The 144,179-nt window shown below is 44.5% G+C and overlaps 1 protein-coding gene across 1 annotated transcript; it reads right to left on the bottom strand.

The window, feature by feature from the left end:
- Positions 1–29,203: 29,203 nt before the first annotated feature.
- LOC126215162 (uncharacterized) lies at positions 29,204–120,164 on the bottom strand. Its single transcript, XM_049941832.1, has 5 exons — positions 120,015–120,164; positions 76,915–77,050; positions 68,379–68,534; positions 55,649–55,809; positions 29,204–29,647 (listed from the first exon to the last, which is right to left on the bottom strand). The coding sequence occupies exons 1-5, from the start codon at positions 120,080–120,082 to the stop codon at positions 29,437–29,439; spliced, it is 732 nt and encodes a 243-aa protein (XP_049797789.1). The 5' UTR covers positions 120,083–120,164; the 3' UTR covers positions 29,204–29,436.
- Between the last annotated feature and the right edge of the window lie 24,015 nt (positions 120,165–144,179).

Below are 144,179 nucleotides of genomic sequence, written 5' to 3'. Positions count from 1 at the left end.
TTACAGTCTCCTTGATGTTGCCTATTTTGCACATGGACTACTCAGTTTGTATATTTTACTAATTTTTTTCACGGTTCCACACAACTTCTTCCTGTTTTCTCGATTGATCTATGTTCAGTTTTTCAAGCCCTATCCACTGGGCCAACATAACTAAATCTGAGGGGGGTGCGATGGGGAGGTTCCCTTGTAAGAGTCATTGGATCTCGACCTACGCGAGCAGCAATGTCGCGATACGATAAACCGCAATCGCAATAGGCTACAATCCGACCTTTATCAAAGTCGGAAACGTGATGGTACGCATTTCTCCTCCTTACACGAGGCATCACAACAACGTTTCACCGGGCAACCCCGGTGAACTGCTGTTTGTGTATGAGAAATCGGTTGGAAACTTTCCTCATGTCAGCACGTTGTATGTGTCGCCACCGGCACCAACCTTGTGTGAACGCTCTGAAAAGCTAATCATTTGCATATCACAGCATCTTCTTGCTGTCGGTTAAATTTCGCGTCTGTAGCACGTCATCTTCGTGGTGTAGCAATTTTAATGGCCAGTAGTGTAAATACGGCCCACACCTTTATGGAGCCACCACCAGCTAGCACAATGCCCTGTTGGCAATGTGGGTTCATGGCTTCGTGGAGCTGCGCCACACTCTAACCCTACCATCAGGTTTTTACCATTTGAAATCTGGACTCATCTGACCAGGCCGCGGTTTTCCAGTCATCTTCTGGCCAACCTATATAGTCACGAGCCAAGGAAGCAAAGATACTCGCTTGGGTCGTCTGCTGCCTTAGCCTATTAACACCAAAATCCACCGTATACCACTGACAACACTACTCAAACGCCGCTGCTCTCAGTCGTTAAGTGGAGTCTGGTGGACCCTGCCTTGTTCGTGGTGAGAGGTTCAAATGGCCCTGATCACTATGGGACTTAACATCGGAGGTCATCAGTCCCCTAGACTTAGAACTACGTAAACCTAACTAACCTAAGGACATCGCACGCATACATGCCCGAGGCAGGATTCGAACCTGCGACCGTAGCGGTCTCGTGGTTCAAGGCTGTAGCGCCTAGAACCGCTCGGCCGGCTGGTGAGAGCTAATGCCCGAAACTGATCCGCGGCACACTCATGAGACAGTGGACCTCAGACTCTTGGAAGCCGTAATGACTTCCAATATGGAATATTCCAATCTCTAGGTCCAACTATCGTTGGACGTTCAAAGTCTTTCAGTTCCCGCCGTACGGGCGTATCCACGTCAGTAACTTTTGCACATGAATCACCGCCATATTTATAGCTGCATATCGCTATCTCACGAATTCTGTCATCTCAGTATAGCCCATTCTACATCTACATCTACATTTATACTCCGCAAGCCACCCAACGGTGTGTGGCGGAGGGCACTTTACGTGCCACTGTCATTACCTCTCTTTCCTGTACCAGTGGCGTATGGCTCACGGGAAGAACGACTGCCGGAAAAGAGTCCGTGCGCCCTCGAATCTCTCTAATTTTATATTCGTGATCTCCTCGGGAGGTATGAGTAGGGGGAAGCAATATATTCGATACCTCGTCCAGAAACGCACCCTCTAGAAATCTGGACAGCAAGCTACACCGCGATGCAGAGCGCCTCTCTTGCAGAGTCTGCCACTTGAGTTTCCAAAACATCTCCATAACGCTATCACGCTTACCAAATAAACCTGTGACGAAACGCACCGCTCTTCTTTGGATCTTCTCTACCTCCTATGTCAACCCGACCTGGTACGGATCCCACACTCATGAGCAATACTCAAGTATAGGTCGAACGAGTGTTTTGTAAGTCACCTCCTTTGCTGGTGGACTAAATTTTCTAAGGACTTTCCCAATGAATCTCAACCTAGCACCCGTCTTACCAACAATTAATTTTATATGATCATTCCACTTCGCATCGTTCCGTATGCATACTCCCAGATATTTTATAGAAGTAACTGCTACCAGTGTTTGTTCCGCTATCATATAATCATACAGTAAAGGATCGTTCTTTCTATGTATTCGCAATACATTACATTTGTCTATGTTAAGGGTCAGTTGCCACTCCCTGCACCACGTGCCTATCCGCTGCAAATCATCCTAGATTTCGCTGCAATTTTCTAATGCTGCAACTTCTCTGTATACTACAGCATCATCTGCGAAAAGCCACATGGAAATTCCGACACTATCTACTAGGTCATATATATATATAACATTCCCCTGTGGTACCCAGAGGTTACTTTAACGTTTGTAGACGTCTCTCTATTGAGAACAACATGCTGCGTTCTGTTTGCTAAAAACTCTTCAATCCAGCCACACAGCAGGTCTGACATTCTGTAGCCTCTTACATTATCAGGCGACAGTGCGGAACTGTATTGAACGCCTTCCGGAAGTCAAGGAAAATGGCATCTACGTGGGAGCCTGTATCTAATATTTTCTGGGTCTCATGAACAAATAATGCGAGTTGGGTCTCACACGATCGCTGTTTCCGGAATCTATGTTGATTCCTACAGAGTAGATTCTGGGTTTCCAGAAACGACATGATACGCGAGCAAAAAACATGTTCTAAAATTCTACAACAGATCGATGTCAGATATATAAGTCTATAGTTTTGCGCATCTGCTCGACGAACCTTCTTGAAAACTGGAACTACCTGTGCTCTTTTGCAATAATTTGGAACCTTCCGTTCCTCTCGAGACTTGCGGTACACGGCTGTTAGAAGGGGGGCAAGTTCTTTCGCGTACGCTGTGTAGAATCGAACTGGTATCCCGTCAGGTCCAGTGGACTTTCCTCCGTTGAGTGATTCCAGTTGCTTTTCTATTCCTTGGACACTTATTTCGATGTCAGCCATTTTCGTTTTTGCGAGGATTTAGAGAAGGAACTGCAGTGCGGTGTTCCTCTGTGAAACAGCTTTGGAAAAAGGTGTTTAGTATTTCAGCTTTACGCGTGTCATCCACTGTTTCGATGACATTATCATCCCAGAGAGTATGGATATGCTGTTTCGATCCACTTACTGATTTAACGTCAGACCAGAACTTTCTAGGAATTTCTGTCAAGTCGGTACATAGAATTCTCTTCACTAGAGTGCGTTGTCAGTCTTACGTTTTTCTTTTGTTTATTTCCAGTTACAAATGACTGAACGTAAATAACAGGATGGGTAGAAACTTGCCATCGGAGCAACGAATGTGAATTTTAAAGTGTTACTGAAGACATGAAGGAAGTGCAGAGACGGTGGCCTGGCAGAGTACGATATTGTGCCACCGTCGTGTGTAACAGTAAGGGAACTATTAGACAGTTTGAAGTGGGAAAGAAGTGTGCGTAATGTGAAGAAGGAACGGTGTGGCAGGAAGTAATTAGCAGCGGACGAGAGAGGGGTGGACGCAGTGGTACAAGCTTTCACAAGCTAGCCAAAGAAGTTGGTTGGTTGGTTTTTGGGGGAAGAGACCAAACAGCGAGGTCATCGGTCTCATCGGATTAGGGAAGGAAGTCGGCCGTGCCCTTTCAGAGGAACCATCCCGGCATTTGCCTGGAGCGATTTAGGGAAATCACGGAAAACCTAAATCAGGATGGCCGGACGCGGGATTGAACCGTCGTCCTCCCGAATGCGAGTCCAGTGTGCTAACCACTGCGCCACCTCGCTCGGTCTAGCCAAAGAAGTCTCTACTGTAACACTTTTGTTACTAAATGTAACAGTTCTGCTACTAAATGTAACTGGGTTTTCTCTTTTGATGCTAGTCAATTGTCAGGATGAGCATTACTGCAAACGGCATTTGATTCTAAAGCATTATGTCAGGGTGAAAATACTAAATAAATTAATTTTTCTCTCTTAACAACATGTGGGCAGAGTGGGTTCTTCCTTGGCTCGGGTATGAGGTAGAATGAAACAGCATTTTTACATAAGATAACTTTTATTGAAAGTTTTGTACAACTGTTTCCTTACTGGATGTTCTGGCTCGGAGAGCGGCAGCTGTGTCGTTTGCGAAGCCTTCTGCTGCGTCAGCGGCGGCGTCTGATTACGCGTGGCGGTGTGTATCTCGTGTCGCCGTCTCGCCCAGTCGACTGGAGACGCGCATCGTGAGGTGTCCCGTTTAATTATTGAGAACGAAGTCGTGAATCGGATGGTGATACCTTGGATGTGGCGTCCCAGTGTTTCTCTTCTCCAAGCGGCCGCGTGTGTTGTGCGTCGGCCAGCGGAGCGGCGCGGCGGGGGAAGGCCAGTGTCCTGGACTCGAACAACGGACTCCCGCTTGCCAGTCTTCGGCTGTCAGATCTTCATCCCAGCTCACAGGTGACTGATGACGTGAGGCCGTCTCCTTCCCATCCTCACGAGTCACACGGGTACATAAAATCAGTCTTCAAATACCTTTTAACTTCTGTCTTCTGGCGCCGACGCTGCTGTTTGCTATTCCATTACAGCGGCGGACTTGGTGCGTCTGTGCATCATGTAGTCTCTTCTTGCATGACGGTCTTCAGCACCGAAACTGACTGAAAACTACTGCTACTCTCCTCTTCTTCCTTCGTCTTCTTCGTCTGTCGGGCCCACTGCGTCTCGCGTATTTATTCACTTCAGTTTACTGGAGGCGAACGACTTCACGGTCATTGCCTCTTCTGTCACGTTGAAAAGCTTCTCGAAGAATCTTCTTAACGTCGGTCATTGGCTCTTGGAATGTAGGCGAGGGCCTTTGCTCACATGTGACGACTGAGAAACACGTGAGCCGGTCATTGCCTCTTCTGTCATGTTGAATAGCTTCTCGAAGAATCTTCTTTACGTCGGTCATTGGCTCTTGGGATGTAGGCGAGGGCCTTTGCTCACATGTGACAACTGAGAAACACGTGAGCCGGTCGGGCGATGCCCTGACGGCTGAATCGACAGCGTCCGCTTATGTGGAACTTGCTGACTTCACGGTCATTGTCTCTTATGCTCTGCCCGCTGTTTGCCAGTATGTAACTCTCTAAACTAAACCAAGTTTTCCATTTATTTTCTGATTTCTACTTCACTTTGATTTCACTACAAATGCCTCTGAGCACTATGGGACTTAACATCTGTGGTCATCAGTCCCCTAGAACTTAGAACTACTTAAACCTAACTAACCTAAGGACATCACACACATCCTTGCCCCAGGCAGGATTCGAACCTGCGACTGTAGCAGTCGCGCGGTTCCGGACTGAGCGCCTTAACCGCGAGACCACCGCGGCCGGGTTTGATTTCACTAATTTATTTACTTATCTCAAGTACCACTCAACATTCCTCCATCCTTCGGAGAAATTCGCCCCCGAATTTACCACTCAACACTACGGTAAGTGTGACTGAATCACCAAATCGAGGCCTCGCCGCGTTTTATAGCAAGCAAAGCGGAAACCGTATCCTCGCACACAGGGAATGGTCCAATTCCACGTGTGGAACCCTACCCTGAAGTTTCTCACACAGGTGGAGTACACCAAAAGCAGAGCACTGTCAAAAATTTTGTTGCTAATGCGCCCCGCAAGCATTTTTTAAAAAAGTGTTAAAAGTTACTGTTCTTTGCAGCACAGAGAACCGTTGAATCGGTAATTGTAAAAACAACACATGTCCACTTTTTGGCAAAAATTAGATATTTGCAGAGAAGCCTTCAGTATACTGAGATGCAGCATCTACGCAAAAATCACACTTGTCCTACACATATTAATGCGTTTACAGGCATACAGTTTCTCGTGTTTTTTGAGTAACAACATGAGTCCAGGACTTCTGTTAATATTACAAGAAATGGCAGATGACAGCACCAAACGAACATACTCGGATCTTGTTTCATGTAGTGGATAGAATGCATGCCAGATGGCAGCACATCTGACGCCTGTGATCTTGTTACCTGTGTGCATTGTTGTAGCAGCTGCGTATACATTGTCGTTTAGTTTTGTTTATAGTACACGTTTATTTAGATTATCTATGCACAATGTCGAAGAAGAGAGGTGCGCAACCGGAACTATATAAAAGAAATGTCATAAAAGCTGCCAGAACGAAGGGAATTGGTTACGTGATCACAGTGGAATAGAAATTAATGCTGTAAAAATAGGACCTGATTGTGGGCAAGTTAAAAGGCTATGTGAATTAATCTCTTGTCTGTGTATTTTTTACTTCTTAGAGGTTCTCATCTGTTCTAAGTTTTATGGTACGTAAATATCATATGCATAATTTACTCTATCAATAAAAAAATTATTGATTTTACGTAAATATTTTTTTTTCAACTCTTTTACATTTCCTGACATTGGTATTCGTGTATTAATATGTTTCAGATGTAAGAAACTGTGTTTCAAGAGGATCTCTGAAAATGAACAGATAGATATATTCACTAAATTTCACGATTTTGAGAGTAACAACACACAAGATGGTCACCTTGCAGGGCTGATCGAAAAAGAAGACGTGGTACGCAGAAGACCCCGGAAAAGTGATGGCCAGCCTAAGCCAAGAGCACTAAATTATCGATATCACGTGCTAACTGGAGATGCTGGGCGGGTCGAAGTGTGCAAAAAAGGCATTTTATAGCCTTTTTGGCATTGCAAATGAATGTGTGCGAGGAATTTGTAACTGTGTGATAAATAATGTTCGCCCATGTGACAGTAGAGGATGTACTGCTTCAACCAATGCAACACCACAGGAAGCCCTATCGATAATTGAGGAGCATATTAAAACGTTACCTACGAAAATCTCACATTATTCAAGCAAAGAAATGTATTACTTAAGTCCTGAATTATCTGTAAAAAGTATGTATGAACTGTTCATGAAGTTATATCCTCATACCAGAGTGTCATATGGAATTTATTTAAGGGTTTTCATAGAGCGTTTTAACTTACACTTTGAGCGGCCTCAAAGGGCGGCCGCAAATCGATACTTGCTGCTCTTGTGAGTCACTTTCAGTGAAGATTAAAGAGTCCATCATTGTACGATACTGCAAAGCGTGTGGCTGTAGCGGAACTCATGGTACATAAAAGAAGAAGCAAAGAATTAAAGATGGATGCTGTTAAGGAGAAGTGTGCAGAAAATGAGCATGCAGTAGCATTGTGTTTCGATTATATGCAAAATCTGCAGTTGCCTAAGCTCCCAGTACAGGAAGCTTTTTATTTAGGGCAAATTAACGTTAATGCATTCTGTATAACAGACCTAAAGAGTAACAAATCCAAGGTATATCTGTACCACGAAGGTACTGCCCACAAAGGCCCTAACGAAGTATGCTCGTTTTTGGTTGATTACATCAACACAGAGATATCTGATAGTGTTACTGAATTACACCTGTTCTCGGATGGGTGCCCTGTGCAAAATAAGAACAACATAGTGTTTAGGTTAATGAACTGCCTTGTAAGTTCTGGCAGATTCAAGGCTGTATTCCAGCATTTTCCTGTGCGTGGCTAATCATTTTTGCCATGTGATCGTACATTTGCTTCCATAAAGTGGGTGATAAGAAGAAAAGACAGAATATATTGTTTGTATGAGTATGTTCAATGTATGGTGACATCGTTCAAAAAACAAAATATTAATATAAAGCTTGTTACCACGGAAGAGATTTTGGGTTACAAAAAATGGTGGCCCAAAATTTATAAGCGATCCCGTTCGTCTGACGACAGTTATGGGACTAATGTGGACAAAAGCAGTAAAGTGAAATTCACAGTGTCCTCATTTATGAGCTTCCATCACAGTGAAATATTTCCAGGTAAAGTTGACTGTTACTATCATATTGATGGTCTCGTAAAACACCGCTTTTATTGCGACATTCATTACAGACAGAACCAAAGTTGCCTTCAGAAATTGCATATAATAACAAAGTTGCAATCCATGTCAAAAAACTGAAAGATGTTGGACAATTAATGCAATATATTCCTGATGAGCACAAAGCCTTTTATCTGGAATTGACTGAGTGGCCTTCTGTGGACACTCCTGAAGATGATTCATAATAAATTTTTGGTGTAAAATAACCTGTATAGTGTAGTGTTAATCCTTCATTGTCCTGTTAGGTGAAATAAAAATTAAATTCCTAATGTCACGATTTACATCGTCATATCTTTAGTCCTTCCATACAGTGTGTGCATACATTAACAATATTTTTCAATTTCTCTGTAAAACAATATTAGGCAATGTACAAGTAATATTGTATATTAAATTTATACAGTAAAGTAATTTTTGATAACATAAACAAATGTTGATGTTAAAATGTCAGTCCAAAATGTTCATCCTGCAATAACAACATAAGTCCGTACAATTAAAAAAAATCGCTCATGCAAAGTTATTACATTTAAAGTACCTTGTTTTATTGTTAAAGCTTACCTAACATACACAGTCAATATTAAAATTAATGGATTTATCCTAATGTCCGTTATTTAGCCTGTATACAGTTTTTTGCTTCTCCTGAAAAATTTACTTTTTTGGACTAATGTTGTTTTTACAATTACTGATTCGTTTATAACAGCAGTTAGTAGGGCCCTTCCTGCCTAGCGTTCGAATCGGCCAATAAGCAGACACACCCCGTGACAAGAGGACGCAGCGTGAGCGTATCACGACGTGGAAAGTGCGCAAATGATTAATCGTTTGAATAACTTGCAGGTCATGTAGACGGCTAAACCCTTGCAGATGTAACTGTTGCACAGGTAACTAGCAGAGGATACAAAACCGTAGCAGTTTATGGTGTTATATTACAGACGACTTCAGTCAATGACAACTTTCAAGCCGGCCGGGGTGGCCATGAGGTTCTAGGCGTTTCAGTCCGGAACCGCGCTGCTGCTACGGTCGCAGGTTCGAATCCTGCCTCGGGCATGCATGTGTGTGATGTCCTAAGGTTCGTTGGGTTCAAGTAGTTCTAAGTTCTAGGGGACTGATGACCTTAGAAGTCTAGTCCCATAGTGCTCCGAACCGTTTGAACCATTTGAACAACTTTCAAAACTGTGCCTGATATCTTATGGGACTTAACTGCTAAGGTCATCAGTCCCTAAGCCTACACACTACTTAACCTAAATTATCCTAGGGACAAACACACACCCCCATGCCCGAGTGACGACTCGAACCTCCGCCGGGACAAGCCGCACAGTCCATGACTGCCGCGCCTTAGACCGCTCCGCTACACAACTTTCATTTGTTAATATTAAGTATTTTATAACTATTCCTGCAGCACAGTTCTTATGATGATTTTTGAATAATGTACGAGGTGCGGCTAGAAAAAAAACGGACTGATGCTGGGCATTGTCTTGGTGAAGGATCCACGACTTTTTTCTGCACAAATCGTTCCGTTTTCTCCGTACTCGCTCTCGTAGGGTAGCCAGGACGCTAATGTAGTAATGCTGATTCACTGTTTGTCCCTCTGGTACCCAATCAATGTGCACAATCCCTTTGATGTCAAAAAAAAAAAACAATCATCATTGCCTTGAATTTCGATTTTGACATTCGTGCTTTTTTTTGTCGTGGAGAACCAGGAGTTTTCCAATGCATCGATTGGCGTTTAGTTTCGGGATCGTAAGTAAAAAACCACGATTCATCGCAAGTAATAACATTTTGTAAGAAGGTGGGATCACTTTCAATGTTTTCCAGAATGTCAGAACAAATCATTCTCCGGCGTTCCTTCTGTTCAATTGTGAGACACTTTGGAACCATTTTTGAACACACTTTGTTCATGTTGAAACTTTCATGAAGAATCTGCCTAACACTTTCCTTGTCAAGTCCTGTTACCTCAGACACTGCTCTGATTGTTAAACGGCGATCTTGTCGAACAAGTTTACCGATTCTTTCAATGTTTGCATCAGTTTTTGCTAACAATGGTCTGCCAGTGCGAGTGTCATCACTGGTGTCTTCGCGGCCATCTTTAAATCGTTTAAACCACTCAAACACTTGTGTTCGCGATAAACAATCATCGCCGTACACTTGTTGTAACATTACAAACGTTTCACTTGCAGATTTTCCTAGTTTGAAACAAAATTTGATGTTAACACGCTGTTCTTTCTGTACACTCAACATTTTCCGATGCACAGACAAAACGTCAACTACTTAAAACAGACGCCACGGGCAGACTGAGTGCAGGAGGCAGATGAAAGTCGAGCAGTAGCCGGAGCGAGAGTCACGTGACAGGCCACGCGACTTTCAGCCTTATTGCATTCGTTTTATTGTTTCACCAGTACTAGTCCGGTTTTTTTCTAGCCACACCTCGTATGATTCGATGGCAATGAAATATTTCCCTATCTATTCATTGTAGTCATCACAAAAATGCCAAGTGTCTACTGGAAGAGGAAACCAGACATTTTCCTTACAGCAGGAGCCCCAACAAAAGAAAAATTAATGCATTCATGCACGGACTGTGATGGAATAAGAAATGATCTTGGCTGTTGTTTTGCATATGGCACTGCGCACCGAGCATATGGTTCAAATGGCTCTGAGTACTATCGGACTTAACAACTGTGGTCATCAATCGCCTAGAACTTAGAACTACTTAAACCTAACTAACCTAAGGACATCACACACATCCATGCCCGAGGCAGGATTCGAACCTGCGACCGTAGCGGTCGCGCGGTTCCAGACTGTAGCGCCTAGAACCGCTCGGCCACTATGGCCGGCCACCGAGCATAGTTGATCAAATTCTCAAAATATGATGATGCAAACTGACAGTGCAGAAACTACTGAAGTTTAACAGTCTGTTCAGCTGACTAGTCTGAAGCGACAAAGAGATATCAGAAATTCTATTGTCCAACAACTTTCTGAAAAATGCTTCACAGTGTCGAATTTTTTTTCCTTTTTCTTTATCTAGAGGGTGAATCAAAATATTAGTTTTGTATCGAATCTGAATTACATCAACAGCCTTTTAGTCGTCCTCCTAGAGACACCGCTGTCATGTCCAAGCCAACAGTTCAATAAGAGCAATCGGTTGTTCTATGGAAATGGTAAGAAGATGTTTCGCATGCCAAATTGAAAATTATTCTCTCCCATTTTTCCAGTTTTTTACTACCTCAATAACAATTCGCAAGTAGATAGTGTTGCTTAAATTTTTGGTCCTATCTAGAATGTAGCTAAGGCTCAAATGGCTCTGAGCACTATGGGACTTAACATCTATGGTCATCAGTCCCCTAGAACTTAGAACTAAACCTAACTAACCTAAGGACATCACACCACATCCATGCCCGAGGCAGGATTTGAACCTGCGAGCGTAGCAGTCGCGCGGCTCCGGACTGAGCGCCTAGAACCGCTAGACCACCGAGGCCGGCAATGTAGCTAAGGTGAGCCCTGTATATAAAGGGGGTAAGAGAACGGACACGCAAAATTACAGAGCAATAGCCTTAACATCGGTTCCCTGCAAAATTATTGAAAGTTTTATGATTTCGAGTGTAATAAATTTCCTTGAGAAGGGAAGCTTCTTTGGACAGATCAGAATGGATTTAAAAATAATCTCTCGTCGGAAACTCAGCTTGCCTTTTTCTCTGCGAACCATAGGGCAAAATCGCTTCGGGCAAATGCGTGGATGGCCCCTTTAAAAGGGCACGGCCGACCTCCTTCTCCATCCTTCCGTAATCCGATTGGACCGATTACCTCGCTCGCTGTTTGGTTCCCTCTATCAAACCAACCAATCCATATCCCTAGATTTTCGTGAAGCGTCTGACACTGCGTTCCGTTGCAGGCTGTTAAGGGGCTCCGGAACGCCCTATACTTGCAATGTTAAAATAACGCTTATAAATGAGATCTTTCCTCACAAAGTATTTGAGGTAGGAAGTTGAACTTTTTACAGATTATTTATTGGAATATGGGCTACAACTTAACACAGGGATTTTACAAAATTTTAGTTCAGTTATTAAAGATGATTTTTTTTTCAATTGTAATGAAAATTCACAACATTTTTTTGCAATTTTTTATTTATATATTCAAAAATATACAGTTTTTTGGAAAAAGGCTGTGTTAAATTATGCAGAAGGTACTGTGTAACATTTACTGAAAGTTTGAAACAAATATGTTTGGAAGATCCTTAGAAAACATGTAATTAGTATGAGAAAATAAAAGTTTTGGGAATCGAGCGACAAAGATTGGATTAACTTTTTAGTGCATTCCAGGTCCATAGGATGGATTATCTTCATCCTCTGCAAACTCCTCCTCCAGCTTCCTCTTGTTCCTCCTCCTGTTTACTCTCGCTTGTATTTCTAGACTCTTTACAGCCCTGTCTGCAGCCCGAAGGCGTTCCTTGTCTAAAGCAAGCATCGCTCGTACCATGTTAGAACCTATCTTCATTCCCATATTTCTAAATACCTTTGGCTTTCCAACATTTCTCCTTTTCTTAAAAGCCTTCATAGGATTTCTAATAACTTTACTTTTACTCATGATTATACTTCAACAAAACAGAGACTCAACAAACAGAATTAATTACGAATATTTTCGAGATAACGACAGAGTAAATAAACATGAAACAATCGACAATCACACCAGCGATATATATTGAACCATCACAGGTTAGCCACAACACATACTTTATCTCACATCACTAAAATGTATCTGATGAACACGGACGTTAATAATAACACCATTTGACAGCAGTTTAACAGCGCCACAGTGGGTCACGCCCATGTAGAACACATTAAAAAAAAATTTAAAAATAGTTGTAGTCTTCGGTTCAAAATGGTTCAAATGGCTCTGAGCACTATGGGACTCAACTGCTGAGGTCATTAGTCCCCTAGAACTTAGAACTAGTTAAACCTAACTAACCTAAGGACATCACAAACATCCATGCCCGAGGCAGGATTCGAACCTGTGACCGTAGCGGTCTTGCGGTTCCAGACTGCAGCGCCTTTAACCGCACGGCCACTTCGGCCGGCTGTAGTCTTCGGAATTGAGTAAATTATATATCTATTAAAAGGTAATAGTCTGCAGATTCAGAAAACGCAAAAAGGTAGAAATTGAACTTTTTCATGATTTTGAGCCTTTCATAGGGAACTGGATCCCTGATATGAGAGTTGCTAGAAGACTTCTCAAGTAGTAGAAACTCTACAGCGAGATTATCGTCAGGAGTGTCCCAAGCAAGTGGAATAGGGCCGATATTATTCTCTACTATTATCTATGACACTGCGTGAAGAGTCTGACAGAGCACTGAACGACCTAAGTCGAAACAAGGCCCCGGGAGTAGACAACATTCCATTAGAACTACTGACAGCCTTCGGAGCGCCGGGCCTGACAAGACTATACCATCAGGTGATCAAGATGTATGAGACAGGCGAAATACCCTCAGACTTAAAGAAGAATACAATAATTCCAATCCCAGGGAAAGCAGGTGTTGACAGGAGTGAAAATTACCGAACTATCACTCGAACGGTCCACGGGTATACAGCCGGTTCATAGTGTCACACCGAACTATCAGTTTAATAAGTCACGGCTGCAAAATACTCACGCGAATTCTTTACAGACGAATGGAAAAACTGGTACAAGGCGACCTCGGGAAAGATCAGTTTGGATTGCGTAGGAATATTGGAACACGTGAGGCCATACTGACCCTACGTCTTATCTTAGAAGCCAGATTAAGAAAAGGCAAACCTACGTTTCTAGCATTTGTAGACTTAGAGAAAGCTTTTGACAATGTTGACTGGAATACTCTCTTTCAGATTCTGAAGGTGGCAGGGGTACAATACAGGAAGCGAAAGGCTATTTACAGTTTGTACAGAAACCAGATGGCAGTTATAAGAGTCGAGGGACATGAAACGAAAGCAGTCGTTGGGAAGGGAGTGAGACAGGGTTGTAGCCTCTCCCCGATGTTATTCAATCTGTATATTGAACAAGCAGTAAAGAAAACAAAACAAAAAATATTCGGAGTAGGAATTAAAATCCATGGAGAAGAAATAAGAGCTTTGATGTTCTCCGATGAAATTGTAATTCTGTCAGAGACAGCAAAGGACTTGGAAGAGCAATTGAACGGAATGGATAGTGTCTTGAAGGGAGGATATAAGATGAACATCAACAAAAGCAAAACGAGGATAATGGAATGTAGTCGAATTAAGTCGGGTGATGCTGAGGGAATTAGATTAGGAAATAAGACACTTAAAGTAGTAAAGGAGTTTTGCTATTTGACGAGCAAAATAACTGATGATGGTCGAAGTAGAGAGGATAAAAAATGTTGACTGGTAATGGTAAGGAAAGCGTTTCTGAAGAAGAGAAATTGGTTAACATCGAGTATAGATTTAAGTGCCAGGAAGTCGTTTCTGAAAGTATTTGTATGGAGTGTAGCCATGTATGGAAGTGAAACATGGACGATAAATAGTTTGGACAAGAAGAGAGTAGAAGCTTTCGGAATGTGGTGCTACAGAAGAATGCTGAAGATTAGATGGGTAGATCACATAACTAATGAGGAGGTATTGAATAGAATTGGGGAGAAGAGAAGTTTGTGGCACGACTTGACTAGAAGAAGGGATATGTTGGTAGGACATGTTAGAGGCGTCAAGGGATCACCAATTCAGTATTGGAGGGCAGCGTGGTGGGTAAAAATCGTAGAGAGGGACCGAGAGATCAATACACTAAGCAGATTCAGTAGGATGTAGGCTGCAGTATGTACTGGGAGATGAAGCAGCTTCCACAGGATAGAGTACCTTGGAGAACTGCGTCAAACCAGTCTTAGGACTGAAGACCACAACAGCAACAATATATATGATTTTCCGGACAGGGTGAGTAGCGATCTGCAGCTGTTTGCTGATGATGCTGTGATGTACGGAAAGCTGTTGAAGTTGAATAGTTGTACAGGGATGCAAGATGGCTTAGATAAAATTTCTAGTCTGTGTGATGAATGGCAGCTTGCTCTAAATGTAGAAAAATGTAAGTAAATGCAGGTGAGTAGGAAAACGATCCCGTAATGTTCGAATATAGCATTAGTGTTGTACTGTATGACATAGACACAATGGTTACATATGTAGACGTAACGTTGCAAAACGATGGTAAATCGAACGAACATTTGAGGATTGTAGTACAGAAGATAAATGGTCGAACTAGGCTAATTGTGAGAATTTTAGGAATGTGTGGTTCATCTGTAAAGGAGACCACATACAGGATTCTAGTGCGTCCTACTCTTGAGTACTGCTAGACTGTTTGGGATCCTCACCAGATCGTATTAAAGGAAGATATCCAAACAATTCAAAGGCGGTCCGCTAGATTTCTTAGCGGCAGAGTCGATGAACAAGCAAGTACTGCGGAGATGCTTTGGGAACTTAAATGGGAATCCATAGAGTGAAGACGACTTTCTTTTCGAGGAACAATACTGAAAAACGTTAAAGAACAGGGGTTTGAAGCTGACTGCAGAACGATTCTACTGTCGGCACGTATATTTCACTTAAAGTCCACGAAGATAAGGGAAATTACGGCTCAAACGGCGACATATACACTCCTGAAAATTGAAATAAGAACACCGTGAATTCATTGTCCCAGGAAGGGGAAACTTTATTGACACATTCCTGGGGTCAGATACATCACATGATCACACTGACAGAACCACAGCCACATAGACACAGGCAACAGAGCATGCACAATGTCGGCACTAGTACAGTGTATATCCACCTTTCGCAGCAATGCAGGCTGCTATTCTCCCACGGAGACGATCGTAGAGATGCTGGATGTAGTCCTGTGGAACGGCTTGCCATGCCATTTCCACCTGGCGCCTCAGTTGGACCAGCGTTCGTGCTGGACGTGCAGACCGCGTGAGACGACGCTTCATCCAGTCCCAAAGATGCTCAATGGGGGACAGATCCGGAGATTTTGCTGGCCAGGGTAGTTGACTTATACCTTCTAGAGCACGTTGGGTGGCACGGGATACGTGCGGACGTGCATTGTCCTGTTCGAACAGCAAGTTCCCTTGCCGGTCTAGGAATGGTAGAACGATGGGTTCGATGACGGTTTGGATGTACCGTGCACTATTCAGTGTCCCCTCGACGATCACCAGTGGTGTACGGCCAGTGTAGGAGATCGCTCCCCACACCATGATGCCGGGTGTTGGCCCTGTGTGCCTCGATCGTATGCAGTCCTGATTGTGGCGCTCACCTGCACGGCGCCAAACACGCATACGACCATCATTGGCACCAAGGCAGAAGCGACTCTCATCGCTGAAGACGACACGTCTCCATTCGTCCCTCCATTCACGCCTGTCGCGACACCACTGGAGGCGGGCTGCACGATGTTGGGGCGTGAGCGGAAGATGGCCTAACGGTGTGCGGGACCGTAGCCCAGCTTCATGGAGACGGTTGCGAATGGTCCTCGCCGATACCCCAGGAGCAACAGTGTCCCTAATTTGCTGGGAAGTGGCGGTGCGGTCCCCTACGGCACTGCGTAGGATCCTACGGTCTTGGCGTGCATCCGTGCGTCGCTGCGGTCCGGTCCCAGGTCGACGGGCACGTGCACCTTCCGCCGACCACTGGCGACAACATCGATGTACTGTGGAGACCTCACGCCCCACGTGTTGAGCAATTCGGCGGTACGTCCACCCGGCCTCCCGCATGCCCACTACACGCCCTCGCTCAAAGTCCGTCAGCTGCACATACGGTTCACGTCCACGCTGTCGCGGCATGCTACCAGTGTTAAAGACTGCGATGGAGCTCCGTATGCCACGGCAAACTGGCTGACACTGACGGCGGCGGTGCACAAATGCTGCGCAGCTAGCGCCATTCGACGGCCAACACCGCGGTTCCTGGTGTGTCCGCTGTGCCGTGCGTGTGATCATTGCTTGTACAGCCCTCTCGCAGTGTCCGGAGCAAGTATGGTGGGTCTGACACACCGGTGTCAATGTGTTCTTTTTTCCATTTCCAGGCGTGTAGGTTGTCTTTTTTTCCCTCGCTCTATTTGCGAATCGAAAAAGAGATAAAAAAAATGTTTCAAATAGGTCTAAGCACTATGGGACTTACCATCTGAGGTCATCAGTCCCCTAGACCTAAAACTACTTAAACCTAACTAACCTAAGGGCATCACACACATCCACGTCCGAGGCAGGATTCAAACCTGCGACCGTAGCAGCAGCGCGGTTTCGAACTGAACCGCCTAGAACCGCTCGGCCACGAACATGAGAAGAAATGTGTAGTAGTGGTACAGGGTACACTTCAGCACGTACCATATGGCGACCTGCGGAGTACGTATGTAGATGTACCTTTGTACACAACATATTTGTGCAAATAACCTTTGATGTGCGTGGTTTAAGTTAATCTACACGGTATCTGATTATCTGTAAATGAGACTGATAGCAAAGTGTGGTTATCAATAACGCTCAGAATGGCTTTCCCATGAGACAGTCACACACAATAGTTGTTACATATCGTATGCCATGTTAGAAAAAACACATCTACTATTATAAGAAGTTTTTCTTGTGAATACTGCTTCCACTTTCCTCAGAAATGTTAATTTAGGCCCCACAATTGTCTCTTACCTCGGGTCAGATAACTCACCTTCTCCCCGTCTGCACATCCCAAGAATGTGAACTAGTGCGCTGCATAGCCTGTAATGAGTCGCTGCACCGCCGAATGCTTTATCTTATTTTACTCTCACAAATTAAATTTCTACACCTTTCTAAAAGTACGGTTCACTGTGCTCGCAATGTTGCTGGCTGCACTAAATGTGTGAGTTTAAGCTTCATGAAATATTTATAAATGACAAAGGGAAAGTATACTGCAATTATGCTGGTTCCTCCAGTGAGACAGCAAACAAACTCGAACTATCATGAAGTTTAACTTTCTCTCAACATTTTCATGTAGCGTAAAAATTACTTTTACACACAATATTTAATTTATGTAGTATTTACTCTTTCCTTTTTTTTAAAAAAATAATGAAATACATTTCACTAATTATCGTGGCAGGAGACTAATTAGAATACTAAACATGCAACTAAGAATTCACCCTGGACACCAACACTAAGATATTGCCAGACACAATAAACTCTTAATGCTACAATACTTTGCAATTAGCGCTTGCAGCAAATAACAGTTATCTTAGAATCATTTTCTACCCCCAAATACACATCAGGGAGCATTTGTAACCAAATATAGTCTGCGTGCAGTTGGTCCGCCATCCAAGCTTCTCACCCTCCCATAACACAATTGTCTGCCCCCTGGCCGACAAATGCTTCCTAACGGTCGCTCGATCAGGGATCTTCTCAGTTATATTGCGGCCTCTGGTAGCAAAGTAATATGTATCACTCCCGTGTCGAGACATGCAAAGATGCTGTTTGTTGTTGTTGTTGTGGTCCTCAGTCCTGATACTGGTTTGATGCAGCTCTCCATGCTACTCTATTCTGTGCACGCTTCTTCATCTCCAAGTACTTACTGCAACCTATATCCTCCTGAATCTGCTTAGTGCATTCAACTCTTGGTCTCCCTCTACGATTTTTACCCTCCACGCTGCCCTCCAATACTAAATCAGTGATCCCTTGATGCCTCAAAACATGTCCTACCAACCGATCCATTCTTCTAGCCAAGTTGTGCCACAGACTGCTCTTCTCCCCAATCCTATTCAGTACCTCCTCATTAGTTATGTGATCCACCTATCTAACCTTCAGCATTCTTCTGTAGCACCACGTTTCGAAAGCTTCTATTCTCTTCTTGTCCAAACTATTTGTAGTCCATATTTCACTTCCGTACATGGCTACACTCCATACAAATACTTTCAGAAATGACTTCCTGACACTTAAATCTATACTCGATGTTAACAAATTTCTCTTCTTCAGAAACGCTTTCCTTGCCATTGCCAGTCTACATTTTATATCCTCTCTATTTCAACCATGATCAGTTATTTTGCTCCCCAAATAGCAAAACTCCTTTACTACTTTAAGTGTCGCATTTCCTAATCTAATTCCCACAGCATCACCCGATTTAATTCGAGTACTTTCCATTATACTCGTTTTGCTTTTGTTGATGTTCATCCTATATCCTACTTTCAAGACACTGTCCATTCCGTTCAACTGCTCTTCCAGGTCCTTTGCTGTCTGTAACAGAATTACAATGTCATCGGCGAACCTCAAATTTTTTATTTCTTCTTCATGGATTTTTATACCTACTCCGAATTTTTCTTTTGTTTCCTTTACTGCTTGGTCAATATACAGATTGAATAAGATCGGGGTGAGGCTACAACCCTGTCTCACTCCCTTCCCAACCTCTGCTTCCCTTTCATGTCCCTCGACTGTTACAACTGCCATCTGGTATCTGTACAAATTGCAAATAGCCTTTCGCTCCCTATATTTTACCCCTGCCACCTTTAGAATTTGAAAGAGAGTATTCCAGTCAACATTGTCAAAAACTTTCTCCAAGCCTACAAATGCTAGAAATGTATGTTTGCCTTTCCTTAATCTGTTTACTAAGATAAGTCATAGGGTATTGCCTCACGTGTTCCAACATTTCTATGGAATCCAAACTCATCTTCCCCGAGGTCGGCTTGAACCAGTTTTTCCATACTGACAAAGATTGGAAATAATTTGTCAAATTTACCAAACAAACTGTCATCTCACATGATACTCACATGTTTCATAATCATTTCTCCTAACACGTAATGCTTTCTACTTTGTCTGAGGGTAGTTTTCCTCCAGGTCATAATCTTTACTGTTCTTCGACGAAAAGTAATAGAACTGTTTCTTTGTTGAGATATGTAGCTGAACATGTTTCTTACATCTTCACTCGAAGAATTATATCTGATGCGTTATGAAGCTCTTGGCGCCTTTGAACTGTTGACTAGCGGCTCCGTAGTAAGTGACTACTGTTTATTAATGTCTGAGCTGGTGCGTTCCTGGCGCCAGTTTCCATCGATCGTCGTTTTGATCTTTGAGTCGACTTCGATGCTTACTTGTCTTCTGTTCATCTTTGGAGGCGCGGATTTAACGGCAGCGCGTGCGCCAAAGACCTTGTAAAAAATAACTAGACTCACTGATGGCGCTGCAGTCGCGGGATAATTTGAACCTTCGGCTGGACGCCATTATAGTGGTTGTAGTCTGATGTGTTGTGTAGTACTGTTGTTTATGAAGACCCTGATTCAACGTGGTATATTTGTTGGGGCGTACATACAGTATTTGTTACTCGTAATTCTACTGTCTTTACGTTCCAATCAAAAGAAGTACAATGATGAAGAGTTGTGCAGCGATTAATTTTACAAATAAATTCGAGAAAGGAACGAATATTACATTTCACAGGTATGTGGATATTTTAAGTTGTTTTGTATGTCAGTGCACTTGCTTAGTAAATGTTTTTGTAACACGGTATTAGCATAATGTCTGTGCATATATTTGCAGGTTTCCTTTCTCAAAACCACAGCTGTTACAAAAATGGTTACACGCTGTCAGGAGGCAAGATTTCCGACCGACAGAATACCATTTTATATGTTCCGATCATTTTGAAGAAAGTTGTTTCCTTGAAAATTGCGTAAATCGCAGAAAGCTGAAAGATGATGCTGTTCCATCCATCTTTCGTTTTCCAGACCATATACAGCAGAAGATAAATTTTTCTTTGTGAACCACATTTTATTTTAACTATAAAAGTTGAGTTGCAAGCAGGCTTTTTATCGTTATAAAATGCAACTGAATGTGTGTAATTCTAATCTGATTTCACAACTTCTCTCGATGGAACAGTTGTTGAGTTTTATTTATTATATGAAAAAACTACACATATAAACTGAAGTGTACATCTTCGAAAGTAAATATTGTGACTAATGCGATACCTGATGCCTGCCTGAAGACTTGTTTGTTGTAGCTGGCTGATCGGTAGTGTTTTCATGGTCTAGGTTAGGTTGAAACGATAATTTGGTCGTGAGTTGCCAAAGCACTACGCCATACCTGTATATAACGCACTTTTCGTCATAAAATCTAAAGCAAGGTAGTCAGAAAATATCTATTAACATAGTGGGCAAATCTTCGAGTATTTTGATGCATTTTGCGTACATCAATCGTAAATGAAGTACGAAAAATGCTTGGGGTCCAGTGCATAACTTTTAGCTACGGCAGATTCCATGTACTACGTAACATAAATTCATAAACAGTGACTAGTTGCTGTTTGTTCATAAATCAAAAACTATATTGTAGTAACGTATTTAAATGAGGCATTATGTATGTGACCTAACTCAAGGGATGGCATTTTATAACCAAAAGCGATGTATAAACATTCGAACTCGGCGCGTCAGTTTACCACTCTAATGGCCGCCGGCCAGCTATTCAATTTGTCCGCTCTTCACAGTCCACCACTCGTGCGGTTGTAGGGGCCTGGCGTGCGCTCTGCTGGGGAGGTGTGTTACCATTGGCGGTGAGCGAGAGTCACGTGGGACTGTGTACGTAGGCAGGACGGCAAGAGGACGAGTCGGACAACGGAGGAGCGGGACCAGCGGCTACGGCGTGTCGAGTCGTGAGGGCAGATCCACCGCCCACGGTGATTTGGTTGTCCTAGAGGTCGGAAGGACAAGCTCCTTCCAGTCTAAGCTACGCCAGCCGATTGAAATGGAGTCGCCGAGTTGCTTCGGTGGGTTGCGTGCGCCTTAACTGAATATGCCAGTGTACTAAAAATCCTTTGGAATTATTTTAATTGTTGATCACTTATCTCGGTGTCGTGACTATCTTGACGGCAGTTAAGGAAGTGTGGCTACGGCCAACCAACCGACATGAAGCGTGGTTAAAGACTCTGCTAGAAGTAGTGAGTAAGTCCGACTGTGGCGTTTCAAGACACGCCGGGATACGCCCTCTATTCCACCCTGTAGTTCATTTGGTAGTTTGGCGTGTAAAAGTGCGCCGAGATAATTCTGGTCTTCTTAACTTTAGGGCATGATTTTTAGCGAACTTATTAATCAAAGTTTAAGGGCTGGCACTGGCCAAGAAACTCACAGTGGCTAATTTGTTTCTGTTCGGTTGTATTGAGCACCTGCTCTCTAGACAAGATTATGTCTCAGAATATTGTTTGCCGTTGATGTGTGTTGTGTTACAGATAGTTGGCAGCGGTCGACGCGAGCATTTTTGGAGCAGAGCGTCTCCGGGGTACAGAGAGATACACTCCTGGAAATGGAAAAAAGAACACATTGACACCGGTGTGTCAGACCCACCATACTTGCTCCGGACACTGCGAGAGGGCTGTACAAGCAATGATCACACGCACGGCACAGCGGACACACCAGGAACCGCGGTGTTGGCCGTCGAATGGCGCTAGCTGCGCAGCATTTGTGCACCGCCGCCGTCAGTGTCAGCCAGTTTGCCGTGGCATACGGAGCTCCATCGCAGTCTTTAACACTGGTAGCATGCCGCGACAGCGTGGACGTGAACCGTATGTGCAGCTGACGGTCTTTGAGCGAGGGCGTATAGTGGGCATGCGGGAGGCCGGGTGGACGTACCGCCGAATTGCTCAACACGTGGGGCGTGAGGTCTCCACAGTACATCGATGTTGTCGCCAGTGGTCGGCGGAAGGTGCACGTGCCCGTCGACCTGGGACCGGACCGCAGCGACGCACGGATGCACGCCAAGACCGTAGGATCCTACGCAGTGCCGTAGGGGACCGCACCGCCACTTCCCAGCAAATTAGGGACACTGTTGCTCCTGGGGTATCGGCGAGGACCATTCGCAACCGTCTCGACGAAGCTGGGCTACGGTCCCGCACACCGTTAGGCCGTCTTCCGCTAACGCCCCAACATCGTGCAGCCCGCCTCCAGTGGTGTCGCGACAGGCGTGAATGGAGGGACGAATGGAGACGTGTCGTCTTCAGCGATGAGAGTCGCTTCTGCCTTGGTGCCAATGATGGTCGTATGCGTGTTTGGCGCCGTGCAGGTGAGCGCCACAATGAGGACTGCATACGACCGAGGCACACAGGGCCAACACCCGCCATCATGGTGTGGGGAGCGATCTCCTACACTGGCCGTACACCACTGGTGATCGTCGAGGGGACACTGAATAGTGCACGGTACATCCAAACCGTCATCGAACCCATCGTTCTACCATTCCTAGACCGGCAAGGGAACTTGCTATTCCAACAGGACAATGCACGTCCTCATGTATTCCGTGCCACCCAACGTGCTCTAGAAGGTGTACGTCAACTACCCTGGCCAGCAAGATCTCCGGATCTGTCCCCCATTGAGCATCTTTGGGACTGGATGAAGCGTCGTCTCACGCGGTCTGCACGTCCAGCACGAACGCTGGTCCAACTGAGGCGCCAGGTGGAAATGGCATGGCAAGCCGTTCCACAGGACTACATCCAGCATCTCTACGATCGTCTCCATGGGAGAATAGCAGCCTGCATTGCTGCGAAAGGTGGATATACACTGTACTAGTGCCGACATTGTGCATGCTCTGTTGCCTGTGTCTATGTGCCTGTGGTTCTGTCAGTGTGATCATGTGATGTATCTGACCCCAGGAATGTGTCAATAAAGTTTCCCCTTCCTGGGGCAATGAATTCACGGTGTTCTTATTTCAATTTCCAGGAGTGTATTTAAGGCCCTGTCCTCGCCTTTACATCTTGGGTTATGTTGTCACTGTTGCGTGATTCCATCCTTCCGGTGGAGAATTATACACTACTGGCCATTAAAACTGCTACACCACGAAGATGAGTTGCTACAGACGCGAAATTTAACCGACAGGAAGAAGATGCTTTGATATGCAAATGTTTAGCTTTTCAGAGCATTCACACAAGGTTAGCGCCGGTGGCGACACCTACAACGTGCTGATATGCCGAAAGTTTCCAACCGATTTCTCATACACAAACAGCTGTTGACCGGCGTTGCCTGACGAAACGTTGTTGTGATGCCTCGTGTAAGGAGGAGAAATGCGTACCATCACGTTTCCGAATTTGGTAAAGGTCGGATTGTAGCGTATCGCGATTGCGGTTTATCATATCGCGACATTGCTGCTCGCGTTGGTCGAGATCCAATGACTGTTAGCACAATATGAAATCGGTGGGTTCAGGAGGGTAATACGGAACGCCGTGCTGGATTCCAAGGCCTCGTATCACTAGCAGTCGAGATGACAGGCATCTTATCCGCATGGCTGTAACGGATCGTGCAGCCACGTCTCGATCCCTGAGTCATCAGGTGGGGACGTTTGCAAGACAACAACCATCTGCACGAACAGTTCGACGACGTTTGCAGCAGCATGGACTATCAGCTCGGAGACCATGGCTGCGGTTACCCTTGACGCTGCATCACAGACAGCAGCGCCTGCGGAGGTGTACGCGACGACGAACCTGGGTGCACGAATGCCAAACCGTCATTTTTCGGATGAAGCAAGATTCTGTTTACAGCGTCATGATGGTCGCATCCGTGTTTGGCGACATCGCGGTGAACGCATACTGACTTATCACCCGGCGTGATGGTATGGCGTGCCATTGGTTACACGTCTCTGTCACCTCTTGTTCACGTTGATGGCACTTTGAACAGTGGACGTTACATTTCAGATGTGTTACGACCCGTGGCTCTACACTTCATTCAATCCTTGCGATACCCTATATTTCAGCAGGATAATGCACGACCGCATGTTGCAGGTCCTGTAAGGGCCTTTCTGGATACAGAAAATGTTTGACTGCTGCCCTGGCCAGCACATTCTCCAGATCTCTCACCAATTGAAAAGGTCTGGTCAATGGTGGCCGAGGAACTGGCTCGTCACAATACGCCAGTCACTACTGTGCTATCGTGTTGAAGCTGCGTGGGCAGCTGTACCTGGCCAGAGGTGGCCAGAGGTGGTTGTTCTGGGTACTGATTTCTCAGGATCTATGCACCCACATTGCACGAAAATGTAATGACATGTCAGTTGTAGTATAATATATTTGTCGAATGAATACACGTTTATCGTCTGCATTTCTTCTTGGTGTAACAATTTTAATGGCCACTAGTGTAGCAAGTGAAGATCAGTTGCAGTCCAATGTTGAGCACATTTATATGTTATTTCCTGTCTCGTGGATCTCTCGTATTGATTTGAATCCTTGGTCTGCTCGCGTCTATCGCTAATTCACACGCAATATTGAAGCGACCTCATTTTGAGGGGTATTGTCATATGGTCATGTTCTAGTTGTAATCATTCTAAGAATATTCTTGATTAATCAACTGAGTAAGTAAACTTGAAGCACCTCCTTAATTGTTTTAGTCATTTGTATATAGTTTTATTTAGGAAAGTTGGCTAGCCAAACCTTAAAAGACCTGTGTTCTTACACTTAATCTGTTCCTCAGCTGATTGGAAGTAATGAGAGTTCTGTTGGGAATTGTATGAACATTTGTACTATTTAAGTAAAGCTTTACCTGAGTATATTTACCTAGTCATATTCGAAATCAAGTTTTATTGGTCTTGTTCCGGTTAAAGAAATTTGTTATTTGTCCAAGTGATCTGGCCTTGTAAGGCAGTTTCCTATGTCATTGTGATTGTGATTTTATAATGCTTTTCACTGTAATAAAATATGTAGCAACTACAACGGATTGCTAATGTGATTTTGGTGTGTCACTACCATTATCGCATTTTAATGTCCTCATAATACTGTGGTTCGCGTTTTCCGCACTTTTCCGGTTGTGCCTGATCAGGAGAGATTTGCATTATTGCTTGGTGATATTGTGGTATTACCAATCGGAACGTATGGAGTGCCTCTCCAGTGCCTTTACCATTCCTAAAACCAAGCTGATCGTCACTTCTGTTTTTGATTCTTCTGTACATGGCTCTTGTCAGTTACTTTGATTCATGAGTTGTTACTGTGCGATACTTCTCCCACTTATCTGCCCTTGCTATTTTCGGGGCTGTCAGGATGATATTTTTCCAAAAATTTATGGAATGTTTAGAGATTCATAGATTCTACAAACTATTTTGTATGGTAGTTTGGTTGCCACTTTTCCTAATGATTTTAGAAATTTCGGAGTAATGTTATCTAATTCTGCCGCTTCATTTGATCCCTTGTCTTTCAAAACTCTGCTAATACGGTCTCCCTGATGCCTTCCACATCTATTCTCATTTCTTCCTCTAAGTCGTCAGATACTTGGTGCCCTCATAAACGCCTCTAGTGTTCTCTTTCGAACAAGCCGTTGTGTCTTGTATGTTCAGCAATGTAATTCTTACAATTTATTGTTAAGTAATACTCTACTGTTTATGCACATTGCAGTTAGTAATTACATCGTATTAGCAAAATCATTTCACGTGTATCGAACGTCCCATGAATCAGATACTTGCAACGTGCAAAAGTAAATCACTGTAAGAATATTTCGCTACAATTAAAATGTGCATATTGTATATGCCAACAGCATTTTTGTTTTTCAGTATTTCTGGTGTAAATTTTATCCAGATATATTTTTATATATTTGTTAATACGACTCTACGTTCAGAATAATTACAGCTTCATTGAATAACGACGATGAAACATGACCTAGAAATTCTCAAGTAAAACGCTAGTCATTAAACATAAGCTGACTTCTCTGCTCTCAAACGGAGCATTAATTTAAGACCTAGTATGTTAATTCTTATCTCTTCTACATCTTATATCTGTATAAACCAATCGAATCCTTAGCTATCTATCTTGCAAGCAAGCAGCATTCACTTTCAGTTTATTCTGATTCTGTAATGGTAGACGTAATGAATTTGTTCGTTGGTGGTTGTTGGAACCATCTAGTACTAAGAGGTCCCAATCAATTCCAGCAACAGTTTCACGAAGCCAATGTAAATTTGTGAATTCTCACTCTCACAAAATAGTGGAGTGAAGTTTGGAATGTGGAAAAATTGAGACAGTGAGGGCATTTCAGGAGTCTTTCCTGGCTAGCTCCAGAAACGTAAGGTCGCATGTTCATGTTCTGATGCAGGACTCAGATTTAGTCTGAGTTTGAAAACGTGATAACTTACCCTATAATGCATATTGCTAAACTGTAACCTCCTTTGTGCTGTGTGAGTAGGTCGGCAGACAGAAAATTATTAAACATCGGAATTTACCCTGTTGGAGAGTAATCGTGTATCATCAACGAAATGTTACCGTTGCAAATATGTTTCAGGCATCCGTTAATAAAACACGTCCACACTGCATTCCATGACTGGTTTTACTGGTAAACCATAATCTGGGAAATGCATTGTACCACCAGGGTCATAGTACAAAGTAAGTCTGTATGCGCTAGGGACATAAAACCATGTATCAATATTAAACCCATTTCATATAACAATTGTCGTCGGTGCACGAAAAGCATAGATATTGCTGTGTACTTTTGGTTATTCCTAATCCGAAATTGTTGTTTTAGTACAAGTAAACTCACTGAAAACAGAGTAAAACTTGAACAAGTCATAATAAACTATCGTATTCGTAAAATATCTTATTCCTTTAGTGCTCAGTTCGAGGACTGGATGGTGCTAGAGCAAGTAACATCATTTCTCCAACCTTCACATCTTTGTGCTGTCATCTTCATTTCCCTGTAGGAGTTACAATTGACATCTTTTGTAATTTGATGTATGTATTCGTACTTTAGTCATGGTTTTCGTCTAGTTCCATTAACATACCCGTGTACTTTTCGTCAGAGGAATCCATCATGTGTCAACAGATGCATAGCAGTTTGAAATTTTTTTTTTACAACAATGTTCCATAAACATCTCTTCTCCCGCATTGTCTCAAGAACTTCTTCATTCTTGATCTTACCGATTTTGAGAATGGTCTTGTGATACCATATCTCTAGAGAACTTGTTTGCTTTTCCTCATTCTGCAGAGTCAAGGTCCTATGGCTATATGATGCTACACTTCGTAAGTAAGCTTTCAGAAACCTAGTCGTTATTTTTGAGATAACTGTTGTGCTCTTTTTGTTGATGACACAAAATATCACGTACGTCTTACACCTGTTTATGTCCACGTTATATTCCTTTCTTATAACCTCACACATTTTCAGTAACATGGCTTGAAAACTCCACTTTTGGCTGAAACCCCTGTTTATATAAGCTATGAAATGGTCAAGTCTGATAAACATAAAAGTGCGATCATGACGAACGAATTTCATATTAGAACAGACAAATCATCAGGATATCGATTACTTTTCCACATATTAATACACCTACTTCTGACTTTTCCCCGACTGTTACAAGCGACTTCACTATGTAGATTACTGAGAGAGTATATCCTTGCTGGATTCATTTCTGAATCTGTACTACTTCTTGTGCTGGGCCTCCACCAGATACATCTGGCTCATATATGTAAATTTGTAAAATGTTACCAGTTTATATTCAGTCACTGCAAGTTCTGCAGAAATGAGTACTGAAACATTACATTTAAGAGGGGTAGGACATCAAACGGGCTGACTTCGAGCAGGAGAGGCAACACAGGACATTTTAATTTCCACTGGCTATACTTTTACAAATAAATTCAGAAAATTTTGTCTGTATGACCATGAAGGTTTCAGGATTCACACCGATAGCAGTGGAAGTTCAAAAACATAACAAAACCAAATATTGTTACATGTGAAATTTCATCATTTTTTCACTTACTATTGGCTGCATTTTTTCTATATGTATACTTTTCTTCATAAGTAAGAGAGATTTTGCGATGAACTTTTCACAGCATACAAACCTCACTTATAGGTGTATGAAACTCTAGAAGTTATTTAATTTCTGAAAAAAAAAATGTTTTTCTAAACTCAAATTTTATAGTTAATTACCTCAACTTTTAATAGATTTGGAAAATTCTAGAGTTTCATACACCTGTAAGTATAGTATGTATGCTATACGAAATTCATCGAAGAATCTCTCTTGCCTATGAAGAAAAGTGTACCTATAGCCGCAAATGTAGCCAATAGTAGGTGAAGAAATGATGAAATTTCACATGTAAAAAAATTATTTTTTATGTCTTGGAACCTCCACTGCTATGAGTGTGAATGCTGAATCCTTCCCTGTCATGCTGACAAAGTTTTATGAATTTATCTGTAAAAGTAAAGACAGTGGAAATTAAAATGTCCTGTGGTGCCTCTCCTGCTCCAAGTCAGACCGTTTGATCTCCTGCCCCGCTTAAAGGCTCTGAATCAGGTAGGAAATCCTAAACGTCTTGATTTCCAGTTGTTTATTGGTGCTGGTACAGGTACATACAAAAAGTTTGTAAGCTCAGCTGGATGTTGCGTGATGTGGCTAAAAAAAAGTTTAATGAGCCAGACCAGCCATCAATATTAACAAATAGATAAATAAAACAATATGAATGTGTTTAGTCTACATTTTACAAGGTATAAATCGTCTAGGAACATCATGTCTGTGCTATCCATTACATTGTATATGATCCCATTTAAGACCAGAATAGGAATAATTCGAGGATATTTTGAAATAAAAACTAATACACAAATCTATTTTAAATGAGTGCCCTTAATGCTTTGAAGATAAGGTTTATTTCCCTTTTGAAATTTGGACACAGTGTAGAGTAGTGAAAAGGAATGTTGACAGAGTAGAGAGGTTGGTGTAATACAGGCTACACCACAACAGTACGAATATGTAGTGGTGACTAACGCAGCCAGGGTTAGGTGCTGCACTGCATGGAAGGCTAGATGCCAGGCGTCTCTGTCAGTAGCTGTTGTTGCCCTCTACAGGTGAGAGCGGTGGTTGATGATGAGTCGGCTCACGAAAGGCAACAGCGTCTTCATACTCAGTCCACCCAACGCATTCTCAATGACCTCACGAGCTTTGTCCTCGATGGCGTCGAGGATGACGTCATGGAAGAGCCCCGTCACGATGTCGGCGAGGATGTTGTCAAGCAGGTCCAGTCCGATGCCCTCTATGTGAATGTCGAGCGTCCTGCCGGAAAAAGGAAGGCCATAGTGAACTATTTGTTCCAAGAAGAACTTGGCAGTGACAGCTATCCACACTTCAAGGCAGTACAGTAGTAGATTCAACTGTCTTGCAAGCCAAAGGATGAACGATTGAACAGCACTAGAACAAAGCACCTTGACATTAGTGACGAAAATGTAAGAGCCTGCTCAGATCACGTTTTGTGAAAAATACGTGGCAAGCAACGGCGACAGTGAAATTATATAAAAAACTGACAAAAAAGGGTACACAAAGGTAATAGAAAGAGATGTAAACGAGGGACACAGAACAGGAAGGAAAATGTATACAAAGTAACATGCATCTACGTCCACACATACATTCCACAAGCCGCCATACGGTGCCTGGCGGAAGATACCCTGTAGTACAGCTAGAAGCCTCCTCTTCTGTTTCACTTGCACGTAGTGCGAGGGAAAAACGACTCTCAATAGACCTCCATATGAGCCCTAATTTCTCATACCTTATCTTCGTGCTCGTTATGTGCAACGTATGTTGTTGGCAATAGAATGGTCCTGCATTGAGCTTCAAATTACGGTTGTCTAAATTTTCTCAATAGTGTTTCTCGAAAACAACGTCGCCTTCTATCCATACACGCATTTGCGGGAAACTTGCATGTTGGTCTAACCTACAGGTATGTAAAGTATGTATGTAGAACTGTAAACGGATCCTAGCCAAGGCTCCACGTACTTTACGTGCCAAGAATAATGCAGATGTTGCCCTTGTGCACAATTTCTGGTTAAGCCACCTCACAAGGACAATTATAAATTTAAAAATTACAGGGTCGCCACCAGCCCAAGCTCTTCCCAACAATTAAGAAAAAACCGAACTCGAAATTATCAGTGTAATTAAATTAAGAATTTAATTATAAGAATGCACTTTTTTTAAAGAAACTAACAAGATGAACAGTGTTGTATGTCTATTCAGTACCTCCTCATTCGTTACGTTATCTACCTACAGGGTGTTTCAAAAATGACCGGTATATTTGAAACGGCAATAAAAACTAAACGAGCAGCGATAGAAATACACCGTTTGTTGCAATATGCTTGGGACAACAGTACATTTGCATGCGGACAAACTTTCGAAATTACAGTAGTTACAATTTTCAACAACAGATGGCGCTGCAAGTGATGTGAAAGATATAGAAGGCAACGCAGTCTGTGGGTGCGCCATTCTGTACGTCGTCTTTCTGCTGTAAGCGTGTGCTGTTCACAACGTGCAAGTGTGCTGTGGACAACATGGTTTATTCCTTAGAACAGAGGATTTTTCTGGTGTTGGAATTCCACCGCCTAGAACACAGTGTGGTTGCAACAAGACGAAGTTTTCAATGGAGGTTTAATGTAACCAAAGGACCGAAAAGCGATACAATAAAGGATCTGTTTGAAAAATTTCAACGGACTGGGAACGTGACGGATGAACATGCTGGAAAGGTAGGGCGACCGCGTACGGCAACCACAGAGGGCAACGCGCAGCTAGTGCAGCAGGTGATCCAACAGCGGCCTCGGGTTTCCGTTCGCCGTGTTGCAGCTGTGGTCCAAATGACGCCAACGTCCACGTATCGTCTCATGCGCCAGAGTTTACACCTCTATCCATACAAAATTCAAACGCAGCAACCCCTCAGCGCCGCTACCATTGCTGCACGAGAGACATTCGCTAACGATATAGTGCACAGGATTGATGACGGCGATATGCATGTGGGCAGCATTTGCTTTACTGACGAAGCTTATTTTTACCTGGACGGCTTCGTCAATAAACAGAACTGGCGCATATTGGGGAACCGAAAAGCCCCATGTTGCAGTCCCATCGTCCCTGCATCCTCAAAAAGTACTGGTCTGAGCCGCCATGTCTTCCAAAGGAATCATTGGCCCATTTTTCAGATCCGAAACGATTACTACATCACGCTATCTGGACATTCTTCGTGAATTTGTGGCGGTACAAACTGCCTTAGACGACACTGCGAACACCTCGTGGTTTATGCAAGATGGTGCCCGGCCACATCGCACGGCCGACGTCTTTAATTTCCTGAATGAATATTTCGATGATCGTGTGATTCCTTTGGGCTATCCGAAACATACAGGAGGCGGCGTGGATTGGCCTCCCTATTCGCCAGACATGAACCCCTGTGACTTCTTTCTGTGGGGACACTTGAAAGACCAGGTGTTCCGCCAGAATCCAGAAACAATTGAACAGCTGAAGCAGTACATCTCATCTGCATGTGAAGCCATTCCGCCAGACACGTTGTCAAAGGTTTCGGGTAATTTCATTCAGAGACTACCATATTATTGCTACGCATGGTGGATATGTGGAAAATATCATACTATAGAGTTTCCCAGACCGCAGCGCCATCTGTTGTTGAAAATTGTAACTACTGTAATTTCGAAAGTTTGTCTGCCTGAAAATGTACTGTTGTCCCAAGCATATTGCAACAAACGGTGTATTTCTATCGCTGCTCGTTTAGTTTTTATTGCCGTTTCAAATATACCGGTCATTTTTAAAACACCCTGTATCTAATCATCGGCATTCTTCTGTAGCACCACATGTCGAAAGCTTCTATCCTCTTCTTGTCTTTCACTTCCATGCACAGCTAGACTCCACACAAACACTTTAGAAAAGACCTCCTACCACTTAAATCTATTCTCGAAGTTAACAACTTTCTCTTCTTCAGAAACTCTTCCCTGGCCATATCCTACTATTTCGACCATCATTAGTTAGTTGCTTCGCTGCCCAAATAGCAAAACTCATCTACTACTTTGAGTGTATCATTTCCTAATCTAATTCCCTCAGAATCACCTGATCTAATTCGACTACATTCCATTATCCTTCTTTTGCTTTTGTTGACATTCATCTCATATCCTTAACACACTGTCCGTTCCGATCAACTGCTCCCCCAGGTCCTTTGCTGTCTGACAGAATTATAATGTCATCGGCTAACATCAAATGTAGGTTGTGCAATACAACTGACAATTCCACAGAATTGGTAATTTAACGAATAACACTTTTTTTAAAAAAAAAGGTAAAGTTTTATTTAAAAACAAACAATTTTAGCACTGCTGGTATGATAAATTGATATGCCACTTTTGTTACCCCGTTATTAGTACAAAAATAAAAAGAAACCTTTTACAATCGCGACCAAACAAATACCGAAAAATACAGGTTATTGAGAACTAAAATAGAGATATCGGTTTTAGACGGTCGATTTTTCCCAGCGCTAGCTATCGTTTATTAAAGTTTGAATAGCTTTCGTACTACGTAATGGAATATGCAATTTAAAGAGTAGAAAATAGTCTTTTTTTTCGCTTTTCTTTATATTTGAGCTTTTGTCTGTGCGCGTGTCTTAAGGCCCCTGTAATTGCGTCTGTAATAGGAAAGCTTAGCGTACCGTGAGAAAGGTCTTACGCTGGAGAATCGTCCTCTCGAAGCAATCGCAGGCTGGGACAATGCAGCTGACGTAACAAGCCCTATCACGGCCCCAATTCTGGCGCCTAAAACTGGGCGACCACACAGAAACCGCAGCCCAGGCGGTATCAACTATGTTTACCTTCTCCCTCCCTCCCTCTCTCTCTCTCTCTCTCTCTCTCTCTCTTTCTCTCTCTCTTTCTCTCTCCTTCCTCTCTCGCTCCTTCCTCTCTCGCTCCTTCCTCACCTCCCACCCTTTCCCCCACTCAGAGAAAAAGCGGTGTCACGCTCACCTCTCTCCCCCTCTCGCATTACGACTGCCGTGTTACGACACAACCCTATCTCGCGTAACGGCCGCGAAATTACGTCGCACGGTTCTCTTTCGCTGGCGCCGGTCCGATCGTAAAGTGAGAAATATGAAAATTAATTTCCCTTCTCTCTAACTACCGCCGTCTTCAGCGACCCCAACGATTTTCGTCATATCACTTAATATCTGAGTAGCTGCTGTTCATTATTTTCTTGATGTTCCTCCTTTACCATCTACCATCTCAGGTAAACAACCTACCACGGGTTAGAATCTGTTTGAAAGCGGGTCATAGTTACAAGCAGCAACACGTTCATGCACCTTTCGTAGAAATTCATTTTCAACTTGCAACTGTGTGAAATATCCTCTACTACAACCACAGCCTTAATATTGGGTGTATCAAAAAGAATCATCCGATTTGGGACGCCTATATTTCTGAAACTAATGATCTTACACAATCATTTTGTTTTTTGATGAACGAGAAACTTAAACACGCTTCCTGCGCCCGGGTTCCCGGGTTCGATTCCCGGCGCGGTCAGGGATTATCTCTGCCTCGTGATGACTGGGTGCTGTGTGATGTCCTTAGGTTAATTAGGTTTAAGTAGTTCTAAGTTCTAGGCGACTGATGACCATAGATGTTAAGTCCCATAGTGCTCAGAGCTATTTGAACCATTTTGCACCAGACTCAAACAGTTTTTTCACACCTTTTCATAGGTATTCAAAATGGCCCCCTTGAGATGCACGTCATATGTCAATGGGGTATTGAAATTGTTCCCAGGCTGCAGCGGGCGTGTCTTGAGCTACAGCTTCCATAGCTGCTGTTGTGCGATGTCTCAGTTCATTCATTGTAATTGGTAACAGAGGCACATGTACAAAATGATTTATAGAATGAGATTTTCACTCTGCGGCAGAGTGGGCGCTGCTATGAAACTTACTGGCAGATTAAAATGTGTGCCGAACCGAGACTCGAACTCGGGACCTTTGCCTTTCGTGGGCAAATGCTCTACCAACTTTTTTTTTTAATCTCATTTTTGTTCGTTCGTTGCTTCTGCTCGCGGCGCACGTCGTAAGACACCCGTTCAAGTTCGTTGTTGATTAACTCAGCTTTTTTTTTTTTTAATTACAGAGGGCAGCTAACCCTCTGACCGAAGACGCTGAGCTACCGTGACGGCTTAAAAATCATCCTAAGGACAAACACACACACACCCATGCCCGAAGGAGGACTCTAACCTCCGCCGGGACCAGCCGCACAGTCCATAACTGCAGCGCTCCAGACCGCTTGGCTAATCCCGCGCAGCGTTTTTTTTTTTTTTTTCGATTTTCTTCGTTGCATCTGCTAGGGGCGGACTTCGTAAGACATCCGTTTAAGCACGTTGTTGTGGTGTCACCGCCAGACACCACACGTGCTAGGTGGTAGCTTTAAATCGGCCGCGGTCCATTAGTACATGTCGGACCCGCGTGTCGCCACTGTCAGTGATCGCAGACCGAGCGCCACCACACGGCAGGTCTCGAGAGACGGACTAGCACTCGCCCCATTTGTACGGACGAGTTCGCTAGTGATGCACACTGACGAAGCCTCGTTTATTTGCAGAGCAGATAGTTAGAATAGCCTTCAGCTAAGTCAATGGCTACGACCTAGCAAGGCGCCATTAGCATTACATAGCTTGTATCTAAAGAGTCTCACTTGTATCGTCAAGAGCGATGTACCACAAGGATGGATTAAAGTTAAGTATTCCAGGAGCTACGTACTTTTCTTTGTAGCATTCATTACGTATCCTGTTTCAGACCTATCTACTTAGCCTGCGTGAGTTAACGCGTGCCTTTCGGCTACTTCCGAGTGGCGTGGCTGTCTTGTTACGCCACAACAGTTGTTAATCGATTAGCTCAGTTTTTTTTATTATTATAGAGGGCAGCTAAGCCTCTGACCGAACACGCTGAGCTACCGTTCAACTCAGCTACCCAAGCACGACTCACGCCCCGTCCTCACAGCTTTACACCTGCCAGTATCTCATCTACTACCTTCCAAATTTTACAGAAGCTCTCCTGCGAACCTTGCAGGACTACCACTCCTGAATGAGAGGATAATGCGGAGACATGGCTTAGCCACAGCCTGGGGGATGTCTCAAGAATGAGATTTTCACTCTGCAGCGGAGTGTGCGCTGAGATGAAACTTCCTGGCAGATCAAAACTGTGTGCCGGACCGAGACTCGAACTCGGGACCTTCGCCTTTCGTGGGCAAGTGCTCTACCAACTGAGCTACCCAAGCACGACTCACGCACCGTCCTCACAGCTTTACTTCCGCCAGTACCTCGTTTCCTACTTCCCAAACTTTACAGAAGCTCTGTAACGTACACAGTTTCTGTGATTTTTATGTGTAAACCTTTCTGTAACAAGGAAATTAGCGACATCATTAGAACTCAAGCAGCATTTTTGGAATCCGACCATTTTTGAGATATGATGTAATAAAATGAAGATTACTGCTACAAATGTTTAATGATGTATTTATTGCGATGGACACATTTCGCGTAGAATGCCATCTTCAAATCATCTGCGAAAGTTACTCAACATTCTTTATTTTATTATAATGTATGTTACTCATATTTTGAGGTATATGGTATTTATGTCCATATATCATCAGTGGTTCCCGTCTCCCTTTATTGTCTTAGAATGTGTTGTAGGTTTGGGAGTCTTTTGCTTTAAGCTGTTTCGTGATTTGGTCCTGTTACCAGATTGACAGTTGTCACAATTGGTCAAAGATGATATAAGGTTACAGCTACTATGATGCGTATGAAATGTTTATGTTTTAAATCAGTTTGTTCATTTAAAATGTCATCTGAGCATTTTATTGTGTCTATGTAAATTTCTGCCTCTTCGAACATGTTGACTGTTAAATCTTTAGGTAATACGTGTAAATATTTTCATTGCTAACTCCATTCGTTCTGCGAACGGTTATACTTCCTTAGGTGGGTGAAAAATGGGAGTGGCTTGTTTCAGCTAATTCCAGTGTACTCTCGATATCTTATACTGACTGAGCATGTTATGAAAAAATAAATAAATGTTACGTAAGTTTCGTTCGCTCATTCTCGTATGCCCTCGGTATCTTATACTGATTAACCAACGTTATGATAAAATTAAAGAAATATTTAAGTTTTGCAGATGACCAGAAGACGAAATTCTAGGTGAAATGGATTCATCACAATAAACAGATCATTAAAATGCTATAGCAGAAATCTGTACTTTTATTACATAATGTCTCGAAGAGGTATCTAGTACGTTTCAGACCACTGGATTATAAATTTGGTGTTTCCGTTGTTGTTGTGGTCTTGAGTTCTGAGACTGGTTTGATGCAGCTATCCATGCTACTCTATCCTGTCCAACCTTCTTCATCTCCCAGTACGCACTGCAGCCTACATCCTTCTGAATCTGTTTAGTGTATTCATCTCTTGGTCTCCCTCTACCATTTTTACTCTCCACGCTGCCCTCCAATACTAAATTGGTGATCCCTTGATGCCTCAAAACGTGTCCTACCAACCGATCCCTTCTTCTGGTCAAGTTGTGCCACAAACTCCTCTTCTCCCCAATCCTATTCAATACCTCTTCATTAGTTATGAGATCTACCCATCTAATCTTCAGCATTCTTCTGTAGCTCCACATTTCGAAAGATTCTATTCTCTTCTTGTCCAAACTGTTTATCGTCCTTGTTTCACTTCCATACATGGCTACACTCCATACAAATACTTTCAGAAATGACTTCCTGACACTTAAATCTATACTCGGTGTTAACAAATTTCTCTTCTTCAGAAAGGCTTTCCTTGCCATTGCCAGTCTACAATTTATATCCTCTCTACTTCGACCATCATCAGTTATTGCCGGACGCGGTGGCCGTGCGGTTCTGGGCGCTTCAGTCCGGAACCGTGGGACTGCTATGGTCGCAGGCTCGAACCCTGCCTCGGGCATGGATGTGTGTGATGTCCTTAGGTTAGTTAGGTTTAAACAGTTCTAAGTTCTAGGGGACTGATGACCTAAGATGTTAAGTCCCATAGTGCTCAGAGCCATTTGAACCATTTTTTTTTTTCATCAGTTATTTTGCTCTCCAAATTCGACTACATTCCATTATCCCCGTTTTTCTTTTGTTGATGTTCATCTTATATCCTCCCTTCAAGACACTGTCCATTCCGTTCAACTGCTCTTCCAAGTCCTTTGCTGTCTCTGACAGAATTACAATGTCATCGGCGAACGTCAAAGTTTTTATTTCTTCTCCATGGATTTTAATACCTACTCCGAATTTTCCTTTTGTTTCCTTTAGTGCTTGCTCAGTTATCAGCTAAGAAAAGTAAACTAATGTAATTAATTTTTCGTTTGTTTACAGGAACAGTTCTGCAGTCGCCGCACCCTAGTCCTACGAAATGCTGTTTTATCGGACAAAGCAATACAGCGCGTGACTTTTATAAAGCAGACGAGGCGATGCGCCATTTTGTCTGGCTCATCAAAGGGCAGGCTACTGCAAATGATAACGAAATACCGCTTGCACGCAGAGAACACGCAGGGAATCTCGAAATCGGGAACGAGTTCTGCTAAATAAGCAATCCGGTTGGTGCTCTTGTAGAAAGAAAGCACGGTGCGGAAACTTCTAGGAGGATGAGAAGAGACACAAAGAGCTTCAGTTAGCTCTCTCGGACGGTCGCTCCTTTTACGGCGGCGCCCTCCGTAGCGGACGTGACGTCATAAAGGAATCTATCGGCAGAAAATGAGGGAGACAGAAAAAGGCGGCCGAGCGCCGCGAGATGGCAGCAGCGTCGCGCCGCCAGATAGCAGCACTGGCGAGCGCCGGCGACAATGGCGTCGCCTTTGTTGCGTCACTGCGCGACGTTCAGATGTTATCTGCCACTCGGCCGTTTCGAGCGGGGACTGTTCCGGGCGCAGACGGCAGTCGGCTAGCTCTCAATGTTATCAGTGGCGCAGCCTCTTCCCTGGAAATGCTTGGAGATGCTGCTGATCGGACCTCGGACTTCTGGCACCTTCAGCAGGAAAATAACATAGATGAAACCGCTCCCCCATCGCGCAGTGTGGGTTCTGTCTCCTCCTCCCTGCTGATGGGAAATTCTCGAACCTCATCGGCTTGCTGTCCAATCCATCTCAGCGATCAGAGATCAGCTATAGAGTGTTCCATAATTTAAGTGATGTGATATAATGTTTCTTTCTTCCTGCTTGTATCACTTACTTAAGGGCGGTAGGACATCAAACGGGTCGACTTGGAGCAGGAGAGACACCACAGGACATTTTAATTCCCACTGTCTATACTTTTACAAGTAAATTCATAAAACGTAGTCAGCATGACCAGGAAGGATTCAGGATTCACACTCGTAGCAGCAGAAGTTCAAAATTATGACAAAATAATTTTTTTTACATGTGAAATTTCATCATTTTTTCACTTACAATTGGCTGCATTTGTTGCTATAGGTACACTTTTCTTCATAAGTAAGAGAGACTGTTCGAAGAATTTTGTACAGAATACAAAACATACTTACAGGTGTCTGAAACTCTAGAATCTATTTAATTTATGAAAAAATGAATGAACTGTTACGTTTTAAACTTTAGGTTTAGAAAAATAAATTGTAGTTAATTATCTCAATCTTTACCACAGTTTTTAATAGATTTGGAAAATTCTAGAGTTTCATACATCTGTAAGTATGGTTTGTATTCTTTCCAAAATTCATCAAAGAATCTCTCTTACTTGTGAAGAAAAATGTACCTATAGCAACAAATGCAGCCAACAGTAATTGAAGAAAATGATGAAATTTCATATCTAAAAAAATGTATTTTGTTATGTTTTTGCACTTCCACTGCTATGAGTGTGAATCCTGAATCCTTCCTGGTCATGCTGACAAAGTTTTATTAATTTAGTTATAAAAGTATAGACAGTAGAAAATAAAATGTCCTGTGGTGTCTCTCTTGCTCCAAGTAGGCCCGTTTGACATCCTACCCCCCTTCAATGGTTAAAATGGCTCTGAGCACTATGCGACTTAACTTCTGAGGTCATCAGTCGCCTAGAACTTAGAACTAATTAAACCTAGCTAACCTAAGGTTCAAAATGGTTCAAATGGCTCTGAGCACTATGCGACTTAACTTCTGAGGTCATCAGTCGCCTAGAACTTAGAACTAATTAAACCTAACTAACTTAAGGACATCACAATCATCCATGCCCGAGGCAGTATTCGAACCTGCGACCGTAGCGGTCGCTCGGATCCAGACTGTAGCGCCTGGAACAGCACGGCCACCCCGACCAGCTCCCCCTTAAATGAATTGCAGCAGAAAGTACCAGGAACACTCATATTGTGTTGGAACATTATGAATTACCATGAAGAAAACGATCTACTGACACACAGTCAACATGGATATAGAAACCATTGATTCTTGTGAAAAGGCCGGCCGGGGTGGCCGAGCGGTTCTAGGCGCTTCAGTCTGGAACCGCGCGACCGCTACGTTCGCAGGTTCGAATCCTGCCTCGGGCATGGATGTGTGTGATGTCCTGAGGTTAGGTTTAAGTAGTTCTAAGTTCTAGGGGACTGATGACCTGAGATGTTAAGTCCCATAGTTCTAAGAGCCATTTGAACCATTTTTTTCTTTGTGAAAAACAACAAATTCTTTACTCGCATGAAGTGTTGAGTGCTATTGACAAGGGATTTCAGATTTATTCAGTCTTTCCGGATTTCCGCAAGGCTTTTGACACAGTACCACACAAGCGGTTTGTAGTGAAATTGCGCGCTTATGGAATATCGCCTCAGCTATGTGACTGGATTCGTATTTCCTGTCAGAGACGTTACAGTTTGTAGAAACTGACGGAAAGTCATCGAGTAAAGCAGAAGTGATGTCTGGTGTTTCCCAAGGTAGTGTTAGAGGCTCTTTGCTGTTCCTTATCTATATAAACGATTTGGCAGGCAATCTGACCAGCCGTCTTAGTTTGTTTGCAGATGATGCTGTCGCTTATCGTCTAGTAAAGTCATCAGAAGATGAAAACAAATTGCAAACCGATTTAGAAAAAGTATCTATATGACACGAAAATTGGCAATTGACGCTAAATAACGAGAAGTGGGAGGTCATGCACATTACCGCCAAAAGGAATCCGTTGTACGTCGGTTGCACGATAAATCACTCAAACCTGAAGGCCCTAAATGAAATTAAAGACCTAGGTATTACAATACGAACAACTTACATTGGAAAGAACACATAGAAAATGTTGTGGGGAAGGCGAACGAAAGATTGTGTTTCATTGGCATAACACTTAGAAAATGTAACAGACCTACTAAGGAGACTGCCTACACTACGCTTGTCCGTCCTCTTTTAGAATACTGCTGCGCGGTATGGGATCCTTACCAGAAAGGAGACTACATCGATAGGAGAATACATCGAAAAAATTTAAAGAAAAGTAGCATATTTTGTATTACCGCGAAACAGGGGAGAGAGTGTCAGGGGCCTGATACACGAATTGGGGTGGACGTTTTGTAGGCGTTTATCATTGAGGCGGAATCTTCTCACGAAATTCCAATCACCAAGTTTCTCTTCCGAATGCGAAAATATATTGTTTACGCCGACTTACGTAGGGAGATGGTTCAAATGGCTCTGGGCACTATGAGTCTTAACTTCTGAGGTCATCAGTCCCCTAGAACGTAGAACTACTTAAACCAAACTAATCTAAGGAGATTACATACATCCATGCCCGAGGCAGGATTCGACCCTGCGACCGTAGCGGTCGCGCGGTTCCAGACTGTAGCGCCTAGAACCGCTCGGCCACTGCGGCCGGCACGAAGGGAGAAACGATCATCATAATAAAGTAACGGAAATCAGAGCTCGCACGGAAAGATATAGCTGTCTGTTCTGTTCGAAATTGGAATAATAGAGAATTGTTGTGAGGGTGGTTCTATGAACCCTCCGCCAGACACTTAAGTGAGATTTGCCGAGCAGCCACGTTGATGTATACGTAGATGAATTTTCATAAAACCTGGTTATTCGAATCCTAGATAACTTTCAAGAATAAAGTACCGATTTATTGGGCTGCTGTGTGATGCCTAGGTTAACCCAGGGGATGAAACAGAACACAACCGTATTTTACGCATATTCCCCGGTAATTAATATTGATTCCCTTCCTACAGCTGCAGGGATGTGACATGTAAAATGATACTCACTTCATCCAGAAGATAGACGTAGTCATATAGTAAACAACCGATAAATTCCTTTAAATTTTCATAAAATGCCCATTACCTTTCCAGCAGCAAAAGCTTTCTATAAATCAGTAGAAAGCGCAGAGAAGTATCTTTTTAAGCTGCCTGCTTTGATCTGATTATCAGTCAAGTATTATTTTCTGACACTGGCGCCCATTATGATGTTAATGTCATCTCATAAATTATCATAACGTTGAAGTCAATAGATGTACAGCAACTGAATTTACTCATGTCCTCAGATCAAAAACCTCTGAACCCCAACTAAGAACATTCCATAATCGGGAGTTTGAATATTAAGAAGCAATTTATCGTAACACAGGAAACGTATACTAATCAATGCCGAAGAGGAGATTCCTACTTTTTTTACACATCTCCCGAATTGACAGTAAATTCACTTAATACGACACAATTGAAAGGAAACAGCCCTCAGTCATTTTTAACGAATGAACCGGGTTTCAACACTGCTAGGAGTGTCTTCCTCAGAATCAAAGAATGGACTATATAACATGGTCAAAGAATTATGACTAAAAACGTATGATACAGAGTATAAGTACAGAATCATCGTGAAAGACTGGCAGTACTTATATGTCATTTATAAAATAATAAATATGCCAAAAGGGCGTTAGTCACAAAGATATTTAAGATAAAAAATTGTGATGGGGAGCCACTAAGGGCTGCTCGTTACTTGCGTGGTTACAGGTTGCAGACACCAACAACAATAAATATTCACTTAATACGTTAAAAAAAAGTAATTAACAACCACCAAGAGTTAAGAGGTTAGGAAATATTAAGAAAGGAATGACACAGCAGACGAACAAGTATAGGAGAGAGAGATTTTTAATAATATTTTTAAAACTCGTACGGTTCAAAGGCAGATGCAAAAAGAAAATTGCCACAAAATTGTCTGAGGACAGAAAAAAAATAGTGAGACAGTGAAGGAATACTGGAAGAAAAGGAAAGGGGAACTGTGGTGTGTGTACTGTAAGACCTTCAGTACACACACCATCAGATTATTTGACTTGTCGCTCTAACAAAGTAGGCGAGTGTCAGCAATATGTCTCATGGTCTTATAGTGGCATGTTTATCTTCTGCCGTTAGATGACAGAAATGCCACTTGCACGCTAAGAGTAGCAGATTGACGGTGACCAACTTTAAACAGAACTTGATTAATTTTCACACACATTTATTAAAATAATAAGCATAAAAATTACTTAACTTGGTTCTGGATGCTATTTACAATTGACAATCTGAAGTTCCTTTGGTATTGGTACGTTCATCTTATTCTCACATATCTCTGATACTTGACAAAGTGTCTATACATTTCTCTTCATGGCTATGTACAGGAATATGGTAATCTTATTAGGCATAGAATGAAACTTGAATATAGACTGGTACAAACAAATGTAGAACTCGTACAGACCGGTACATACTAATGCAGACTGGTACAGACTGATGCAGTAAAATGCAGACTGACTAATCGGAGATCTGTACACTCGTTATAATACCTCGCGCATTCAGGTATCACTGCGCGAGTGTGATCCGTGAGGAGAAAAAAAAATGGTTCAAATGGCTCTGAGCACTATGGGACTTAACATCTATGGTCATCAGTCCCCTAGAACTTAGAACTACTTAAACCTAACTAACCTAAGGACATCACACAACACCCAGCCATCACGAGGCAGAGAAAATCCCTGACCCCGCCGGGAATCGAACCCGGGAACCCGGGTGAGGGAAGCGAGAACGCTACCGCACGACCACGAGTTGCGGGCTGAGGAGAAAAGGTTATACGGTAGCAGCAATCTCATTGGCTGCGTTACATACACTCCTGGAAATTGAAATAAGAACACCGTGAATTCATTGTCCCAGGAAGGGGAAACTTTATTGACACATTCCTGGGGTCAGATACATCACATGATCACACTGACAGAACCACAGGCACATAGACACAGGCAACAGAGCATGCACAATGTCGACACTAGTACAGTGTATATCCACCTTTCGCAGCAATGCAGGCTGCTATTCTACCATGGAGACGATCGTAGAGATGCTGGATGTAGTCCTGTGGAACGGCTTGCCATGCCATTTCCACCTGGCGCCTCAGTTGGACCAGCGTTCGTGCTGGACGTGCAGACCGCGTGAGACGACGCTTCATCCAGTCCCAAACATGCTCAATGGGGGACAGATCCGGAGATCTTGCTGGCCAGGGTAGTTGACTTACACCTTCTAGAGCACGTTGGGTGGCACGGGATACATGCGGACGTGCATTGTCCTGTTGGAACAGCAAGTTCCCTTGCCGGTCTAGGAATGGTAGAACGATGGGTTCGATGAGGGTTTGGATGTACCGTGCACTATTCAGTGTCCCCTCGACGATCACCAGTGGTGTACGGCCAGTGTAGGAGATCGCTCCCCACACCATGATGCCGGGTGTTGGCCCTGTGTGCCTCGGTCGTATGCAGTCCTGATTGTGGCGCTCACCTGCACGGCGCCAAACACGCATACGACCACCATTGGCACCAAGGCAGAAGCGACTCTCATCGCTGAAGACGACACGTCTCCATTCGTCCCTCCATTCACGCCTGTCGCGACACCACTGGAGGCGGGCTGCACGATGTTGGGGCGTGAGCGGAAGACGGCCTAACGGTGTGCGGGACCGTAGCCCAGCTTCATGGAGACGGTTGCGAATGGTCCTCGCCGATACCCCAGGAGCAACAGTGTCCCTAATTTGCTGGGAAGTGGCGGTGCGGTCCCCTACGGCACTGTGTAGGATCCTACGGTCTTGGCGTGCATCCGTGCGTCGCTGCGGTCCGGTTCCAGGTCGACGGGCACGTGCACCTTCCGCCGACCACTGGCGACAACATCGATGTACTGTGGAGACCTCACGCCCCACGTGTTGAGCAATTCGGCGGTACGTCCACCCGGCCTCCCGCATGCCCACTATACGCCCTCGCTCAAAGTCCGTCAACTGCACATACGGTTCACGTCCACGCTGTCGCGGCATGCTACCAGTGTTAAAGACTGCGATGGAGCTCCGTATGCCACGGCAAACTGGCTGACACTGACGGCGGCGGTGCACAAATGCTGCGCAGCTAGCGCCATTCGACGGCCAACACCGCGGTTCCTGGTGTGTCCGCTGTGCCGTGCGTGTGATCATTGCTTGTACAGCCCTCTCGCAGTGTCCGGAGCAAGTATGATGGGTCTGACACACCGGTGTCAATGTGTTCTTTTTTCCATTTCCAGGAGTGTATTAATACGTGGAATTTAATCCGTCTCCATGGCAGCGCCATCTCATAGTGCGGAGACGGACGAGCGCTGCGCCTGCGCTGTTGTGCTTAGAGGGGCGCGCTCTAGTGGGAAAGTTGTGTACGCGCTGACTACACGGAACTATGTACGCAACAGGAACAAAGTGTTGGGAAGTAAAACTGGAACGCCTAAGGGCAAGAAGGAGAAGAGAATAAAAAGATGAGTCATGATGGATGAAACAATCGTGTATGGAACTCTTCAGTGGGAAGCTGACGTGTCCCCGATGTTTCCACTTTCATAGCCACACCTAGCTACTCACCCAACCCCATGCATCACTCTTTGTACTTTCATCTCCTCTTCCACTCAGCCTCCCATTTTCCTCTTCCCTCCCTCACTGCTTGTCTGTCTCGTCTTGTATATGTGTGTGTGTGTGTGTGTGTGTGTGTGTGTGTACGTAACGAGCCCTTGTTTATAATTTAATTACCCCTTCTCTCTGGCCGGGCGGTGATTAATGCCTCCCGTCCTGTCACCAGCTAGCTGGTTGTCGCAAACTGCCTGCCTCCGTCCACGCTTCAGACGGGTTGCACGATAACAACCAACCACGTTTTACTCTAGCTGTTGCGTGTCACTAACGTCCACTGGATATCTCGGTAATTTATGGCCGTCCAAATGTAGTCTACTTTATGGTGTACGGATCTTGTCACAGACAATGATCCGTGTGACTACAAAATATTCTTACATAACTACAAAGTAGTCTTTTGCACATGGAAATACACAAGAAGATGGCAAACATCTATCAGCCTGAGAGTGTATAACCGTGATCAATGTTCCGCCAATAACAACAACCATTGAAATTTGATTCTGCAACGCCTGAATTTTTCTCTAACTGAGCACCCTGCGATCCTGAATATCTATTCACCACTATCACATTTCGGTAGATAAAGTTAAGAAATGTGCCTATAGTTGTGCTGCATTTTTTTAAAAGTACAAATACTATTCACAGCTTATAAAGTGAATACTTAATATGACCATTGAAGCATTAATTCAAGACAAAACTTGATCATTTACAATATTAAACTGTGTGTCGCACCGAGACTCGAACTCGGGTTTGGCACACAGTTTTAATCCGCCAGAAACTTTCACATCAGCGCACACTCCACTGCAGAGTGAAAATCTCATTCCGGAAACATTCCCCAGGCTGTGGCTAAGCCATGTCTCCGCAACATCCTTTCATCCAGGAGTGCTAGTTTTGCAAGGTATGCAGAAGAGCTTCTGTGAAGTTTGAAATGTAGGAGACGAAGTACTGGTAGAATTGAAACTGTGAGTACGGGTCCTAGGTCGCGCTTGGGTTGCTCAGTTGGTAGAGCACTTGCCCCCGAAAGGCAAAAGGCCCGAATGGCTCTGAGCACTATGGGACTTGACATCTGAGGTCATCAGTCCCCTAGAACCTAGAACTACTGAAACATAACTAACCTAAGGACGTCACACACATCCATGCCCGAGGCAGGATTCGAACCTACGACCGTAGCGGTCGCGCGGTTACCGACTGAAGCCCCTAGAACCGCTCAACCCCAAAAGCCGGCAAAGGCCCAGAGTTCAAGTTTCTGTCCGGCACACAGTTTTAATCGGCCACGAAGTTTCATATCAGCGCACACCGCTGTAGAGTGAAAATCTCATCCTAGATTTACCATATTGCCCTTTCACGTAAGGTACACGCACTCTTTAGCATACAATATAACACTGAATAACGCCGGCTCTAGTCAAGAATGTGCAAAAGTGATCCTAACTTTCAATTGATACATTATTTGTCTAGATCGTGATCGAGGTAAATAATTATTATATTAAGGATGATATTGCGACGTATTCCAGGGTCTTAAGTTTATGCCACCCTTTTCGACGACCTTGTCCAACCTTTGGCGAAAAATATCACAATGACAGCCACCCGTCAGGGCGACATCTCCAAAAAATTGGTCAATATGAAAAGGGCTCGCAATCTGTAGTCTTCTTAAATATACCAGAAGGTAAGAATGTAAATTTCTTCGGTTAATTTCACATTGTGTTTCATGATTTAGTAATAAAAAACAAATAGGTATATAACATTACGGAATAAAAAAATAGAAAATAATCTTACTACACTACTGGCCATTAAAATTGCTACACCACGAAGATGACGTGCTACAGACGCGAAATTTAACCGACAGGCAGAAGATGCTGTGATATCCAAATCATAAGCTTTTCATAGCATTCACACAAGGTTGGTGCCGGTGGCGACACCTACAACGTGCTGACATGAGGAACGTTTGCAACCGATTTCTCATACACAAACAGCAGTTGACCGGCGTTGCCTGATGAAACGGTGTTGTGATGCCTCGCGTAAGGGGGAGAAATGCGTACTATCACGTTTCCGACTTTGATAAAGATCGGATCGTAGCCTATCGCGATTGCTGTTTATCGTATCGCGACATTGCTGCCCGCGTTGGTCAAGATCCAAAGACTGTTAGCAGAATATGGAATCGGTGAGTTCAGGAGGGTAATACGGAACGCCGTGCTGCATCCCAAGCTCTCGTGTCACTAGCAGTCGAGATGACAGGCATCTTATCCACATGACTGTAACGGATCGTGCAGGTACGTCTCGATCCCTGAGTCAACAGATGTGGACGTTTGCAAGACCACAACCATCTGCACAAACTGTTCGTCGACGTCTGCAGGAGCATGGACTATCAGCTCGGAGACGTCTGCGATGGTGTATTCAATGACGAACCTGGGTGCACGAATGGCAAAACGTCATTTCTTCGGATGAATCCAGGTTGTGTTTACAACATCATGATGGTCACGTCTGTGTTTGGCGACATCGTGGTGAACGCACATTGGAAGCGTGTATTCCTCATCGCCATACTGGCATATCACCCGACGTGATGGTATGGGGTGCCATTGGTCACACGTCTCGGTCACTTCCTGTTCGCATTGACGGCACTTTGAACAGTGGACGTTACATTTCAGATATGTTACGACCCGTGGCTCTGCCCTTCATTCGATCCCTGCGAACCCTACATTTCAGCAGGATAATGCACGACCGCATGTTGCAGTTCGTGTACGGGACTTTCTGGATACAGAAAATGTTCGACTGCTGCCCTGGCCAGCATATTCTCCAGATCTCTCACCAACTCAAAACGTCTGGTCAATGGTGGCTGAGCAACTGGCTCGTCACAATACGCCAGTCACTACTCTTGATGAAGTGTGGTATCGTGTTGAAGCTGCATGGGCAGCTGTACCTGTACACGTCATCCAAGCTCTGTTAGACTGAATGCCCAGGCGTATGAAGGCCGTTATTACGGGCAGAGGTGGTTGTTCTGGGTACTGATTTCTCAGGATCTATGCACCCAAATTGCGTGAAAACGTAATCACATATCAGTTCTATTAAAATATATTTGTCCAATGAATACCCGTTTATCATCTGCATTTCTTCTTGGTGTAGCAATTTTAATACCCAGTAGTTTATCTAACGACGTATATATACTGATAAATATAAAAAAAGTATTCTCGTTGTCTGTTTTATTACAAGACATTTACCTCAGGAACTAAGTGTCTGTGAAATGGAAACATTTGAATGTGGCAGTTTTGAGGTGTTGGTGTGGTTATTACAGTGCTGTGTGTGCCAGGAAAACTTGTAGCAAAAAGAGAGATTAAGACATCAGTGAAATGATGTAGACAATGACACAGGCTGCTACGGTCGCAGTTTCGAATCCTGCCTCGGGCATGGATGTGTGTGATGTCCTTAGGTTAGTTAGGTTTACGTAGTTCTAAGTCTAGGGGACTGATGACTTCCGATGTTAAGTCCCATAGTGCTTAGAGCCGTTTGAGTAACATACAACTCTCGTAAGGTATGCACTGAAATAAATGAATCATTCCGTCAGGGTCCAATTTCCGTACATAACCTTACTGGAACATCTGCGAACAATGCTGATCACGCTTGAGATTAATGGTTCAAATGGCTCTGAGCACTATGGGACTCAACTGCTGTAGTCATAAGTCCCCTAGAACTTAGAACTACTTAAACCTAACTAACCTAAGGACAGCACACAACACCCAGCCGGGAATCGAACCCGGGAACCCGGGCGTGGGAAGCGAGAACGCTACCGCACGACCACGAGATGCGGGCTTTGAGATTAATGCAGATGTAACTGTAACAAATGAAATGATAGTAGCATGCTATCGGAACGTGTCTTGCTAATAAATACTACTGAGAAGTGACTTTTGCAGTAAGAATTATTTCGTAAGAGATAAACAGCTGTTTGTTGCAGAACTTACAAGGGTAAATCTGGAAATTTGTGGTAAGTTCCTATGGGACCAGACTGCTGAGGTCATCGGTCACTAGGCTTACACACGACTTAATCTAACTTAAACTAAGTTATGCTAAGGACAACACACACACCCATGCCCAATGGAGGACTCGAACCTCCGATGAGGGAAGCCGGGCGAACCGTGCAAAGCGCCTCGGACCACGCGGCTACCCCGCGCAGCATGCCTTGCAACGGTAACTCACCCCCCCCCCCCTCCCCCCTCGCTCCCACAGATTTGGTGGTAAGAGGGCCTTGAGGACAGTCTGCCGAAAACTGAAGACAGATTAAGCACGAAAACAGGGAGAAGGTGTACTGAATATGAATAGTGTCGTGGAGAAGTGGTCACAGTATTGGATTGCACAGCTTGCGAAGCGTGTTCATAGCTTCATTGGGCCAATGTCTTTTTCGCCGTTCGCTGTACTGAAATTTGTGTCCGTGTCGTGGTGTAACGTCCGTTTACAACAGCGAGGTGCGAGCAACGAACCTACAAAGAAAGATGATATTCCGCTACTACTCTATTAGCAACAGAAAGGAAGTGGTTGTTGAATGGGAACGACAAACGTTTGAAGACAAGGCGACAAGTCAACTAAGTCCTCCACCGGAAAACACGTCTGTTGCGTCATATACGGCGTTAATGACGACGGTACGTATGTCTTATGATGAGGATCTCTTATCGGCGCATCTAATTTGTACGCCTGGTGACTGTGTGAGATATGCCTCCTTGACAGATTTACTTGTTCGTATGAATGAGAATATGATCACTCCCAAGGAAACCGACGAAACCACAATAGTTTGTCACATAAGCTGCAACAAATGAACGCAGCAGTTCCACAATCACACAATTTCTCTGTGCTCTTTAAGAACGTATGTTTTTAACGGTTTTGAAGTTGTGTTCCGTTTTGGATGTTTTGAGTCTACATCTACATCTACATGATTACTGTGCAATTCACATTTAAGTGCTTGGCAGAGGGTTCATCGAACCACAATCATACTATCTCTCTACCATTCCACTCCCGAACAGCGCGCGGTAAAAACGAACATCTAAACTTTTCTGTTCGAGCTCTGATCTCTTATTTTATTTTGATGATCGTTCCTACCTATGTAGGTTGGGCTCAACAAACTATTTTCGCATTCGGAAGACAAAGTTGGTGACAAATTTCGTAAATAGATCTCGCCGCGACGAAAAACGTATTTGCTTCAATTACTTCCATCCCAACTCGCGTATCATATCTGCCACACTCTCTCCCCTATTACGTGATAATACATAACGAGGTGCCCTTTTTTGCACCCTTTCTATGTCCTCCGTCAATCCCACCTGGTAAGGATTCCACACCGCGCAGCAATATTCTAACAGAGGACGAACGAGTGTAGTGTAAGCTGTCTCTTTAGTGGACTTGTTGCATCTTGTAAGTGTCCTGCCAATGAAACGCAACCTTTGTCTCGCATTCTCCACAATATTATCTATGTGGTCTTTCCAACAAGTTGTTCGTAATTTTAACACCCGGGTACCTAGTTGAATTGACAGTCTTGAGAATTGTACTAATTATCGAGTAATCGAATTCCAACGGATTTCTTTTGGAACTCGTGTGGATCACCTCACGCATTTCGCTATTTAGCGTCAACTGCCACCTGCCACACCATACAGCAATCTTTTCTAAATCGCTTTGCAACTGATACTGGTCTTCGGATGACCTAACTAGACGGTAAATTACAGCATCATCTGCGAAAAACCTAAGAGAACTGCTCAGATTGTCACCCAGGTCATTTATATAGATCAGGAACAGCAGAGATCCCAGGACGCTTCCCTGGGGAACACCTGATATCACTTCAGTTTTACTCGATGATTTGCCGTCTATTACTACGAACTGCGACCTTCCTGACAGGAAATCACGAATCCAGTCTCACAACTGAGACGATACCCCATAGGCCCGCAGCTTGATTAGAAGTCGCTTGGGAGGAACGGTGTCAAAAGCTTTCCGGAAATCTAGAAATACGGAATCAACTTGAGATCCCCTGTCGATAGCGGCCGTTACTTCGTGCGAATAAAGAGCTAGCTGCGTTGCACAAGAACGATGTTTTCTGAAACCATTCTGATTGCGTATCAATAGATCGTTCCCTTAGAGGTGATTCATAATGTTTGAATACAGGATATGCTCCAAAACCCTACTGCAAACCGACGTCATTGATATAGGTCTGTAGTTCGATGGATTACTTCTACTACCCTTCTTAAACACTGGTGCGACCTGCGCAATTTTCCAATCTGTAGGTACAGATCTATCGGTGAGCGAGCGGTTGTATACGTTTGCTAAGTATGGAGCTATTGTATCAGCGTAATCTGAAAGGAACCTAATCGGTATACAATCTGGACCTGAAGACTTGCCTGTATCAAGCGATTTGAGTTGCTTCGCAACGCCTAAGGTATCTACTTCTAAGAAACTCATGCTAGCAGCTGTTCGTGTTTCAAATTCGGGACTATTCGATTCGTCTTCCCTGGTGAAGGAATTTCGGAAAACTGCGTCTTGAGTTCCTTTGTTGCAACACAGTTCAGACGCGCTTATTTGTTGTTTTCATTTCTGTGAGACGTCTACGAGGTATCTCGCCTGCTCTTGCTGTTCATCCCATTTACTAGCGATGCTAATGTATCTTTACCACATGACTCGCATTCTATGGGGTGTTCAAGAAGTCCATACGCAGTGCCGTATGATTGGCAGCCGCGTTTGCCGTATGATTGTTCTCCTGCCTGGGTTACTTCCCTTCAAGTGGAGTCTCCCAACATTCCACTGTTTCGTTTATCTCAGCCAGCGTCAGTACTATCGTTGGTGTGTGTCGTTACGTGTTTACGTGTCCGTTTAAGTTTAGTTCCGATGTTCGTTTGTTTCGTTTGTCACTGTTAAAATGCTAACCATTGTGGGTCTCATTTTTTTTTCAACGAACCAATAAGCGCACAACGATACTGCAGTGATATTCTGTATCCATTCATAGGAGAACTTCGGTTAAGTGAAATACTGAACGGTTGTTTTGAGCAAGATGGTGCAACCGCGCATACAGCTCGCGTTTCAATGGCATTGCTTGCTGATGTTTTTGGTGATCGCATCATTGCACAGGGACTTTGGCCTTCACGATCGCCTGACCTAACACCACCTGACTTTTTCTACTAGGGTGCAGCGAAAGCAACTGTCTATATAAGCCGTCCAAAATCCATCGATGAACTGAAAACTACAATATCCACTTTGACTGCTTCTGTTACAGAAGAAATGTTACAGCTTGTGTATGGAAACATGATTAGACGAATTGAATTGTGTATTGAACAAAAGGGGGGGGGGGGACATTTGCGACATTTAATGTGAAAATTTGTAAGTAAAAGTGCATATTTAATAAAATAATAACTTGTACTTGTAGCGGGACTTTGAATTTCGCCGCGCTACACTCGTTCCCTCAGATGAAAAATATCCCGTCGCAGCGGTATGAGCGCTCGACGGCAGAGAAAATACCAAAATTGTAACCTTTTTTGTTTTTCTATCCGTTTTCAATTGTCTCTTGATAGCGGTAGCTTAAGGCAGGCGTGATCGGATGCTGACGTAAAAACTTAATGGCTAATCTTGATCTGATTGTAATGTGTAGACATTGTGGAAGTTATTAAGAAATTCGGTGGATGGAAGTAGCAAAGTGAATTAAATTGCATACAGTATCAAGATGATTTTAATTGGTATAAATTAGTGATCCCTGGACTATTGCAAGATTTCGGAGCAGTTTTTTTCATGCAGAAATGAAGGAGATTTTTGAAGACCTGGACGCCGCCCGAAAGAAGACATGTTAACCTGGTAAAGAATGAACTCAAAGCTACGCCATTTCCCCCTGTCAGCTACATTTTGTTGTTCTCTGTTCTTTTCAAAAATTTTTGTAGTGGAAATTGGTTTAACTTTTGCTCAAAAAAGCCACGAGGACCACCCCAACAATAGCTTTTCCGAATAACGAAGTCCGATTTGCATTTCATTCTTTCCTTTTTGCACGGTCATTTACGATTTTAAAACCCCCCACTTCATACTTCACTGAGTTTCACTTCGGTACATTCACTGCAGCATACGGCACGTGCAGCTAAAAACCATACGGCACTGCAGAGAGACTTTTTGAACACCCCGTATAAGCAATGTGTAGTATGACCGCGTGGTTTGAGGCGCCATGTCACGGATTGCGCGGACCCTCCCGTCAGAGGTTTGAAGCACCACTCCTGAAAGAAAGGATATTGCGGAGACATGGCTTAGGGATGTTTCCAGAATGAGATTTTCATTCTGCAGCGGAGTGTATGCTGATATGAAACTTCCTGGCAGATTAAAACTGTGTGGCAGAAGTAAAACTGTGAGGACGGGGCGTGAGTCGCGCTTTGGTAGCTCGGTTGGTAGAGCACATGCCCGCGAAAGGCAAAGGTCCCGATTTCGAGTCTCGGTCCGGCAGACAGTTTTAATCTGCCAGGAAGTTTCAATAATAAAGGCGGCCGCTGTGGAGGAGCGGTTCTAGACGCTTCACTGCGGAACCGCAGTGCTGCTACGGTCGCAGGTTCGAATCCTGTCTCGGGCATGGATGTGTGTGATGGCCGTAGGTTATTTAGGCTTAATAGTTCTAAGTCTGCAGGACTGATGACCTCAGATGTTATGTCCCATAATGCTTAGAGCCTTTTGAACCAGTTTTAATAAAGTAAATGGCAAGAGGGAATTTTGTTCAAATGTGTGTGAAATCTTATGGGACTTAACTTCTAAGGTCATCAGTCCCTAAGCTTACACACTACTTAACCTAAATTATCCTAAGGACACACACCCATGCCCGAGGGAGGACTCGAACCTCCGCCGGGACCAGCCGCGACCAGCCGCTCAGTCCATGACTGCAGCGCCTAAGACCGCTCGGCCAATCCCGCGCGGCAGAGGGAGCTTTAAACATGGTTCGTCCGCCTAGCAGTCTAACGCCATAACCACTTAACCACAACGCCATTGTTCATGCACATCACTCTGTTACACGTATTGTGTTTGGACCGTTCACTGTTTCTATTTTCTTTTTGTTTTCTCCCCCCCCCCCCTTTTTTTTACTACAACTTTTCCTTGCTTTCAAAAAATTTTCAAATTCGTGTGAATTCCTAAAGGATCAAATTGCGGAGGTCACCACTCCCCAGACTTACAGACTACATAACTATCTTATGCTAAGAACAACACACACCATTGCCCGAGAAAGGACTCCAACATCTTACCGGGGGGGGGGGGGGGGGGGGCAATCCGTGACATGGTGCCTCAAACCGCGCAGCCTTTCCACGCGGCCCCTGTTTTCAAGCTTGATCTGTGCTCAGTTTTTGATGGAATATCCAATGGGCCCCCTTTCCACTATATCAGAGGAGGCGATGTTGAGTTTCCCTTGTTAGTACTGTACTACTATACAGGTTGAGTCACCTAACATTACCGCTGGATGTATTTCGTAAACTACATCAAATACTGACGAATCGATTCCACAGACCGAACGTGAGGAGAGGGGCTAGTGTAATTGGTTAATACAAACCATACAAAAATGCACGGAAGTATGTTTTTTAACACAAACCTACGTTTTTTTAAATGGAACCCCATTAGTTTTATTAGCACATCTGAACATATAAACAAATACGTAATCAGTGCCGTTTGTTGCATTGTAAAATGTTAATTACATCCGGAGATATTGTAACCTAAAATTGACGCTTGAGTACCACTCCTCCGCTGTTCGATCGTGTGTATCGGAGAGCACCGAATTACGTAGGGATCCGAAGGGAACGGTGATGGACCTTAGGTACAGAAGAGACTGGAACAGCACGTTACGTCCACATGCTAACACCTTTTTATTGGTCTTTTTCACTGACACACATGTACATTACCATGAGGGGTAAGGTACACGTACACACGTGGTGTGCGTCAGTGAAAAAGACCAATAAAAAGGTGTTAGCATGTGGACTTCACGTGTTGTTCCAGTCTCTTCTGTACCTAAGGTCCATCACCGTTCCCTTTGGTTCCTTACGTAATTCGGTGATCTCCGATACACACGATCGAACAGCGGAGGAGTGGTACTCAAGTGTCTACTTTAGGTTACAATATCTCCGTATGTAATTAACATTTTACAATGCAACAAACGGCACTGATTACGTATTTGTTTATATGTTCAGATGTGCTAACAAAACTAACGTGTTTCAATTTTAAAAAAAAAGTAGGTTTGTGTTAAAAACATACTTACGTGCATTATTTTATGGTTTGTATTAACCAATTACACTAGCCCCTCTCCTCACGTTCGGTCTGTGGAATCGATTCGTCAGTATTTGATGTGGTTTACGAAATATATACAGCGGTAACGTTAGGTGACTCACCCCGTATACGAACAGATTGAATTTTCCCGCAACAGAACGCCCCACTGCAGCATGAACGTGTAGTGAGCTGCGCTGTAAAGAGGAGTACACTATTGTGGTCTGGCTCACCCCGCGTTGGAGAAGTAGAGTTCGTTAAGCGCGACGGCTGGACTGGTGAGGTTGCTCATGTCCAGCGAGAGCTCCGCAAACACAGCCAGGTCGTGGACCGTTCCGTACAGCGTGCCTTTGGGCCCGATGTCCATCAGCTGGCACTCGAAGCCGTAGGTCAGCTGTTGCAAACACAAGAGTCATTCTTCAACCAGAGCTGTGTTCACCGTAAGTGCACTATCAAGCTACCAAAAAGACTGAATGCGAAGATCCCCGTAAACGATCAAACACATTCTCAAACGTAACTGTGCTTGACAAATACACTGAAGAGCCAAATAAACTCGAACACCTGCCCAATTTCGTTTGGAATCCCCGGAAGCACGCAGAAGTGCCGCAGTACGGCGTACCATGGACTAATGTCTGAAGTCGATCAGCTGTAGAATTTTGGAACACATATTATGTTCGAGTATAATTACTTCCCTGGAGACTAGAAATCTATTCTGTAGGAATCAGCATGGGTTTCGAAAAAGACGGTCGTGTGAAACCCAGCTCGCTCTATTCGTCCACGAGATTCAGAGGGCCATAGACACGGGTTCCCAGGTAGATGCCGTGTTTCTTGACTTCCGCAAAGCGTTCGATACAGTTCCCCACAGTCTTTTAATGAACAAAGTAAGAGCATATTGACTATCAGACCAATTGTGTGATTGGATTGAAGAGTTCCTAGATAACAGAACGCAGCATGTCATTCTCAATGGAAAGAGGTCTTCCGAAGTAAGAGTGATTTCAGGTGTGCCACAGGGGAGTGTCATGGGACCGTTGCTGTTCACAATATACATAAATGACCTGGTGGATGACATCGGAAGTTCTCTGAGGCTGTTTGGAGATGATGCTGTGGTGTATAGAGAGGTTGTAACAATGGAAAATTGTACTGAAATGCAGGAGGATCTGCAGCGAATTGACTCGTGGTGCAGGGAATGGCAATTGAATCTCAATGTAGACAGGTGTAATGTGCTGCGAATACATAGAAAGATAGATCCCTTATCATTTAGCTACAAAATAGCAGGTCAGCAACTGGAAGCACTTAATTCCATAAATTATCTGGGGGTACGCATTAGGAGTGATTTAAAATGGAATGATCATTTAAAGTTGATCGTCGGTAAAGCAGATGCCAGACAGATTCATTGGAGGAATCCTAAGGAAATGCAATCCGAAAACAAAGGAAGCAGGTTACAGTACGCTTGTTCGCCCACTGCTTGAATACTGCTCAGCAGTGTGGGATCCGTACCAGATAGGGTTGATAGAAGAGAGAGAGAAGATCCAACGGAGAGCAGCGCGCTTCGTTACAGGATCATTCAGTAATCGCGAAAGCGTTACGGAGATTATGGATAATCTCCAGTGGAAGACTCTGCAGGAGAGATGCTCAGTAGGTCGGTACGGGCTTTTGTTAAAGTTTCGAGAACATACCTTCACCGAAGAGTCAAGAAGTACATTGCTCCCTCCTACGTATATCTCGCGAAGAGACTATGAGGATAAAATCAGAGAGATTAGAGCCCACACAGAAGCATACAGACAATCCTTCTTTCCACGAACAATACGAGACTGGAATAGAAGGGAGAACCGATAGAGGTACTCAAGGTACCCTCCGCCACACACCGTCAGGTGGCTTGCGGAGTATGGATGTAGATGTAGATGTAGAAGTAGTGCTGCAGGGAACTGACACCATGGATCCTGCAGGCCTATCCATAAATCCGTAAGAGTACGAAGGGGTGGGGTTTAGAGCTGGGCAAACTCGCTCATCCTTGGGAACTGGTTCACTGCTGATCGTTCTTTTTTGGGAACCGTTCATTTTTACTCGTTCACCGTACATTTGTGCTTGGTATATGGTTCTTATAAAAAACCAAAAACTAGTAGTGTAGGTGACTGAAGGATGGAGGGCACCAAGAGGGGGCACTTGCCTCCCCCATGGGGTATAGAGTTTTTATTCATTACAGAATTCTTACACACTTTTAGAAGTAATTTCTGTGATTCTGCAGATCCTCTCGTTTAGCCAACTGTAGCCTTGGGTGGCTAATCGCAGGGAAATAATATAGGGTGGCGCACGGAAAACCGGCCCCGAGTAGAGACTGCTCGCCAATTACGGACGATGTGTTGCCCGCTACGAGTAGATACGACAAGCAGACAAACATGTAAGAATTAGGCAGTGAAGAAATAACAAGCTAATGCAAGCAACAACTGCGAAACAATCGATGACGATGTGTAGAGAGCCGGAGAAGAGAACATGAAAATCTCACGCGACGCGCATGGGCTATTGCTCATGTAGTCTTGTAAACTTGTTGGTGGCTGTTTCCCAACTTAATAGACCACAAGTGTCTTATATAAAATTCTTCGTTTCGACTTCCACTACATAGCTATGCTACGTTGTAAACAATAATCGTTCACACCCTATATATACTTCACGTTGTCTCTGGGTTCGTAGGCGAAGTAGAGACTTTATGGAAGCATAAAATAAAATGTGGTTTTCTCATACTTACGTCACACGCTTAGTAAAAATTAGGTTTTTATGTTGCACTGTTAAAGTTAATGCAGCAATAATAATAATAATTAAGTTTGCAGTAATAAAGGTTTTGGTTTGAAATCTCCTTCTGAACAAATGTTTTTGAGATAATAAGTAAATACGATTTTATGGCAATCTACGTCTTTTCTAATGAAGATGCACCGTTTTTCCTAATGAGCCAAAATGATCCATAACCAACTTTTTTTTCAAAGAAACCAAACTAGCAGGTAATGCAAATCAGAAACAACGAAACTTAAAAATAATTACAGCGTTCCTAAATATAATGTTTTGTATATGAAAGATACACGAAAATCGTTTTATATGAATTTTCTTACACTAAAAATTAAGCAAATTGTTGAACGTTAGCTGCTAAATCAAGTCGATGAAACCAAAAAATATATGAATAACAAAAAAAACTTGCCTTGTTATGTCTTCTGCTGTTTATCAATATAATCAAGTGAGCTGATATGCCCTTTTGTTACCTGAAAAGAAGTACCTATTCCATACAACGTAAGTTTTATGTAATTTACGTAACTATAAAATACTTTTTGATTACCGTCTGGAATAGCCAGAACCAAGTGCAAGAACACTTTGGAATACATGTAAAATGGGCGAGCGCAGTGAACGAAACGAACAACTGGATACTGAACTAACTAGGAGCAGTCGGCAGAGGAACAGACAGGTGGTCATGCGAAGAACGACGAGTGCGGCCGAGGGAGACCGAGACTGAGACGAGCACGCGACCGAGGCTGGAACGAGAACTGCTGAAGTGGCCGCCGCGACCGAAGTGAACTAGTCATCTATGAACCGATCGTTCCTCGTTTCCGGGAACTGTAAGTGGACCGCTGCGACCGAAGTGAACTATGAACCGATCGTTCCTTGGAATTCGTTCCTTGGTCCTTTCGTTCATCTTGGTGAACCGTTCCTTTGGACCCGTTCGTTTGCGAACTACCCATCTCTAGTGGGGATCTCTTCCGAATAGCACATTGCAAGGCACCCCACATATGCTCAATAATGTTCACGTCTGGGAAGTTCGGTGGCCAGTGGAAGCGATTAAACTCAGAAGAGTGTCCCAGTAGCCACTCTGTACCAATTCTGGACGTGTGGGGTGTCGGATTGTCCTGCTGGAATTGCCTGAGCCCGTCGGAATGCACAATGGATACGAACCGATGCGGGTGATCAGACAGCATGCTTACGTACGTGTTACCTCCCAGAGTCATATTTAGACGTCTCAAGGGTTCCGTTTTACTCCAACTCCACACGCCCCTCACTACAGAGCCTCCACCAACTTGAACAGGCCCCTGCTAACATGCAGGGTCCATGGATTCACGAGGTTGTCTCCATACCTGTACACGTCCACCCTCTCGATGTAATTTGAAACGAGACTCGTCCGACCATACAACATGTTTCCAGTCATCAACAGTCCATTTGTCCGCCCCCGGTAGCTGAGTGGTCAGCGGGACAAAATGTCAGTCCTAAGGGCTCGGGTTCCATTCCCGGCTGGGAATCCTGGGTGTTGTGTTGTCCTAATCATCATCATTTCATCACCACGTGACGTCAAATCGAAAGACTTGCACCTGGCGAACGGTCCACCTGAGGGGTGGCCCTAATCACACATTTCATTTTCATCTAAGAAAGAAACGGTTCGAATGATTTCTTAACAAAAGCTTCACGCCAAATATGCCGTCAAATTCCTAAATAACGAAAAGTGTGAGGTCATCCATATGAGTATTAAAAGGAATCCGTTAAACTTAGTTTTCACGATAAATCAGTCAAATCTGGAGACCATAAATTCAACTACCTAGGAATTACAATTAAGAACAACCCAGATTGGAAGTAACAAGTAGCCGGCCGCTGTGGTCGAGCAGGTCTAGGTGCTTCAGTGCGGAACCACGCAGCTGCTACTGTCGCAGATTCGAATCCTTCCTCGGGCATGAATGTGTGTGATGTCCTTAGGTTAGTTAGGTTTAAGTAGTTCTAAGTTCTATGGGACTGATGACAAAATAGCTCTGAGCACTATGGGACTCAACTGCTGAGGTCATTAGTCCCCTAGAACTTAGAACTAGTTAAACCTAACTAACCTAAGGACATCACAAACATCCATGCCCGAGGCAGGATTCGAACCTGCGACCGTAGCGGTCTTGCGGTTCCAGACTGCAGCGCCTTTAACCGCACGGCCACTTCGGCCGGCCTATGGGACTGATGACCTCAGATGTCAAAGCCCATAGTGCTTAGAGCCATTTGAAGAAACACGTAGAAAAAGTTGTGGGGAAGGCTAACAAAAAGACTGCGTTTTACTGGCAGAATACTCACAAAATGTAACAGATCTACTAAGGAGACTGTCTACACTACGCTTGCCAGTCCTCTTTTTAGATCAACGCGGTATGGTATCCTTACCATATACGGTTGACGGGGTACATCGAAAAATTTCGAAGAAGGACAGCACGTTTTCTATTATCGCAAAATAGGGGAGAGAGTGTCACTGAAATGACACAGGATTTGGTGTGGATATCATTGAAACAAAGGCGTTTTTCCTTGCGGCGGAATCTTCTCACGAAATTCCACTCATCAACTTTCTCCTTCGAATGTGAAAATATTATTTGACGCCGACCTACATAGGGAGAAAGGATCACCATGATAAAATAAGAGAAATAAGAGCTGCCACGGAAAGATATAGGTGCTCCTCCTTTCCGCAGGCTATACGATTTTGGTATAATAGGTTACTGTGAGAGGGTTCGATGAACCCTCTGTCAGGCATATAAATGTGATTTGCAGAGTCTCCATGCCGATTTAGATGTAGGTGTATGTGTATGTTGTCAGGCATCAGCATTATTGGTCTCATATTTTTCAAATACACCTTAAGGGGCTCCGGAATCTGCAGACTATTACCTTTTAATAAATATATAATTTATTCAATTCCGAAGACTACAACGATTTTTAAATTTTTTTTGAAATGTGTTCTACATGGGCGTGACCCACTGTGGCGCTGTTAAACTGCTGTCAAACGGTGTTATTATGAACGTCCGTGTTCATCAGGTACATTTTAGTGATGTGAGATAAAGTATGTGTTGTGGCTAACCTGTGATGGTTCAATATATATCGCTGGTGTGATTGTCGATTGTTTCATGTTTATTTACTCTGTCGTTATCTCGAAAACATTCGTAATTAATTATGTTTCTTGAGTCTCTGTTTTGTTGCAGTATAATAATGAGTAAAAGTAAAGTTATTAGAAATCCTCTGAAGGCTTTTAAGAAAAGGAGAAATGTTGGAAAGCCAAAGGTATGTGTTATTACTGTAAACAATAAAGACGATGAAAATCCCCAACATAGCTTGTGTCCCAAAGAAGAAGACAGTTGGTGTAAATATAACAAAGGATTGCTAACTGGTGAAGTGTACACTCATAAGCATAGTCTGCCTCATGCAATAATGGAGGTGATAAAACCTATTTTCAGAGACTTAGCAGCACCTGAACTGTTGTAAAAGTGTATTCACGGAAAAACTCAAAACCCCAATGAAAGTGTAAATAGTGTTATGAGGTCGAGAATCCCCAAGACTGTATTTGTTGGAATAGAAACACTTCAATTTGGTGTGTATGATGCTGTTGCGACTTTCAATGATGGCAACTTTGTAAGGTGCAAGGTATTTAGAAATATGGGAATGAAGATAGGTTCTAACATGGTACGAGCGATGCTTGATTTAGACAAGGAACGCCTTCGGGCTGCAGACAGGGCTGTAAAGAGTCTAGAAATACAAGCAAGAGTAAACAGGAGGAGGAACAAGAGGAAGCTGGAGGAGGAGTTTGCAGAGGATGAAGATAATCCATCCTATGGACCTGGAATGCACTAAAAAGTTAATCCAATCTTTGTCGCTCGATTCCCAAAACTTTTATTTTCTCATACTAATTACATGTTTTCTAAGGATCTTCCAAACATATTTGTTTCAGACTTTCAGTAAATGTTACACAGTACCTTCTGCATAATTTAACACAGCCTTTTTCCAAAAAACTGTATATTTTTGAATATATGAATAAAAAATTGCAAAAAAATGTTGTGAATTTTCATTACAATTGAAAAAAAATCATCTTTAATAACTGAACTAAAATTTTGTAAAATCGCTGTGTTAAGTTGTAACCCATATTCCAATAAATAATCTGTAAAGAGTTCAACTTCCTACCTCAAATACTTTGTGAGGAAAGATATAATTTATAAGCGTTATTTTAACATTGCAAGTATAGGGCGTTCCGGAGCCCCTTAAACAGTGCTAGATATCCAGAGACCTTTAACAGTTTCTATACACACTTAACGAAGCCAGAGAAGCTGTATTTCGAATTCCAACAGGATGGAGCAACTGCTCACACACACGACCAAAGTGCGACCAACATCACCAACGTGTTCCCGGAAGAGGGACTCGTCAGTAGTGGCCTTTTGTTAATGAGGCCTAGTAAAGAGAATAGTGTATGCTAACAGTCCTCGCACTATAGACGCTCTGAACGGAACACTAGTAGAGAAATTAACAACGTCACGCCTGCAGAATTACAGCGTGTTGCTTGTGACGTCATCACATGTAGGCAGTAACGCATGCCCATAGCCTTCCAGCACCTCTCATAAGCAGGTAACTACGAGGGCAGTTCAATAAGTAATGCAACACATTTTTTTCTGAAACAGGGGTTGTTTTATTCAGCATTGAAATACACCAGGTTATTCCCCAATCTTTTAGCTACACAACACAATTTTTCAACGTAATCTCCATTCAATGCTACGGCCTTACGCCACCTTGAAATGAGGGCCTGTATGCCTGCACGGTACCATTCCACTGGTCGATGTCGGAGCCAACGTCGTACTGCATCAATAACTTCTTCATCATACGCGTAGTGCGTCCCACGGATTGCGTCCTTCATTGGGCCAAACATATGGAAATCCGACGGTGCGAGATCGGGGCTGTAGGGTGCATGAGGAAGAACAGTCCACTGAAGTTTTGTGAGCTCCTCTCGGGTGCGAAGACTTGTGTGAGGTCTTACGTTGTCATGAAGAAGAAGTTCGTTCTGATTTTTGTGCCTATGAACACGCTGAAGTCGTTTCTTCAATTTCTGAAGAGTAGCACAATACACTTCAGAGTTGATCGTTTGACCATGGGGAAGGACATCGAACAGAATAACCCCTTCAGCGTCCCAGAAGACTGTAACCATGACTTCACCGGCTGAGGGTATGGCTTTAAACTTTTTCTTGGTAGGGGAGTGGGTGTGGCGCCACTCCATTGATTGCCGTTTTGTTTCAGGTTCGAAGTGATGAACCCATGTTTCATCGCCTGTAACAATCTTTGACAAGAAATTGTCACCCTCAGCCACATGACGAGCAAGCAATTCCGCACAGATGGTTCTCCTTTGCTCTTTATGGTGTTTGGTTAGACAACGAGGGACCCAGCGGGAACAAACCTTTGAATATCCCAACTGGTGAACAATTGTGACGGCAGTACCAACAGAGATGTCAAGTTGAGCACTGAGTTGTTTGATAGTGATCCGTCGATCATCTCGAACGAGTGTGTTCGCACGCTCCGCCATTGCAGGAGTCACAGCTGTGCACGGCCGGCCCGCACGCGGGAGATCAGACAGTCTTGCTTGACCTTGCGGCGATGATGACACACGCTTTGCCCAACGACTCACCGTGCTTTTGTCCACTGCCAGATCGCCGTAGACATTCTGCAAGCGCCTATGAATATCTGAGATGCCTTGGTTTTCCGCCAAAAGAAACTCGATCACTGCCCGTTGTTTGCAACGCACATCTGTTACAGACGCCATTTTAACAGCTCCGTACAGCGCTGCCACCTGTCGGAAGTCAATGAAACTATACGAGATGAAGCGGGAATGTTTGAAAATATTACACAAGAAATTTCCGGTTTTTTAAACCAAAATTGGCCGAGAAAAAAAATGTGTTGCATTACTTATTGAACTGCCCTCGTACATGTCTTTTTAAGGTAACTACCATCTATTCCTTTTTAGTCAGTTCATTATTGCTTGAACGTCGGGCGTGAGGCGTGCCGGTTTTATGTGGGACACCCTGTATTTTAAAGCAAAGTAATGTCCTGATGTGTTAACACGCCAAAGATTATTTCTACCAGCACAGAAGTCAGAGAAGGTATTTACAAAGTATGTCAGACAGAACGTGGGGCATTATGGATGACTTCAAGTGTACTTTCCAAGAATTACGTAATATCTGTTTACAACTTATGCATTTCCTTAAACTGCCTTTCTAAGTCCCTTGCCGTATGTAACAGACTTACAATGTAGTCAGCAAATCTCAAAGTTTTTATTTCTTTTGTTGAACCTTAATTCCCTGTCTTAATTCCTCCGTCGTTTCCTTACGGAGGTATCCATATACGAGGTGTGGCTAGAAAAAAACCGGACTAGTACTGGTGAAACAATAAAACGAATGCAATAAGGCTGAAAGTCGCGTGGCCTGTCACGTGACTCTCGCTCCGCCTACTGCTCGAGTTTCATCTGCCTCCTGCACTCAGTCTGCCCGTGGCGTCTGTTTTAAGTAGTTGACGTTTTGTCTGAGCGTCGGAAAATGTTGAGTGTACAGAAAGAACAGCGTGTTAACATCAAATTTTGTTTCAAACTAGGAAAATCTGCAAGTGAAACGTTTGTAATGTTACAACAAGTGTACGGTGATGATTGTTTATCGCGAACACAAGTGTTTGAGTGGTTTAAACGATTTAAAGATGGCCGCGAAGACACCAGTGATGACACTCGCACTGGCAGACCATTGTCAGCAAAAAATGACATCAAAGGGATTGTGCACGTTGATTGGGTACCAGAGGGACAAACAGTGAATCAGCATCACTACATTAGCGTCCTGGCTACCCTACGTGAGCGAGTACGGAGAAAACGGAACGATTTGTGGAGAAAAAAGTCATGGATCCTTCACCAAGACAATGCCCCAGCTCACAGTGCGTTGCCAGTGAAGACGTTTTTGGCAAAACACAACATTCCCATCTTAGATCATCCACCCTACTCACCTGATTTGGCCCCCTGTGACTTTTTTCTTTTCCCTAAAGTCAAGTCAGCTTTGAAAGGAACTAGATTTGAGACTGTTGAAGCAGTAAAAGAAAAAGCGACGGAAGTAATGTATGGACTTACCGAAAATGATCTGCAGCATTGCTATGAACAGTGGAAAATTCGTATGGAGCGGTGTAGAGACCGAGGAGGAGAGTACATTGAAGGAGATAACATGAAATTGTAAATAATTGTAAATAAATGTTTTTTCCAGCATCAGTCCGGTTTTTTTCTAGCCGCGCCTCGTATTACACTGAACCACTAAAGGAACTGGTGTAGGAATGCGTATTTAAATACGGAGGTATGTAAACTGCCAGAAGACGGCGCCGCGGTCGGCAACGGCTATATAAGACATGCATCTGACGTGTTGTTACTGCTGCTACAATTGCATGTTATCAAGATTTAAGTGAGTTTCAACGTGGTGTTTTATTCGGTGCACAAGCGATGGAACACAGGGTATCCGAGATAGTGATAAAGTGGGGAATTCCCCATACGACCATTTTACGAGGGTACCGTGAACATCAGGAATACGGTAAAACATCAAATCTCCGACATCTCTGCGGCCGGAAAAAGATCCTGCAAGAACGGGAGCAACGAAGACTGAGGAGAATCGTTCAATGTGATAAAAGTGCGACCCTTCCCTAAATTGCTGGAGATTTCAATACTGGGCCATCAACAAGTGTCAGCGAGCAAGCAATTCAAACAAACATCGTCGATATGAGCTTTCGGAGCCGAAGGCCCACTTGTGTACTCTTTACGACAGTACGACACAAAGCTTTACGCCTCGCCTGGGTACATGAACACTGACATAGGACTGTTGACGACTGGAAACATGTTGTCTCGTCGGACGAGTTTCGTTTTAAATTGTATCGAGCAGATGGACGTGTACGGGTATGAAGAGAATCTCATGAACCCATGGACCATGGACGTCAGCTGTGAGGGTGGGGGGAGTGTGCAGTTGGGGTGATAAGGGAGCCCTGATACGCCTAGGTACGGCTCTGACAGGTGACACGTACTTAAGCATCCTGTCTGATCACCTGCATGCATTCATGTCCATTGTGCATTCCGACAGGCTTGGGAAACTCCAGCAGGACCATGCGACACCCCACACGTCCAGAATTGCTTCAGAGTGGCTCCAGCAACACTCTTCTCACTTCATACAGTTCTGCTGTCCATTTGACTCCCCAGACATGAGCATTACTAAGCATATCTGGGATGCCTTGCAACGTGCTGTTCAGAAGAGATCTCCACCCACTCGTATTCTTACGGATTCATTGGTAGCCCTTCAGGATTCATGGTGTCAGTTCCCTCCGGCACTACCTCAGACAATGGTCGAGTCCATGCCACGTCGTGTTGCGGCACTTCTGCGTCCTCGCTGGGGTCCTACATGATATTAGGCAAGTGTACCAGTTTCTTTGGCTCTTTCCTGTATTTAATAATATAGGTAAAAGATTAGCAGAACGGATTCTGAAAGAACATGGACCTGATGAAATGGCCAACGAAATAAGTGAGTTACAGTAGGCACTTCCTCTGAGGAAAACAATGGACGTATCCATTAAAAGCTGGAGATTGTAATCTATCACACGCCAAATAAGACCGAGAAAATTTTATGTAAAAAAAAATTGTTTCTCCCGGCATGATTCATGATCGTGGCAAAAACTGTTAGTATTGGCTCTCCAGAAATACACTACTGGCCATTAAAATTGCTACACCAAGAACAAATGCAGATGATAGACGGGTATTCATTGGAAAAATATATTATACTACCACTGACATGTGATTACACTTTCTCACGCAATTCGGGTGCATACATCCTGAGAAATCATTACCCAGAACAACCACCTCTGGTCGTAATAGCGCCACTGATACGCCTGGGTATTGAGTCAAATACAGCTTGTATGGCATGTACAGCCCATGCAGCTTCAACAGGATACCACAGTTCATCAAGAGTAGTGATGGCGTATTGCTACGAGCCAGTTGCTCGGCCACCATTGACCAGACGTTTTCAATTGGTGAGAGATCTGGAGAATGTGCTGGCCACAGCAACAGTCGAACATTTTCTATATCCAGAAAGGCCCGTACAGGAAATGCAACATGCGGTCGTGCATTATCCTGCTGAAATGTAGGGTTTCACAGTGATTGAATGAAGGGTAGAGACACGGGTCGTAGCACATCTGAAATGTAACGTCCACTGTTCAAAATGCCGTGAATGTGAACAAGAGGTGACCGAGACGTGTAACCAATGGCACCCCATACCATCACGCCGGGTGATACGCCAGTATGGCGATGACGAATACACGCTTCAAATGTGCGTTCACCGCGATGTCGCCAAACACGAATGCGACCATCATGATGCTGTAAAAAGAACCTGGATTCATCCGAAAAAATGACGTTTTCGTACACCCAGGTTCGTCATCGAGTTCACTATCGCAGGCGCTCCTGTCCGTGATGCAGCGTCAATGGTAACCGCAGCCGTGGTCTCCGAGCTGATAGTCCATGCTGCTGCAAACGTCGTCGAACTCTTTGTTCAGATGGTTGTTGTCTTGTAAACGTCCCCATCTGTTGACTCAGGGATCGAGACGTGCCTGCACGATCCGTTACAGCCATGCGGATAAGATGCCTGTCATCTCGACTGCTAGTGATACGAGAGCTTGGGATCCAGCACAGCGTTCCGTATTACCCTCCTGAACCCACCGATTCCATATTGTGCTAACAGTCATTGGATCTCGACCAACGCGAGCAGATATGTGACGATACGATAAACCGCAATCGCGAAAGGCTACAATCCGACCTTTATCAAACTCGGAAGCGTGATAGTACGCATTTCTCCTCCTTACACGAGGCGTCACAACAACGTTTCACCAGGCAACGCCGGTCAGCTGCTGTTTATGTGTGAGAAATCGGTTGGAAACGTTCCTCATGTCAGCACGTTGTATGTGTCGCCACCGGCGCCAACCTCGTGTGAATGCTCTGAAAAGCTAATCGTTTGCATATCACAGCATCTTCTTCCTGTCGGTTAAATATCGCGTCTGTAGCACGTCATCTTCGTGGAGTAGCAATTTTAATGGCCAGTAGTGTAGTTAATGTCATGTTTCACGTGTTTATATGCCTGATATGTTAATTGCATGAGAAATATCGTAACTCACGTCAACTGCAGTGAAGCCGAGCGTCATGTTGACCTTGAAGTGGAGGTCGGAGTAGTCGAGGAAGGCATCCCCCGCCCTGACCACCTGTGACAGCCCGGACAACGAGCCGTCGAACAGTCCCACCTCTCCGTGCCACACGGTCCCCAGCGGGCCTTCCTGGAAGAAGAAAATGAGAACAGCATGTTACACTCACTTGTTCATTCACAGTGTTCTGTAGAACCCGTCATTTGAGATGAGTGAAGAGGCAAGCATCAGATTAGCAAAAAGTCCAGAAACTCGTAGCAACATATTCGGTACATTTATAAACGGGGCTTAACACCATTCGAAGCCCATATTTTTAAAAGCCTATCAGTCCATAATTTGCGACTATTATCTCAGATGCCTCATGGGCAACGGCCTTGCCGCAGTGGATACACCGGTTCCCGTGAGATCACCGAAGTTAAGCGCTTCCGGGTGTGGTCAGCACTTGGATGGGTGACCATCCAGCCGCCATGCGCTGTTGCGATTTTTCGGGGTGCACTCAGCCTCGTAATGCCAATTGAGGAGCTACTCGACCCAATAGTAGTGGCTCCGCTCAAAGAGAACCATCGTAAGACCGAGCGGTTCTAGGCGCTTCAGTCCGGAACCGCGCTGCTGCTACGGTCGCAGGTTCGAATCCTGCCTCGGGCATGGATGTGTGTGCTGTCCTTAGGTTAGGTAGGTTTAAGTAGTTCTAAGTCTAGGGGACTCATGACCTCAGATGTTATGTCCCATAGTGCTCAGAGCCAGCCAAAACCATCGTAACAACCGGGAGAGCAGTTTGAGTGCTGCCAGTTAGTAGTTAGTTGACCATTTTCTATTAAACCCGACAGAACTAAGGCTTTTGCTATCTTATGATTCACCAAATTTCATTTCCTTCAACATGGATTAATATGTACTAGCTCGCAAACAAGTCTGTCCCAACTAGCCCTATTTAATTTTTGTAATTTGTTTTTGAAGCTTTTTGAGTTCACGGTAGTTATAAAGTAATACTGCCCTTCTACCTGGAAATAAAACTCATCTGAAATGCTCTGCGAGCCCTTGCCCTCAGCCGATTGCGCCCCGCACTCCACGGCTACAGGTAGTACTTTCTAGAGTCATGACCCATGTCGCTAGGATGTGCAACAGTAATCGCTTCAGTAAGATTCTCCGTCATCTCTACAGCCTTCTTCACGATAACTTCTCCAGATGTTATTTACTATACTTAGCTTAACAGCTCCCAGTTTGCCCTTTATCTACATCTACATCTACATGATTACTCTGCAGTTCACATTTAAGTGCTTGGCAGAGCGTTCATCGAACCACAATCATACTATCTCTCTACCATTCCACTCCCGAACATCGCGCGGGAAAAACGAACACCTAAACCTTTCTGTTCGAGCTCTGATTTCTCTTATTTTATTTTGATGATCATTCCTACCTATGTAGGTTGGGCTCAACAAAGCATTTTCATATTCGGAAGAGAAAGTTGGTGACTGAAATTTCGTAAATAGATCTCGCCGCGACGGAAAACGTCTTTGCTGCAATGACTTCTATCCCAATTCGCGTATCGATCTGCCACACTCTCTCCACTATTACGTGATAATACAAAACGAGCTGCCCTTTTTTGCACCCTTTCGATGTCCTCCGTCAATCCCACCTGGTAAGGATCCCACACTGCGCAGCAATATTCTAACAGAGGACGAACGAGTGTAGTGTAAGCTGTCTCTTTAGTGGACTTGTTGCATCTTCTAAGTGTCCTGCCAATGAAACGCAACCTTTGGCTCGCCTTCCCCACAATATTATCTATGTGGTCTTTCCAACTGAAGTTGTTCGTAATTTTAACACCCAGGTACTTAGTTGGATTGACAGCCTTCAGAATTGTACTATTTGTCGAATAATCGAATTCCAACGGATTTCTGTTGGAACTCGTGTGGATCACCTCACACTTTTCGTTATTTAGCGTCAACTGCCACCTGCCACACCATACAGCAATCTTTTCTAAATCGCTTTGCCACTGATACTGGTCTTCGAATGACCTTACTAGACGGTAAATTACAGCATCATCTGCGAACAACCTAAGAGAACTGCTCAGATTGTCACCCAGGTCATTTATATGGATCAGGAACAGCAGAGGTCCCAGGACGCTTCCCTGGGGAACACCTGATATCACTTCAGCTTTACTCGATGATTTGCCGTCTATTACTACGAACTGCGACCTTCCTGACAGGACAGCTGAAATTTCAGAAATTTTTCTGAGAACTGATTTGAAACTGCATTCCAACTGTTGTATTCTTATTTAGGATGAAATTAATCAGAGCTGTGCTCACTTGTGGGTAGACCTTGAGCCGCTAACCAAATTCGTATACGGCTACAGGCAGGACTATTCGTCACAGTGATGTCAATATTTGACGATGACCAAGCCTGTCCTTCATAGTTCGGTGGGTTACCCGGCAAGTTTTGCACGTCTTGTAACTAAAGCCTACGAGCATCAGGTACTCCGCTGTTCCATAAAGCTGATTTGCCTCTGGTAGTCAGCATTATGATAAATTTCTCGTGAAGAGCTCGCAGATAAACTTCAGTTTCCTTGTAAGAATACTAATGTCCTCGTTATTTCGAGAGAACGTTTTTACAACGTATTTTTTACCGATAGGTGAAAACAATTCTAACACATGGGCATGCTTATCACTCAACTGTTATTCGTAGGCCTCTCAGAGGTTTGTTAATCATTATTATTGTTGTCGTTAGACATTCTTCTTCTGCGAAAAGAACTTCTTCAACTGAGGATGACACGGCGGTCGGATGGTCCCGATGGGCCACTTGTGGCCTGATGACGGAGTGAGTGCTCAGATGCTTCATATCTGGAGTGTTTAAAAATGGACTTTACTACTTTAAAAATTATTCTAGGGAAACATATATATCTTAAACTAAGGATGTTGTATGTGGCTTCCACAGGTTATCCTGCATACATCTCATGGGAAGTCAATTTCATCCCAAACTCTCAGCCATCCTGATTTAGGTTTTCCATGATTTCCCTAAATCGTTCCAAGCTAATGCCGGGATGATTCCTTTGAAGGGGCACAGCTGACTTCCTTCCCCATGCGTACCTAATCCGATGAGACCGATGACCTCACTTTTTGGTGGCCGCGTGGGATTAGCCGAGCGGTCTGAGGCGCTGCAGTCATGCATGGACTGTGCGGCTGGTCCTGGCGGAGGTTCAAGTCCTCCCTTGGGCATGGGTGCGTGTGTTTGTCCTTAGGATAATTTAGGTTAAGTAGTGTGTAAGGTTAGGGACTGAAGACCTTAGCAGTTAAGTCCTGTAAGATTTCACACTCATTTTTTTACCTTTTGGTGTTCTACCTCAAAAACAACCCAACCTACCCCAAACTCGCTGTAGAACTGCAGGTGTAACCTTCTCAGTGGTGGCGTTAATTCCTACTCTATGTTCAGGTAGAGAAGCTGGCACAGGAGGTACAAACACGATATCCTTGATGAGTCCTCATAAAAAAAATGGAGTGGTGTCAGTTCTGGGGAACGTGGGGGCCATGCAATTAGCGCATCAAGGCCAACCCATTTACCTGGAAAGCGGTCACTGCCAGCTAGTGGGGTGATTCATTATCTTTCATGAAGTAATCATTTCGTTCTTGGTCATCCTCATCGATCTGTGGTATCAAAAATTGTTGTAACATATCCAGGCACACTATCCCATTGATGGTTCTCTCGCGGAAAAAAAGGGGGCCGTATACTTTGTTCTTGCTCAATGTGTGGTGTCACAGCCAGACACCACACGTCCTAGGTGGTAGCTTAAATCGGCCGCGGTCCTGTAGTACATGTCGGACCCGCGTGTCGCCACTGTGTGATCGCAAACCTAGCGCCACCACAAGGCAGGTCTCGAGAGACTGACTCAAACTCTGCCCCAGTGTACGGACGACAGAGCTAGCGACTAGATGTACGAAGCCTTTCTCTCTCATTAGCCGAGAGACAGAATAGCCTTCAGCTAAGTTAATGGCTACGAACTAGCAAGGCGCCATTAGCCTTACAGTGATTGTAATTAGAGTCTCACTTGTGTTCACCATAGAGATGTACAAGAAGAAATTAAAGATAAGTATATGAGAAACTCCGTTCTTTTCTTCATAGCATTAATTACGTATCCTGTTCCAGTACCTCACGCCCGTCGGCGTTAGTCTCGCGTGCCCTTTAAGCCACCTCAAGGTGTTGGCCCAGCTGCCGACACATCACAATGCACAAAAAAACTTTCAGTTTAGGGCTTTCACGAACATGTTGCAATGTTTGACGTCGATTTTCCTACAGTTCTGTGTGTTAACCCTTTAGGGACGGGAGGCCCGTATACGTGGCCCAATTGTCGCGTCACACACTCAGCGCTGTACCTAGGGCAGGGCCGGCCAAACGCTGCACAGTGTGCAGACGTGGGGAGGTGCTGCACATGTGCTCACGTGTGCGAGAGCGAGCGACAGCGACATCTGTTATTAGACATGTGTCCTAAATGAACGGCGGCGGCTCCACTTCCCTGTTTATGTGGTACAAGCAAGAGCGCAATATACTCAGTCTCGTTTACCCCTGGTAACCGTAACCTTAACAGAGAAGTGCTGAGAAATGGCAGGTACTGTGAAAAAGAAAAGAACGGGACATCTATGTTCTCAGTCGTTTAAAAATGACTGAGAACTGCAATTCTTTTTTGTAGCCGTTGGTGAAAAGTCACAGTGTTTCCTATGCCGCCGAATAATAGGCGGCCAGCGTCAGTTTTCAGTTGAAAGACGCTACAATACGAGTGTAGTGAACTCAACAGTGAAGAACGGCAAGCCAAGTTAAATGTCCTTAAGAAAATGGATGCGACACATCAACTCGATTATCATTTCTCATGACCAGTGATAAACGTGTCTGGATTTATTCCTTTCATAATTAAAAATTATTGTTTACTAACTGTGCGTTATTGCCTCATTCTGCTCTACGTTACATTATTATCAGGAAAGTTGGTCATTAAACCGATTGTTCCAATGTATACTTACATTTAGGGTTTTTTTTTTTTAATGTGTGAAGGGCTACGCTCAGCTGAAGTCGATAAAACGTAACATTCATCTAATTGTCGGTTATTATGTAGATTTCAGACGGAACTGATGAAAGATATAGCAACATATTGAAATAACAGGTGATCATCGAGAGGTCTGCGGTTATCATTCTGTTCAGAGGTCAGTGAGACAGAATTAGTTATAGGAAACTTTGCATTAGTTTAATGTTACACTCCTGGAAATGGAAAAAAGGACACATTGACACCGGTGTGTCAGACCCACCATACTTGCTCCGGACACTGCGAGAGGGCTGTACAAGCAATGATCACACGCACGGCACAGCGGACACACCAGGAACCGCGGTGTTGGCCGTCGAATGGCGCTAGCTGCGCAGCATTTGTGCACCGCCGCCGTCAGTGTCAGCCAGTTTGCCGTGGCATACGGAGCTCCATCGCAGTCTTTAACACTGGTAGCATGCCGCGACAGCGTGGACGTGAACCGTATGTGCAGTTGACGGACTTTGAGCGAGGGCGTATAGTGGGCATGCGGGAGGCCGGGTGGACGTACCGCCGAATTGCTCAACACGTGGGGTGTGAGGTCTCCACAGTACATCGATGTTGTCGCCAGTGGTCGGCGGAAGGTGCACGTGCCCGTCGACCTGGGACCGGACCGCAGCGACGCACGGATGCACGCCAAGACCGTAGGATCCTACGCAGTGCCGTAGGGGACCGCACCGCCACTTCCCAGCAAATTAGGGACACTGTTGCTCCTGGGGTATCGGCGAGGACCATTCGCAACCGTCTCCATGAAGCTGGGCTACGGTCCCGCACACCGTTAGGCCGTCTTCCGCTCACGCCCCAACATCGTGCAGCCCGCCTCCAGTGGTGTCGCGACAGGCGTGAATGGAGGGACGAATGGAGACGTGTCGTCTTCAGCGATGAGAGTCGCTTCTGCCTTGGTGCCAATGATGGTCGTATGCGTGTTTGGCGCCGTGCAGGTGAGCGCCACAATCAGGACTGCATACGACCGAGGCACACAGGGCCAACACCCGGCATCATGGTGTGGGGAGCGATCTCCTACACTGGCCGTACACCACTGGTGATCGTCGAGGGGACACTGAATAGCGCACGGTACATCCAAACCGTCATCGAACCCATCGTTCTACCATTCCTAGACCGGCAAGGGAACTTGCTGTTCCAACAGGACAATGCACGTCCGCATGTATCCCGTGCCACCCAACGTGCTCTAGAAGGTGTAAGTCAACTACCCTGGCCAGCAAGATCTCCGGATCTGTCCCCCATTGAGCATGTTTGGGACTGGATGAAGCGTCGTCTCACGCGGTCTGCACGTCCAGCACGAACGCTGGTCCAACTGAGGCGCCAGGTGGAAATGGCATGGCAAGCCGTTCCACAGGACTACATCCAGCATCTCTACGATCGTCTCCATGGGAGAATAGCAGCCTGCATTGCTGCGAAAGGTGGATATACACTGTACTAGTGCCGACATTGTGCATGCTCTGTTGCCTGTGTCTATGTGCCTGTGGTTCTGTCAGTGTGATCATGTGATGTATCTGACCCCAGGAATGTGTCAATAAAGTTTCTCCTTCCTGGGACAATGAATTCACGGTGTTCTTATTTCAATTTCCAGGAGTGTATATCGCTGGTGTGATTGTCGATTGTTTCATGTTTATTTACTCTGTCGTTATCTCGAAAATATTCGTAATTAATTCTGTTTCTTGAGTCTCTGTTTTGTTGAAGTATAATAATGAGTAAAAGTAAAGTTATTAGAAATCCTCTGAAGGCTTTTAAGAAAAGGAGAAATGTTGGAAAGCCAAGGTATTTAGAAATATGGGAATGAAGATAGGTTCTTACATGGTACGAGCGATGCTTGCTGTAGACAAGGGACGCCTTCGGGCTGCAGACAGGGCTGTAAAGAGTCTAGAAATACAAGCAAGAGTAAACAGGAGGAGGAACAAGAGGAAGCTGGAGGAGGAGTTTGCAGAGGATGAAGATAATCCATCCTGTGGACCTGGAATGCACTAAAAAGTTAATCCAATCTTTGTCGCTCGATTCCCAAAACTTTTATTTTCTCGTACTAATCACATGTTTTCTAAGGATCTTCCAAACATATTTGTTTCAAACTTTCAGTAAATGTTACACAGTACCTTCTGCATAATTTAACACAGCCTTTTTCCAAAAAACTTTATATTTTTGAATATATAAATAAAAAATTGCAAAAAAAGTGTTATGAATTTTCATTACAATTGAAAAAAAATCATCTTTAAGAACTGAACTAAAATTTTGTAAAATCCCTGTGTTCAGTTGTAGCTCATATTCCAATAAATAATCTGTTAAAAGTTCAACTTCCTACTTCAAATACTTTGTGAGGAAAGATGTAATTTATAAGCGTTATTTTAACATTGCAAGTATAGGGCGTTCCGGAGCCCCTTAACGCAACTGCCGCTAGCGCCCATTACGGTGCGATTCGGCACTTACGAACGATATGAGACAAAACCTTACGTATTTCCCTGAAAATTGACGTAACAATCATCTCTGTAGATACTATGAATAAATTTATATGAATTTTCAAAATTAAAATCCTTTTTGAAACACCATGCATAACAGAGCAACCTGAGATTAGAGGGGTATCAGTCCATCAGTTACTGTACATTCTATAGGGTTCTGAAAAACGAAGTTATTTTTATAGTCAATGACTCATGGAAATTAGCCCTTGCCACTTTGAAAGAAAGCTGTGCTATATGCATTTAGTACATACCAACAAACGGGGACATGAATAGGACATAAAATGATTATAAGTAAAAAACACAGCCATACAGCTCTAAAGGAAATATCTGGATTTAAAGGAGCTGCTAAGAATCACTACAGATCGTCGTATCAAAATGTGTACAATTAAGTAATTTTGCCCGCATCTCGTGGTCGTGCGGTAGCCTTCTCGCTTCCCACGCCCGGGTTCCCGGGTTCGATTCCCGGCGGGGTCAGGGATTTTCTCTGCCTCTGGGAGTTGTGTGCTGTCCTTAGGTTAGTTAGGTTTAAGTAGTTCTAAGTTCTAGGGGACTGATGACCACAGATGTTAAGTCCCATAGTGCTCAGAGCCATTTTTTGAATTAAGTAATTTTCTTTGTACTATAAACCACTGAAGATGCTTAGCATGTGTAACCGAAACTTGTTTGGCATACACAAATAAATTTAGTAGCGAACGACGGGATTTTTCTCGTCTGTACGATAAAGAATAACTGAAGCAGCCACAGGGAATGCAAATGTTAATAATATCACATAAAAATATTAACCACTTTAACTCGTTTGTAAAGCGATCGGATGTTGGAAGTTCTTTTACAAATGTGAGTTGGATTCCTTAAAACATGAAAGGTGGGAGGAGGGTGGTTATTAATAATCAAACGTAATATAGTGTAATCACTATATTTTTGGTAATGGACATTTGACCTCCAACATCCTACATGTTATGTGTGAAAACATGAGCCAGTCTGACTTTACCTCTGAGAAGCTCTGGACGTCATCCGGCAATGCGATGGGGTCCAGCCCATGGTCCGCCAGGAACTGTGCGATGTTGGGCAGCACCTGGTCGATGTAGTCGTTGATGTTGGCAGCATTCAGCGTGCCCAAGTGACTCCTGAACAAAAAGTGATTTGTCGCGTCAGCAACACAGCGAAGTTTTAAACATTCTGACAGATAAGACGAGTGTGTGAAACTGGGGCTCGAATTCATAGCCTCGCACTTCGCACGCCGACTAAGTTAGGACATTTTGCACATCCGCCATCAGCTGCTTTCCCAGCAACGCAAAAGCTCACTCATATGCCTTGAACAGGTTCTTCCGGAAGAAAAGTATTGCGTAAATTTGAATGTGGTTGGTGTGACCAAAGCAGTATTGGTTCAAGTCAGGCATTAGCAACACAGAATCTCTGAAGACTCGAAACAGGACACAAACTCATGTTGATATAAGAATGTCCGATTAGCACAAATGAGCTCGAGGAAGGACGTTTATAAATCGTGATTCGAAAACGGTGAAATATAATACGAAAACTTTCAGGCGTTTTTATATGGCTGTGTACACAAAATGAATAGGCCTTATATCATGACAGACTAAGGGCATAACTCCACTAGAACTGAAACACACACACACACACACACACACACACACACACACACACACACACACACACAGAGAGAGAGAGAGAGAGAGAGAGATTAATAAGGAACATAAGTCGTCAGAACATCCGCTAGAATTTTCCAAAACCTTCTCGCAATATGAAATATATTCTTACGATGTAATACGTGCAAGCAGCAAGTTCTGGATTATGAACAAGGTACAAAGTTATCCTTCTCCGTGGTTACAAGCAGACGCAAGCCGTCCAGCGAACTTGAATACATGACAAACTACGTAACAACGTAACACACACCAAAACTGTAACACTACCGCAATCCCAACAGCATAATGCTGACATGCATTAGTTCACTTTTTCATATTTGTTTACTAACAGCCGCTCATACACTTGCAGATGACACGCTATGTGCTGAAGAAACGGCAAGAAAGACGTAGAAAACATGCCGGAAAAAGCGAAAACAAACATAGAAACCATGCTGTGACGTAAAGTAAATAAGATATTGTGAAACTATATACAGAATACAATATTTGGAACATGAGAGTAAACATTTAATAATGTTTTACAGTGTTTATAAGTATGCCATCTTCGCATGTTTTAGACTTAAAGAACGCGCTGATGAGGATCATTTTGTGGCTGAAACTATTTTGCGAATAAATAAATTGTTTTGGTTGGCAGGAGAGCCAACACCGTATTACTAGAGGAGACCGAAAGGCACGCGTTTAATCTCACGCAGGCTGGCTTGAGGTCTGGAACAGGACAAGGAAATTAGAATTTAGAAAAAAGGACGTAGCTGGTGGAATACTTAACTTTAATCCGTTAATGAAGAACGTCCGTCTTGACGGTACATGAATCAATATCAATAGTAGCTGATAATGGCGCCTTGCTAGGTCGTAGCAAATGACGTAGCTGAAGGCTATGCTGAACTGTCGTCTCGGCAAATGAGAGCGTATTTTGTCAGTGAACCATCGCTAGCAAAGGCAGTTGTACAACTGGGGCGAGTGCTAGGAAGTCTCTCTAGACCTGCAGTGTGTCGGCGCTCGGTCTGCAATCACTGATAGTGGCGACACGCGGGTCCGACGTATACTAACGGACCGCGGCCGATTTAAAGGCTACCACCTAGCAAGTGTGGTGTCTGGCGGTGACACCACAAAAATAAATAACGAAAGTGTTTTGCATCAAGGTGGACCAACAGTCCCATAGTGTTGTTTTTATGCGAACGCGGACTCACGCAAGAGTTTCAAGATAAAAGCATGGCACTATAAATACTTGGCTAATTAAGATGAAAATATACCTAAGATATCGCGCAAAGTTTCGTTTTTCACAAAATACCGGTAACTTACCATCGAAATGGGTGAATAATTTAATACGATTATGTGATCGTAGTATATGGACAGTTAAGTGAAAAGTGATATCTTGTTTAGTGGATAAACTACTAACTTGTGTTGAAATTTGAATAAGGAATTCCAATATTGCTATCGAGATGTCGAAGGGATACGAAACTAGATCTTGTTATTTATTGGGTCAAAAAATACGGGCTGTATCATCCGACTTAAAAAAAATCGTAACTATTATTTGAGATATGGGCGTGAGCAAAGTACTGTTGCAAAGAGCAAACTCTCGAGGTTCTCGCTAGGTAGCAGCAATGTGCGCCCACTTCAGGTCTAGTAAAAATAGTATCGGGACAATAGAGAGCGTTTTGTGTTCTACGTTTTGCGCAGTGTGTGTCAATAACTGTTCAGTGTGACTTTCGTACTAGGTATGGTGTGGGTGCTCCTACAGCACAGAGCATTACACGATGGCACGAACAACTCCGAGAAACAGGTTGTTTGTGTGAAGGCAAATCGCCGAGACGTCCCCGAGTGTCTGACACAGGCGTCGAATGCATCCGCCACAGTTTCACAAGCAGTCCGCAGAAATCCGTTCGCTGTGCAGCTCGACAGCTCAACACGGCCCCGATGTCCGTCTGGCGTGTGTTGCGTCGTTTACACATGAAACCGTACAAAATTCAGCTACAGCAAGGTGGTCGTGAAGGTGACAAACAACGACGTGTGGAGTTCCGTAATTTCGTTCTTGGCAAGATGGAGGATGACAGTTTTCTTCCACGCTTAGTATTTAGTGACGAGGCAGCTTTCCATTTAAATAGAAAGGTGAACTGTCATAATATGAGAATATGGGCGTAGATAACAACCACAGAAATTGTCCAGTATGAGGGGCACTCTCCAAAAATTTAATATGAATTGTGCAATTTCATGGAAAAAGGTGTAAGGTCAATTTTTCTTTGCCGAGAACACTATTACAGGAAGCACATAACTCGATATGCTTGAGAACTTTCTGTTCCCACAGTTGGAGACTGATTCGAACTTCATTCACCAACAGAATAGGGCACCGCCGCATTGGCATCTGGAAGCGCAGGAATGTTTAAATCGAAGGATAACCGCACGATGGACGGTTGCACTGAACCAAAAGATTCAGTCTTACATTACCCCCCCCCCCCCCAAGGTCGCCGGACTGATTGTATGTGATTATTTCTTGTGGTGGTTGATAAAACTCTTCGTGTATGTGTCTCCATTACCAACAACAATGAAAGAACTGAGACATCGCATAACAGCAGTTGTGGAAGCTGTAACTCGAGACAAGCTCGCTGCAATGAGGGAACAATCTGAATACCGCAATGACGTATGCCGTGCATCTCAAGGGGGACACATTTTTTTAGTTTCCTGTTCACCAGAAAACAATATTCATTGTATATGTTTATTAGTTTCAGGGAAATACAAAAGCGTCCGATTCCACCCGTCTCCTTTGACGTCACAAATATGGCGGAAACGACCATACACTACGACTCCAATATGGCGCCTATGATGTCATTACGTAAACATGACCACAAACACGAAAATACATTGAAAAACCAACACACACACGTTCCACAAAAAGCCTAATGAAACTAACGGGACAAGCGTGGATTTAGGGGTTTTTGGGTGGGGACAAAGTAAATATAAACAAATTTAGACACACACCACCATAACAAACCACACATAACGACGAAAAAAACCGACAACACAAAACTCCCCAAATTCCACTAAACACAATATCCTCTGGAATCTCCCGGCGGGGTCAGGGATTTTCTCTGCCTCGTGATGACTGGGTGTTGTGTGCTGTCCTTAGGTTAGTTAGGTTTAAGTAGTTCTAAGTTCCAGGGGACTGATGACCATAGCTGTTAAGTCCCATAGTGCTCAGAGCCATTTTAACCAGCCATCCTCTGGAATCGGACACTTCCCTTGACCTATATAGCTCAACTGAAACTCCTGATTCCACAAATAACACTTCCCTTGATCTATATAGCTCAACAACAGCTTCCGATCCCACAAATTGGTATCGAACGCTTCCCTTGACCTATGTATCTCAACAGCAACTCCCGATACCGGAACACCCATAGCCACAACCACACATTGGAATCTAACACTTCCCCTGACCTATATAGGTCAACAGAAACTACCGATACCAAATCATAAAACCCAAAACTACAACCACGTCCACAATCATCACTACCTCAAAAAACGCAACAAACCAACAAAATTGGAATCGAGCACTTCCCTTGACCTATTATCATCCTTACATCTCCACATACAGCCAGCCGTCCCTGGTCCGAGACGCCGGAACTTTAGTAAGCCTCATTTCTTCACGACATACTGAACACTTCACGACTTCATCAAAAAATCCGAATAGCTGAAGAAATATTGTCACAGACAACGCGCTGTCCCCCATCATCGCCGACAACCAAAAACTGTTGACCTACCAAAGACATAAAAAAGCAATTTACCAAAATTCACACACGACGAACAGAAAAAAACTACAATAACGTCGAAATAACAAAACTAAAATCGTGAACTCACTGAAAATTGTTCCGCTGAAAGCACAGTCCCGTGCAATGCTATCACGCAAATGAACCCCATATGCCACGTAACACGCTACCCATAAACACACCACCAGATAGAACCACCGACCGCAACAATACGCCACCTATAAACACGCCACACACGCAGACTAAGCCAAAACCATCACCTAAAACATCACCAGAGACCACCACCGATCACATTAAAACGACACCTACAAACACACCACTCTCACAAACTAAATTCCGCGCCGTCGTGACGTCACACACTACAACAGCCTTACATCACGGGCCAAAGCCGACGGGTGGGATCGGACGATTCGGTCGAACCAGTTTGAGAAATACAGGGTGTTACAAAAAGATACGACCAAACTTTCAGGCAACATTCGTCACACACAAATAAAGAAAAGATGTTATGTGGACATGTGTCCGGAAACGCTTACTTTCCATGTTAGAGCTCATTTTATTACTTCTTTCACCTACGCTCAATGGAGCACGTTATCATGATTTCATACGGGATACTCCACCTGTGCTGCTAGAACATGTGCCTTTACAAGTACGACACAACATGTGGTTCATGCACGATGTGGCTCTGCTCATTTCACTCGAAGTGTTCGTACGCTTCCCAACAACAGATTCGGTGACCGACGGATTGGTAGAGGTGGACCAATTCCATGGTCTCCACGCTCTCCTGACCTCAACCCTCTTGACTTTCATTTATGGCGGCATTTGAAAGCTCTTGTCTACGCAATCCCGGTACCGGTTGTAGAGACTCTTCGTGCTCGTATTGTGGACGGCTGTGATACAATACGCCATTCTCCAAGGCTGCGCCAGCGCATCAGGGATTCCATGAGACGGAGGGTGGATGCATGTATCCTCGCTAACGGAGGACATTTTGAACATTTCCTGTAACAAAGTGTTTGAAGTCACGCTGGTACGTTCTGTTGCTGTGTCTTTCCATTCCACGATTAATGTGATTTGAAGAGAAGTAATAAAATGAGCTCCAACATGGAAAGTAAGCGTTTCCGGATACATGTCCACATAACATATTTTCTTTCTGTGTGTGTGAGGAATGTTTCCTGGAAGTTTGTCCGTACCTTTTTGTAACACGCTGTGTAGACATGACAGATCTGGTGATTCTTTTTGATACACACTGTATTTTTGGGTACTGGTATTTCTGATTTTGGCATTTCTCCTCTCAATCTATGACGACACTGGTGATTCGAAAGTTACGACTGTCTTCTTAACAGTGTATTTGTCCACTTCCGGAATGTGTTACACCACAAATTGGGAAGCCTCCCCGCGTTTGATTCCAGTCCACCCCGCTGGAGAAATTCTAGGGGAGGGGACGGGCGTAGCCGGCCGCTGTGACCGAGCGGTTGTAGGTGCTTCAGCTTGGAACCACGCTGGTGTTGCGGTCGCAGGTTCGAATCCTGCCACGGGCACGGCTGTGTGTGATGTCCTTAGTTAGGTTTAAGTAGTTATAAGTCTAGGGGACTGATGACCTCAGATGTTAAGTCCCATAGTGCTCAGAGCCATTTGAACCATTTGGAGGGGTGTGCCCAAGGCGCAGTTTCAGACATTTCCGCCGACGCTCGGTTTGATATGAAAGTGAGGTTTTCTTACCAAGCTGTACAAGTCTTAGTGCGCTCTGCCGTCATGGGTTTGAGTAGTTTCGGCCATTTTGTGTAGTGCTAAGAACCCACTATTCGCGCCTATCATCTGCAGTGGTAGAAATGTCACTCGGAGCTTAACGGACGCTCATCTTTCCTTTATTATTGTACACACTTCAATATAATGAATGCCTGAAGGCGAGTACTGTCGTACTGTCAAAAAAAAAAAAAAAAAAAAAAAAAGAAAGAAATACTGGCGAATAGTACTGATGCAGTCCAAAATATTCTCAGGAATACCAATAGGCGTTGAGGATTTGAGGGCGGGTATTATAGTTATGACAATTCGCCATACTATTGTTCACATTTTTCCAGTTTACCTTCCGTATGACATAGCCGACATATGCTGACTTCAAGACATTTAAACTTTCCAACTTTCCAAAATGAATGGCGAAGTCACGCTCAGTTTATTTAGCAATGCATAAACATCCTCTGCATATGCGGTCAGTTATCAGAAGTATTTTTGCACAAATATTTTAACAGTGCTTGGTAACAGTGTCTGTGGATGTTAACGCACTAAATTTCAAACGGTCCAGTCTTCTGGGCGTGGCCAAAAATAGTAAGGTTTCTCCCGAGTGACTGTCGACCGCTATCGGTTAGCTGACTGCCGTATTTTGTTTCCAAGTTCTTCGTCGGATTTTCTTTGGTAAATAATTCATGTCCTTTTTAACGTATTAGAACACTGTAACTGTTGAAGTTGATTTACAGAGAATTGGCTGCAACCAGTAGCATTTATAGGCACCGATGACTTTTCTACTTGCCTGACACCCCATCTTGAGATCTTGCATTTATTTACGTCTCAGGAACATCATTATATTACTTTACCGACAAAAATTGAAGAATTTTGCAACGAAAGTTGTTGAGACGGTCATTGTATAACGTAGTAAGTGAAGAAACAATGTTCACGACTCGTAAATAAGTGTAAACATCTGAAAATGATGTGAATAGAAAATGAATGTGCTCTGAAAAACGTATGTTTTGAGGCATACTTACTTGTTGGCAAGTCGTGCCGTGAGAAGTATGCAACTTACGAGTATATGCAACAAATACATGACGTTCCTACAACAAATGTTGTCTGTCTCTCATCTTTTGTTTCGGTGCCAGTATGATCACTGAGTAAATGAGCAGATGATTTTGGCCCATTTACTGATTTTACATACGACCAAAATCTCTTAGGGTTTTTACTCTGATCGGTTGACGAAGTTTTACTTTACTTACGCTTCTCACATTGCCCTCCTTACGCTCATTTTCCCTTCATTCAGTTTTTGTTTGTCAGCTAGGTTTTTACTTCTGTTGAATCTGAGTGAAGTTCTCTTTGTTTACCTAGCAGTTTTCTAGCACGGCTATTAAACCATCGCTACGGTCGCAGGTTCGAATCCTGCCTCGGGCATGGATGTCTGTGATGTCCGTAGGTTAGTTAAGTTTAATTAGTTCTAAGTTCTAGGCGACTGATGACCTCAGAAGTTAAGTCGCATAGTGCTCAGAGCCATTTGAACCATATTAAACCATGGTGAATCTTTCCCATCCCTTAATACCTTACTCGAATCATACTTGACTATAGCATATTGCACGATTCCTTTGAAGTTTTTCCGTGTTTTCCACATCTTCGTCCTCATCGCAGAATATCTGATGCATGCTTCTCTTGCTAAGCAAAAATAACTTCCTATCTTTTTTAACATTCTTCGTGAGACCCGTTTTCATAGATGCTATCATAGGCTTATGAACAGTGGAACCTCCCTCTTTGTTATCTGATTCCATAAGTTCAGGTCTGTTTGTTGCCAGAAGGTCTAAGACGTTACCCTCGCGAGTCGGTTCTCTATCTGCTCAAAGTAATTTTCGGGCAAGACATCCAGAACATATTCACACGAATCCCTGTCCCTGGCACCAGTTTTGATAGCACGACGCTCCCAATCTATACCAGGTTATATGAAGTCACCCCCTATTACAACAAGATGATCAGGAAAATTATTAACGATATGCTGCAAGTTCTGTTTGAAGCACTCTTCCACTACTACCACTAGAGCTCCTCACCAGGCGATCTATAAAAGCATCCGATTACCATTTTTGACACTTAAGTTCACGTAGATTATTTCACAATCGCATCTGTGATAACCTCCATAGATTTTATCGAAATCTTTGCTGCAATAAACACACCGCCACCATTGGCGAATAACCTATCCTTACGACAAATATTTCAGTCTCTACTTAGGATTTCGTTGTCATTAACGTCTTTCTGTTCTTAATACAATCTATGATTTATAATTTTCTGTAAGCCGTACTTATACTGGGACCTTTACTGGGATGCTACTGCAGTTTTCTAAAGTAGACTACTGCCCATTAAAATTGCTACACCACGAAGGTGACGTGCTACAGACGCGAAATTTAACCTACAGGAAGAAGATGCTGTGACATGCAAATGATTAGCTTTCCAGAGCATCCACACGAGGTTGGCGCCTGTGGCGACACCTGCAACGAACTGACATGAGGAAAGTTTCCAACCGATTTCTCATACACAAACAGTAGTTGACCAGCGTTGCCGGGTGAAACGTTGTTGTGATGCCTCGTGTAAGGAGGAGAAATGCGTACCATCACGTTTCCGACTTTGATAAAGGTCGGATTGAAGCCTATCGCGATTTCGGCTTATCCTATCGCGACACTGCTGCTCGCGCTGGTCGAGATCCAATGTTACCACAATATGGAATCGGTGGGTTCAGGAGGGTAATACGGAACGCCGTGCTGGATCCCAACGGCCTCGTATCACTAGCAGTCCAGATGACAGGCATCTTATCCGCACGGCAGTAACGGATCGTGCAGCCACGTCTCGATCACTGAGTCAACAGATGGGGACGTTTGCAAGACGACAACCATCTGCACGAACAGTTCGACGACGTTTGCAGCAGCATGGACTATTTTTTCGGATGAATCCAGGTTCCGTTTACAGCATCATGATGGTCGCATCCCTGTTTGGTGACATCGCGTTGAACGCACGTTGGAAGCGTCTATTCGTCATCGCTATACTGGTGTATCACCCGGCGTGATGGTATGGGGAGCCATTGGTTACATGTCTCGGTCACCTCTTGTTCGCAGTGGACGTTACATTTCAGATTTGTTACGACCCGTGCCTCTACCCTTCAATCAATCACTGTGAAACCCTACATTTCAGCAGGAGAATGCACGACCGCATGTTGCAGGTCCTGTACGGGCCTTTTTGGATACAGAAAATGTTCGACTGCTGCCCTCGCCAGCACATTCTCCAAATCTCTCACCAATTGAAAACGTCTGGTCAATGGTGGCCGAGCAAGTGGATCGTCACAATACGCCAGTCACTGCTCTTGATGAACTGTGGTATCGTGTTTAAGCTGGATGGACAGCTGTACCTGTACACGCCATCCAAGATCTGTTTCACTCAACGCACAGTCGTATCAAGGCCGTTATTACGGCCAGAGGTGGTTGTTTCGGGGACTGATTTCTCAGGATCTATGCCCCCAAATTGCGTGAAACTGTAATCACATGTCAGTTCTAGTACAATATATTTGTCCAATGAATAACCGTTTATCATCTGAATTTCTTCTTGGTGTAGCAGTTTTAATGGCCAGTAGTGTATATATACAGACAACACGGTCTGTTCTATTTCACTTTCCTGCAGCAATCCTTTTGTTACCCTTGCCTCTGATGAACGCTTGCCGTCTAAGACAACATACTAGGTCCTATTAATTAAACAGTCTTTGAGATACATATGTGAGAACGTATTCTGCACACTCGGGCCTTCATCAATGGTCTACAGTGGGCGCAGTGTCAAACGCATTACTGGAATCTACACTCCTGGAAATGGAAAAATAAACACATTGACACCGGTGTGTCAGACCCACCATACTTGCACCGGACACTGCGAGAGGGCTGTACAAGCAATGATCACACGCACGGCACAGCGGACACACCAGGACCCGCGGTGTTGGCCGTCGAATGGCGTTAGCTGCGCAGCATTTGTGCACCGCCGCCGTCAGTGTCAGCCAGTTTGCCGTGGCATACGGAGCTCCATCGCAGTCTTTAACACTGGTAGCATGCCGCGACAGCGTGGACGTGAACCGTATGTGCAGTTGACGGACTTTGAGCAAGGGCGTATAGTGGGCATGCGGGAGGCCGGGTGGACGTACCGCCGAATTGCTCAACACGTGGGGCGTGAGGTCTCCACAGTACATCGATGTTGTCGCCAGTGGTCGGCGGAAGGTGCACGTGCCCGTCGACCTGGGACCGGACCGCAGCGACGCACGGATGCACGCCAAGACCGTAGGATCCTACGCAGTGCCGTAGGGGACCGCACCGCCACTTCCCAGCAAATTAGGGACACTGTTGCTCCTGGGGTATCGGCGAGGACCATTCGCAACCGTCTCCATGAAGCTGGGCTACGGTCCCGCACACCGTTAGGCCGTCTTCCGCTCACGCCCCAACATCGTGCAGCCCGCCTCCAGTGGTGTCGCGACAGGCGTGAATGGAGGGACGAATGGAGACGTGTCGTCTTCAGCGATGAGAGTCGCTTCTGCCTTGGTGCCAATGATGGTCGTATGCGTGTTTGGCGCCGTGCAGGTGAGCGCCACAATCAGGACTGCATACGACCGAGGCACACAGGGCCAACACCCGGCATCATGGTGTGGGGAGCGATCTCCTACACTGGCCGTACACCACTGGTGATCGTCGAGGGGACACTGAATAGTGCACGGTACATCCAAACCGTCATCGAACCCATCGTTCTACCATTCCTAGACCGGCATGGGAACTTGCTGTTCCAACAGGACAATGCACGTCCGCATGTATCCCGTGCCACCCAACGTGCTCTAGAAGGTGTAAGTCAACTACCCTGGCCAGCAAGATCTCCGGATCTGTCCCCCATTGAGCATGTTTGGGACTGGATGAAGCGTCGTCTCACGCGGTCTGCACGTCCAGCACGAACGCTGGTCCAACTAAGGCGCCAGGTGGAAATGGCATGGCAAGCCGTTCCACAGGACTACATCCAGCATCTCTACGATCGTCTCCATGGGAGAATAGCAGCCTGCATTGCTGCGAAAGGTGGATATACGCTGTACTTGTGCCGACATTGTGCATGCTCTGTTGCCTGTGTCTATGTGCCTGTGGTTCTGTCAGTGTGATCATGTGATGTATCTGACCCCAGGAATGTGTCAATGAAGTTTCCCCTTCCTGGGACAATGAATTCACGGTGTTCTTATTTCAATTTCCAGGAGTGTATGAACATGGAATTTCCATGTTTCCCTTTATTCATAGTTCGCAGGATATCACATCGAAAGGTTATTTCCGCACGAATGATAACTTCCTAAAACTTCAGACACAAGTCCGCAGCTCGTGGTCTTGCGGTAGCGTTCTCGCTTCCCACGCCCGGGTTCCCGGGTTCGATTCCCGGCGGGGTCGGAGATTTTCTCTGCCTCGTGATGACTGGGTGTTGTGTGATGTCCTTAGGTTAGTTAGGTTTGAGTAGTTCTAAGTTCTAGGGGACTGATGACCACAGCTGTAAAATCCCATAGTGCTCACAGGGGAACCTCCCCATCGAACCCCCGTCAGATTTAGTTATAAGTTGGCACAGTGGATAGGCCTTGAAAAACTGAACACAGATCAATCGAGAAAACAGGAAGAAGTTGTGTGGAACTATGAAAAAAATAAGCAAAATATACAAACTGAGTAGTCCATGCGCAAGATGGAGTTGAGAATTAGAACTGTTGTGTTCTTTCGAAATGAACCACCTCCTTACCTGCGTTATGGATTTAGATACGCGATCTATATCCATATGATTGGAAAGGTTGGGTTGTCACCTCGAATAAGTATCCAATTTGATAACCGCTGCCTCATTCTGTAGAGAAAGATTGAACTCATTGAGGACTTAGACTAATATTAAAATCCAGTGGTGGATGTGAAAATTATACGGGGTGGTCCATTGATCGTGATTGGGTCAAATATCTCATGAAATAAGCGTCAAACGAAAAAATTAGAAAGAACGAAACTTGTCTAGCCTGAAGGGGGAAACCAGATGGAGCTATGGTTGGCCCGCTAGATGGCGCTGCTATAGGTCAAACGGATATCAACTGCGTTTTTTCAATAGGAACCCACATTTTTAGTACATACTCATGTAGTACGTAAAGAAATATGAATGTTTTAGTTAGACCACTTTTTTCGCCTTGTAGATAGACGGTGCTGTAATAGCCACAAACATATGGCTGACAATTTTAGACGAACAGTTGGTAACACGTAGGTTTTTTAAATTAAAATACAGAACGTAGGTACGATTGAACATTTTATTTCTGTTGTTCCAGTGTGATACGTGTACCTTTGTACACTTATCATTTCTGAGAACGCATGCTGTTACAGCATGATTACCTGTAAATATCACATTAATGCAATAAATGCTCAAAATTATATGCGTCAGCCTCAATGCATTTGGCAATACGTGTAACGACATTCCTGTCAACACCAACGTTTTTTAGATTTCCGATTCTCGCACAGTTTGTCTGCTACTGATGTGCGGATCAGCCGCGACAGCAGCTAAAACACCTTCTTGTGCATCATTATTTGTTGCAGGTCGTAGGTGACGTTTCACATGTGGCTGAACACTTCGTGCTTCCTTAAATAACGTAACTATCCGGCGAATGGTCCGGACACGTGGATGATTTCGTCCAGGATACTGAGCAGCATACATAGCACACACCCGGTGGGCATTTTGATGACAATAGCCATATATCAACACGATGTCGATCTTTTCCACAATTGGTAAACGGTCCATTTTAACACGGGTAACGTATCACGAAGCAAATACCGTCCCCACTGGCGGAATGTTACGTGATACCACGTACCTTGTGACTATTACAGCGTTTCATTCTTTGTAGCTTTTTCGTTTGATGCTTATTTCGTGAGATATTTGGCCCGGTCACTATCAATGGACCACCCTGTATACGAGTTTACTAGTCACGGTTCACCTGGACACGGACAGAGTTGGCATTACTGTTGAACGTGGACGTTCAGTGCTCTTCAGGCACAGGAGAGGGCTCTGAATTATCTATAGAGCCTACATGCGTGCCGTGTCCCCTTGCACGCGGATCGGTGCGGACATTGGAGTCGGCGGTATTTGCACGGAAGCCTTGATGGAGAGGGTGGGTGGGGTAGGGGAAGGGAGGGCGTTAAGCTGATTGGCCGCGAGGCACGCAGCCAATTAGGGACGCGTAATTCGGGGCCGGCCGCGCGCTGCGGGGATCCCCCTAAAACACCTGCCGCCAGGGCTGCCAACTGCGGCGCTAAGCCGCGGCAGCCGCCTGCTCTGCTTGCGGTCTCTCTCCCCTTCCCCCCCGTCCCACCATCCTTCCACACCGCGGCGACTCTCGACCCTTTGAATGCTGGGGATCCCTCGTTACTTAATTATCCCGCTCTTCACAGTCGATCTCACCTGCATCGCACAGCTTTGATTTCGCTCGCAGCCGTCTGTTTCAGTCGACTCAGTACTGCAGGTATAATTTGATTTAATTCGTCAGATCCACTGCTTGCATATGAGCCATAGCCACTTGGTTATGGGACTGGTTACTACCTAACACGTCGAAAGTGATGTATCCTCAGACCTGAAGAAGAGTATAGGGGAAAGTGTCCAGTTGTCGGGTACCATCTTTAATTTTACACTACTGGCCATTAAAATTGCTACACCACGACGATGACGTGCTACAGAAGCGAAATTTAACCCACAGGAAGAAGATGCTGTTATATGCAAATGATTAGCTTTTGAGAGCATTCACACAAGGCTGGCGCCGGTGGCGACACCTGCAACGTGCTGATATGAGGAAAGTTTCCAACCGATTTCTCATACACAAACAGGAGGTGACCGGCGTTGCCTGGTGGAACGTTGTTGTGATGCCTCGTGTAAGGAGGAGAAATGCGTACCATCACGTTTCAGTCTTTGATAAAGGTCGGATTGTAGCCTATCGCGATTGCGGTTTATCGTATCGCGACATTGCTGCTCGCATTGGTCGTGATCCAATGACCGTTAGCAGAATATGGAATCGGTGGGTTCAGGAGGGTAATACGGAACGCCGTGCTGGATCCAAACCGCCTCGTATCACTAGCAGTTGAGATGACAGGCATCTTATCCACATGGCTGTAACGGATCGTGCAGCCACGTCTCGATCGCTGAGTCAACAGATGGGGACGTTTGCAAGGCAACAACCATTTGCACGAACAGTTCGACGGCGTTTCCAGCAGCATGGACTATCAGCTCGGATACCGTGGCTGCGGTTACCCTTGACGCTTCATCACAGACAGGAGCGCCTGCGATGGTGTACTCAACGACGAACCTGGGTGCACGAATGGCAAATCGTCGTTTTTTCGGATGAATCGAGGTTCAGATTACATCATCATGATGGTCGCATCCGTTTTGGCGACTTCGCAGGGAACACACATTGGAAGCGTGTGTTCGTCATCGCCATACTGGCGTATCACCGGGCGTGATGGTTTGGGGTGCCATTGGTCACACGTCTCGGTCACCTCTGGCACTTTGAACAGTGGACGTTACATTTCAGATGTGTTACTTCCCGTGGCTCGTGACAATACGCCAGTCACTACCCTTGATGAACTCTGGTATCGTGTTGAAGCTGCATGGGCAGCTGTACCTGTACACGCCATCCAAGCTCTGTTTGACTCAATGCCCAGGCGTATCAAGAACGTTATTACGGGCAGAGGTGGTTGTTCTAGGTGCTGATTTATCAGGATCTATGCACCGAAATTGCGTGAAAATCTAATCACATGTGAGTTCCAGTATAATATATGAGTCCAATGAATACCCGTTTATCATCTGCATTTCTTCTTCGTGTAGCAATTTTAATGGCCAGTAGTGTAGAATTACCAGTGATAGCTGACATCTGAGTATTAATCGATTGTACAGTAATGTCATATCTTTGCTCTCGAGCTGTTGCATGTGAGTGAGCGGCCATGTTGTATTCTGTATTACAGGGTTAGTTTATCATCTTCGGTGTGCGCGTAGGTGCAGGATTGCATAATGGTTGGCTGTGTTAGAGGAAGCAGTTGGAATGCTATGTTTCAAATGTAAAGTCTCAGATTATCGATGTCTTTGATTAAGATGATTATGTAGTGGTAACGGAACTGGACGGGAGAAAGTGTAATGGAAGCTTTTACATACGTGAAGAGGAATTATAAGGTAATTTTTTTGAAGTCACTCACTTATTATTTTCACCTGCCTTCCTTTTACAATTACTTAATTCACGATGCTTTTTCAAAAGTAGGAAAGAAACCAAGTGTGAGCTGTGTGACGGCCCTCAACATATATCGCGCTGTAAAGATTGTTCTGAGTCCTTCCAGTCCATCGTTAATCGATTCTTTCATATTTATCGTTATGCTGGGTACGATTCTGTTGAGATTCCCCTCCGGCGGCGTGCCTGGTCTTATCGATCTTGGAGTAGTTGCTTCCTGTTAGCCTCGTGTAATGGAATAAGGTCTTTGGGGGGATGGCCGGTTGGTTGCCTAGCGGGGACGAGTCGGTCGGTCGGGTTTTAAAATCGGGAATTAGAGAATGTCATAGGAGAAACCGTGGCGGTGGAGAGTTGGCTGTTGTTCCGATAAGCCGCGTGGTCTATCCTGGCAGTGCGAGACAAGTTGGACGAGTTGACGGGAGAACGCTGTAAGCTCTTCCTGTGAGCACCCGGGGGCCACGGCTGTGGTTCCGAGTCACTACTTGGTGGGAGCGGCAACGGGTGTCTTTAAATTTTCCGTCTGGAGGCGAGAATGATGGGCTAGTAACTCGCCTAACCTGAGGAGTGGCATTTCGTCGCCGTGGGTGCAGAGAAGACGAGGGCTCCGGTGACAGCGCGTGGTTGTGTGACTGTGCCCAGCTGGGTACGCTGGCGACGTGGACACGGTCGGGTGTGATGAACCTCTGCATCGGAGTTCTCCTGCTGTTTCTCTGATAAACTGCAAGTTAAGTTGGTTAAGGGGCTCCGGAAAGGCTCAAAATCATGAAAAGTTCAATTTTTACTTTTTTGCGTTTTCTGAATCTGCAGACTATTACCTTTTAATAGACATATAATTTATTCAATTCCGAGGCCTACAACTATTTTTAATTTTTTTTTTTTGAAATGTGTTCTACATGGGCGTGACCCACTGTGGCGCTGTTAAATTGCTGTCAAATGGTGTTATTATTAACGTCCGTGTTCATCGGGTACATTTTAGTGATGTGAGATAAAGTATGTGTTGTGGCTAAACTGAGATGGTTCAATATATATCGCTGGTGTCATTGTCGATTGTTTCATGTTTATTTAGTCTGTCGTTATCTCGAAAATATTCGTTATTAATTCTGTTTCTTGAGTCTCTGTTTTGTTGAAGTATAATAATGGGTAAAAGTAAAATTAGAAATCCTCTGAAGGCTTTAGGAGAAATGTTGGAAAGCCAAAGGTATTTACAAATATGGGAATGAAGATAGGTTCTAACATGGTACGAGCGATGCTTGCTTTAGACAAGGAACGCCTTCGGGCTGCAGACAGGGCTGTAAAGAGTCTAGAAATACAAGCAAGAGTAAACAGGAGGAGGAACAAGAGGAAGCTGGAGGAGGAGTTTGCAGAGGATGAAGATAATCCATCCTATGGACCTGGAATGCACTAAAAAGTTAATCCAATCTTTGTCGCTCGATTCCCAAAACTTTTATTTTCTCATACTAATTACATGTTTTCTAAGGATCTTCCAAACATATTTGTTTCAAACTTTCAGTAAATGTTACACAGTACCTTCTGCATAATTTAACACAGCCTTTTTCCAAAAAACTGTATATTTTTGAATATATAAATAAAAAATTGCAAAAAAATGTTGTGAATTTTCATTACAATTGAAAAAAAAATCATCTTTAATAACTGAACTAAAATTTTCTAAAATCCCTGTGTTAAGTTGTAGCCCATATTCCAATAAATAATCTGTAAAAAGTTCAACTTCCTACCTCAAATATTTTGTGAGGAAAGATGTAATTTATAAGCGTTATTTTAACATTGCAAGTATAGGGCGTTCCGGAGCCCCTTAAAGGTTTAGATGTTAATTAAAGAATTTTGTTTGTGCAACCAGCGTCTTTTCTGCCTTGCAGCCTCCTGCGTTCGGGTTTCCTGTCCCTGTCGCCGGTGTATTTATAGACAATGATCATTTCCGCTTCTTATTAGTACTGCCCGGTAGGAAGTGTATTTTTGGGCAGAGATTAATGTTTTATATTACATTTTTTCTGCCTTGTGGCCTCCTGCGCTCGGATATCATGTCCCTGTCGCCGGTGTAATTATAGACTGTGATGTTTTGACTGCCTGGGAGGAAGTGTATTTTTGGGCAGGGATTATGGTTCCTGATTTGATTCCTGCTCCTCCCCTGGCCTCGCGTGAGGTCGATGTGATTGCTGAATATGAGGCGTTGTGGGTCTGTTAGTCCGCTTCTAGCCTGAGCATCCTTCGGGAGACAGATGTGGCCGCCCTTACACCCAATCGATTAACTATTTCTATCCCAGGACATTTCGGTGGCAGGACATGGTATTAAAGTTGTAAAATGTTAAATGGTTGTATTTTACTGTGATTGTTTTTGGCCACTGTTTAAAAGGGTTATGTTTGCCTTTTATTGGTGGTTTTTTAAAATTACGTGGCTTTAAAATTGTTAGTTAAAGGTGAATGACTGCATCTTTACTTTTATTGTTTTAATCTACTTGGCATCCTTTGAAAAGGCTAGTTCTGTCTCCCTGTTAGCGAACCCTTGTAATTTACTATCTTGTTGTGCCACAGTTTAAAAGTAGTTGGCTTTCTACATGTTCGGTAGTCCGCAGCTTGTGGTCGTGCGGTAGCGTTGTCGCTTCCCGCGCCCGGGTTCCCGGGTTCGATTCCCGGCGGGGTCAAGGATTTTTCCTGCCTCGTGATGACTGGGTGTTGTGTGATGTCCTTAGGTTAGTTAGGTTTAAGTGGTTCTAAGTTCTACGGGACTGATGACCATGGATGTTGTCCCATAGTGTTAAGAGCCATTTGAACCATTTGTTCGGTAGCGAAATTGTATGCAAATTGGTGGAAAGTTTTTATTCTGTTATTAAATGCCTTATCAAAGTCGGTTTTAAGTAAAACGGCTTGGACGTTAACTGTAAAGTAAATTGTTTTGAAAAGGCACTCATGCCTAATAGCTTTTTTGGATCTGTTCCTGGTCAAGTGGTAAAGAAGTGACTTTTAATGTTTGAAGTAATCAATGAAGAAATTGTAAATTGCAACTCGACAGTAACCAACTAATTTTGCCTCCGTTTCCCAACTGGGGGTTTTCCTTGATTAATCGTAACACCCGTCTCAAAGTGTGTTCCGAAAATACTTCGATTTGCAACTAATAGAGAAGTCATTGCACCTCACGTGTGTCCCCGTGTAGCTACAGTAACTTGGATCTCTAGCATACCTGCGCGCAAGACAGAACAATACTGCAATGCGTTATCGAGATCTACTCAGAATAGAGGTACGGACTAAATATTTTGACGTTGCTTTTGCTCAGTCAGGTTCCAAATTATGTCATTCCAGACAGTCTCGTTTTTCTGTGTTGCGTATCAATTTTAGTTCTGGGATGTGTGATCAGTTTTGCAAAACTAATTATCATAGGTTTTATGTCAAAGTTCATTATTCAGGCACTTTACTCTGTTCAATATACTTGCAGATTACTCGCTTTACCAGTATAAAAGGCTTGCCTTCTCATTACAACAGTTCAGTTTTCCGTTAGGATTCGTTATTACCTCTGCACAGCTCTTATTATTCAAAACAGAGTATGTCAGTCTAACTTTTATTGTTTAATCGTGGAAAATGTGATATACTATTACTAGGGAATATTTACATACATCCCTTGTATAAATGTCTGGAATACTTTCTCATTCCGTAATAGCTGAACAATCAATTAAAATGTGTAATTTTTACCTCCGGAATATATGGTTCCTAATTTCAAGTTTTCTAGTTTCCTAGCTACGGGCTGTAAATAAACACTAAAATTTAAGGAATTACTAACACAGCCTTTGTTCGAACCAAATGTTTTCTTTTGTTTTCGAAAGTAAAGACTGTTGTACAATTGCTGGTTATTCTGCAGATGTTTCAACCATAACAAGAGAAACGCTCATTCTTCGTGCTTTGTGATGCGGAAGTTAAATACAAGAACTTCCCAAATATCGTGCTCAACATCTGCACAAAGCCCATAATATAAGCGAAAGCAAACGATGCACAGGTCTATTTACGTGTGTTAGTTGATCATTGTTGCTCACAGTAAATGCATTTGTCATCGTCTTCATATTCACATGATGAGTCTTTCAAGGTTGTTTCATCAGCGGTTGAATCAGACGCTTCTCCAACGTGATATTACTCTGGTTACATCTTATTATCAACTACCTTTTGGTAGTCCCAAATTTTGAAGATCAGTCACATGGATCACATAAGGCTCCTTCAGTAGGTTTTTATTGAAGACCGTGTCTTTCCTGAAGTCTTGGTAATTGCTATCTTTCTCCTCTTAGCCAATATATTTTTTAAAGGATATGACGTAAAAACTGCTGCTTTACTTGCTGCTGCTGTTGGATTTAATGGTGAAAGTAGAGGAGGTGGGCTCCTTTCAAACGTTTCTTGCTTTCCATGGAGTGCAATCGACAAGGTCCCTGCTGTGGCTTCTGCGGCCTTATTTGCCATTGCTGTAGGTTGTTCGGAACGAAAATCGACAGATAGACAAACCAGTCGATCACAAGGATAAGGTCGACAGTGTTTGAAACCATTTGCAGCCACTTCTATTGTTGCGGCTCTGCAGTACGCCCAACCCATCAGTAGCCCAATGTCTTTGTCTCTCTAACATTGGGAAGGTGGCATCTGAAACCAAATTCGGAACATCTGTTTGTGTAAATTGACCCCCAAATTTCGGGTACCCGAATTTGCTGCCAGCTATTCGTACCCTTTATGAGGGACCATCACTTACTACATGTAGGCACAATCACACCATTAAATGAACTGTAGACGATACGATTTATCAATTATATAAGAAAAAGCACGCTTCAGACTATAGTCTCATACGAAGTACTTTGTAGGTACGTCTTATCTAGCTTGAGTAAGGAGTCCCAACCGAACTCTGTAGGAAATGTTTATGTTGATCACAATACAAAAATATCTGCGGAAGACGATACTGTAACAGCACCGGCACCAAACTCACCACTACGTGTCAGAATTAAAGCACTCCATCTTTAGGTCACAAGTGCCCCATCGGGACCATCCGACCGTCGTGTCATCCTCAGTTGAGGATGTGGATGGGAGGGTCGTGTGGTCAGCACACTGCTCTCCCGGTCGTTATGATGGTTTTCTTTGACCGGAGCCGCTACTATTCGGTCGAGTAGCTTCTCAATTGGCATCAAGAGGCTGAGTGCACCCCGAAAAATGGCAACAGCGCATTGCGGCTGGATGGCGCCGGCCTCGCCCGACAGTGCTTAACTTCGCTGATCTCACATATAGGGTATCCGATGTACTCATATTCAAAAAGAAAGCCTTTATCAGCTATCGGTACATCGAAAAAAATTATCGATATATCGAAGAAAACTATCGGCTGCACATTGTAAACATATTGACAGTTTTAGTGCTGTATCTTTAAATATTGATTTATTATTATACATCAACAAGCTAGCAGCAAGTTCATACCCCTTAGAAAAGCGATGCACGTTCACGCTTGCCGATAACCACTATGCTTGTAAGTGGCACAACTGCATGTAAGTGCAGGTAAGTGGCACAATAAAAGGTGTCCGATGGGTCCGTCGTAGCTTTCGTCACACATGGATTTGTCCGGAACACTTCATGTAGACTTCCTGCTTTTTTTTCATTTCCGCAAAATCCAGAGACCTTGCAGCTGTAGTGTCAAATTTGCGTGGTGAAGTTAAACGTTGCAGTTTCTGTTGGTAGCGAGGAGTGCCGATTACGTCAGCATTTCCCCTCACACTACTTGTTCTACTACAATGCTAAAGGTATATGAAAGGGAAGCAGCGGTTGGGAAGGGAGTGAGACAGGGTTGTAGCCTGTCCCTGATGTTATTCAATCTGTATATTGAGCAAACAGTAAAGGTAACAAAAGAAAAATTCGGAGTAGGTATTAAAGTCCATGGAGAAGAAAAAAACCTTTAAGGTTCGCCGATGACATTGTAATTCTGTCAGAGACAGCAAAGCACTTGGAAGAGCAGTTGAACGGAGTGGACAGTGTGTTGAATGGAGGATATAAGATGAACATCAACAAAAGCAAAACGAGGATAATGGAATGTAGTAGAATGAAGTCGGGTGATGCTCAAGGAATTAGATTAGGAAATGAGACGCTTAAAATAGTAAAGGAGTTTTGCTATTTGGGGAGCAAAATAACTGATGATGGTCGAAGCAGAGAGGATATAAAATGTAGACTGGCAATGGCAAGGAAAGCGTTTCTGAAGAAGAGAAATTTGTTAACATCGAGTATAGATTTAAGTGTCAGGAAGTCGTTTCTGAAAGTATTTGTATGGAGTGTAGCCATGTATGGAAGTGAAACATGGACGATAAATAGTTTGGACAAGAAGAGAATAGAAGCTTTCGAAATGTGGTGCTACAGAAGAATGCTGAAGATAAGGTGGGTAGATCACGTAACTAATGAGGCGGTATTGAATATAATTGGGGAGAAGAGGAGTTTGTGGCACAACTTGACAAGAAGAAGGTACCGGTTGGTAGGACATGTTCTGAGGCATCAAGGGATCACAAATTTAGCATTGGAGGGCAGCGTGGAGGATAAAAAATGGTAGAGGGAGATAAAAAATGGTTCAAATGGCTCTGAGCACTATGGGACTCAACTGCTGAGGTCATTAGTCCCCTAGAACTTAGAACTAGTTAAACCTAACTAACCTAAGGACATCACAAACATCCATGCCCGAGGCAGGATTCGAACCTGCGACCGTAGCGGTCTTGCGGTTCCAGACTGCAGCGCCTTTAACCGCACGGCCACTTCGGCCGGCTAGAGGGAGACAAAGAGATGAATACACTAAGCAGATTCAGAAGGATGTAGGTTGCAGTAAGTACTGGGAGATGAAGAAGCTTGCACAGGATAGAGTAGCATGGAGAGCTGCATCAAACCAGTCTCAGAACTGAAAACAAAAACAACAATGTCAAAAGAACATCTTCGAATATATCTCGAAAGTTGCGAAAAAGATATAATAAAAAATAAAAATATCTGCACTCGTTATTGTCATTTCGATATCGATATACCGATGTAAAAATATACGACTATGTATATCGACAAACATAGGAAGCATGTCGATTTATCGATATTTATCCAACAGCCCTAAATTCAGAGTAACTCTCGTCACTGACTGTCACAGCGAGCTTCGGTGTCCAGCGCCGAGTAAGGGACGTATTCAGCTACCTGGAGAGGCAACCATCCGAAATACAGTATGTGCACATTACCCTAATAATTTTTGTTCCAACAAAGGGAGGGAGGAAAATGATGGTACTATTCTATCGCTTGAGCCTTGTCCCACAGTTACGCAGGGTCAGCCGTCGATAATCGGATTTGGCATGTTAATATTATAAGGGGTGGCTGATGCCCTTCATGCCGCCACCCCGTACCCTGCGGGATAGAATTAGTGTACCCCGACTGTATGCGTCGAGTGTAATCCATGGAATAGTGTGAATGTGTTCAGATGTCTGCGAGCCGTGTAACTGAGGCGGAACATGGGGACCAGCCCGGTATTCACCTAGCGGGATATGGAAAACCGCCTAAAAACCACATCCAGGCTGGCCGGCACACCGGCCCGCGTCGTTAATCCGCCGGGCGGATTCGATGTTGGGCTGGCGCACCTACCCGAGTCCAGGAAGTAGTGCGTTATCGCTCGCGACTACCCTGGCGGGTTTGGGAAAATTACAGTACCACCAGCCTAATACGTCATGTCGGTAAATTGCGGTAGTCATTTCTCTGAAAGATCCTGTCAATCGGAGGAGAAAGTCGATGATTGCAACTGTGAAAAAGGTACTGCCGCAACGAAGCAAATACGTGACTGGAATAAAATTTCCACTCTGCAGCAGAGTGTGAGCTGATATGAAATTTCCTTGCAGATTAAAACAGTGTGCCGGATCGAAACTCGAACTCAGGACCTTTGCCTTTCGCGGGCAAGTGCTCTACCAATTGAGCTAGCCAAGCACGACTCACGCCCCGCCCTCACAGCCTTAATTCCGGCAGTACCTCGTCTCCTACCTTCCAAACTTCGCAAAAGCTCTCCTGCGAACCTTGCAGAACCAGCACTCCTGGAAGAAAGGATATTGCGGAGACATGGCTTACCCACAGCCTGGGAGATGTTTCCAGAATGAAATTTTCACTCTGCAGCAGAGGGCTTCTGCGAAGTTTGGAAGGTAGGACACAAAGTACTGGCGGAATTAAAGCTGTGAGGACGGGCCGTGAGCAGTGCTCGGGTAGCTCAGTTGGTAGAGCACTTGCCTGCGAAAGGCAAAGGTCCCGAGTTCGAGTCACGGCCCGCCACACAGTTTTAATCTGCCAGGAAGTTTCAAATATTTGACTGTCATCCCAACTCGCTCGTTAGACTATTTTCCTCATTTCATGATAATGCAAAACGACCTGCCCTTCCTGAAGCTCCTTCGGTGCCCTCCGTCAGTTCTATTTACTACTCCAGAATAGAGCTGGCGAACGTAGGGTAGGCTGGCCCTTAATTACTTCAAGGCGCTCTGTAAAGATTCCATGTCCTGAAATGTCCAGTTTTACTTTTTTGCATTTTAAAAGTCTACAGACTTTCCCTTTTCAGTCGATTTATAATTTATTAATTTCAAAAGACTACAACTATTTTGAAAATAGTTTTGAAATATGTTCTGCATGGGTGTGATGCACTGTGGCACTGCTAAAGGGCTGTAAAATGTTGCACTCATGAATCTGCATGTTCATTATGTACAAGTTTGGAAGGTAGGAGACGAGGTACTGCCGGAATTAAGTTTGTTTCCTTTCGGCACGATGTCATCTACCAGCAGGACAATGCAACATGTCACATCTCTCCACGATGTCATCTTCCAGCAAGACAATGCAGTGTCTCACGTAGCTCGCATTGTAAGTACGTGGCTCAAAGACCAACAGGACAAGTTTACAGTACTCTCCTATCCACCAGACTCTGTGATTTAAACGCAATCTAGAATCTATGGGACCACCTTGATTGGGCTCTACCCACCATGGATCCTCAGCCGAGAGACCTAGCGAAGCTTGCCACAGTACTGGAGTCGGCATGACTTCACATTCCCGCCGGTACCTTGCAGAATCTCACTGGCTCTCTTCCCCCACGTCACGTAGTAGTCTGCGATGCAAATGGTAATTATTCGGGCTTTTGACAGGTGGTGATTGGACAGTGGAGAATCCTGTAAAAATGGCTCTGCGCATTAACGAGCCAATAAAATATGGACTCCACCCGCCGGGCATTGAATGTCACTCGGTGGCTAAGCGGGCACGTCACGCGTTATCGAAGATATATAAACGGAGCAGCGAGAAGAGCCGCAGATCGGGAAACCTACTGACGCAACAGACTTTGACAGAGGGAAGATTGTTATCGGCCAACACCTGGAGAAGACGACCTCTGAAAAGTCAAACTTGATCGGCTGCTGCCGTGATACAGATGTGAGCTCCGGTAGAAAGTGAATCAAGTACTTGGGAACCAAAAATGGGCGACCAGATGATGTGGGGCATAGATGCTACAGTACAGAACCTGACGTAAGAAGCTGGTCCAATCTGTATAGCAGGATAGGCGCCATTCTGTGGCAGATCTGACGAAATATTACGAAACTGGTGCAGGTGCAAATAGCACACTGTTCAGTGCACAGTTTTGAACACGGGGCTCTACATCAGGCGACACTTATGTGTTCCCACGCTGACCCAACGTCACCGTCAGTTATCATTTTGGTGAGCAAGTGATCATGGAGGCTGGATTGTGGAACGATGGCAACGTGTCGCCCCGTCGGACAGATCAAAATTTTTGGTTACACCACGCCAGTTGGTTGGTTGATTTTGGGGGAGAATACCAAACAGCGAGGTCATGAGTCCCTTCGGATAAAGGAAGCATGGGGAACAAAATTGGCTGTGCCCTTTTTAAAGGAATCATTATGGTATTTGTCTGAAGTGATTTAGGGAAATCACGGATGTATGGGAGCGGGTGTGAAGCGTTGTCCTCCTCGCGAAAGAACTTGCCCCCCTTCTAACAGCCGTGTACCGCAAGTCTCTAGAGGAACGGAGGGTTCCAAATGATTGGAAAAGAGCACAGGTAGTCCCAGTCTTCAAGAAGGGTCGTCGAGCAGATGTGCAAAACTATAGACCTATATCTCTGACGTCGATCTGTTGTAGAATTTTAGAACAAGTTTTTTGCTCGCGTATCATGTCGTTTTTGGAAACCCAGAATCTACTATGTAGGAATCAACATGGATTCCGGAAACAGCGATCGTGTGAGACCCAACTCGCTTTATTTGTTCATGAGACCCAGAAAATATTAGATACACGTTCCCAGGTAGATGCTATTTTTCTCGACTTCCGGAAGGCGTTCGATACAGTTCCGCACTGTCGCCTGATAAACAAAGTAAGAGCCTACCGAATATCAGACCAGCTGTGTGGCTGGATTGAAGAGTTTTTAGCAAACAGAACACAGCATGTTGTTATCAATGGAGAGACGTCTACAGACGTTAAAGTAACCTCTGGCGTGCCACAGGGGAGTGTTATGGGACCATTGCTTTTCACAATATATATTAATCACCTAGTAGATAGTGTCGGAAGTTCCATGCGGCTTTTCGCGGATGATGCTGTAGTATACAGAGAAGTTGCAGCATTACAAAGTTGTAGCGAAGTGCAGGAAGATCTGCAGCGGATAGGCACTTGGTGCAGGGACTGGAAACTGTCCCTTAACATAGACAAATGTAATGTATTGCGAATACATAGAAAGAAGGATCCTTTATTGTATGATTATATGATAGCGGAACAAACACTGGTAGCAGTTACTTCTGTAAAATATCTGGGAGTATGCGTGCGGAACGATTTGAAGTGGAATGATCATATAAAATTAATTGTTGGTAAGGCGGGTACCAGGTTGAGATTCATTTGGAGAGTGCTTAGAAAATGTAGTCCATCAACAAAGGAGGTGGCTTACAAAACACTCGTTCGACCTATACTTGAGTATTGCTCATCAGTGTGGGATCCGTACCAGATCGGGTTGACGGAGGAGATAGAGAAGATCCAAAGAAGAGCGGCGCGTTTCGTCACAGGGTTATTTGGTAACCGTGATAGCGTTACGGAGATGTTTAATAAACTCAAGTGGCAGACTCTGCAAGAGAGGCGCTCTGCATCGCGGTGTAGCTTGCTCGCCAGGTTTCGAGAGGGTGCGTTTCTGGATGAGGTATCGAGTATATTGCTTCCCCCTACTTATACCTCCCGAGGAGATCACGAATGTAAAATTAGAGAGATTCGAGCGCGCACGGAGGCTTTCAGACAGTCGTTCTTCCCGCGAAACATACGCGACTGGAACAGGAAAGGGAGGTAATGACAGTGGCACGTTAAGTGCTCTCCGCCACACACCGTTGGGTGGCTTGCGGAGTATGACTGTAGATGTAGATGTAGATACAGTGTGCTAACCACTGTGCCGCCTCACTTGGTGTCACATCAGGTCAATGCTTGTGTCTGGATACACCATCATTCAGGCGGTTCGAGACATGTACTGGATACAGGCTAATGTGAGGCATTCACCTGCACTTCCTTCAGGCCTATAGCAGTAGTAGTAACTGAAAGCATGATGGCAGCATTGGACCACACGGGCAGTATTGTGCATCACCTGCATCTCTTCATCTTTGATGTCTTCCCTGTCAGTGATGGCGTCTTCCAACAGGATAACTCTTTGTGTCACAAGACTAGAATCGTGCTCCAGCGGTCTGGGGGGGGGGGGGATGACACGGAACTCAAATTCACCGAATTCGCCTGATCTGAACCGAGTGGCATTCAGCTGGACAGCTATCTGGTGCCAGCGTCATAATTTACGGTAGTTATGTGAACTGTGTATGAACGTCTAGCGTCACATATGTCCAGAACCACTGTCAAAACGTTTTAGAATCCCTGCCATGTACACTCGCTGCTTTATTGCCTCCGAATGTGAACCAAGATACTATTAACCACAGCAATTCCAATGTACTTTCCCTAGCACCTAAGGGGTGGAGGGTTACTTTATGTCCACTCTAATAATAAAATTGTTAATTGTTGTCGAATTATATTAACAACACTCCTTCGAAACATATACTGATGTGTCAGAAGGGTATACAACCCGAAAATACCGTTTTTCATACTCTTAACAATATCAATGCACTTCGAGCAAAGTGTTCTTATGACTTCATGACAACCACAAAAATTTTTTAAGAAAATCAGATTTCCTTCACTGTTGTTGACTTTTACCGTCAACATACTTTCTAAAGTGGTACGGTGTGTAAGTGAGTCCCGGAGTCTCGAAATATTAATTTTTTCGCTAAGATTGACTGAAAAATTTAAAACATAGATCGAATCTGTTAGAAGAATTCATTAAAAAATCTATATTTTTTCAAAATTTTCAAATCTAAACCAATTGTCTAGATGACAATTTTCTGAAAAGGTGGGCTCAAAAAACTCCTCGCAAGGATGAAGCAGCTAGTGATAAAGTTTTCCCTCTCCAGAGAATGTTGCCTTGCTTTCTACATGCTAAAAGTTTTGTAAAAGATGTATTATAAATGAAGTCAATGTTGTACAAATTATTGATGACGAACATACCACGTGAGTTAGTGAAGAGAATAATGGATAAGGCAGAGAAGAGGTTGAATATACGATAGGATTAATGGATGAGTAAACAACAGGAGGTGGCTGTACAATCGCAAAAGGAAAAACGACTAGTAAAAATAACATCACCTGTCTCACACATGCCTAAATGGGATGGCGAATTGTTTCTATTACGTTGATTTGAAGTTTAATCAGTTGTAAAGCATTGAGTTCCACAGTAGTCGAACAAGAGGGATAAGCAAAGAACTCGAAGCCACAACTATTGGGCGAGGCTGGGAAGCAGCAGTACGTAGCGTTTTATTCACCCCTCAGGCCGTGTGATACGTGCCGCAGCAGTCCAGCTTCGTATTAGCTGCGACGTGAGCTGCATCAGCAAGCGGCCACTCTACAAACCTCCAGTTCTGCCCAAGCGCCGGCTTTCTCTCTCCTCCAAACCCCACCTCTCTGCCTCGGCTTTTGCAATAACTCCCCTCCCCTGAAGGCTGCCAGCTGGAGTAAGTGAACGGTTTCATCCAGCTGAGACGCGCCACTGCAGGCGAACGAGACCTGGAGAAACTTGCCACAGAGGCACCACCGGCTCCAAGCAGCAGTTGGCACCACTGCTACTCGCCGCCGGCGCTTGACCTCCGAACAAATGAGTGCGGCCGGCAAGCGGCCGTCGCGCTGGCCGGGCTTTGCTTTCTCCCCCCACCCCGCTCCATCCTCCCACCGGCTAAACCCCCACCACGGCCCCCACTCTGCCCTCATTGGATGTTCAAGTCACGCAGTCTGTGTCGCAGATGAGGCGCAGCGACCCGGGGCAGTGCAGCCAACTGAAATTGAATTTCCCTCCTTTCTCTCTCCACATCTCTCTCTTTCTCTCTGCTCCCTCAGTAGCTCCCGCTGTATGCACACCACATCACATTCCGCCCCCACTTTCCGTGGTCGCCAACGACCTCTAACTCGCTTTCACAATTATGTTCTCTCCAGACATGTGCTGAATACTAAACAGATTTCAATCTGAGCAGCAGCCTTCTTTGCATGAGGTCACACACGTGATCTACAGACAAAAGCAAACATAACTCTTTCTTCTGAAAGACTGGCAATATTGCGTCTGATGGCAATTTCCCCAGTAGAAATTCTATCTTTGTACCCCCATATGGCTACTTCACAGTATGAAAATTTTAACGGTATTCAAATGTTTTGCAGTTTTTGCTACAAGATAAATGACAGTTTCATCCAGACCTCAAAATATTCTGGAACAGGGGTCAGGTATAATAATACTTAATTATGATTAAACTGTGTAGGAAGATACTCTATGCTACAGGCAAAGTAGAACTAAAAGAGGACAGTGAAATATGAGCTGCATATTCAAACTTGTGAAGAGTGCAACAGATAACAGACATAGATGATGAGTGTAACATATGTGTGAGATATCGTTACCTCAAGTATTGGTCCCTTCATTTTATGCTGTGCAAGGATCGGTAGATTCAATTTATCATGTCCTTACATAAAATTCAGAAAAATCTTTATATAAATTTATGCTTGAAATAAAGGTGGTACAAATAACGATGAAACATGTTCAAAATGGTTCAAATGGCTCTAAGCACTGTGTGACTTAACAGCTGACGTCATCAGTCCCCTAAACTTAGCACTAATTAAACCTGACTAACTAAGGACATCACTTACATCCATGACCAATGCAGGATTCGAACCTGTGATCCTAGTAGCCGCGTGGTTCCAGACTGAAGCTCCTAGAACCACTCGACCACCGCGGCCGGCTAAAACGTGTCATCTTTTCACTTCAGCAACTGGCCATTAATATTTTTTATCATAATATGTAAATAAATGATTTCAAATTATTATTTCATTTTATAAAATTGATTTCTCTATTTACAAACTACACTCCTGGAAATGGAAAAAAGAACACATTGACACCGGTGTGTCAGACCCACCATACTTGCTCCGGACACTGCGAGAGGGCTGTACAAGCAATGATCACACGCACGGCACAGCGGACACACCAGGAACCGCGGTGTTGGCCGTCGAATGGCGCTAGCTGCGCAGCATTTGTGCACCGCCGCCGTCAGTGTCAGCCAGTTTGCCGTGGCATACGGAGCTCCATCGCAGTCTTTAAAACTGGTAGCATGCCGCGACAGCGTGGACGTGAACCGTATGTGCAGTTGACGGACTTTGAGCGAGGGCGTATAGTGGGCATGCGGGAGGCCGGGTGGACGTACCGCCGAATTGCTTAACACGTGGGGCGTGAGGTCTCCACAGTACATCGATGTTGTCGCCAGTGGTCGGCGGAAGGTGCACGTGCCCGTCGACCTGGGACCGGACCGTAGCGACGCACGGATGCACGCCAAGACCATAGGATCCTATGCAGTGCGGTAGGGGACCGCACCGCCACTTCCCAGCAAATTAGGGACACTGTTGCTCCTGGGGTATCGGCGAGGACCATTCGCAACCGTCTCCATGAAGCTGGGCTACGGTCCCGCACACCGTTAGGCCGTCTTCCGCTCACGCCCCAACATCGTGCAGCCCGCCTCCAGTGGTGTCGCGACAGGCGTGAATGGAGGGACGAATGGAGACGTGTCGTCTTCAGCGATGAGAGTCGCTTCTGCCTTGGTGCCAATGATGGTCGTATGCGTGTTTGGCGCCGTGCAGGTGAGCGCCACAATCAGGACTGCATACGACCGAGGCACACAGGGCCAACACCCGGCATCATGGTGTGGGGAGCGATCTCCTACACTGGCCGTACACCACTGGTGATCGTCGAGGGGACACTGAATAGTGCACGGTACATCCAAACCGTCATCGAACCCATCGTTCTACCATTCCTAGACCGGCAAGGGAACTTGCTGTTCCAACAGGACAATGCACGTCCGCATGTATCCCGTGCCACCCAACATGCTCTAGAAGGTGTAAGTCAACTACCCTGGCCAGCAAGATCTCCGGATCTGTCCCCCATGGAGCATGTTTGGGACTGGATGAAGCGTCGTCTCACGCGGTCTGCACGTCCAGCACGAACGCTGGTCCAACTGAGGCGCCAGGTGGAAATGGCATGGCAAGCCGTTCCACAGGACTACATCCAGCATCTCTACGATCGTCTCCATGGGAGAATAGCAGGCTGCATTGCTGCGAAAGGTGGATATACACTGTACTAGTGCCGACATTGTGCGTGCTCCGTTGCCTGTGTCTATGTGCCTGTGGTTCTGTCAGTGTGATCATGTGATGTATCTGACCCCAGGAATGTGTCAATAAAGTTTCCCCTTCCTGGGACAATGAATTCACGGTGTTCTTATTTCAATTTCCAGGAGTGTATGATACTGAATACCTACTTAACACAAAAATATTGCTTTGCGTTAACTCTACATCTACACATACACCCCGCAAACCACAGTGAGGTTCTTGGCAGAAGGTACATCCCATTGTACCAGTTATTAGGGTTTCTTCCTGTTTCATTCACATATGGCCTGTGGGAAGAATTATTGTTTGAATGCCTCTTCGCATCCAGTAATTATTCGAATGTTATCCTCGTGATACGTATGTGAGCGATACATACTGGGCTGTAGTATATCCCTAGAGTAGTCATTCGAAGCCGATTCTTGAAACTTTGTTAATAGACTTCCTCAGGACAGTTTTATTCTGTCTTCAAGAGCCTCCCAGTTCGGTATCTCTGTGACACTCTCCCACGGATTAAACAAACCTGTGACCATTCGTGCTGCTCTTCTCTGTATAACTTCAGTGTTCCCTCTTAGTCCTGTTTGATACAGGTCCCACACACTTGAACTGGTCTCACAACTGAATTCTAAGCAATCTGTTTCGTAGACTGTTTGCACTTCCGCAGTATTCCACCGATAAATCGAAGGCTACTATAAGCTTTATCCCCAACTAAACCTGTGTCATCATTCCCTTTCATATCCCTACAAAACGTTACACTCAGGTATTTGTATGAGTTGGCCGATTCCTGCGGTGTCTCATTTATTTTATAGTCATAGGATACTATGTCTCTTTGTTTTGCGAAGTGAAAATTTTACATTTCTGAACATTTAGAACAAGTTGCCAATCTGTGCTCTACGTTCAAATCTTATCAAGATCCGACTGAATATTCATGTAGCTTTTCTTAGATAGTACATCTACATCTACATCTACATTTATACTCCGCAAGCCACCCAACGGTGTGTGGCGGACGGCACTTTACGTGCCACTGTCATTACCTCCCTTTCCTGTTCCAGTCGCGTATGGTTCGCGGGAAGAACGACTGTCTGAAAGCCTCCGTGCGCGCTCGAATCTCTCTAATTTTACATTCGTGATCTCCGCGGGAGGTATAAGTAGGGGGAAGCAATATATTCGATACCTCATCCAGAAACGCACCCTCTCGAAACCTGGCGAGCAAGCTACACCGCGATGCAGAGCGCCTCTCTTGCAGAGTCTGCCACTTGAGTTTGTTAAACATCTCCGTAACGGTATCATGGTTACCAAATAACCCTGTGACGAAACGCGCCGCTCTTCTTTGGATCTTCTCTATCTCCTCCGTCAACCCGATCTGGTACGGATCCCACACTGATGAGCAATACTCAAGTATAGGTCGAACGAGTGTTTTGTAAGCCACCTCCTTTGTTGATGGACTACATTTTCTAAGGACTCTCCAAATGAATCTCAACCTGGTACCCACCTTATCAACAATTAATTTTATATGATCATTCCACTTCAAATCGTTCCGCACGCATACTCCCAGATATTTTACAGAAGTAACTGCTACCAGTGTTTGTTCCGCTATCATATAATCATACAATAAAGGATCCTTCTTTCTATGTATTCGCAATACATTACATTTGTCTATGTTAAGGGTCAGTTGCCACTCCCTGCACCAAGTGCCTATCCGCTGCAGATCTTCCTGCATTTCGCTACAATTTTCTAATGCTGCAACTTCTCTGTATACTACAGCATCATTCGCGAAAAGCCGCATGGGACTTCCGACACTATCTACTAGGTCATTTATATATATTGTGAAAAGCAATGGTCCCATAACACTCCCCTGTGGCACGCCAGAGGTTACTTTAACGTCTGTAGACGTCTCTCCATTGATAACAACATGCTGTGTTCTGTTTGCTAAAAACTCTTCAGTCCAGCTACACAGCTGGTCTGATATTCCGTAGGCTCTCACTTTGTTTATCAGGCGACAGTGCGGAACTGTATCGAACGCCTTCCGGAAGTCAAGAAAAATAGCATCTACCTGGGAGCCTGTATCTAATATTTTCTGGGTCTCATGAACAAATAAAGCGAGTTGGGTCTCAAACGATCGCTGTTTCCGGAATCCATGTTGATTCCTACATAGTAGATTCTGGGTTTCCAAAAACGACATGATACTCGAGCAAAAAACATGTTCTAAAATTCTACAACAGATCGATGTCAGAGATATAGGCCTATAGTTTTGCGCATCTGCTCGACGACCCTTCTTGAAGACTGGGACTACCTGTGCTCTTTTCCAATCATTTGGAACCTTCCGTTCCTCTAGAGACTTGCGGTACACGGCTGTTAGAAGGGGGGCAAGTTCTTTCACGTACTCTGTGTAGAATCGAATTGGTATCCCGTCAGGTCCAGTGGACTTTCCTCTGTTGAGTGATTCCAGTTGCTTTTCTATTCCTTGGAGACTTATTTTGATGTCAGCCATTTTTTCGTTTGTGCGAGGATTTAGAGAATAGTACCTCATTACAGACAACTTCATCATCTGCAATAAGCCTGGTTTTACTATTATTATTGTCTGAAAAGTCATTAATATACAACATGAACAGCAGTGGTCCCGACACACTTCCCCGGGGTACACTAGATCTACATCTGACGATGACTCTCTCCATCCAAGATAGCATGCTGTGTTCTCCCCACCAAAAGGACCTCAATCGAGTCACAAATTTCACTAGATACCGCATTTGAATGTACTTTTGAGAATAAGTGTAGGTGCAGTACAGAGTCAAATGCTTTTCGGAAATAAAGAAACACTGCATCTGCCTGGATGCCTTGAACCAGAGCATGTCATATGAGAAAAATATGAGCTGGGTTTCACATGTGCGATGTTTTTGAAATCCAAGCCGGTTCGCGTTGAGGTGGTCATTCTATTCAAGACATCTCATTACGTTTGAGCTCAGAATATATTCTAAGGTTCAACAACAAATCTATGTGAAGGATACTGCGCTGTAGTTTTTTGGACCACTTCTACTACCCTTGTCATAGACGGGTGTGGCCTGCGCTGTTTCCCAAGGACTGGGCAAACCTTTTTGTTCAAGGGATCTACGATAGACCGAAGGGGCTAACTCAGCCGCTAATTCAGTATTGAATCTCACAAGGATTCCATTGCGGCCTGGACCTTTGTACAATTTTAACGATTTCAGCTGTTTCTCAACACCATTGACACTAATACTTATTTCATTCACTTTTTTCAGTGGTACGAGGATTAAATTGGGGCAGTTCTCCTGGGTTTACGTTTGTAAAGGCACATTTCAAAATAGAGTTAAGCATTTCAGATTATGCTTTGCTACCCTCAATTTCAGTTCCTATCTCCTTCGCCAGGGACTGGACACTAACTTTGGTGCCACTAACAGCCTTTACATATGACCAGAATTTCTTTGTGTTCTGCGAAAGGTCACTGAAGGCACCACGCACAGTACTCTTGACAACCAAATGCGTTTCATTCAGCATCTCTGAATCTATAGTCCCATGCTTAGTTTTACACCTATTATGCAGTCATTGAAGGCATTTGCTATCAGATGTACAGTTTGGCTTTAGAAGTCGTTTAGCAACTGAAAATGCTATATTCTCTTTTCTCTGTGAGGGACTGGATGGGCTAAACAAAAAGTTTCGAACACTTGGCGTATTTTTTTACTTAACTAAGGCATTTGATTGTGTTGATCACAAAATATTGCTCCAGAAGTTGGACCATTACGGAATAAGGGGAGTAGATCACAATTGGTTCACCTCTTACTTTAGCAACAGCCAGCATAGGTTATTATTCACAGTGTTGATAACGGCTGTGATGTGGGGTCTGAGTGGGGTACTATCAAGTGGGGTGTGCCCCAGGGATCAGTGTTGGGGCCACTCCTGTTCCTTACCTATATAAATGATATGCACTCTAGTATTACGGGTAACCCTAAAATATTACTGTTTGTTGATGACACTAGCTTGGTAGTAAAGGATGTTGTGTGCAACATTGGCTCGGTTTCAAATAGTGCAGTACATGACCGCAGTTCATGGCTTGTAGAAAATAAACTAATGTTAAATCACAGTAAGATTCAGTTTTCGCAGTTTCTAACACACAATTCAACAAAACCTGACGTTTTAATTTCACAGATGGGCATATGATTAGTGAAACAGAACAGTTCAAATTTCTAGGTGTTCAGATAGAAAATTGTGAGCATCGTTGGAACTCCACATGCAAGGCTGGTCTCATCAATCGTCTCTGCCAGTCACTGGAATGACCCAAGACTGACCTTGGAGCTAAGAGACAGGCATCATTTGTTTTTAACTTGCAATTATAGTTCTGCCCTTAATGTAGGAAAATGAAATGGGCAAAAGAAGAAAGGTGAAAGCTATTACATTAGAGTTAGAGAATTAATGCTGGCTATCTTTGGCTAACAGCTTAGTCCAGATAAAACATATAGTTACATATGTAGGCAAGCGGTGGAATGTACGACAAATTGCCATCATAAAAGATTAATCAGATTTAAGAAACTGGAATTTAATTGCATAGTCATACAGCCAGCAACTCTAAATTGAATGAACTCATTCATTTTTAAGATACTCTAAGAACTACACACATATGAGATCTAATTAGTACTTCTACAAGAAATTAATATCTCTCGTTGTTGGATAATACTTGTAAAGGATTAGCAATAAATGTATGGTGAGAAATGTCATAACATAGCGCTTTGATTTCACATAAATTATCTGCCAAAGTGCAGCAGTTTCTTGTGATTTGTGGTGTTGAAAGTAGGTCAAGAAAATAATTACGCTGTTTACCGCTTCCAACTTTGTGTGTTAGTAGCAAAATCAAACCGAAACCACACAAATTAAAGAACAACGTCGTGTCAGTACTGCAGCTGTCTATTACAATCGCTAAAGGATGATCCTGAAATGTTCTCTTTTCTGATGAAGCATGACTATATGTATTGTGGTATATAAACTTTCGGAAGAATCGATCTTATTGTTCCGAAAATTATCAGTTACGTGAAGAGTACAGTTGCTACCAGCAGATCAACTTATGATTCATTTAGTTACTTGTCAGTTGCTTCAAAATACACTCCTGGAAATGGAAAAAAGAACACATTGACACCGGTGTGTCAGACCCACCATAGTTGCTCCGGACACTGCGAGAGGGCTGTACAAGCAATGATCACACGCACGGCACAGCGGACACACCAGGAACCGCGGTGTTGGCCGTCGAATGGCGCTAGCTGCGCAGCATTTGTGCACCGCCGCCGTCAGTGTCAGTCAGTTTGCCGTGGCATACGGAGCTCCATCGCAGTCTTTAACACTGGTAGCATGCCGCGACAGCGTGGACGTGAACCGTATGTGCAGTTGACGGACTTTGAGCGAGGGCGTATAGTGGGCATGCGGGAGGCCGGGTGGACGTACCGCCGAATTGCTCAACACGTGGGGCGTGAGGTCTCCACAGTACATCGATGTTGTCGCCAGTGGTCGGCGGAAGGTGCACGTGCCCGTCGACCTGGGACCGGACCGCAGCGACGCACGGATGCACGCCAAGACCGTAGGATCCTACGCAGTGCCGTAGGGGACCGCACCGCCACTTCCCAGCAAATTAAGGACACTGTTGCTCCTGGGGTATCGGCGAGGACCATTCGCAACCGTCTCCATGAAGCTGGGCTACGGTCCCGCACACCGTTAGGCCGTCTTCCGCTCACGCCCCAACATCGTGCAGCCCGCCTCCAGTGGTGTCGCGACAGGCGTGAATGGAGGGACGAATGGAGACGTGTCGTCTTCAGCGATGAGAGTCGCTTCTGCCTTGGTGCCAATGATGGTCGTATGCGTGTTTGGCGCCGTGCAGGTGAGCGCCACAATCAGGACTGCATACGACCGAGGCACACAGGGCCAACACCCGGCATCATGGTGTGGGGAGCGATCTCCTACACTGGCCGTACACCACTGGTGATCGTCGAGGGGACACTGAATAGTGCACGGTACATCCAAACCGTCATCGAACCCATCGTTCTACCATTCCTAGACCGGCAAGGGAACTTGCTGTTCCAACAGGACACTGCACGTCCGCATGTATCCCGTGCCACCCAACGTGCTCTAGAAGGTGTAAGTCAACTACCCTGGCCAGCAAGATCTCCGGATCTGTCCCCCATTGAGCATGTTTGGGACTGGATGAAGCGTCGTCTCACGCGGTCTGCACGTCCAGCACGAACGCTGGTCCAACTGAGGCGCCAGGTGGAAATGGCACGGCAAGCCGTTCCACAGGACTACATCCAGCATCTCTACGATCGTCTCCATGGGAGAATAGCAGCCTGCATTGCTGCGAAAGGTGGATATACACTGTACTAGTGGCGACATTGTGCATGCTCTATTGCCTGTGTCTATGTGCCTGTGGTTCTGTCAGTGTGATCATGTGATGTATCTGACCCCAGGAATGTGTCAATAAAGTTTCCCCTTCCTGGGACAATGAATTCACGGTGTTCTTATTTCAATTTCCAGGAGTGTAGGTTGCACTATATTGCTCCCAGGCATAGCAGAACAAACAGTTTGATGTAAAAAGATGTATCTTCACACTGCACTAATTGGAAGCCGCAATTTTCGTATCGTGCATCTTACATCGGTTGTTCTGTGGGTCCTCATAGCCAAATGAATGCAGCTGTCCTTAATCGATAGAGAGAAAGAGTGTTTAAGATCCACCTCTCTGTAGTGCATAGACTACAATAGCCAATTACGGAACTAGTGTTGAGTATCTGCATCTGCACTGGTAAGTCTTTGCATTGTCGTGGAACATTTGAGTTCATGAGCATACATTATGGCTACACCTGTGTGTTTCTCGAACTTCCTTGCAAGGCCAGTTGTACGTCGTGTAGATTGTACATGGAGAGCAAAAGAAAACTGGCACAGAAAACATATCAAAGAGCATGAGGTAGGCAACCCATCTTACACCACCCCTCGCAGGTTAGATGATGCAGACTGGGGTGCCTGTCTTATGGTGCTTTAAATATTTTTCCGTGCCAGTTTCATTTCGCTTACCCTGTATAAACCAACACACCACCTACCACAGTCCGAGGAACGGCCCAGAGCATTATGTGGTGAGTGAGACCTGCCTGTGTGTGTGCTGCTTCTCACAAAACACCAGCAACAGCGCTTATATTGTGTATCTTTTAAAACGAACAATGTGCTTTACAAGAAGAGATATATGTTTGTCTGATTCGTGGGAGGGAACCAAAGAGTGAGGTCATCGATAGCAACGGATTAGGGAAGGTTGAGGAAGGTATTCAGCTATGCCCTTTCAAAGGGTCTATCCCAGCATTTGCCTTAAGCGATTTGACGAAATCACACAAAATCTAAATCAGAATCGTAGAACGCGAGATCGGACCTTCATCCTCCCAAATGTCAGTCCAGTGTGCTAACCACTGCGCGTCTCGCTCGATAATATATATATATATATATATATATATATATATATATATATATATATATATATTCACTCCTGGAAATTGAAATAAGAACACCGTGAATTCATTGTCCCAGGAAGGGGAAACTTTATTGACACATTCCTGGGGTCAGATACATCACATGATCACACTGACAGAACCACAGGCACATAGACACAGGCTGCAGAGCATGCACAATGTCGCCACTAGTACAGTGTATATCCACCTTTCGCAGCAATGCAGGCTGCTATTCTCCCATGGAGACGATCGTAGAGATGCTGGATGTAGTCCTGTGGAACGGCTTGCCATGCCATTTCCACTTGGCGCCTCAGTTGGACCAGCGTTCGTGCTGGACGTGCAGACCGCGTGAGACGACGCTTCATCCAGTCCCAAACATGCTCAATGGGGGACAGATCCGGAGATCTTGCTGGCCAGGGTAGTTGACTTACACCTTCTAGAGCACGTTGGGTGGCACGGGATACATGCGGACGTGCATTGTCCTGTTGGAACAGCAAGTTCCCTTGCCGGTCTAGGAATGGTAGAACGATGGGTTCGATGACGGTTTGGATGTACCGTGCACTATTCAGTGTCCCCTCGACGATCACCAGTGGTGTACGGCCAGTGTAGGAGATCGCTCCCCACACCATGATGCCGGGTGTTGGCCCTGTGTGCCTCGGTCGTATGCAGTCCTGATTGTGGCGCTCACCTGCACGGCGCCAAACACGCATACGACCATCATTGGCACCAAGGCAGAAGCGACTCTCATCGCTGAAGACGACACGTCTCCATTCGTCCCTCCATTCACGCCTGTCGCGACACCACTGGAGGCGGGCTGCACGATGTTGGGGCGTGAGCGGAAGACGGCCTAACGGTGTGCGGGACCGTAGCCCAGCTTCATGGAGACGGTTGCGAATGGTCCTCGCCGATACCCCAGGAGCAACAGTGTCCCTAATTTGCTGGGAAGTGGCGGTGCGGTCCCCTACGGCACTGCGTAGGATCCTATGGTCCTGGCGTGCATCCGTGCGTCGCTGCGGTCCGGTCCCAGGTCGACGGGCACGTGCACCTTCCGCCGACCACTGGCGACAACATCGATGTACTGTGGAGACCTCACGCCCCACGTGTTGAGCAATTCGGCGGTACGTCCACCCGGCCTCCCGCATGCCCACTATACACCCTCGCACAAAGTCCGTCAACTGCACATACGGTTCACGTGCACGCTGTTGCGGCATGCTACCAGTGTTAAAGACTGCGATGGAGCTCCGTATGCCACGGCAAACCGGCTGACACTGACGGCGGCGGTGCACAAATGCTGCGCAGCTAGCGCCATTCGGCGGCCAGCGCCGCGGTTCCTGGTGTGTCCGCTGTGCCGTGCGTGTGATCATTGCTTGTACAGCCCTCTCGCAGTGTCCAGAGCAAGTATGGTGGGTCTGACACACCGGTGTCAATGTGTTCTTTTCTCCATTTCCAGGAGTATATATATATATATATATATATATATATATATATATATATATATATATATATATACCATGCATTGCTTCAGTGAATGGCAGAGGTATTGTAACTATGAATGCTATACAATACAACATATGAGGCATGTGGTTGAAGGGAAAAAAAAATTAAAGCTTTAAGTTTTACAGTTGTCTTATCTATATGACAGGCAAATAGAGTGTGCATATGTATTCTAAACACACCTCCACAGCTATATTGATGAAAAAAGTTTCAACATGATCACAGTACTCATCAGCTTGATTATTCAGTTCACTGTATAGTATAGAACAATGTAATTACCGATAATTGGATGTGGAAGCATCCAAAATTGATCAAGAGTAATGACGCAAATTTCGAAAGCTAAGGAACCAGTACTTGCTTTAAATGTGGCACTGTTATGAAGCAGTATTTGTCAAAATTTTTAGGTGATGCAGATACAAAAAATATGAACTAAGGAAGAAGCAGTATTTGACAGACTATCACTGTACGCAGAACTATGAGAGAATAAAATTTCTGCATCATATTCCAGAGCATCTCCCTGATGTTATTAAAATGTTCACAATTGACTTAATGTTGTTCTTCAGAGAATGGTGTGCTTTGTTAGCGTGTATTTATCATAGAGTACCGGTGCTGTGATGTTCTAGTCTTTCACAAAACAGGAAAATTATGCTATCTCAGGCAACATAGCAAATATCATCATTACAATAAAACTATTTATATAAATCTACATCTACATACAAGCTCCGAAATCCACCATACGGTGCGTGGCGGAGGGTACCTCGTACCACAACTAGCATCTTCTCTCCCTGTTCCACTCCCAAACAGATCGAGGGAAAAATGACTGCCTGTATGCCTCTGTACGAGCCCTAATCTCTCTTATCTTTGTAGTCTTTCCACGAAATATAAGTTGGCGGCAATAAAATTGTACTGCAGTCAGCCGCAAATGCTGGTGCTCTAAATTTCCTCAGTAGCGATTCACGAAAAGAACGCCTCCTTTCCTCTAGAGACTCCCACCCGAGTTCCTGAAGCATTTCCGTAACACTCGCGTGATGATCAAACCTACCAGTAACAAATCTAGCAGCCCGCCTCTGAATTGCTTCTATGTCCTCCCTCAATCCGACCTGATAGGGATCCCAAACGCTCGAGCAGCACTCAAGAATAGATCGTATTAGTGTTTTACAAGCTGTCTCCTTTACAGATGAACCACATCTTCCCAAAATTCTACCAATGAACCGAAGACGACTATCCGCCTTCCCCACAACTGCCATTACATGCTTGTCCCACTTCATATCGCTCTGCAGTGTTACGCCCAAATATTTAATCGACGTGACTGTGTCAAGCGCTACACTACTAATGTAGTATTCAAACATTACGGAATTCTTTTTCCTGTTCATCTGCATTAATTTACATTTATCAATATTTAGAGTTAGCTCCCATTCTTTTCACCAATCACAAATCCTGTCCAAGTCATCTTGTATCCTCCTACAGTCACTCAACGACGACACCTTCCCATACACCACAGCATCATCAGCAAACAGCCGCACATTGCTATCCACCATATCCAAAAGATCATTTATGTAGATAGAAAACCACAGCGAACCTACCACACTTCCCTGTGGCACCCCAGATGATATCCTCACCTCCGATGAACACTCACCATCGAGGACAACGTACTTGGTTCTATTACTTAAGAAGTCTGCTCATAACTTTGAGCAATAATGTTGACCATTCAAGCAAATTTTCAGGATAGCTGTGTTTTCATTGTTCGAAAGAGTCATTAGAGACAGTAAGTGCAGAAAGAGGAAAATTGTAGAGAGTGTTGATTCAGAATATGAGAAGAAGGGGAAAAGAGAGAGAGACTAAAGTAAAGAGGGATTATGAATGGGAAGTAAGTGGAAGGTAAGAATGAGCAGTAGAAGCAGAAGGAGAAGCAGAATTGAAAGTAGAAGAAAAATGCGAATCTGTCATCATGGTGTTATTTCAGGGCCCCATTGCGCAAAAGTCCAACACTTCTGTCGTCAACTACAAAAACTAGAGAAGCTGAAAATGTGAATGAGCAGTAGATATGGGTGTAGAATTGGATGGAAAATGGGAGGAGCACAGAGGACGAAATAAAGGGAGAGAAGAGGAGGTGAGTGAAGGTAGTAGAAAAAAAATTTTAAGTGTCAGAAAAGACATATTAAAACCAACTAAAACTGTTATATTCTCAAGTTTTGTCATTTAGACTAATTTTTTATCTAAGATCGTCATCGAGTCGACAGATATAATAAACAAGAAATGGGAATATGGTTTTCTGACTGTACGTTTTATACCTTTTCTGGATCATTTAAGATGTGATGAAAGAAAATGATCAGAGTAGTATGAAACATGGAAAGATAGACGAACAGAAGTAGAATAAAAATTGAAAAGTATTGGGGTATGGGAAGAGAGGGATGAAAACTGGATTAGTAGAAACAGAAGCAGCATAAATGGGAATTAGAAAAAGAAGAAGAAGAGTAAGCAGAACTAGAAGTAGACGGAGAGCTAGAAGTAATGTGGAAAACGAGGAAGAGAGAAAGACTAGAAGTCACGAGGTTAATACTGGTGTAGGAAAAATGAAATGGGGAAGGAGAAGTAGAACAGACCTGCAAGAAGTATGGGTAGAAAAGAAAACAGGGAGATGGAGAGGAAGTGTACAACTGGGAAGAATGCCTTGACAAAATGTGGGAATAAATGAAGAAGATAAAGTAAGTGAAATTGGAGTAGAGAGAAATATACAATATTTGACATTACTCGAAATTTAAGTGTAATTTTGATTCGAAATAAAAATTCTTCTCGTCGATCTTTTCTTGGATGATTTTTGTTTAACTATAGAACTTCTCAGAATAGCAGTTATCGGTTATCTACAAACAAGTGTTTCCAGTGAGGAATCGACGTTTGCTGCTCATCGAGATCTCAGTTGTCGGTCCAGAGTCAGTGACAGGACTCACCTGGGCTTTTCTGGAGCAGTGGGAAGGGCCCCTGCGACTAGCAGTGTTACCAACAGCAGGGCTCGCATCTTGCTACTGCGTTGACTGGAGTGGAGATAACTGTACTGCGGAAAGGCCAGCTACCCGGCCAGCTGGCAGAGTGTTATATACAGGGACGCTGGTTTATCTAAGCACACGTGGAGTGCTCAGCTTGGAAATGCATTATCTGTAAGTACTGCCGTAGACCACCTGTTTGAAATGTTAGTGACATATCTCTGTGTTCGATCTCAGCTAATTTCACCACGTGAAGGCTACATCTGTCCAGGGCATTGTGGGGGGGTTGTCAATCATGTTATCTGGTGTCCATGATGTACTCACAAACATTCTGGTACAACAGCTGCCTGTTAACAGCATTAACATATCTTCTATTACATTTATCAATTACAGCACAGGTTTCGAAAGAGTGAAACGAAGCAGGGCACAGGAAAAGCCCGTTCATAACACCATCTAGGCCACACAAATAAAGACAGGTCGGGTAGTATTGGACAGTGGATTGTACCAGACAGGAAATCCAGCACCGGTGGGAACGCCTGTCACTCCACAGCAGTGTCAGCTATAGAGGAATAAGACCGCCCACTGTATTGTGAAACAAAACAACAGTATATTTCAGAGTGGCAACAAGGTTTGTTGCTTAACTTTGGTGTACTATCTTTTATTTGGAAGTAAGCAATGTATTTTCATTGTATCTGTAGATACAATTGATATAACTGTCTATACAGTAAGCTGTGACAATATCTAGCTCAACTAGTAACTATTGGAATGTTAAACTACCTCAGCAGTACGTTCGGACTGCATCGAACAATGTCAACTCCGGGTTGCACTGAACGAAACAAATAGCGTAAAAACTTAAATGTTTGCTGTTTTATTTCATTAAGAGAAAATATGGAGAACTCTAGAAATAAAGGGGACGTAAATAACGTGAATGAAGCTAGAGAAAGAATCATATTTCGTGGAATGATCATCAGGGAAGAAAGTGAGGAATATTAGATTCCAAGAATTACATTAGGTGATAAACTTAAAATTCCCAACCAAAGAAAAGGATGCCCATGAGGAAACAGCAGTTTTTTTCCGATAGCTTTCAATGTTGATCAAGAAACAGTATTGTACGATTGGAAAATCCTCCATAGAAGGCTAGATTCAATGCCACACTTGTGTGGATTTGGACGATGAGAATTGTGCCATTGTAGAGATGACCAAACTTTGCTATACTCATGGTTTTACTTAAGTTTCACTAAGGTTAAAGCAAGATTTTATTTAAGTCTTCTCTGTTCAAAACATTAGTGTAATGGCTTCATTCTGAATTTTTGCTCATTTGTGTCAACTTTGTCCCAACATGGATATTTAGTACACAGATGTGTACCTTGTACCAACTTTGCTGTTCTACACATTGAAATGTCATTTTGTAATCTTACCCTCCCACAGATCACTATTACATTTTTCTTAGTGTCTTCATTAGTTACAAAAGCTTCGAGAGGTATAAGATATACAAAAGAACAACTTTTTACTTATCTTCATTTTCTCTTGTTGTTGTAGTTGTAGGCTCCACGTCTAGCGTCTAGGGGCTACATTCTTGTGGCTGAAATTTCGATTTAACTTTGTGGGTTCCTGATAATTAAGTAACTGATGAAAATTTCGCTGTATATTTTTTGAATTTTATTCTTTGTCATATTATTAAATACCATATCCTTCTTACAATTTCCACTTAATATTCCAAATTGCATTGTTAGTGTCGATCATATAAAAACGTCTGTCTCCATCAAAGGCATGCCCACTACTACTTACATTCTGCGGTATTCCAAAGAGCTTACAAAGCAACAGAGTTTACATACTTTGTTAACAAAAGGAGAATCGTTACTACGCCACACCATTATTTTCTAAATGAATGCAGAAATAAATTTAATAAGTAGTGTTAGATTGTACAACTAATAATATGAATTTTAAGTATGCCAGAATCTCTAATATCAAATATTTCTAAAACAAGAATAAGTTTAACTGTTAGTACATGTCGATTGTAACAAATTAATTTCTTTGTATACATTTTCGCCTGATATGTAATACATCGTATACAAAATCATACGAATTTTTTTTAGTGAAACAACTGAGATAATGTTCACCTATACAAGAATCGATAGCATAAGTTATTTCAATAAAAAAAGGTTCTGTTAGAGGGGGAAGTCCCATCACAATTTCCAGTACAGCCCTCCATAAATTCGAACAACCAAAATACAAACGATGGAAAAGATATAAAAATGGTATATGTGTGCTGTTATGACATCGAATTTTATAATTGTATTAAGTAGCACAGTGGAGCATATTGTGCCTAGAGGATACTGTACCTAGGAACACACGACGATATTGTTCGTTACTTCATTCCAAGGACTGATTTTAGAATCACATGAAGGAATGTGCAGTGGAGGTCGCCGTCCGTAGGCTGGGAAATTGTCTACTGTGTTTATTGTTGTTAGACACAAGGTTGTGTTCTGGTCAACATTGGTAAATACTTCATGCTCTACACATAGAAATGGTGTATAACATGGTCAAGCTGTTTGGAATATAGCTTACAGAATTGTATGGTGAGTACAATTCAGTATATTTTGCAACTATCAATATAATTTCTGGACTGTTAAGTCATACTTTATCGCTCATGTGCCATCTTATACTTTGAAACAGAAGGAGGTCTTCTATCATAGAACCATTGTTACTTGTAAATTAAATGAGTTTCTTTAACAGTTTTACATGTTTTGAAAATGGAATCATAGCTTTAAATGAAGGCAAAATTATTTTATCTTTAATTACAGGCAGTGGAACACTAAATAAAATTTCATAGATGTATGCAAAAGGCATAGTTGTTAAATGAAATAAATTGCCAACAACAATAGTACTGTTCAATCAACAAAATTTAATCCTCATTTAATGTTTCGCATTCTTGTACCAAAGAGTTCTGTATTGTGATTACTTGCATTTTCATCTGAACATTAACTAAAACTGACATGACGTTACTTGAATTACAAAATTACATTTTAACAGCTAATAAACACGGAATTCAGGTAGAAGTAAGGAAAAAGTCACACCCAGCTATTTTACTATATTTTCCACCCTCCCCTCAGCTACTGGAAATGATGTTAACATGCTATTTAGGTTTTTTATAAATTCTTTTACAATTGAGGAAACTGATGTACAGGCACTTACCAACACATACTGTAAATATGAATAAAATCTAAAGAGAATGTCCTTCTGAGAAGATGGCACGCAGTGTGTAGTACTTTTACCCGCTCTTGGAGCAAAAGTTATAAGTCTTCAGCAAAAGTAATAAGAAGTACCTACAAGGCCTTCATAGAGCATTGTGTAAATTACCAAAAGCTGGTAGCTGTCGGTGTGGCGTCATGTGGATCACAATAGGATTGTGAGGCAAGAATAGGCGGGTGCAGCAGTAAACTGCACTGCATTGCGGTAACATCAAAGCTAGTAGGGAAATGTCACCACACCAGCGCAGGTTTCTTGACTGGACACTGCCTGTAGCAGCTGTGCATTCGAGACTGGTATGTCCCTGCCGACAGAATAAAGTCCTTTATGAAACTAGGTGCCACTCCTTGCCTTCTGTGGCTGATGCAGGGTTCCTCTTGGTACTTGACACCACAGCACTAACTGCCATCTGACTCCTGCCAGAGGGTAGTGAGCTGCACCCGGCACACAGCCATCTGCATGTGCTGCCACTGTGATGTGTGCAGAGGAAGGGGCTGCATGGGCTCCATAATGCCAAGAAGAGCAGTGCATCACTCCTGTCAGCGACTGTGGTCTTTAAGGGCTGCCAGCCTACCTTGGCCCTTCTTCAGCATTGGGGGGCACTGGCTCAGCAGCCAAGTCAGAAGTCTACATCTACATCTACATCTACATGACTACTCTGTAATTCACATTAAAGTGCTTGGCAGAGGTTTCATCGAACCACAATCATACTATCTCTCTACCATTCCACTCCCGAACAGCGCGCGGGAAAAACGAACAACTAAACCTTTCTGTTCGAGCTCTGATTTCTATCATTTTATTTTGATGATCATTCCTACCTATGTAGGTGGGGCTCAACAAAATATTTTCGCATTCGGAAGAGACAGTTGGTGACTGAAATTCTGTAAATAGATCTCGCCGCGACGAAAAACGTCTTTGCTGTAATGACTTCCATCCCAATTCGCGTATCATATCTGCCATACTCTCTCCCCTATTACGTGATAATACAAAACGAGCTGCCCTTTTTTGCACCCTTTCGATGTCCTCCGTCAGTCCCACCTGGTAAGTATCCCACACCGCGCAGCAATATTCTAACAGAGGACGAACGAGTGTAGTGTAAGCTGTCTCTTTAGAGGACTTGTTGCATCTTCTAAGTGTCCTGCCAATGAAACGCAACCTTTGGCTCGCCTTCCCCACAATATTACCTATGTGGCCTTTCCAATGAAGTTGTTCGTAATTTTAACACCCAGGTACTTAGTTGAATTGACACTCTTGAGAATTGTACTATTTATCGAGTAATCGAATTCCAAACGATTTCTTTTGGAACTCATGTGGATCACCTCACACTTTTCGTTATTTAGCGTCAACTGCCACCTGCCACACCGTACATCAATCTTTTCTAAATCGCTTTGCAAGTGATACTGGTCTTCGGATGACCTTACTAGACGGTAAATTACAGCATCATCTGCGAACAACCTAAGAGAACTGCTCAGATTGTCACCCAGGTCATTTATATAGATCAGGAACAGCAGAGGTCCCAGGACGCTTCCCTGGGGAACACCTGATATCACTTCAGTTTTACTCGATGATTTTCCGTCTGTTACTACGAACTGCGACCTTCCTGACAGGAAATCACGAATCCAGTCGCACAACTGAGACGATACCCCATAGGCCCGCAGCTTGATTAGAAGTCGCTTGTGAGGAACGGTGTCAAAAACTTTCCAGAAATCTAGAAATACGGAATCAAGTTGAGATCCCCTGTCGATAGCGGCCATTACTTCGTGCGAATAAAGAGCTAGCTGCGTTGCACAAGAACGATGTTTTCTTAAACCATGCTGATTACGTATCAATAGATCGTTCCCTTCGAGGTGATTCATAATGTTTGAATACAGTATATGCTCCAAAACCCGACTGCAAACCGACGTCAATGATATAGGTCTGTAGTTCGATGGATTACTTCTACTACCCTTCTTATACACTGGTGCGACCTGCGCAATTTTCCAATCTGTAGGTACAGATCTATCGGTGAGCGAGCGGTTGTATATGATTGCTAAGTAGGGAGCTATTGTATCAGCGTAATCTGAAAGCCACTGCCCGTATGGCAGTAGTGGCCGGGGATATAGAGAGGCTTGTTTGCCTTACTGTGTCATATACTGGAGTTAATCATTGTGTGCCCATGAGACCAGCCCTCACCCCCCACGACCCCTTCAAGTGTGTGAACTGTCAAGTAAGAGCTCTAGAACAATTTCAACAGTCACCAATAATAATCCAATAACACGAATTCATTGGTAAGTAGAAGGATGAAATGGAGAGAGCAAGTGGAGAGATAGAGATTGAGCAACCATATTTTAGTGGCAGTGCAACCTTTTTTAAGTGGTTACTTGAGTGGTTGTGAGTTAATCTTAATGGTCAGTGGTGATCATCTGCCTGTAATGCCAGTGTTAAGACAGCAGACCTAGTACCGCGAATCGTGGATAACAGCTTTTATGAGGCAGTTGTTCAACGTATGAACTCCTTTATCTATGTTGTGGCATCAGCGTCAGGTAGAGCACCAGATCTAGCTGAGGGGTAAGTGGGCGAGCCACAGATGTACTTCTGCAGCAACAGTAGTGATGTAACATTCAGCATTGCAGCAGTCTACCATTAGTGGTGCATATGATTGCTACATCCCGTGGCACCGAACAGCATTTCCACAGCCAACTGTCCTGTAATAACACCCTCAGCAGAAGTGAGTAAATATGCTCCCACCTCAGCTGTAGCGTGGCGTGGATTCGACCAGCGGAGTCTCTGCACCAGTCGTCATTTCACTGCTTGTCCAAGCAGCTAGAACCTCGTCGAACAGTGTCATCAACTATCTGAAGCAGCTGGTCAAGAAGCAGTCAGCTAGCCTTGGCAGTTCTCAGCTTTCAGATTGGACCTGCCGAGGCAATGCTGCCCAATTTGTACTGTTGCCCATTACTCCAGCCAGTGTCCACAATGATCCAACATTCGATTAGAGCCAGCCTGTTTGGGCTGTGTACATAATACAGTAACCCAAACACAAGCACTTGCTGTAGAGCTGACTTCTGACCGTGTCAGCAAATCTCCATCGATGATACCCATTCTTATGCTGTTGTGGCATGTAGTGTACTCACTCTTTGCTACCAGCCACTACAGTCGAATCCAGAGAGGCAATCATTGATCTCCTGTGTGTAGATACTACATAATAAACAATGATTTTGTTGAGCAGGCATTCCCAACTCCACACTCACTGTGGTGCTGTATACTTTTTGTGTAATCTCCTACAAACACAACCCTGGTGCCAGGCAGCTGCAATGCTTAGGAGTATCTGGCACTCACACATACACCTACCAGTATCGCGGATAAACTATACATGTACAGAAACTTCCTGGCAGATTAAAACTGTGTGCCCGACCGAGATTCGAACTCGGGACCCTTGCCTTTCGCGGGAAAGTGCTGTACCAACTGAGCTAACCAAGCACGACTCACGCCCCGTCCTCACAGCTTTGCTTCTGCCAGTACCTCGTCTCCTACTTTCCAAACTTTACAAAAGCTCTCCTGCGAACCTTGCAGAACTGAAAGAAAGGATATTGAGGAGACATGGCTTAGCCACAGCCGGGGGGATGTTTCTAGAATGAGATTTTCACTCTGCAGCGGAGTTTCATATCAGCGCACACTCCGCTGCAGAGTGCAAATCTCATTCTGAAAACATCCCCCAGGCTGTGGCTATGCCATGTGTCCACTATATCCTTTCTTTCAGGAGTGCTAGTTCTGCAAGGTTCGCAGGAGAGCTTCTGTAAAGTTTGGAAGGTAGGAGACGAGATACTGGCAGAAGTAAAGCTGTGAGGACGGGGCGTGAGTCGTGCTTGCGTAGCTCAGTTGGTAAAGCACTTGCCCGCGAAAGGCAAAGGTCCCGAGTTCGAGTCTCGGTCGGGCACACAGTTTTAATCTGCCAGGAAGTTTCATATCAGCGCACACTCCGCTGCAGAGTGAAATTCTCATTCTGGAAACATCCACCAGGCTGTGGCTAAGCCATGTCTCCGCAATATCCTTTCTTTCAGGAGTGCTAGTTCTGCAAGGTTCGCAGGAGAGCTTCTGTAAAGTTTGTAAGGTAGGAGACGAGATACTGGCAGAAGTAAAGCTGTGAGGACGGGGCGTGAGTCGTGCTTGGGTAGCTCAGTTGGTAGAGCACTTTCCGACGAAAGGCAAAGATCCCGAGTTCGAGTCTCGGTCCGGCACACAGTTTCATATCAGCGCACCCTCCGCTGCACAGTGAAAATCTCATTCTGTATACATGTACAGGTTGATTATCATTAAAGTTAAACATTCAGACCGATGAAGAAATAGCACCACTAGACAGAGTGATGTCAAATTGCAGTGCAATATTATCGGAGAGGGAAGGAAAACGTATGGCACACAAAAATAAACAATTACAAAATGTAGCAATGGATGGCGCTGTAAGCATCATAATTTAATAGCGCTCGACTACAAATGACAAATGAGTTATACAACAATGCCTAAGATGTACGTTTGACGTGAAACAAACTGCTCAGTGTGCATCCACCTCGGCAAGTTCATATCACATCGGACGTGAAATTTTTTTTTAATTGCCCTGAGACAAAAATTGCATAAAAACGATCACTCACATCGGTTTTTAATTGTAGTTCAGATGGCTCTGAGCACTATGAGACTTAACGTCGGAGGTCATCAGTCCCCTAGACTTAGAACTACTTAAACTTAACTAACATAAGGACATCACACTCATCCATGCCCGAGGCAGGATTCGAACCTGCGACCGAAGCAGCAGCGCGGTTCCGGACTGAAGCGCCTAGAACCTCTCCGGCACAATGTCCGGCATTTTTAATTATGCTGAGTTCAAGAAATGCTTAAAAGCATCGCTCACATCGGTTTTTAATTGTCCTGAGGCCGAAAACAGCATAAAAAGCATCAATCAAAAGCAAATCGGGTTATTAATTTCCGTGTGACCGGCGCAAAACATGTTCAGTATGCTGTCCACTGCTTCCTACAACAAGTTAAAATCGAGAAACAGCATATTCCACAGCAGATCGAGGTGCTTCCGTGATCACGTTCAGAATGTGTTGTGCAATGTGTGTCTTCTGACGTGCTGGCAGAAGAGCCAACACCGTGTTGCTAGAGGAGGCCGAAATGCACGCGTTTAAGCTCACGCAAACTGGCGTGAAGTCTGGAACAGGACAATGTAATTAATATAGCCAATATGGTACGTTGCTGCTGGAATACTTAACTTTAATCCATAACTGGTGTACATCGCTCTTGACGGTACATGTTTTTCAATATTAAGTGGTAATGGCGCCTTGCTAGGTCGTAGCAAATGACGTAGCTGAAGGCTATGCTAACTATCGTCTCGGCAAATGAGAGCGTATTTGTCAGTGATCCATCTCTGTAAAAGTCTGCTGTACAACTGGGGCGAGTGCTAGTACGTCTCTCTAGACCTGCCGTGTGGCGGCGCTCGGTCTGCAATCACTGACAGTGGCGACACGCGGGTCCGACGTATACTAACGGACCGCGGCCGATTTAAAGGCTACCACCTAGCAAGTGTGGTGTCTGGCGGTGACACCACATCTTCAATGCAGCTAAGTTTGCAACCGGAACACTGAACACAGCACCTTTCAGGTAGCCCCAAAGCCAGAAGTCACACAGATTAAGGTAATGTGATCGGGACGGTCCGGCTGTAGGAAAATGGCGGCTGGTAATCATATCATTTCCGAAACGGCGCTTCAGCAGCTGTTTAACTGGATTTGCAACTTGTGGAGGTACGCCTTCTTGTATAAAAATGGTCCCATGCACCCATCCACGCTGTTGGAGAGCTGGAATGACGTGGTTGCGCAAAAGACACTCGTAGCGCTTCCCAGTGACGGTACAGGTAACAGGACCGGAAGTACCTGTCTCTACGAAAAAATAAGGCCCTATGATTAATGATGCCGTAAAACTGCACGATACAGTGACCTTTTCAGGATGAAGTGGTACTGGTTGATTTGCGTGTGGATTTTCCGTTGCCCATATTCGACAATTCTGTGTATTGGCGTGTCTTGTCAGACGAAAGTGGGATTCGTCTGTCCACAAAATCTTTCCGGGCAAGACATTGTCCACGTCTATGCCAGCAAGAACTTCTAAAGCAAAGGTCTCTCTCGCTAGCAAGTCAACAGGAAGAAACTCGTGCACATGGGTAATTTTGAATGGATAACAAAGAAGGATGTTTCGTAGGATTTTACGCACTGTGCTCACGGGTGTGTCCAACGTTCGGACAATTCTCCGTGCACTACACGTTTGCACACCACCACTCGTCTCCTTCTGCATTGCTGTGGCCACTGCTTGCACTGACGTCGAATCAATTCGTTTCCTCCCTCTACCAGGTTACACAGCAAAAGAACCCGTCTTTTCTAATATCCGAATCATTTTCTCCAGAACCATGGCAGTCTTTGGACCAACTCCTTTTTATAACCCTTCAGTGTCCGGAACTTCTGCAGAGCGACGTCTGCACAGTCATCATTCTTGTTATACAGCTTTACAAGCAGAGCGCGATCCTGCATTGAGACAGTCGTGACGAACGTCGCAGACGCGAAGGGAGGAAAAGCCGTGAACACGGCGTGTTTCTACCAACCTCAATCGGTCGTGAGCATGATAGGTGTTTTAATTTACGTATTCTGACACATATAGCTCCATCTATTGGTCAGTTTTCATACTATTTTTTTTCTGTGAAGACAGTAACTGTTCTCGAAAGAACAGAATACTGTTGATGACCGTGCAGCTTTCCTTGGAATAAATGATGACTCACTGAAACCCTCAGCTGCCGACAGGTGTTGTTGATATACCTCGATGTGGACAGCTGAAAATGCGTGCCCCGACCGGGACTCGAACCCGGGATCTCCTGCTTACATGGCAGACGCTCTATCCATCTGAGCCACCGAGGACACAGATGAATAGCGTGACTGCAGGGACTTATCCCTTGCACGCTTTCCATGAGACTCACATTCCCAACTGTCCACAATTCTACATATGTAAAGTACCTTATAGACATTTTCCCAACCACTCATTACTCGCGCACGCTTTGGCGATTCCCGTAAGAGTTTGGGCAACCTGTGCGCATTCGCGCAGACGAAGGTCATTGGCTGGGTAGCCTTCAATTGTATATACGAAGACAGTAACTTGTTCTCGAAAGAACAGTTACTGTTGATGACCGTGCAGCTTTTCCCTGGAATAAATGAATGGCTGGGCAAATGTCTATAACGTACAAAACATATGTAGAATTGTGGACGGTTGGGAATGTGGGTCTCACGGGAAGCGTGCAACGGATAAGTCCCTGCAGTCGCGCTATTCATATGTGTCCTCGGTGGCTCAGATGGACAGAGCGTCTGCTTGTAAGCAGGAATCCCGGATTCGAGTCCCGGTCGGGGCACACATTTTCAACTGTCCACATCTAGGTATATCAACAACACCTGTCGGCAGCTGAGGGTTTCAGTTAGTCACTATTTTCTTTCTTCTGCGATTTGTTTTCCCGCTCCTGCTATAATAATCCATTGGAATTTGACGCCATTCTGACCGGTGGTGCTATTTCTACAGCGTTTTGAAAGTTTTACTTTATTTATAATCTCCCTGTACGTCAGCTACCCGCCAGTTTGGCAAAGAGCGCAAATGCGCTGCTTATTTGACTCGGGTAGGCGGGCTGGCCCAGGATCGAATCCGCTGGGTGGATTAACGACAAGGGCCGGTGTGCCGGCCAGCCTGGATGTGTTTTTTGGGCGGTTTTCCACATCCCACTAGGTGAATACCGGGCTGTTCCCCACTTCCCACCTCAGTTACACTATTCGCAGACATTTGAAACAAATTCCCACTATTTCATGATTTACACTAGACTCAAACAGCTGCAGTCCATTGATTCTGTCCCGGGCAGTATGGGGTGGCTGCAGGAAAGGCATCCAGCCATCCCTTGAAATTAACCATGCCCAATCCAATTGTAACCACGCCTACTCTGCGAATACTGTGGGACAAAGGTGACAGCAAAAGAAAAAGACCCGGTACATCAGCTGGCTGCTGGCTGAAGGATCACATGTCGTCCTTTTAAAGTTCTGCTAAAACGTAATGTGGGCCTTCCCTCTGTGCATCCTGGTTCAACATTCCTCCCCAGAGGGAAGAAAGCGGACTGGCGACAGGGGGACTATTTAGTGACCAACATAACTGGAGTATTATGCTGAAAATTGAATCAACCACTGTGTGATGTTAGGTTCCTTTGTGCGAAATTGGCATTGGGTGTGTTCCATTGGGCTCAAACGAGGCGAATTATCTAGTCAGAATGTGAACTGAGCACCCTGCATCTTAAACCAGAGTAAAACAATTTTGCACAATTTTGGTAAACATTTTTGGAATACAGTGATCAATTAATTGTTATATTTTGATTAAAGTTCAGTCTTGATCACGTTATGTCTGTTTTAATGAGTAACCGGTTTCGGTTTTTTCTATAAAACCATCATCAGACCCATTGGCTCCCTTGGGTTGTAGGCGGAGCTCTCCTCGCTGCTGTGCAGTCAACTGATCCAATGGGTCTGATGATGGTTTTATAGAAAAAACCGAAACCGGTTACTCATTAAAACAGACATAACGTGATCAAGACTGAACTTTAATCAAAATATAAAACAATTTTGGCCTTGCGTCACGTACAATTAAACTGTTAGAGGACGCTGCCACTGCACTGAAGATATCAAGCATGAAGAAATAACTGTAGTCTGGAATAATATTCACATAAGCTGCTACTACCACGGGTCCTATGGATGTCCAGGTGGATGTTCCCCATACCATAAGACTGCCCCATCACCCTGTGAATTGCATATTTCCAGCAGACGCTCACCTGAGCGCCTATCTGGACACGACCATCGACCCGCTGTAACAAGGAACGTAATTCATTCGACCAGGTTGCAGCTTTATATTGATCTGTGGTCCAGTCTCAATGATTCTGTGTTACCTGACTACGTCGCTCAGTCAACACTGGAACTCGTGGGGAACGACTGATGCAGGACCCTATGTTCAACATCGTGCACCAACCAGTCTGCTCTGAAACACCTGTGGCTGCACCAGCACTGGACTGCGTCGTCATATCTGTCACAGATGGCCACCTATCCTGCTTTACAGAGCGGCCAGGCCTCTGATCTCCACATCCCACATCCTGTGATGAGGTGTTTACCTCCAGCCAATTGCGACTTACTTGTCGTTTCATCGCACAACAATCAAATGATTCAAATGGCTCTGAGCACTATGGGACTTTTGAGGTCATTAGTCCCCTAGAACTTAGAACTAGTTAAACCTAACTAACCTAAGGACATCACAAACATCCATGCCCGAGGCAGGATTCGAACCTGCGACCGTAACGGTCTTGCGGTTCCAGACTGCAGCGCCTTTAACCGCACGGCCACTTCGGCCGGCCGCACAACAATCACTCGCCTAAGATGATGATATGAAAGGTGCACTTTAGTAAGATTGTTAACGTCAGTGAAGTTCCCCGTCCCTCATAAACTGAAGTGGCAAAGAAGCTGCTGTAAGAAATATGTAAACAGGCAAAATACGGCGCTGAGGTCAGCCACGCCTGTATAAGGCATGTGTTTGGCACAGTTGTGAGATCAGGTAGCGTTGCTAAAATGGCAGGTTATCAAGATTTAAGTGAGTTTGAACCTGGGGTTATAGTCATCGCACGAGCGATCGGACACAGCTATTCCGAGCTAGCGATGAAGCGGAGATTTCCCCATACGACTATTTCACGAGTGTATCGTGAATATCAGGAATTCGCTAAAACATCAAATCTCCGACATCGCTTCGACCGCAAAAAGATCCTGCAATAAAAACGGCTCTGAGCAGTATGGGACTTAACTTCTAATGTCATCAGTCCCCTAGAACTTAGAACTACTTAAACCTAACTAACCTAAGGACGTCACACACATTCATGCCCGAGGTAGGATTCGAACCTGCGACCGTAGCGGTCACACGGTTCCAGACTGTAGCGCCTAGAACCGCACGGCCACCCCGGCCGGCAGATCCTGCAAGAACGGGACCAACGACGACAAGTGAAACATTCAACAACCCTTCTGGAGATTGCTGCACATATCAATGCTGGGCTATCAGTAAGGGTCTGCGTGCGAACCATTCGACGAAACATCATCGAAATGGGATTTCGGAGCCGGTAGGCCCACAAATCTACCCTTGATGACTGTACGACACAAAACTTTACACCTCGCATGGCCCGTCAACACCGGCATTGGACTGTTGGTGACCGGAAACATGTTGCGTGGTCGGACGAGTCTCGTTTCAAATTACATCGATGGTGTGTAGGTATGGAGGCAACCCCACGAACCCATGGGCCCTGTATGTCGCCAGGGGAGTGTTGAAGCTGGTGGAGGCTCTGTAACGGTGTGGGGCACGTGTAGTTCGAGTGATAAGGAGCCCGTGATACGTCTAGGTAGGACTCTGACTGGTGACACGTACGTAAGCATCCTGCCTGATCACCTGCATCCATTCATGCCCTAGTGCATTCCGACGGAAATGGGTGATTCTAGCAGAACAATGCGACAGCCTACACGTCTAGAAGCTACACACTGTCTCCAGGAACAAACTTCTGAGTTACAACACCGCCACCAAACTCCCCAGACATGAACATTACTGACAAGGGAACCTTCCCATCGTACACCCCTCAGATTTAGTTATAAGTTGGCACAGTGGATAGGCCTTGAAAAACTGAACACAGATCAATCGAGAAAACAGGAAGAAGTTGTATGGAACTATGAAAAAAATAAGCAGAATATACAAACTGAGTAGTCCATGAGAAGATAGGCAACATCAAGTGTAAAGTGAGCTCAGGAGCGCCGTGGTTAGCGTGAGCAGCTGCGGAACGAGAGGTCCTTGGTTCAAGTCAGCCGGCACGGTAGCTCAGCGTGTTCGGCCCGAGAGCCGGTTGGCCTCTGTAATAAAAAAACTGAGTGGAAGGATCAACCACCGAACTTGAACAGGCTGTCTTGCGACGTCCGCAACAACCAAACACACCGATCAACAATGAATAAACTGCAAAAAAATAAAATAAAATAAAAAAAATAAAAGTCTACCCTCGAGTGAAAAGTATTAATTTTTTATTTTCAGACTGTTGTGGCGTAACAAGACAGCCACGCCACTCGGAAGTAGCCGATAGGCACGCGTTAACTCACGCAGGCTAGTAGATAGGTCTGAAACAGGATACGTAATGAATGCTATAAAGAAAAGTACGTAGCTCCTGGAATACTTAACTTTAATCCATCCTTGTGGTACATCGCTCTTGACGATACAAGTGAGACTCTTTAGATACCAGCTATGTAATGCTAATGGCGCCTTGCTAGGTCGTAGCCATTGACTTAGCTGAAGGCTATTCTAACTATCGGCTCTGCAAATGAGCGAGGCTTCGTCAGTGTGCATCGCTAGCTACGTCGTCCGTACAACTGGGGCGAGTGCTAGTCCGTCTCTCGAGACCTGCCGTGTGGTGGCGCTCGGTCTGCGATCACTGACAGTGGCGACACGCGGGTCCGACATGTACTAATGGACCGCGGCCGATTTAAAGCTACCACCTAGCAAGTGTGGTGTGTGGCGGTGACACCACACAGACAATTATTATCTGTCCGTCCGTCCGCCCGATGCAATCACTTTTTTGGGAGTGATTAATGTGGTGTCACCGCCAGACACCACACTTGCTAGGTGGTAGCCTTTAAATCGGCCGCGGTCCGCTAGTATACGACGGACCCGCGTGTCGCCACTGTCAGTCATTGCAGACCGAGCGCCGCCACACGGCAGGTCTAGAGAGACGTCCTAGCACTCGCCCCAGTTGTACAGCCGACTTTGCTAGCGATGGTTCACTGACAAATTACGCTCTCATTTGGCGAGACGATAGTTAGCATAGCCTTCAGCTACGTCATTTGCTACGACCTAGCAAGACGGCTTTATCATTTGCTATTAATCTTGTGATGCATGTACCGTCAGACCGATGTTCACCAATTATGGATTAAAGTTAAGTATTCCAGAAGCCACGTATCTTTTTTTACTAGTCTCACCTCCTTTAACTGTTCCAGACCTCACGCCAGCCTGCGTGAGCATAAACGCGTGCCTTACGGCTACCCGTCATTGTGGATTGGCGCTCTGCCAGTCCACAACAATTATCACATCGACAAGAAAACCTAAATCGGGCAAGGTAGAAGAATCTTTTTACCCACTCGCCAAGTTAGGTGGGTCGACAACATATTCCTGTCATGTGACGCACATGCCGTCACCAGTGTCGCATAGAATATATCAGGCGTGTTTTCCTGTGGAGGAATCGGTTGACCTACGACCTCGCGATCAAATGTTTTCGGTTCCCATTGGAGAGGCACGTCCTTTCGTCTACTAATCGCACGGTTTTGCGGTGCGGTCGCAAAACACAGACACTAAACTTATTACAGTGAACAGAGACGTCAATGAACGAACGGACAGATCATAACTTTGTGAAAATGAAGAAAGTAAAATTTTCACTCGAGGGAAGACTTGAACCAAGGACCTCTCATGCCGCAGCTGTTTACGCTAACCACGGGACCACGGCGCTGCTGAGGTCAATTTACACTTGATGTTGCATATCTTGTCATGGACTACTCAGTTTGTATATTTTGCTTTTTTTTTTCATACTTCCACACAACTTCTTCCTGTTTTCTCGATTGACCTGTGTTCAGTTTTTCAAGCCCTATCCACTGTGCCAACTTATAAGTAAATCTGAGGGTGGTGCGATGGGGAGGTTCCCTTGTGAGCATATCTGAAATGCCTTGCCACGTGCTGTTTCGGGACATCAGCACCCCCTCGTTCTCTTATGGATTTATGGACAGGCGTACAGGATTTAATTCTCTTCAGCACAGACATTAGTTGAGTCCATGCCACGTCACGTTGCAGTGCCTCTGAGTGCTCGCTAGGGCCCCACACGATATTAGGTAGGTGTACCAATGTATTTCGCTCTTCAGTGTCTGACTGGCGACTGCAGTCGTGTGGAAAAGATCAGTAGGAGACTTTTATCGATCAGAGCAACTCAGACTGCCACTGCTCTTCATGAAGATTTTTTTTGTTCAATACTATGTTCTGTGCCGGTTGCGAAGATTCTGCGAATGGACTAGGTCTTTGCTACAGACTGATGTCTAACGTCCTTTTCCCCAGGGTCTTGGGCCGGCCGAAGTGGCCGTGCGGTTAAAGGCGCTGCAGTCTGGAACCGCGAGACCGCTACGGTCGCAGGTTCGAATCCTGCCTCGGGCATGGATGTTTGTGATGTCCTTAGGTTAGTTAGGTTTAACTAGTTCTAAGTTCTAGGGGACTAATGACCTCAGCAGTTGAGTCCCATAGTGCTCAGAGCCATTTGAACCATTTGAACCCAGGGTCTTAGCCGCAAGAAGGCGTGGCAATCGTGAAAGGAACTGCCAAGTGTCAACAGCAGAAAACGTTCATACAAATATCGGGCTTGCAGCCGGTCGTCGTTCAATACTACGCACGATATTTTATCTGGGCACCTGCCAGTCATCCTCAGGTCAGCCGTCGCAGACTGGCGATAACGTCTTTTTTTTTTCTTTATTGTTATTTTCAAACCCGTACAAACAGGCAGCCTGTCAGCAGCATCTTACGCCGCTCTTTAGCCATAGAGTAGATAAATAAACAACAGAAAGAATACACAGAAGTGACACAACGGTGGGTAATAAAACAGTAGACACATAGCCGGCCGCGGTGGCCGTGCGGTTCAAGGCGCTCCAGTCTGGAGCCGCACTGTTGCTACGGTCGCAGGTTCGAATCCTACCTCGGGCATGGGTGTCCTTAGTTTAGTTAGGTTTAAGTTGTTCTAAGTTGTAGGGGACTGATGACCACAGCAGTTGAGTCCCATAGTGCTCAGAGTCATTTGAACCATTTAGTAGACACATAAAGACAAACCCGGAGCCGTTCACACTCGACGATAATCCACACTACAAACTGTTGACACTACGCACTAACACTGAAGATGGCGATGGCACTGGTGAACGATGGAGTGTGACGGTGAACACTGAACACTAAACACGACGGCACACACGAGACACTGACGGCGGTGATCTCCGGCGCGCGAATGTCCACTTAGCGTGTGCGAGTCCGGGGACCTGCCAAGAGGGGAAGAAGGGTGAGTTGGGGAAGAGGGGAGAACATGCCAATGGCTGAGGAGATGGGGGGAGGAGTAGAGGGACAGGGGAGGGGAGGCCAGGGGGAGGAGTGGGGAGATATGGAGGAGGGAGGGAAGGGGGAGAGATGGGACGGAGGGTGCCCAAAGGAGCAAACACAGGGAGGGAGGATTAAAGTTGGTAGGAGGGGTAGATGGAGGGGAGGAGGGCATCATCAGGGAGGGGAACTGGCGGAAGAAACCTTGGGAGAGGGTGTGGGAACGGAATGAGGTCGTACAGGATCCGCGTGGGGGAGGGGAGACGGATGCGATAGGCGACGCGGAGAGCATGGCGTTCAAGGATCTGAAGGGATTTGTAAAAAGTAGGGGGGGCGGAGATCCAGGCAGGGTGTGCGTAGCAGAGGATAGGGCGGATGAGGGATTTATAGGTGTGGAGGATGGTGGAGGGGTCCTGACCCCACGTACGGCCGGAAAAGAGATTGAGGAGACGGAGTCGGGAGCGTGCCTTGGCTTGGATTGTCCGGAGATGGGGGGTCCAGGAGAGGCGACGGTGAAAACGTCCTCCGCTCCGCAATATATAGCGTACTGTAACTATTCTGCGCATGCGTCGAAAACTTGATAGTTGAACCACACTGCCCGCCGGCAGCGCCCTCGCTGGTGGAATAGCGAAACTCAGTCGCCGTCTGCGTTGCTGTTTGCCACGGCCGTTGACGCACTCTGTCGTCTTCGATTTGAGCAAATCGTGGAGATGATGGGATTCCGTGCACTGTCCAGCTGGTAGCCGCTGCCACGGTTTAACAGATTTTCCGCCAGTCGTATTTCCACGGATCCTTTAATAATGGAGTCCCAGAAAGACGTTGCTGTGGGCAAAATCATTGTTTTATCATACTCCATTGAATGTCCAGTAGAAATACAATGTTCAGCAATAGCGGACTTGCTTGGCTGCAAAAGGCGGGTGTAACGTTGATGTTCAGTGCGGCGTTCTTTCACGGTGCGTGTGGTTTGACCTATGTAAGCCATACCACATTGGCACGGTATCTTGTAAATTCCGGCCTTTCGTAGTAACAGATTGTCCTTAACTGATCCCACAAGGTCCGCAATCTTCGATGGTGGGCGGAAAACCACTTTTACCTGAAATTTTTGGAGGATTCTTCCTATTTTAAACGAAGTGTTGCCAACGAAAGGAAGAAAAGCTAAAGATTGTTCCGGCATGTTCTCCTCTTTATTCACTTCCTGCTTCTTAGTTTTAACTGTCACTGCCCTGTTAATCTGCCGGATGGAATACCCATTTTCGCGGGATACTGTCTTTAGATGGGCGAGTTCTTGAGATAAGCTATCTAGATCTGAGTATGAGCTCTATGAACAAGTGTTTTAAGCAAACTCATGGTTTGCGATGGGTGATGCCAATTCGATGCTTGCAGTACAAATCAGTATGAGTGGGTTTCCGGTAAACTGAAAGCCCTGGAGAACCATCATTCTTCCTTCGAACCAGGACATCCAAGAAAGGCAAACAACCATCTTTCTCTATTTCCATGGTGAACAGGATGTTGCTATGAATGGAGTTGAGGTGATGTAGAAACACCACTAATTTATCTTCTCCATGAGGCCACACTATGAAAGTGTCATTAAAATTCACAGCAGAAAACGTGTTTGTCGCACTACAGAAGGTAACGCCGGACGGGGGGGTAAGGTGTTCGGGTCGCCAAGTGAAATCGTGATTTCGTGCCGCCAAAAGCCGCAGTTCGTCACCGTGTGTTCTGTTACAGAAGCGAAACTGAATGAAATCGTATGATATCTGGATTTTAGAAAAATAATTCGTAGGTCAGTTGGCACTAGCATTGGATACTTTCGTCAATGACCTTTCCGCAGTGGTAACACCGTTTCCCGTCAAATCACAGGAGTTAAGCGCTGTTGGAATTGGGTAGAATTTGATGGGCGACGGTTCAGTCTGCCGAGTGCTGTTGGCACATGGGATGCACTAAACCCTTCTGACGCAGATTGAGGAGCTACTTGATTCAGAAGTAACGGCTCCAGTCACGAAAACTGACAGGGGCCAGGAGAGAAGTGTGCTGACCACATGCCACTCCATATCCGCATCCAGTGATGCTAATAGGCTGAGGATGACACGGCGGTCGGTCGACATCGTTGGACATCCATAGGACCTGTGGTAGTAACAGATTATGTGAATATTATTCCAGACTACTGTTATTTCTTCACGCTTGATGTCTTCAGTGCAGTGACAGCGTCCTCTAACAGTTTAATTGTACGTGACGCAAGGCCAAAATTGTTTTATTCTGGTTTAAGATGCAGACTATTTGGACGGTTTATACTGGAGGTTTTCGGTTCTGTCCAGTGTGAACATCCAGTTGTAGCTTTGGCTTTATAACACTGTCCGTTGGGTTGGTGTTGGATAGTTTCACGGTTTCTAAGGCTCTGCTAACGGCATTGCGAGAGAGCGACCATAGTATGCTGTACCGAGCTTTCGTCGTATCAGTTCTTGTGCACAAGTTATCGATGGAGCTAGGAGAACAAGCAAGTGAGTGTTACGTGTAAAGGATCACTGCCTCTTGATCAGTTGGATGTTCTCATTCAGAAACACGATTATGTAATTCTACTGGTTGCACTATTTCGTCAGTTCAAGATACATTGAGTAAATGTCTATTGCATTGGTGTCTTACGCAAACCATTGTACAGGGTCTCAAGAAAAGGACTCCCTGATTTCAAAATTAAATATCTCGAAAACAAAGATCGATAAGGGAATGCAGTAAACGGTATGTTTATTGTGAAAGCTGTAAGAAGTTTATACAGCGGTTTTAAATAATAGTTACAAAAGCTGCTAACAGATGGCGCTGTACGCTGTACAGCTCATATCAGCATACATAAATGAAATAATCGTATGGAAACAATCTTTGCAATCACATCACAATGTTTTCAAAATGTTCACCATTGGCACTACAGAGGTGGCGCAAACGAAGAATGAAATTCGCCATCACATTTCGTAGTGTCTCAACCGAAATGGATTCACATGCCACACAGATCGCCGATTCAAGCTCGTCCAGCGTGGCGGGATGCTTCGGGTAGACCATGTCTTTCACTGTGCCCCACAAAAAAAAGTCACAGGGAGTCAAATCCGGCGAATATGGAGGCCAATCCATGCCTGCACCAGTAAATTTGGTATATTCCAAAGCAATGACTCGATTCCCGAAGTATTCCTCAACAAAGCGAAACACTTGTTCGGTACGATGTGGTCGGGCTCCATCTTGCATAAACCATTCAGTACCTGGTCGATCCTCTAACACTTGCTGTGTGGCGACAAATTGTTCCAAAATTGCAACGTAACGTGCACCAGTGACCGTTTCTCGAATGAAAAAAGGGCCAATAATGCCTCTGCTGCATACTGCAGCCCACACAGTAACTTTAGGAGAATACAGGGGTTTCGCTTCACACCAATATGGCTTTCCGGAACCCCAAAATCGCCAGTTCTCCTTATTCTCGTATCCATTCAGGTGGATGTGTGCTTCATCTGTAAACCAGATGCAGCCAACATCAAATCCTTCACTATCAATCATTGTGAGCATCTGATTAGCAAAGGCAACCCTTTGTTGCACAGCTCGTACGGGTATGGCCTGGTGCGTTTGAATTTTGAACGGAAACATGTGTAGGCTCTTTCTCAGTATTTTCTGCGTGCTGGAACGCTTCAAACCAGTCTCAGATGCAATTCTACGGACGGATGACATTGGATTTCGCTGAATAATTCCAGAAACTGTGGCGATATTTTCAGGCGTAACTGCGGTTTGCTTGCGGCCAACATGCCCCACTAGATCATCAGTTACGCTGCCTGTTCGTTGAAATTTTGCGAAGAGCGTACGAATGGTTTTCGCATCGGGTCCTTTTGGAACATTAAATCGTGCTTGAAAACTTCGCCTTGTTGCCGTAGGACACTCTTCTAACCTGTGGTACTCTAGCACCAGAAAAACGCATTGTTCAATGGAGTACATGGTTTTAATTTCTTCCTTCGGTACGCTAACCTCCTTTCACGTTTCAATAGTGGAACTGATCGCTCTGGGCTTCGGATCACTATTTATACTAGGCATTACGTATGGCGATTACAGCGCCATCTGTTAGCAGCTTTTGTAACTATTATTTCAAACTGCTGTATAAACTTCTTACAGCTTTCACAATAAACATACCGTTTACTGCATTCCTCTATCGATCTTTGTTTTCGAGATATTTAGTTTTGAAATCACGGAGTCCTTTTCTGGATACCCTGTAAGTGTTCGTTGCTACACATAGTGTTTACGTAAAAACGTGCAAAAATATTACAGGGAATAGAGAATGCTCCACTGAACAATTTGAGGCAGCGAACTTGGGGTCGGAGAAGCCAGCTTAGGGAGATACGGAGGTAAACTTGTGTACTTCTTTGACTAGCATTACTGTTTTCCATTTAATTACAACTAACAGGCGTCCGATTTTACATGTATTGTGCTGTTTATTTACACATAGGAGGCGTGTTTTTTAAGTAAGTACCGTTTTGAAATTAAAAAAAGACGTGCTAAGATATCTCATTAATTTTATTTTTACATGAAAGCCTCTACCTTAGTCTACGCACTGACTCTATTACAGTGTAATTCTTCCTTGTTTACGTTGTGTACCGAGTGTTTAAGATGCCTCCGATAATCATGAGTCCCACCGACTGTGAAGTACGGGCTGTTATAACATTTCTTAGTGCTAAAGGCCTAAAAGCGATCGATATTCATCGTGAGATCTGTGCAGTTTACGGAGAAAACATTATGAGTGATGGAATGGTAAGAAAGTGGGTGAGAGCATTGGAAGATGGCCGCACAAATGTGCATGATGAACAACGGAGTGGGCGTCCTTCGGTCGTTAATGAAAGTTAGGTGCAGGAAGTGGACAATAAGGTGAGAGAAAACAAACGCTTTACCATTTCCTCCTTGCGGGATGACTTTCCTAATGTTCCTCGTAGTGTTTTGTGTGGCATTGTGACGGAGCACTTGAATTACCGAACATTTTGCGCACGTTTGACGGATGTGCACAAAACCAAACGTTTAGACAGTGCATTGACTTTCCTTGAGCGGTACCACAACGACGGTGATGGTTTCTTAAGCCAAATTACTACGGACGATGAAACATGGGTGGCCTACGTCACACCAGAAGCAAAGCCACAGTCCGTGGAAGCTGAGCAAGGGCATCGTTTTGGTGCAAGACAATGCCCGTTCGCATGTGGCGAATCAGACCATAGATCTCATCACATCTTTTCGATGGGAGACTCTAGATCATCTTCCGTACAGCCCCGATCTTGCGCCCTGTGACTACCATCTGTTCCTGCACTTGAAGAAACACCTGGGTGGTCAGCGTCTTCGAGACGATGACGAAGTCAAAACAGTGGTGATGCAATGGTTAACAAGTCAGGCGGCAGACTTCTATGAGGAGGGTATTCAGAAAGTGGTATAACGTTATGACAAGTGCCTCAATATTTACGGAAATTATGTAGAAAAGTAGATTAAGGTACAGGCTTTCATGTAAGAATAAAATAATTGAGATATCTTAGCACATCTTTTTTAAATTTCAAAACGGTACTTACTTAAAAAAACACGCCTCGTACATCCTTTATTCCCTGCAAGGACACAAGAAGAACAAGTCCGATTACTAGGAAGTCATGATGCGGGTTTTGTTTACTTTACTTGTCCAGTAAGATGGCTCTGTTGTATCTTATTTACATTACTCCATGACAGAACGTGCTGTGAATGAACGACAGACCCGCTCATTACTCACAAGGGGAGGCCGCCAATTGTGAAATTCAGATTCGATTCATATTGCGCAAAATAAAAGCTCATGGCCAGAGATGTAATGTGGCAAAGCACCAAGATGCACTTCTCAGCCGTTGTCGAGAAAATCGACAGTTAAAAGAAACCGCTGCGGTGAAATACTCTCTACGATTAACAATTTTATACATCGTCGTGGCGCAGCGGTAAGCGCTCGGGTTCGTAATCCGAAGGTCGCCGGATCGAATCTGGCGCCATGTAATTTTTTTATTATTAGTTTTTTGTTATATATATATATATATTCCCGGAAATCAGTTGCAACAATTATGCATATAATAAGTTGTTGAAAGTCGTTTGTCGTGGAAAAACTGGCGACTTCGAACATCATTATGTTTTCCGCAAACAAAGTTGTATTTCATAAATGTTATTAATTGTCTTCATAATGCTAACCACGTATAGTTAACGGAAGACGTAGAAACGATATTCCGAAACGAATACGTATAGCGTAAGTCAAACGTTCGAATTAGAATAGAGACCCCACGAACACAAATTTGCTGTGGCAGGTATGAAATATAAACTCCGTTACTCGCTCGTTACACTTGAAGGACAGACGTTGAATGGGCCGAAACGAGCCGCCGCATAACAGCGTAGTTGCCTGCTAACTTCGAAAGAAGGTAGATGCGGTCCCTAGCGCAACTTATAACATCGTCGAAAATCAGTGCGGACGGAAGAGCTTTGGTACACTCTGTTAAACAAACGGAAAAATGAAGGCGGTACAATTGTAGAGCGATCCGCCTTCACCAACATGCATACCGCCTCCATTTTTCCGTTTGTTTAACAGTGTGTACCAAAGCTCTCACGTCCGCACTGATTTTCGACGATGTTATAAGCTGCGCTAGGGACCGCATCTACCCTCTTTCGAAGTTAGCGGGC

The sequence above is a fragment of the Schistocerca nitens genome, chromosome 12 (genome assembly GCF_023898315.1).
Source record: "Schistocerca nitens isolate TAMUIC-IGC-003100 chromosome 12, iqSchNite1.1, whole genome shotgun sequence".
NCBI lineage: Eukaryota > Metazoa > Arthropoda > Insecta > Orthoptera > Acrididae > Schistocerca > Schistocerca nitens.
The sequence above is the reverse complement of the archived record's forward strand: the minus strand, read 5'-3'. Positions and strand labels throughout refer to the sequence as shown.

Coding starts and splice junctions, on each gene's coding strand:
- LOC126215162 (XM_049941832.1), bottom strand. CDS start 120,082: ATGCGAGCCCTGCTGTTGGTAACACTGCTAGTCGCAGGGGCCCTTCCC. Junction 55,810..68,378: donor TCGGCTTCACTGCAGTTGAC/GTGAGTTACGAT, acceptor TGTTTGCAACAG/CTGACCTACGGCTTCGAGTG. Junction 29,648..55,648: donor CTCTACTTCTCCAACGCGGG/GTGAGCCAGACC, acceptor TTTTTCCGGCAG/GACGCTCGACATTCACATAG.